At 44.6% G+C, this 143,606-nt stretch overlaps 2 protein-coding genes across 2 annotated transcripts in view; one reads left to right on the top strand and one right to left on the bottom strand.

The window, feature by feature from the left end:
• The window catches only part of NINJ1 (ninjurin 1), a 13,895-nt gene extending 13,386 nt beyond the window's left edge, over positions 1 to 509 (bottom strand). Inside the window, exon 1 of the mRNA XM_056501172.1 lies at positions 273 to 509. Within this exon, the coding sequence (XP_056357147.1) occupies positions 273 to 344 (72 nt within the window). The 5' untranslated portion in view covers positions 345 to 509. The remainder of the gene's footprint in view (positions 1 to 272) is intronic.
• A 43,406-nt stretch (positions 510 to 43,915) lies between these two features.
• WNK2 (WNK lysine deficient protein kinase 2) lies at positions 43,916 to 131,379 on the top strand. Its single transcript, XM_056501948.1, is given in 30 exon segments — positions 43,916 to 44,001; positions 44,234 to 45,020; positions 79,435 to 79,607; positions 80,565 to 80,785; positions 83,753 to 83,910; positions 90,822 to 90,910; positions 91,695 to 91,914; positions 94,375 to 94,663; positions 96,721 to 96,917; positions 97,475 to 97,618; positions 99,758 to 99,949; positions 100,978 to 101,439; positions 104,345 to 104,659; positions 107,455 to 107,504; positions 108,096 to 108,261; positions 108,343 to 108,459; positions 108,612 to 108,779; positions 108,995 to 109,040; positions 109,213 to 109,329; positions 109,761 to 110,626; positions 112,235 to 112,310; positions 112,731 to 112,786; positions 112,860 to 113,548; positions 114,012 to 114,226; positions 115,699 to 115,797; positions 115,800 to 115,913; positions 116,797 to 116,895; positions 122,259 to 122,303; positions 123,796 to 124,049; positions 130,943 to 131,379. Coding segments are annotated over 29 exon segments (6,699 nt in total). The 5' UTR covers positions 43,916 to 44,001; positions 44,234 to 44,306; the 3' UTR covers positions 131,291 to 131,379.
• Positions 131,380 to 143,606: the final 12,227 nt, after the last annotated feature.

Genomic DNA, 143,606 nt, shown 5'->3' with positions numbered 1-143,606 from the left:
CCCCGCGGGCACAGCGAGCTGCGGGCGGGTCCCGGGGGAGGAGGGCCCTGCAGACAGGTGTGTAGGAGCCGGGAGCAGTCTGGATGCTCTGCCGGGGCACACGGAGCGGCAGCGGCCTCGCTGTCGGAACGCAGCGGAATGCAGGTAGAAAGGCAGCAATAGAAACCGAGCAGCACCGACCGCCACCGCGCCTCGCCGAGTCCCCGTGCCCCCGCCCCGGAACGGCCGAAGCGCCGGGAAGGCCGCGGGCCCCGGACGCCGCCGGCCCTCACCTGCTCCTCGGCCGCCGACTCCGCGCCCTCCGCCGCCCCGTTGAGCTCGTGGGTCTCGCTGCCGGAGTCCATCGCGGCCGCCCGGGCCGCTGCTGTCCCGGGCGGGGCGGGAGGGGAAGGTTTACCCGCGGGACAGCGGTTCTCGGAGAGGGCCCGGCCTCCCCGCACCGCGCCTCGGGGCCCCTCCCGCCGCCGAGCTCCTTTGCTCGGCTCTTCCCCACTCTTCCCCGCCTCCTTCCCCTGCTGTCCCCGCCTGCCCGCGGGCGGAGGTTCCCGCGCGGGGCCGGCCCGGCGGAGCGGGGCAGTCCCGGTGGCGGCCGCGCGGGCCCTCCCGGTGCTGACCAGGAATCACACTGCGGGTGATTCTGTGCCTAGGGAAGTGGTAGTGGATGCAAATGGCTCATTTCAGAAATCTGTCTTGACAAAGTGGAAGGATGGAATTTGATTTTTAAGAGCTCTCTGATCAGTGTTTTTAGGGTTTCGGTATCATTATCTTCTTTTTTCCCCCTCCGTTATATATATATATGTATACATACATATATATATATATATATATATATATATATATATATATATATACATACATACATATATATACATATACATATACATATATAATATATTTCCCCTCATTATATATATTTTTGTCTATGCTTATGCTTATTTTCCCACCTGTGCTGTGACCAGGAGGATGTACAAAACCAAACAACATACAGGTTTGGTGATGATGGGACATCAGAGGAACACTCAGATGCATAGAAACAGCTGCCAGCAAGAGCAGAAATGTAAAAAATTAATGTAAGTAATTGAATGTAATCTCTTTTAAAGTCTGAACTGCTCATCTGCCCTGAAAATGTTCCTGAGTAATTGTTTGTGCAGTGGGTTAGGAAACTAATTTGAAGAGAGCAATAAAGTTTGTGGTTATCGTCATAGGAAGTGGAAGAAACTATGTATATGACAGCAAAGATGCATGTGTATAAACTACACTGTTCTTAATAAGTACAGGGCTTAAAAAACCACATTGCTTTCCTTAATATTTGGGTTTGCTGTAGATAAACTTCAGTAATAGACTTAGCTAGGCCAGCCTTTATCAGATATATTACCTGTTTATTTAATAGTCATTAAATATGCATGAACCATAATTGTTCATTAGGATCCCAGGGCAATCTGGTCAGAGGCCTCTCTGGTTGCAAGCTTCCAGTGACATTTTCAGAGATACTGCTATATTTTTAATGACCCCTTTTTCATCTTCTGTACCCCCTTGCAAATACATTTTAAGAACCTTGTTTGGCGGTTGCAAAGGTCTGATGTTTCTAGTGAAATTATTCTGCCCTTAGTCCTAGAAATGAGAGGTCTGCTCTTTGGACATGACAGTGGCAGTGCTGAGTGATTCCCCCTGTGTGCTTAACTCCTGTGTGCTGCACAATCATGTGCCAAGGAGACCTGAGAGTAGGACGTGTTCTTAATCCTGTGGGAAACGGGTGTAATTTCAGTGGAACTGAATTTGTGTTTGTGATACATACAGTCTGAAACAGTAGTTCTCTATTGAAACTTCACATTTGTCACTCCAGTATAATTTTTTTTTAATAATAAAATTTCCTGTTATCCAGACTTTGAGTTAGTTCTGTGGGTTGAATCTGAAAAAAAAATCTTTTGCTGCTTATGAAAAAGACCCTGTGCTCCCTGTGTGGAAATAGCCTCAGACTCAGACTGTGGCTGGAGAGAGGAGACTGGTGATGCTATCAGTCTGTAGCCATGGAACGAAACAAGACAACACTCTGTGGTAGGTAGATCTTGTTTGCATATCAATTACAAGAAGAGAGCCTGCAAGTGTTGTCACAGGAGTCTGAGTCGGGGGTTCTGGTGAGTGTTTTGCAGACCAAATGCTGGAAGGTGCGCAGACAATCCTTGGGACCACTGTCAGAGCAGCCATCGAAGTCTAGATGAGAATATTAAAAACAACAAAATCCCCACTGCTCTGCATCTTTATATCTTAGCTGTGAAAGGAATTTCCAGTCTCTATTGGACTCTCAAGCTGTTAGTAATTACTAACCATTTTGTGGGTTTTTTTCCTCAAAATCACTCTCATAACTATGTGACAGGCCCAGAATGATCCTAAATGTGGAAACAATTGGAAAGGACAGCACTTCTTCTGTGAAATGCTTCAGAATAACTAGAACTGCAGGGCTGTCTGGTTATGTCAATATGAGAATCCTGAAAGTGACCTGGATGTTTTTATTTACTAGGAGCTTTCATGAAAAGGCAAGGGATAGTGCCCTTCCTTCCTAATCAGTTGGACCTGGAAAGACATTTCGGAACATTTTCCAGATATTCTGGAAAGACATTAGTGGAAGGTTCCCAGTCCATGGCAGGAGGATTGTGACAAGATGATCTTTGTGGTTCCTTACAACCCAAAACATTCCATTATTCTGTGATTTTGGTTTTGCCTGCCTACAAGCAACTGGTGTGGGCTTAATGCATGAAGCACTTACAGAAATTTCCAGCCTCTGCTATTGGGAGGATCAGTTTAGCAATCATGTTTCTCCATTTTTGATTTAAAATCTGGAAGCATTTCTTTTTTTCTTTAAGGTGTGCTGCCTTGCTTGATATGCATGCTAGGAACAGATTTTCTGAGAAAGAGGTTTCCAGCATTGCTGGACTCGTGCCAAAAGGAAATGAGTAAGCTCCTACCTAGAAATAAGCAAAAACATCTACACAAGTGGTTTAGCATTAAAATGGGAATGCCTGAAGTTTGTAAAAATGCTCTGACCCAGGATATACAATTTACCAGTACTCTTTTGGATTAATTTTTGATGCAGTTAGAAGTGTAAGGCAGTTAATTTTCGCTGCAAAGAGCAAGTACTACCTATTACACAAAGGACTCGTCTGTGCAGTAGTGCTTGCTTCCCCTGGGTTTGCTGCCCTCCACGCAGTCACACATTGCTGTGCAGTGTGCTATGTTCACAGCACATCAATTGAACACTCAAATCAGCCTCTCAGCTGCTCTATTCTGCCTTGTTCAAACAGCTGTTCTATAGTCTGGAATGCTGGGTGAGCAGCTGATGTGCCTGCAGTGCAGATGCCAGCAAGGTTGTGCCTGGCAGGGCTGATTTTAGGAAGAAGAGGGACCCGATAGCCCTGGGCTCCTCTGGAAAGGGGTGTCTGGGAGTACTCACGGGTATCTCATCTGAATGTGAAATACAAATCTGCAGCATGGCCACAAGTCATCTGAAAACCAGAGAATTGTGCCTGGACCCAGCATGACATGGTGGTGTGTTGTCGGACTCCAAACCTCGTGTTCAGAGACAGCTGTGTGATCCCCTAGCCCTTTACACATATTATTGGCATTCTTCCCTAGAAAGTCTGATGATCCATTTTTTACATATTTTTTAGACCATGATGACAGCCTGCCAGGTTGTCAGGTGGTTGTACTGTTCTCTAATTCTGGAGCACACTTTCTGAGGAGATTAACTCCCTCCTGGCATGCCTGCTTTGGGGTTCTTACACTGCTACACCTTTCCTGCTTCAGGGAATGTGACCACACAGTGCTATCTGAGAAACTAGGTACAGCCTTGTACTTAAAATAGAAACATTAGGAGTTTGGATAGAAGAGATTCAATAGGAGTGTTATAAATGAGAAACAAAAGTCTCGATATTTAGTAAAACTTAGATTGCTTTATTTTATATAGACAGAGCAAGCAGTGCTGGGGAAAATGTGAGGGGTCACAGCCCACTCCATGCTTCCACCAAACTTGGTTTGCAGCTCCCTTTTCATAGTATGGTTTTCCTTGTCATCAATAATTGTTATTGTTTCATTGTCATAATTTTGCCAGGTAAGCAATGGTGGTCAAAGAAACTTCCAAACTTCCGTGGCACAGCTTTTTGGACAATTGGTCATGTAACTATCTGGTCTTGATAGATAAAAAACAGAAGAAGTAGGAAGTCTGAACTTTAGCAGATAGTTTGCGATTGATTACACAAAGGCAGGAAATCTGATTCTGCAAAAAAAAACCTTTCTACTATGGAAAACCCTTTTTTTCTTTTACAAACTGGTATACACAGTATTCATAACAGGGGGATTTAAACAGAGTGGGTTTAGTCATATATTTCCCTTTATCTAGGTCCATGTTCTTTTCTTAAGTGTTCTGATTTATACAAACTCCAAAACTTCTATGATTAACACAAATCATTTATCAATTATCACAGGAGGAAATAAAGCTGCTATTTTTATCCTCTGTCTTAAAGACTTCATAACTTTTCTGGCTGAAATGGTATAGCTTAGTCTATTAGTATACATTAATTTCTCCTTTCAAAATCCTAGTAGAATCTCTGCACCTTTTTAACCACAGCGCATATATGTGTGTAAATTTAAACACTTGTACAATTAGAGGATGTGTTTTTTCTGCAAAATTTGTTGTGGAAATTGTAGAGCTGAAATGAAATGACATATAAAGTTGCAAATTTGACATGGTGAGGCTGGTCTAAAAGTTCTCCTGGGCTTGAGCATTGTCTTTTATAAAACTGTGATGTGTGTTAATGATTTCTCTTAGCTGGTAAAGTGTCTTAGAAAATCACATTTGCATGTGCCTGAAGCTGCATAACTTAGCTGTTTGTTACAAAATACACAAACATCGTGACGTTTAGGAGGTGGTGGTGTGTTTTGTGTTTTTAGAGGATGTAGTGGTAGTTCACTTCAGAGGTGCTGAGTCTTCATCTAGTTAATGAGTTTAAGAATCAGTTGCATTTATGTTCCCAAACTGTATTGTTTTTGTCTCATTCTAGCCAAGAGAATTTTCTTACTATCATTAAATTCTTTTTACAGATTTTATTATATCAAATAGATGGAGAATGATTTAAATACATCTGCATGCAATCTCTGGGATTTAATGTTTACTTTTGAAAAGTAAATGTAAACTTTTTTTAACAAATGTAGAGGCAGTGATAAGTCACAGATGACCCATTTGCAGTAATATACCCCAAAACAAGGAATTCAAAGAAAAATCAAACCTAATGTACTTTTCAGAGTTGTGCAGAGGTGCAGCAGTGCTCTAGAAGAGGGAGTGGAAGGAGGTTATCTGGAAACCAAAGTAAAGAATGCACCTGTTTAAAATGCCAGGTCTCAGTACAGGTGTGAATATGATTGTATGTCCCCACATAGCTTGTCAGCAATCAGATAAATAAGAAGAATCAGGCCCTAGAGCTACTGTTGGTGATTCAATGAAAAGACTAATCTAGTTAAATGAAAAAGCCTTTGTGTATGGAATTACTCCCAAATGTAATTCGTAGAACAATGTGTGCTATTGAAATGTATTAAAAAAAAAAAAAAAAAAAAATAGGAAAGGAAAAAAGGAAATAAATGAGCTGTTCAAAGGGTTCTTTTGTATCAGACTCATGCTTTCAGGAGTAGTTCCCAGCTTCCAAGATGTACGAGGAGAGGAGACAGAGAGGAAGGAAGAAAAAGAGACCATTTCTCCACGAGGTAGACCACCAACTCCACACGTGACAGCAGTGCTGAGGCTCCCAAGCACCTGCTCTGCAATGGCCCAGAGGAAAAGCATGAAGGAAACAACCTTCATTGCCAAGGTGCAGCCCCTCCCCAATTGTTGTGTCTTTGTATTACTATCCTTAAAATCCTCCCCAAAGCAACAACAACAACACCCCCCCCACAAAAAAAAACAACCCCAAAACCAACAAACAACAAACGAACAAGCAAAACAACAACCAAAAAAACCCAGTTGATATTTCCCAGCTCTCCCAGTTTTGCAGCATCAGTCAAGGACTTAGAGCTGCTGTGTGGCAGAAGGGTTGTGTCTGTGTGCAGGGCTGTAGGGCCTGAGCCCTTTTGGGGGTTTTGTGCTCTCTCAAGACTGAGTTCAGGTTCCACAGTGTGCAATGGGATAAATTTATGTGCATTGCATGTGCACATAAATACTGCAAAATAGGCTTACATGTGTGACTGACGTGTGCAACATGGGAGCCCACGTCTGAAGTGCACAAGCAATGGGGCTGGTTTTGTTCTCTAGAAAGAGTTCCTAGTTAAGGTTGGTTTTTCCAGAATTTCTGGAAGTTTCTGCTAGATTCTCTGGAGAAATCAGGTTGAAAGAAACATCAGGAGGTCAGCTAGCCTAACATTTTGCTCAAGTAGGGTAAGCTGTGAGATCAGACCTAGCAATTTAGGTCTGGCTCCTGCTCATTGGCCTTTAAGCATTTTTTGGGTAGTTTCTTTGTCATGATAATATTCTAATATATGAATTTACAAATACAAATTTACATCCCTTTCATGCTTTCTTTTGCCAGGTTCATAGACAGAAGCTTTTTGGAAAGCTAGAAATTTGACAGTATAACTTTTCATTTGATTTTAAGGAAACCATATGAAATTTTTAGGTCTGGATGATTTAAAGCGATATCTACTTCAAATCCCATTGTGATAGACCAGCTAAGTTCCAAACACAGGTTGCTGGTTATTACTGACATACAGTTTAAAAGAGTAAGAGGAAATTCAAACCCAGATAGAATTTCAGAGCCAGAAATCACTATTGTGATATTTTGCTTGAATTTCATGCAACACCACTCACAATTTGCCTGGTAGCTTCTGGTTGAACCAGAGAAGGACAGTTGGCTTGGATGAAGTCTTTGGCATTGCTTTTAAAGCTGACATTAAAAGAACATGACAGCTTTGCGATGTGTTGAACACTAAGCCTATAGAAAAGACTGGATTGACACCATTAAATATGATACATTCAAAATTTTTAAAATCTGTTTCACCTGGAAGTACTGAGTGGCCTCAGCAGAACCTGTAGACATTAATTCTTTCTGTGGTCTGCATTCTCCTCTGCAGTTATGCTGAGGGCTGGCTGTAAAAATACTAATTTTCTGGTGTTTTACTGGCAGACTATCAGAAAGACATTGCAAATGTTTCTCTCTTCTGGTTCCTATCTCCAAAAACGCCTATATACATAAGGGCTTTTTCTTGCAAGACCTGTTGCCTGTTGAAAGCAGCGCCATCTGGCTTTCTTTTCCTTTTTTTTCACCAAATATTTGATGCACTGTGTAAAACTAATTCCAACATAACCAGTTTATTAACACTGTTGCCGTGTTTTCACTTCACTAGATGCTTATACTTGCAATTATTTCCCATTGTTGGCTTTTCTACTTTTATTTGCTGAGTGACTCTTGGGTTTTTATTAAATCTTGATGATTGCACTAGTTGTGAATAATTTTCTTTGACTTAGAGAATAGTGATAATGGAATTAATAGTACATAAAATAAATACAAAAGATATCAAGAATATAATAAGTTATATAGCCTGTGGATATATAAATATCTTTGTATTTACAGGGTATTTGCTGTAATTAATTCCTATCTCTTTTCATAGAAGCTTTGTAGAAACTTACATGGAATGTAAGTTTAGGATAACTGCCCCATTAAGATGCATATTTTACATTTTTAACTTTGCTGTGACAGTTTCTGCCATTGCCAAACTGTGCTGCTAACATCTCTGTTTAATGCTCCCATTACTCATTTAAAGGAGTTGAAGATCAGTCCAGTGTTACTGAAATACTGAGGAAATTGCCCACAGATAAATGGGGTTTAGATCTGTAAATGTGATTTTTAAACCCCCTGTCTAGTTGGAGATTAAAATCCACAGTTGTGCTTCTACCTAAAGAAATCCTTTCACTAAGCATCCTGCTGCTGAATCTGCCTGGAAGCTGAATCCTGGTTATCTCACCTCCCTGAGAGTCTGAGGATGGAGCTGTTCCCCATCCACCTCAGGGATGTCCAGACTGTATTGATAAAACTGAGGTCCCTCTGGTCTACAGGGTAAAGATGCAACTTTACACTAAATGATAGGCCTTAGAGGAGGGAAGTTGGTAGTTCTAGATAAAAATTTGGGGTTATGCCCAGATATGCAAGAAGTTTAGGGTCTCAGCCTGGCATGGAGCTGCTCAGTGGTGCTTTGGGGAGCATAGGAAAAGCCAACCCAAAATCACTCTTGCTGATCCAGCAAATATTTTCAGAGGAAGTGACGTGGCTGCAGTGTGAGAGGCAGAACACCCTGACCCTGACAAAGCCATGGCTAGGGTGTCTGGGGCACAGGTCTGAACCCCTGCTGTTGGGAAAGGAGTTAGTGACAGCTACACTGCTGCACTTTATTGGCAAAACACACTCTTTTGTTTCAGAAAAGGATTTTACCCATCTGCTGGACAGGGAAAGTCATTCTAAGCTGTGGATCTTCATTGAAGGTGGGTGATTGAAATGTCTGAGGATAGGAGGAGGATAAGTTTCTGCCTCAAAACATTGGCAAGCCAGGCATGCTAAAGAGAGTAAGCCTCAAAGGGAAATCCAGCAGTGCTGGTGTGTCCAATCCCATTGTGATAGAACAAGGGTGCAATCACAGAATCCCCAGATTTGCTTCAGTATCAGCTGCTTCAGGACAAAGCACTGCTAAATGCAACTTCAGTACTGGGTCTGGTTCCTAAGGGACTAAAGTGACTAAACATGAGCTACATCCTGTGCTTGGAGCAGGCTCCAGGCATCTGCATCTGCACACATGCGCTCTTATTCACTGCCAGCCTCCACAGGCCCAGGGAGGGTTGGCTTCAAGGTATGGATGCAGGCAGAATTTAATATTTTGGAATAGAGCTGTCTCTGCTGTAGGACTGTAGAGAATCACTGTAGTGCAGTGGCTGCCAGGAGGGCAAACTGTGAGGCCCTAAATCAGATGATGGATTGTAAAAGGGCTATAATTCAAGTGGAAGTCATTAGTCCCTTCTGAGGATTTCCTTCTTGAGCACCATCAAAGCATTTTTCTGACTTCCTAAGTAGGCAGGAGCATTGAGATATGAATTTATCCTTCTCTCTGTCATTGCTTTTCTGCAGGATTAATATACAAACCAGAGGTAATCAATGACAGAGACAGGAAATGTCCTGAGCCCAGGGCAGCTGTGGTTTGGACGCTGTTGTGTGCTGCCTCTCTACCACTTGATTTTTATTTCAGAAGAGAAACTCCAATGGTAGTGTTTAAGAGTAATGAATACTTACACCACAACACTGGGCAGTTTCAGGACCTTTATAAAAGCATTGCAACTATGGACTCAAAATACAGAAAAGCAGTTTTGAAAAGGTTAAAAAGAAAATTACCAAGACAGAAATTAACACCTTCACATTTTTAAGAAAGGAAAACACAGAATTTCAGCCTAGATTAGAAATGCTGCATTTTTTTAATATCAGTGGTGTATAAAGATGAATGAGGATGATGAGAAAGAAATCTGTATGTGGACTCAGCCTGGCTGCACCATGCCTCAGCCACCGTCTTTATGTTATGGTATAAGCCTTGGTTTATGTTATGGTGTAAATATTGGCAGGTATTATTGTCAGCAATTATGGTTAATCTCCTTTTTGGTAAGTAACATTGCAGATTTCCCTGGCAGACATTTCTGCAATGGTGCTGGCTGTAGGGAAGTGAGACATGAATACCTTGAGCATAGATATTAAAGAACTGGCTGTCAGGAGAAATGCAAAATGTGAGAAGTAAAACTGCTCTGATGTATTTAATTGCTTAGTTGTGACCTCCTAAAACCAGATTTCTCCCAAATCTAGCACACCTGACGTAAGGGTGAAAAGTCTAGAAGTGGGGCTGTTTTCAAAACTACCTATCTGAAAATATTGTAGGAAAACTAAAATTTCCAATTGTCCCAATTTGAGAGATGCCAGTTTCTGATTACATGTATGTTCCAAATAGTTTTTGTCTTAATGTACTAAAGAAATCAGAATTAAAACTCCAGAAAGCTTCAGCTTTGACACCTTTATGTCAGATCCAGTGGTAGTTTCAAAGACCACACAGTTTAGACACCAAGATGGACTTCAACATCCTGGTTCCAAAGATCATTAAATTTTTAAAGTGTTCTTAACTGTTTTTCAGGTTAGACATAGTCAAGTGCATCTTTATTAATTTTGGTGGATTCTTAAAAACATCTATTTAATCAGATAAAATAAGAGGTACGTGTATGAGCTAGCATGTAAAGAGATCCATCCTGTTCTGTTCTGGAAGAGCAGCAAGGCCATTAGAAAAATAAATATAGATTAATAAATAAATATAGATATCTATCCAATTTTCACTGAGACATCAGTGATCAGTGTGGCTTTCCAGGAATTTAAAATTTTTTTGGTAACCTTAGGGCAAAGTCTGAAGGCGAGTTCATAATGTAAATTCTCCCAACAACCTGCCTCTCCTGGGCTGATGTTTTGACTGAATTCTCACCCTGCCCCCCTTGGCCATGAAGCTGTCTGCTCCCGGGGGAGGGGCCGCCTGGGCTCTGCTCTGCGGACTGGCCTTGGTTTGCCGCGGGCTTGGCTTAAGGGCTTCGCTTGGGGGGGTGGGACTCGGGCGGGGCACGGCTGCTCGCTTGGCTCTGGCTGCTGCTGCTGGTGGCTATCGCTGCTGTGGTGGTGGTTCGTGGCCTGGTTTGTTAGTTAGCTGGTTTTTTTTGCTTGATTTTTTGGCTTTATATTGCTTGAATTATTTGGTTTAGCTCGCTGCTGTTTAAGGCTTGCTGGCTATTCCGGCTGTTTTTTTCTTTCTCTCTCTCTCCCCCTCTCCCTTCTCCCCCTCACCTCCCGAGGATCAGCACCAGCTCCGGAGGGACCCTGCGGCCTGCCTCTGGACACCGGCCAGAGAAGCGTTTCGCCCTTCTAGTGAAGATCGAAGCGTCCAAGTTTCTCTCTCTCTCTCTCTCGGTGAAAACTTTTTTGTCATCTGGGTCTGTGCTGGGAAGTGTTTCTCTTGTATGTGTTAATAAATAGGTTTTGTCCACTTTTCCCCTGAGTGAAATATTTTTTTTCTTAAGTCCAGTGGGATAAAGAATTGGGGGTTTATTTCCTGGGGAGCTCTTCTGGGGGTTTTTTCCCCTAAGTTTGTCCAAACTTGGACATTTCTTATTTGGTGGCCCGTACGGGGAAGGAGAAAGTGGAAAAAACTTTAATAACATCTTGTTTTAATTTGCCTGTATTGATATCAGTATGTATTTTGAAGCCATGATGTCTTTTGGATTGGAAGCCTGCCTGTATGTTTGCTCTTTAGAGTTTTTTGAAATCTTAATACCCCTGTGGTCTTTGGGCCTGTTCTCTTACTCAGAGATAGCCCCAGTGTTGTCTCTAGCACATAGTTTTTTCATGAAAGGGGTATTAACCAAAATACTCATTGGGCTAGGCTTGGTTGTTATGATCTGCCAGAAGTTTATGAAGGTGTTAGAATCCACTTCAGGGATGTACAGTTCGTGGTTTGTGTTGTGCACTCAATTCATTAGAGGAGAAGCAAGCAAAGAGGATTTCTTGCCTTTATTTTCCTTCTTCTCCCCTGAATTATTTACATCTCTGTTAGAAAATGTTCAGCTCTCCCTGAGTGTAAAGGAAACCATCTTTCTGGTATTTAATTTAGTAAGTTTTTTCTATACTGTCTGCAGTTTATACAGAATGAAAGCTGAGATTTCTAGGGATGCAGGTGTTACAACCCCTAATTTGGTAGCAAAGCAGAGTGGGAAGAATTCTGAGTGGTGTGGCAAATGGGAGGAACTGGGCCAAATTCTAAAAGAGTTTTCTGAACCTATAATCTGGGATTTTTCATCTGAACAAATTCAAGACCCAGTCAAGATTGCAAAGTACTTAAAAGAAAAGTGTCAGGACAATTCTAAGGAAAAGAAAATCACTGCAGTGTGCTGGGCTCTGGCGTACACTTATCGAACCCTGTTAGATAGTGTAGGACAACAAACAAAAGAGAGGGAACAGGGAGATAACGTAGCTACTATTCCAGTTACTCAGACTGCAGGTAACACCTCAGGCTCCAGGACAGGGGCAAAATTAGACAGCAAGCTTCAACCTATGGCTGTGGCTACCAGTACCAGGAGTAGAAAGTGCACAAAGAAAACAGATCGGCCGGTGGAGGATGATGATGATGAGGATGCAGGAGAAGGACCTTCAACTCCCCTTGATATAAAATCCGAAGCTAAAGTGACTGATGGGAGATCAGAAACTAATAATGAGTCCCTTTCCCTGAAAGATCTTAGTGGTCTAAGAAAAGATTATACAAGGCGACCTGATGAATCCATAATTAGTTGGCTGGTCCAGCTTTGGGATGCGGCAGGTGAGGCAACCATCCTGGATGGCACGGAAGCGAGACATTTGGGATCCCTGTCTCAAGATCCTGTCATCGATCAAGGTATGATGAGGGGAGCTAATCCTCAGAGCCTCTGGTCACGTGTATTGGATAGTGTGGCACAAAGATATCTCTGCGCTGATGACCTGTACATGCAGCAGACCAGATGGAAAACCATTGAGCAGGGAATCCAACGTTTGAGAGAGATGGCGGTGGCAGAAATTATTTTCTCAGATGACGTAACAACTAGAAATCCAGATCTGGTACTGTGCACAACGATTATGTGGAGGAAGCTTGTAAGGCTTGGACCATCTGAATATGCCTCAGCTCTTGCAATCATGAAACGAGAAGACATATACGAGACAGTGCTTGATATGGCAAAGAAGCTTCGGGCGTACGGTGATGCCGTGCATGGCCCAACGCATGCCAGGATTGCAGACGTAGAAACACGTTTACAGAACTTGGAGGATAAGTTGGAGGAAAACCATAAGAAGCTGAGAGAGGAAATCAAGGAGGATCTCCTCCAAATCTCAGCTGTGCAAATCAGACGTCCTGGCAGTCAACGCAGACGCTCCTCTGCTGAGGAGAGAAGGTACACCCCACGTGCGGAGTTGTGGTTTTTCTTGCGTGACTGCGGAGAAAACATGAAGAGGTGGGATGGAAAGCCCACAGCTGTTCTGGCACGACGAGTGCGTGATTTGAAGGAAGACAAGGCTCAACAAGAAGGTTCCATCAGAAAGAGAGCAGCTCCAGTCGCCCGGAATCACAGTGCCACGTATGAGGAGGATGATGACGACATGTCCGATTCACTTGAAGGAACTTCTAAGACCTATGCCCCCGTCAAAAAGGATAAACAGGCTTAGAGAGGCCCTGCCTCTAGCCAGGGTGAGGCCAGGGAAAACCGAGTGTTTTGGACCGTGTGGATTCGGTGGCCTGGCACATCGAAACCACAGAAGTATAAAGCTTTAGTGGACACTGGAGCACAGTGTACTATATTTCCATTAGGATGTGTCGGAGAAGAGACCGTTTCTCTTGCTGGTGTAACAGGTGGATCACAGGACTTTACCATAGTGGAAGCAGAAATGAGTCTAACCGGAGGAGAGTGGAAGAGATACCCGATTGTGACTGGCCCAGAGGCCCCGTGTATTTTGGGAATAGATTTCCTTCAAAGCGGGTATTTTAAGGACCCAAAAGGCTTCAAGTGGGCATTTGGGATAGCGGCTGTGATGGCGGAGAGAATCCGGCAATTGAACACCCTGCCCGGACTATGTGAGAATCCAATTGCCGTGGGACTCCTGAGGGTAGAGGAGCAGAGGGTACCGATTGCCACTTCGATAGTACATCACCGACAATATAAAACAACTCGGGATGCTGTGATCCCGATCCATAAGATAATCCGGGAGCTGGAGCGCCAAGGGGTGGTGAGCAAAACCCACTCACCCTTCAACAGTCCCATCTGGCCTGTGCGCAAGTCTGACGGAGAATGGAGATTGACAGTGGACTACCGCACATTAAATGAAGTCACCCCACCGTTGAGCGCTGCCGTGCCAGACATGCTGGAGCTCCAGTACGAGCTGGAGTCCAAGGCAGCAAGGTGGTATGCCACCATTGACATTGCCAATGCGTTTTTCTCCATTCCTTTGGCAGCAGAATGCAGGCCGCAGTTTGCTTTCACCTGGAGGGGCGTGCAGTACACCTGGAACCAACTGCCCCAGGGGTGGAAGCACAGTCCCACCATCTGCCATGGGCTGATCCAGGCTGCGCTGGAAAAGGGTGAGGCTCCAGAACATTTGCAGTACATCGATGACATCATTGTGTGGGGAAACACAGCAGAAGAAGTGTTTGAGAAAGGAGAGGAAATTATCCAAATTCTCCTGGAAGCCGGTTTTGCCATCAAGAAGAATAAAGTTAAGGGACCTACTCGTGAGATCCAGTTCCTAGGAGTGAAGTGGCAAGATGGAAGACGTCAGATTCCTACTGATGTTATTAATAAAATCACAGCTATGTCTCCACCTACTAACAAGAAGGAGACACAAGCTTTCTTGGGTGCTATAGGCTTTTGGAGAATGCACATCCCTGAGTACAGTCAGATTGTGAGCCCTGTTTACCAGGTTACTCGGAAGAAGAATGATTTTCACTGGGGCCCAGAACAGCAACAAGCCTTCATCCAGATTAAACAAGAGATCTCCCATGCAGTAGCTCTTGGCCCCGTCAGGACGGGGCCAGATGTGAAGAATGTGCTCTACTCTGCGGCTGGAAACCACGGTTTGTCTTGGAGTCTGTGGCAGAAGGTGTCAGGTGAGACCCGAGGCCGACCCCTGGGATTCTGGAGCAGAAGTTACAGAGGGTCTGAAGGTAATTATACCCCGACAGAAAAGGAAATCCTGGCTGCTTATGAGGGAGTCCAAGCTGCTTCAGAGGTGATTGGCACAGAAGCACAACTCTTTCTGGCACCCCGGTTGCCAGTGCTGGGGTGGATGTTCAGTGGGAAGGTTCCCTCCACCCACCATGCCACCAGTGCCACATGGAGCAAGTGGATAGCCCTCATTACGCAGCACGCCCGGATCGGGAAATTAAATTGCCCAGGGATCTTAGAAATAATTACCAGCTGGCCAGAGGGAGAAAGTTTTGGTGTGACAGACGAGGAACAAGAACCGGTGACCCGACCTTACAACCAGCTACCGGCAGAGGAAATCCGTTATGCCCTGTTCACCGACGGTTCCTGTCGCATTGTAGGGACAAATCGGAAATGGAAAGCAGCTGTATGGAGCCCTACACGACGGGTTGCAGAAGCTACTGAAGGAGAAGGAGGGTCTAGTCAATTCGCTGAACTCAAAGCTGTCCAACTGGCTTTGAATATTGCCGAAAGAGAAAGGTGGCCAAAGCTCTATCTTTACACTGATTCCTGGATGGTAGCCAACGCTTTGTGGGGATGGCTGCAGAGATGGAAAGAGACGAACTGGCAGCGCAGAGGAAGACCAATCTGGGCTGCAGAAGAGTGGAAAGACATAGCTACTCGGTTAGACAAGCTACCCGTGAAGGTTCACCATGTGGACGCCCATGCCCCCAGAAGTAGAGCTAACGAAGAACAGCGAAATAACCATCAAGTAGATCAAGCAGCAAAAATAGGGGGGTTGGAAATAGATTTAGATTGGAAACATAAGGGAGAGTTGTTCCTGGCTCGATGGGCCCATGATGCCTCAGGCCATCAGGGGAGGGATGCCACCTATAAGTGGGCACGAGACCGAGGGGTGGATCTTACCATGGACAGCATTACTCAAGTTATTCATGATTGTGACACTTGCGCTGCCATCAAGCAGGCCAAGCGGGTAAAGCCCCTCTGGTATGGAGGACGGTGGTCCAAGTACAGGTATGGGGAGGTTTGGCAGATTGATTACATCGCACTGCCTCAGACCCGCCAGGGCAAACGTTATGTGCTGACCATGGTGGAAGCCACCACCGGATGGTTGGAGACTTACCCTGTATCTCACGCCACTGCCCGCAACACCATCCTGGGCCTGGAAAAACAGGTCCTTTGGAGGCATGGTACTCCTGAGAGGATCGAGTCAGACAATGGGACTCATTTTAAGAATAACCTTGTCAACACCTGGGCTAGGGAACACGGTATTGAGTGGGTGTACCACATCCCTTACCATGCTCCAGCTGCAGGTAAAGTGGAGAAGTACAATGGATTGTTAAAGACCACCTTAAAGGCATTGGGTGGGGGATCCTTTAAGAATTGGGAGCAGCATTTGGCAAAGGCCACTTCGTTAGTCAACACTCGAGGTTCCACCAACCGAGCAGGTCCTGCCCAATCTGAGTGCCTTAATACAGTAGATGGAGACAAAGTCCCAGCAGCCCATGTCAGAGGATTGCTAGGGAAGACAGTATGGATTAATCCTGCCTCGAGTACAGGCAAACCCATTTGGGGGATTGCCTTTGCTCAAGGACCTGGATGTACTTGGTGGATAATGCAAAAAGATGGAACAACCCGCTGTGTACCTCAGGGAGATCTGACTGTGGGATGAGACAGAAGGAATATGTAAATGTTGAAGGTTTGAGCAAGTCAGAGGAAGTGTTCATATTGTGTTTAATGAGTGTATATCCCAATCGTGTGTCAATGATCACGATATGGGATAAGGGGTGGAATGTCCTGGGTTGATGTTTTGACTGAATCCTCACCCTGCCCCCACCCTTGGCCATGAAGCTGTCTGCTCCCGGGGGGAGGGGCCGCCTGGGCTGCTCGCTTGGCTCTGGCTGCTGCTGCTGGTGGCTATCGCTGCTGTGGTGGTGGTTCGTGGCCTGGTTTGCTAGTTAGCTGTTTTTTTTGCTTGATTTTTTGGCTTTATATTGCTTGAATTATTTGGTTTAGCTCGCTGCTGTTTAAGGCTTGCTGGCTATTCCGGCTGTTTTTTTTCTTTCTCTCTCTCTCCCCCTCTCCCTTCTCCCCCTCACCTCCCGAGGATCAGCACCAGCTCCGGAGGGACCCTGCGGCCTGCCTCTGGACACCGGCCAGAGAAGCGTTTCGCCCTTCTAGTGAAGATCGAAGCGTCCAAGTTTCTCTCTCTCTCTCTCTCGGTGAAAACTTTTTTGTCATCTGGGTCTGTGCTGGGAAGCGTTTCTCTTGTATGTGTTAATAAATAGGTTTTTTCCACTTTTCCCCCTGAGTGAAATATTTTTTTTCTTAAGTCCAGTGGCATAAAGAATTGGGGGTTTATTTCCTGGGGAGCTCTTCTGGGGGTTTTTTTCCCCTAAGTTTGTCCAAACTTGGACACTGCCTTTAGACGGTGTTCACCCAAGTCATAGAGAAAACAATGCAAAATGTAATTGCACTATTATATGGGATGAATGTTGGAAACCAACATGAAGGATTCTATTATTGTTATTGAAACCGCTCCAGTTTATTAAAGGAAATTTAATCCAGTAAGTATATACAAAGCTTGTCTGTCCGTTTATCTGACTATCCCACAATAGATTTTATCTCTTTTTTCTTTTTATTTTTTAAAATAAATCTGTCAAAAACAGTAGGAAAGGGCATCTTTGATCAGTGCTCTGAGTTTGTTTGTTCTGATGCTGCTCAGGGCATAAAATGCATGCTTATGCTACCATGTTGTAGTAATGATCCTGTTGGGGGTTGAGTGTTTTTCTATTACTGTGTCAATTTAAAGAATTTTTCCCATTATCATGCCAATGGAGCTGGCCGGGTTACACCCAGGATCTTTGACACAGGAGAGCCAGACCCTCTGCAATCACCTGCCCTGCATCTGCCCCACTACAGCCTCCTGCCTCTGCAGACACAGCTGAGCACCAGAACCCAAACAGTGAGTGAGGAGCTGCCCGCTCCAGCTGCTCCCCCTGAGACTGGCGCCGCCGCCCCCTCCCGCCTCCGCTCCCGCCGAGAGAGAGAGTGTGCCCACAGCTAAAGAAAGGAGTGGAACCGAGTAATCTGTTCTGTTTTGTTGGTAATTTTAACAATTGCTGTTGTTTCTGCTTGTACGGTTAGATATATTAGTAAAAGAGCTGTTATTCTTACCCCCTTATCTTTGCCTCAGAGTCCTTGATTCAAACGTTTATAATATTTTGGGGGGAGTGGAATTAAAGTCTCTATTTCAAAGGAAAACTTCTGCCTTCATCGGCAGACACCTGTCCTTCAAACCAGGACAGACCCCAAGAAATTATTTGCTTTGCTTTTAAGCGGTGTGCCTCGCTGTAGCCAGCATTACTGTCCATTCAGGAAATTAATTGAAAGTACAATTAAGGACAGTTACACAAGGCTTGAAAGAAAAACAGCCCCATAGAGCCAAACCAGCACAAATTAACCAACTGCACATTGTAGTTTTTTAACCTGCATTGATTCTTTGGGAGGTTTTGAAAAAGGCTGGTATGTTTTACTTACTTTTTTCAGAAAGGTTTTAACAAAACTCTTAAAATTCCTGAGTAATCTAAGTAAGAGGCCCTATTAAATCATGAGCTAAACCCTGGTTAAGCTGCTGTAAACAAAGAAAGTAATAAAATTGTGTCTGTAGGTAACGCTGAGTGAGAGCTGAGGTCCAGGATGTCTGCCCTTTTGGGAAGGCTGTGTGGGGAGCTGCTGTCTCTGTGTCGGGGGAGAGGTTCCTGGGAGCAGATCTGGCATGGAGCCATGCCACAGTGTGCAAAGCTCTCCCTGCAGCTGGACCTGTCATGCCATCCCCTCAGGTGGGTCGCAGATAGGCAGAACAAAAAGCAGCTTTGTGCTGAGGCCACCAGATGCCCTGAGATTTCTGCTGTGCTGAGGAGCCTGGGTATGCACTGAAACAAGAAAGCTGCTCTCAGTTTCCAGCTCAAGTTAGAAGCCAAAAATCAAGAGTGTGGAGAAATGTGTCTTCAAAAATAACTCAAAGGAAATTAAAGTAAATTTAATTAAATTAAATTTTAGTGAAGATAAACCAGGCCTGTAGACAGTACACTTGAGGATACTTTGGATTAGTCTTTAGAAGTATGATTCTAGAATACAATTGCAGACTTTTGCACTGTTTTTTCTGGTATGCAACTGAATTAGCAAAAGGAGAGTAAGATTTGAAAAGTATTTCTTGTGTCTCTCTGTGTATCCTTTCAGGTTTAGAGATACAGCTTGCTTTGATTTAAGAAAGTCAAGGATATCTAGAACCATTCTCTTCAAACATAATTCACTGTAGACTTGCTGTGAAAAGCACCTACGTGTTACTGGAAAGGGCAACAGCCGAGTTAAGGAGAAAACCTGCAGACATACAAAAACATAATTGATAACACTTTTTCATGGGGCTAGTGATTTGAGAAACAACCTGGCTCAAGCAGGCATTGTCTCCCTAATATCTATACCGAAACATGCACTGGAAAGAGACTTAAACTGCCTACTACCCTCTGGTATTTACATCTGAGCTAGGTGGTACTGTGGTACAGTTCACAGCTGTGTGTGCTGGCTGCCGACATTTCTGAGTCTGCCAGTGCAGAGCAATCCTCCTGATGCATCTTTAAAGACACTTTTGATTGCTGAAGTGAAGTTGCTCATGGGCAGGGAGCTGCTACCAACACAATTTCCAAGTTGTGGATGTGTAGGTGGGCCCCTTGCTTGTCATGCCTGTATGTACTGTGCATCTCTTATGGGAAAGTGCTCCCCGTGACCCTGCTTGAGACTGTGGTCTCTTCTTTCCTGGCCCATTCCATGGTTCTGTGATTCTGTAGTGGAAAGAGAGCCTATATTTTTCTGAGTTGATTCAGATCTTGTCGAAGTTGAAGGAAATCCTCCAGTGAGCTTTTGCTGTGTTGAATGTGAACCAAGACTTCAGTAAAATATATAAAAATGTTTGTGTTAAAACAAAAAAAACCCCCACATTTGATACCTGCTGTGTAGTTTGCATGTTTAATCTCCCTTGCCTACAACAGCTTTTCTCTGTTTTGGTTTATACAGAGTCTGTAGCTGTGGGTTTCTCTTCTTAGCTGGTAGTCTTCTGTTGGAATAATATACACTAGCAGGAGGAAGAACCAGGCTGCTTCCAGAATAAAAATATACTGCCTGTATCAAATGTCCCATTGACTTTCACAGCCCGTGTGGGAAAAAAAACCAAAAAAACAACTTATTTAAACTCTATATTGCTAGGGGGGTCTTGTTGAGGTCTTGGTTGGGAGAGAATTTTATGTAGAATGGAAATGCAGTTAAGTGAACACCTACAGAGACAAATATCTTAGTGTGTGCTCTCCTCTGCCAGTGCTCTCCTTCCCCCCTTTCTGGGGGAGACTCCACAGCTTCTAACCCCAGATGCAAAGGTAAGCTGTGGTTCTGGCAGAAAGTATTTTTCTGCTGAGGTGTAGGCTGAAAGAGCAAAGATATCCTCTTTATTGTGTTTACCAAACCTCATAATGGACAAACAGGGCCAGAGAACACTAGTCAAGAGGTTTCTCTGTTCAGACTGGAGCTGTAGATACATTCGTTCACATACATGGTGGATTGCTGGGAGCCCTCCCATGGGGAATGGCCACCATCCTCAGGAATTCTAATTCAACACATAAAAGGGAAAAGCCTTTGATTCAGACAAAGGCTAGGTGTGTTACTCCTTATTCTAGACCTGGAGCTTGAATTAAGCTAGGTAAAAACCCTAATGCTCCTGTGAGCACTTTTCAGCTCTGAATAAGTGGAAGCAGGTCCAGGTAACAACACCCTGCAAGTCCTTGGGAAAGATGAGGAAATAACTCTGATTCAAGCTGTCAATTAAAATTTAGTTATAGCCTTTGGCAATATGAGAGCAAAGGTTCGGTCTGAAGCCTTTGTGCAGTCCTATAAATAAGTTAAAGCCATTAGGTGCATTGGTCATCATTTACAAGATATCTTTTGGCAGTAAACAAAATCAACACTGTGTGTGAGCCTGCAATTTTGAGTACCACTGTGCAGTGACAGAATACAGCTCACCACTAGTATGTTCAATATAAGAGCTCCACAGCCTACTCACCCATTGCTCTAGACAGAATGGGTGTGGGGAAAACTTGAAATAGGACTGATTCTCCCTAAAAACCCAACAGAAGATGTCAAGAGATGGTAGGCCTGGGTAATAGGAGTGTGCTTTCTGAGAGCATCCAGCCCCAGGCAGCTTGTTTCTATGCAGAGGCACAAAGGACATGTTATATGCTCCAAAAATGAGTCTGTACATTTGATTTTAAGAAAAGAGCTGAATTTCTGACAAGACATTTACATATTTAGTTTTTTGTGCTCGTGTCTGATATTAATTTTAAAAGCAGTCCATAATTTTTCTTGCTGACTGTGTTTTAACTGTGGCACAATTCTAATGCCTCCCATTAAATTTTTTACCCTCTGCAATTAACTTATGTAAAATCAGGTTTCCAGGGTTTTTTCAAATTTTTTGAAGAAAATTGCCTTGAGTACAATTACTGTGCCATGGCTTTTTGCAGTGCATTTGTTCATTCTCTTACACAGTTAAATGTATCATTAAAATGCAATAGTGGTAACAACATGCATATGCAATTACATTATGGAAACATTGTCTTCATGAGATGATGTGACTCCAGGGACACAGATAGTACAGGTTTCCACAAAAGCACCTTGAGGTTATTTTACCAGCATGATTATGTCTCTCTTGGCATGCCTTGAGACTTCTTGAGATTGAATGCAGAATAATAATAAAACCTGAAAAGTAGGTTTTTCTTAAGCTTTTAAGAAATTTGACTGCCTTTTTGGAGTTTTTAATAGCTGGAAGGTTTAAACTGCTGTGGGAGTTAATCAATACACATATCTATTTTTATATACCTGTATTTAAACACATCAGACAACATCTTGGTGTATGTGGGTGCCCATGTAAATTCTGTTGGAGTACACCTGTTCAGTGATCAGAAATCAACAGATTTCTTTTCCTTTTCTCAGCAAAAGACAGGCATCATAGAACCTTAAAGCTGGCCTTACCTGTTGGCCTTGCTACTCCACTACCACCCTGAGCAGCCTGTCCTAGTGCTTTATCACTTTTTCAGTGAAGAAATGTCAAGTTTTGCTTTTCTTTTCTAGTGTTGGGAAGCTGGGCAAAAACAAAATCTAAGCCATTCTGCTGCCTTGTCCTTGTCCATCTGGAACGTCCCTGCTTCTTGGTGATACACTGCTGATAACTCAGGCTTGAACCACTTCTGTGATTGAACACACAATGTGCTGTGACATACTGAGCTTCCAGTAATCTTGTACATGTGCAGATGAGCATACTGGGGGCTAGAAATGGCCTTTTCAAATCTCTTTTAATTGGAAGTACCTCCCCTGGCTGCTGACTGAGATTACCAGCACACCCAACATTGCTGGGGTGCATGGTTGTTCACAGCCAGCCCAGCCTGGTGGGGCTCATGCACCACTCAAACATCAGCCATAGGCCCAACAAACTCCTGCTTGCCACCCCTCCCTTAGGTCTGCACGTGTGTTTTGTCCAAGGTCCAGATGCTCTGCAGCTGCAGCAGCCATCTGGCAGCTGGGGAATTGGCACACTCTCCACCACCTGAGGATGTGGTCTGATTTGTGTTTTTGGGTGTAAGAATCTGATGGATTTGAGGAGTCCTGTAGTGTCTGGGGTTTTTGTTTTTAATTATCACTTTTATTATCAGCCAAACAGATATATATGTTTAAAGCATTTTTTTATTCTTCTCTAATGAGTCATGCTCTCAGTGAAACATGGTCTGTAATTATGTTCTCCCTTGGTTTTCACAGTCTAAGCATTCCTTTTACATTTGTCTAAAGTTTGTACTGCTTCTTCTGCCTCTTTTTAATTTTTATTTTAAGCCTATGACTAAGAGAAACAATTTATAAACCATTAGAGTGTTGTCCTCGATGACATGCTCATCAGAGAACAGCTCGTAACACTCTCCTAGGACTGGAATTATTGGGCATCTTCAAAGCTGGCAGAAACCAACCAAGCAAGGGAATTAGCATGATCTATGGGGTAGAAGAAATCTCTTTCTGTGTTTGCCAAAACAGAATAAAAAAGACCATTATTGGTGTGAGGGAAGGATCCTTCACCGGGGCCTGGCTGCTGGCCTGCATTGACAGACGTGGATTATCCACCACTGGAGGTCTGCTAACAGCAGGCTGGAACAACTTGTGACTTGGCAGGAGTGGTGCATGCTTTGAGGAGCCTGCCTCAGAGCATGGGGCTGGGCTGGGTGACCTCTCTACAGTGCTGTTTTATCCCTGCTACTCCAATAGAGTTGTCTTTTTTCCTCTTGACAGGTGATACAAAAGTAAATGCCTGTGCATAACTAAGCAACATCTCAGCAAGTTCTGAAGTTTTGCCCCCAAAAGTAATTTTTTCTGTCTTTGTCTGTGAGGAAATAGAGAAGTGGAGATTGGGTCAGACCCAAGGGGAAGGCTGCAGAGATGGAGAGGAGCATGCAGCTCTGGTGGGAGCATGGAGAGGGAAAGCCCCTATTCTGTTCCCATGGCACTGCACTCCAAAGGGCTCCACACCCCTCACTCAGAACCTGGAGAGAAGAACAGGTCTGCCAAGGGGGCTTGGAACACAGGGCACAGAGAAGATAAAGATACACAGATGGGTTCCAGGAGGGTGCTCCAAAATCTGTTTAAATTTCTTTTGAATCTGTCATTTTAAAGCTTTAAGTGTTAATCCAGATCTGGAATGTTCATGCTTCTAGGAAAACCTGCTGCAATTCTTTAAATCTATCCCATACCTTTGTAACCTTCTGAGTTTGCACAAAAGGTGTAATGTATTTGGTTTTAAGAAACAATAAGAAGAAACCTATTTAAACTTGCTGTAATTCAATGGAAGGCCTTTTGGATTCTTAGAATGATGTATTCAGGTCAAGCTGGATGGGGCCTTAATAGCTTGGGAAATGTGACCATTCTGAAGTGGTGGATGTTGTGCTGTTAACAGCACTGGGTTGTTTTAATACAATGTTCTGACTGACATGACTGAACACTGTTAAGTTATGATGCATCATAATTTATGATCCAAGGGCTTTTTCTTTTACTTTTTAAATTTTTTTCTTTTGTTTTTCTCAGAGCAAATGTATCTCATCCAGTCCTTGGCTGGGCAGGGTGGGAATGTAGCAAAATCACTCTTCTCTTCTTCCCTTCTGAGGCAATTTGACACCCAAAAGGTGTTTAGGCAGTATTCAACTAGTAACTATCCAACAGGGGCTTTATCCAGAAGTTATTATATTGCTCCATTATTTGATTCATTCACAGTACTCTGGAAATGTCACAGCATTCAGTGAAAACCACTGAGCTCTTTGCATCCTTCCTAGAGTGCCCTATTATTGTAAAAATGTATTCAGTGTAAAATCATGTAATGAAAATAGGCAGAAACCCTCTCTCTCTCAATCTAGTCTAAATTTAGCAAGAAACCCTTGATTTGTTTTTAATAAAGAAAGCATTGCTTTACTATTTTGTGCATACTAATACAGTCTTCTTTTAATAATAAAGAAGACAATATACTTAAAATTGACTTTATCGTCAGTTAGCTGGTAAGTGCCACAGTATGTGGCTTGGTTTTACTTGGTTTGCAACTGTGACAAAAGACATAGAATCACAGAATGGTTTAGGCCCTGGAAAGGGCCTTAAAGATCAACTAGTTCCCACCCATATCTTCATTTTTAGCCCAAGAGTCACAAAACTAGGCAGCTACTACCATCAAACTTTGATTTTTTTTTTTTTTTTTTTTTTTTTTTTTTTTTTTTGCATATTTGCATTTAGATATTTTTTGCTATCATGTTTTTTAACAAGGTTTTCCAGGTCTATCTCAGATTCTGTGTGTCCCAGCTCCCAGAAGAGGTAAGGGAGCTGAGGTATTAACCACTGCTGCCACTCCACACAAGCAGCACCCTCACCTGATGTGCTTGTCTTATCCAGCTGTTTCATGTCTTGTGTTCAGAACATGTTGAAGGGAACTTGCAGATAGAGGAAGCACAGCCCACTGAAATGAGCCTCAAACCAGCTTTTTTATGGCTTCCCTCATAGCTTAGCCATGATACATAACAGACATTGCCTGGTCCATTACCTCTTGCCATTGAGCTGTCTTCCTTTGAAGAAACTCATTTGTATTGCAGAAGGAAGGCCTGAACAAAGTTAACGTGCATTAGGAATACAGTTGCATGGCAGTGAAGCTGTAATGAGAAGACACAACAAGCTGGAGAACTGCTGTAAGCAGGAGGCTGTTGAAAATATGGTGCACTATGTACTTTATTTGTGTTATTGGCATCAGAAAGTGGTTTTGGATGGTGTCAATCTTTATCCAGCTATGGCAGAAAACAGCACCTCTCTGCAGTTGCACTCGAACTGTCTCTCTTTGGTAAGGTATGTCCTCTCTGACAGCAGAAATAATGATCCAGTAAAAAAACTTGACCAAAGGTTTTTTAACTCCCCATTAGTGTTTCCTTGCTGAGTTTCCTTATTCTTCTGTATCTGCAGCTGTTTCTATCTGCTGTTATGCTCATTAACTTCAGCTCTAGAATGGGCAGCTGGAATCAGCAAGTTTCCCTACAAACTGCTGAAATCTGGAAGAAAGATTGCAAGACCCTGATGAGTGTTCTCATAGCTGCAGCTGCAGGGTAGTGAGTAACCAGTTAGTGACCCAGGGCAAGAGCCTGCTTCAAACAGGCAGCTTCTGCTCACTGTGCTGAGTCTGCATCAGTGAGGCATACACCCATTGCAGCACTGGCAGGAGTCCCTGTAACATTTCCTTTCTGTTGTTTCGTGGTTAGAAACTGCAAATTGTTTCACAGGTGCACACATATGGCAGTGTGGGTTATCCTGCTTGTTTTTATTGTAGCTGTTAAGGTCTTAGGTTTCTCAACCTAACAAGGAAATTTCCTTTCTAACAAGGAAATGCCTTTGCTGTTCTGCTGGGAGCTGCCTCTATGCAGCATGTTTCCACCAGATAAGATGTTTGAACCACCCAAGTGGACAATGTAAAGAAAAACCATCTCACAAAAGGGGAAGGCACCTTTGCTGAGTTCCAGCTGGTTGTGTGGATGGTGGAACAGGAGCAAAGAAAATCTCTGGTTGGGGAGCTCTTGTCCCCAGGTGAGGTTGAAGTGGAGCTGCTGTGGAAGCGCCTGCTGCTGTGGAGAGCCTGTGTTGCTGCCCAGTCTGTGCAACACACGGAGGAACAGAATCACAGTATCACTAAGGCTGGAAAAGCCACCTAAGATGGAGTTTAGCTCTTAATCCATCCCTGTTCATCACTAACCCATGTTTTTAATCCATTTTTACAGCGTTCTAAGTGACTCTGTTTCTGTCATGTCTCTTGCGCAGATTTATTCACAGGGTCACCCATGCTGGGGAGCTCTTGCAGGCGGGTGGCAGGAGTTCTGCACTGTGAGCCTGTTTCTGTACTTTGCCACATGGATGCATCAGGCCGGAGTTCGTCAATCCCTGTGTCTGAAACTGACTGTGTATTTCAAAGTCACAGTAATTAACTCAGCCAGAGGAGCTGATCTGCTGAACTGTTCTCGTAGCTAACATCTGAAATGTGTTTGATGAAAATTCCAAAGTCTAACAGGTCTTCCAATGACTTATTCCAGTAAGTCCATTCTTATGAGAGCACTCAGTTAATCTCCATCATAGCACTCATTTGGCTTTTGGTACATCCACTGTAGATTCATTTCAGGCTGTTGTATTTGTTCTAACCAATTTTCATAATGAAAGTGTAATCTCATTTTTATTTGCATTGTAATTAATGACAGGTACATGTTAGATACTTGGAAAATGCTAATCAAAGGCCTGGGGTGATAAGTTGGGCAGAAGTCTCCCCAAAACAAACTGTCAGCACAATCTGGAGCATGTTCTTGAGATTTCAGTGGTTTAAAGAAGGTAACCTGTATGATTATTATTAAATGTTTCTGTTTCCATTGTGGAGGTCAAAACCAGCTTCCAGAAAAAATGGGAAATAATGAATTAAATCATCAAAGTACATCTTGGTCTGTTCTGTAGTTTAGCTGTTAATTTATTCAAGTCACCTACCTCGAGCTGTCTTAAAATACATTCAGAAGAAGGGGAATATTCATTCTTGCAAAAATAGTACACTCCAAAACTATAAAATTAAGAGTGGGTACTAATTATTCTCATCTCTGGAACAGAAGAAGCCGCAGAAGGTGTTAAAGAAAAGAGGGCAAGGAAGTAAATGTGAGTGACTCATATCACAGCTTTCAAGGAGAAATTTAGTTTAAAAGATGAAACCTAAAGACTTCTGATGAACCTAACCAACCAAGCCATAAAATGGATAGAATTTAGGGTTGATAAAAAACAACCCACAATAGAAAAGAAACTTGAAGCATCTCTAGACATTGCAGGGATGAAATTAAAGGAAGCTTATCAGTGTGGCTGTTGGCAATATCAAAAAATGTGAGAAAATGGATAATAATCTAGATAAATGCCACAGTAAATGTAACCACATCCTATTTGAGATCCACATTGCAGCCTCACCTGCAGCATACTTTCAATTCTGTTTGCAGAAGGATTGTTTAAATAAAAACTACTGAGAAAAGCAAGTAAGAGATAAGCCAGACAAATGGCAGGCAGGGAGTGTATGGGTAAAAGGGAATGTGCTTAGAGACCTGAAGAGAAATCTTCCATTTCTGTGTACTTTTGTTGCAGGAGCAAGTGTTTTGAATCAGAAGACATAAAATCTGTTATAGGGAAAAGGCAATACACAGTTTCACTGTCTTCAGATGCCTCTTTGCTGGACAAACATTAAGCACTAGAAAAGATGTAAAAAAACACTCCTTAAAATTGCTTGAGCTGCCATAAATGATTGCCATCCTCAGAAATCTACTTCTTAAATCCAGAGCAGACCCCAGGAAACTGCAAATGTATCAAAGGTTTTCTAGGCACCATATGGTGGTTATGAAAAAACCTAACACAGGCCTATTTTTGAGTCAGCAGAATGGCAAAGAGGAAGGCTAAGTCTTGGAAAGCAGCATGTTCATGGTTATGAAACCCAAAGTGGTAGACAGGCTCAAGCCCTCGGCACTTCAGCAACACTCACTCTATATCTATTTATAAGTCATTTTGCTAGAGGGACATTAATCAAGTGAGAAAATACTCTTGTTCCAGCCTGTGAGTGAAGAAAGTGTCATGACAAAAGAAAAGCAAATAGAGCTATTTTAAGACATTGGAAGAGGCATTAAATGCAGCCGTGTGCTCGCAGAAGGTTTAGCCATGGCTGCTGTCTCTTGTCCTGGGCTACGAGAGCCATTGCAGCCCTGGGCAGGCTTTGCAGAGCTTGTGTCATCCTTTGATAAAACAAAGGCTGATAGTGCTCAATTACCTACAGAAATGCTGGCAAAGCATTTCAGAGAATGTTGATAAAAGCAGGCTGAGTTCCTTTAGGACATCTGCCTTGCATGAGGAGACTTCTGTTGCTGTGGTCTCTTACCCCATGTCAGAGAGACACTGTGATGATTTGTAATAAATCCATTAGAAAGTGTCTAAAGGGGGGGCACAGGATGGTGAAGGGCCTGGAGGGGCCCTATAAGGAGTAGCTGAGGGCACTTGGTTTGCTCAGCTGGAGAAGGAAGATTGAGGTCAGAGCTCCCTGGGGGCTGCAGCTCCGATCTCTGCTCCCTGGGACAAGGACAGCACCCAGGGAATGGCTGGAGCTGGGCATGGGGAGGGTTAGGGTGGATATCAGGGGAAGATTCTTCCCCCAGAGGATGCTGGGCACTGAACAGGGCTTGGTCATGTCCTCAAGGCTGTCAGAGCTCCAGGAGCATTTGGACAACACTCTCATGTCACAATTTCACATTTCATTGTGAAAGCCACACACTTCTTTTCCCTAATTCAAACTCCCTGCCTGATACCAATATGCTTTGCCCAGCTAAAAAATGGCATTCAGGTGATGCCTGTTGCTCCAGCTGGGGACTGTGTTTGCTGGGTGCTGTCAGCTGGTGCTGCCAGAAGCCATTATCCCTTCCTAACCTTGGTTGCCAGCAGCAACACGGATTTCTCTCCACCTCTGGTGTTCTGACAGAAGTCCTGAAAGGTTATATATAGTCTTCAGATGAAAATCCTAGAAGTGAACCAAGTCTTACAGTTATGGAAATAGCAGAAATTTTGAAGTCTTTGAAAACTGGCTTGCTTTTCAGGAGGGTGCTGGAAGAAATCACTGAGTTTGTCTGATGTGCCTGAAGCCACTCCAGTGCTCAGGAGCAGCAGACACTGTGCACATCATTTGAAATAATCAATGACTCAGCAGCTTGGTCCCATCTCCCAGGGTGATCTCTCATCCAATATGCAGTTATACATCTTCCTCTTCCACTCTTTCCCTGGGGTTGCATCCATGAGTACTATGGATTGATCCTGTACCAGTGAGGAGCTGGGTGTGTTTTCATGTTTGTGGAGATGCACAGGATCTACTGAGCAACACAGGGCCTGGGTGAAGCACATGTCATGGGAAATGGAAGTGGAGGGTCAAAGAAAACAACTGAGGTTCTTCTTCATTCTGCTGCATTCTCATACAATGGAGCACCATTAAGACCTGAGGTGAAACAATGATTATGCTCACAGAGTTTAGCTGACATTCAGAAAAGGAATTTGAGTGCTAAAGAAAACCCTGTCTTTTAAACAGTTCTTGTTTCCAAATTCACATTCTATGCTAGTTTTCTATGCTAGTATTATCTTAGAACTGGGAGTCTATTCCACCCTCTAATACAGGCAATTCCAGTATTTTGGTGCCGTGTACTTCATATGACCTTTTAAACATTCTGTTGCTTGACTGCTGCCTATTCTTATTCTTTTTGCTATTTACAGTTTCCCAGCCCCATGGGGAAGGAATAACTGCACTCACTAATAATAACAATGTGGTCTGCTTGAATGAACAAAATGGTTCCTCAAATGACTACAGCCCAGTGTGGTTAAGAAGTTAGGATTTACAGCAGTCTCATCACAGTGGCAGTCCCCTCTATTCCCACTGAAGTTTCTGAGTATTTTGCCATCACCTCAGTCATTTGCAGAGAGCAGGAACAACGCTAAAGAGCTGTTAAAAAAAATTTACAAAACCTTGTAAGACTGTAAAGAAAGTAGGTATTATGAATACAGGTGTTACTGGGTTTTTCCTCCTCTAGTTCATCACAGGGATTTTTTTAGGACAACACAACTTACAAGCAAAAAGAAATGAAGCCTTAAAAATGTGAAGCTAAGAAAGAACAAGAATCTACAAAAAAATCAGGATCAGGAAATTAGGTTTATATGCCTGGACAGCAAAACTGAGATCAGAAACTGGACTTCCAGCACAACTTTTTTATGAAGCAAGAGAAGTACCAAGCAGGAAGGAAAATTGGCAGATACCTTTTGGTCTGTCTGGCCCTCAGGGCTGGGTCCACGGTTGCTGCTGACGGAGGACTGGTCCCTTCTGAGCAGCTACAACAACTCCATAGCACTGAAAGCTTAGAAGTGCCTGGACATACCTCTCTCTGCCCTGGAAGGCTGGCTGGGAGATTTGTCCTGCTTTAAAAAGCTCGTTTTAAAAGAATAAAATGTTAGCAGAATTTTGAAGGTATGTTATTGGTAGTATTGGGTACATGACTGAAATCCAGAGGATGGATTTAAAGCAAAGAATCAATAGTATGCATGATAACAGCTCATTGTGGATTTATAACATTTGTTTTTGTGAAGGAATTCTTCTATACCTGCATGAATGAAACAGAGCAGACACATCCTTCCAGTACCTTAAGGCCTTATAAAAGAGATGGAGAGTGACTTTTTACGTGGGCAGATAGAGATAGGACAAGGGGGAACATCTCTACATTTGGATTGGATATCAGGAAGAAATTCTTCCCTGCAAGGGTGGGGAGGCCCTGGCACAGGGTGCCCAGAGCAGCTGTGGCTGCCCCTCCATCCCTGGCAGTGCCCAAGGCCAGGCTGGACACTGGGACTGGAGCAGCCTGGGACAGTGGAAAGTGTCCCTGCCATGGCAGGGGTGGCACTGGATGGGCTGTAAGGTCCTTTCCAACCCAAACCATTCTTAGCTCTGTGATACTTGCACACTTAAAGAAGCAGAAGAGGAATATGAGCTTAGGGTATGACAGGATTCCATTTTTCCTGGCTTTTGTACCACTCTGCCTTTGGTTAGACATGAAGGACAGCACTCCTGGGCTGCAAAGTGTTTTTCCTTTGCTTGTTTAGCTCTCGGTTCGGGTTAGAAGCTGTAACACCCGTAGTTCTGAAGAATCATGGAATCATTAAGGTTGGAAAAGACCTCCAAGGTCATCAAGTCTTCAGCCAAATCCCACCATGGTCACTAAGCCACATTGCAAAGTGCTGTGTCTGCTCTTATTTTGAACAGCCCTGGACTCCACCATGTCCCAGAGCTGTTCCAACACTTTGCCATTTTTTCAGCGATTTTTTTTTTCCTAATATCCAGCCTGAACTTCCCCTAATGGAACCTGAGGGTATTTCCTCTTGTTCTATCACTTTTTACAGGGGAGAAGAGATTGAGAGGCCCCTTGGCTCCAGCCTCCAGTCAGGGAGCTTTGGAGAGTGAGAAGGACCAGAGCTACTGCCTGAGAAAGGCAGATGTCTATAAACAAAGTTCATCAGATGTAGAACCTGATAAGGAAAGAGGAAAATGTGCAAAGTGTGCTCTGTGACCCAAATGAAAACATATGGCTTAAGCTTGGGTTGTGTATGCTGCAATTAACACTATAAAGGTTATCTGAATATTTTCCTCCCATAGCAAGAACTTAAATTCTCTCTTTTATCCCAGAATTAGCAGAAACAAGAAAAATCCAGACTCTCCAGGAGCTGCTTTGCAGCCCAGTCCCCTGGGAGAGGAAGGGAGAGGGTGAGACACCCCTGACATTCAGCAGAGGAATCCCAGTTATGCCTCCTCTTTGCCAAGTCCAAATCTGTCTCTTGTGAGAATGCTGCTAGATTGGTAACATTCAGCATCGAGGAATTTGTGCTCAGCAAGGCACTGGCTCTCAAATGGAGGTGTCTTGGGGGCTCTGTGGTCAAAGGGAAATGAAGGGATTTCTGTGGTCAAAGGGAAATGAAGAGCCTTGCTTTCCTCCACAAGCCCCCAGTGCACAAAGATAACTTTTCCTCTAAAGCCATTTCTACTTCACATTTGCCCTAACCAAAAAAAAAAAAAAAAAAAAAAAAAAAAAAAAAAAGGCACTCACATCCTTATTGTCCTGTGGAAGAAATCTCTTAGCATGTGCATGAATTCTCAAAGCAGTTATGGTGGGGTCATGGCTCCCCTTGCAAGGAACTATGTCTTAGAATTTTTCTGGGCAACTTTGGCTCCTCAGGCTAGAGATCCCATAATATGCAAATATTAAAGGGCTGCTAACAAGAACAGGTTAATGTATAAAGTATATCTCCTATTGCTTCAGGACCACCTGTGTTATAAACAAACCCAAAGAATGTTTCCTTCCTGTCCTAAGGCAACTCCAAAGCATGTCCAGTCCCTGGAAGAGCTGTGTGTCAGTGTTTAACTCCTGGCTTTGTGTTCCCTGTGGCACCTTGCAGGGTCCAGAGCTAATACAGCTGCTGTAAGGCACCTTTGTTTAATGGGATGGGGCACTGTAGAACTGCTGTGAAATGAAGGAATGAAGATGTATTCTGGGACACTATAGATTAATTTCTCCATGTAGGAATTGAGTAAATTGAAAGTAATGTTCTTTGAGCTTCTCTGACTCAGTCATATAAGTTGCTGTTGAGGGATGCATTAAAGCAAACACTGTATCACAAAACCACTGGCAGTGTGGTATCTCAGCTGCTTCTGCCTATCCTTGTGTTTGCAAAATTTCATCAGTAGTAGTTTTTGCAGTAAATAAGTGAGAAAGGGATCACAAAAGAGCTCAAATGTTGCTCCCAGGTGCTGCTGTGCAGTGTTCACTAGCAGCCTGCCTCCTTGTAGTTAGGGCTGGAACAGCCTGGCTTAGCAGGGAACTGTCCAGAATCCCACTGCCCTCCTATTCCTCTGAGACCAACAAGTACTCAGGGCAAAGCTGATATCCCTTTGGGATCTGGATTAATGCTACACATCCTCAAATGTTCCTGGGAGCTGTGAAAGCCAGTGAGAGCTGCACTTCCAGCCCAAGCTGCAGACTGCTCAGTAGAGAGGCCCTGGCACAGGGTGCCCAGAGCAGCTGTGGCTGCCCCTGGATCCCTGGCAGTGCCCAAGGCCAGGCTGGACACTGGGGCTTAGAGCAGCCTGGGACAGTAGAAAGTGTCCCTGCCGTGGCAGGGGTGGGACTAGATGAGCTCTAGGGTGCCTTCCTCAACCTTCACCAATTCCTCAGCATCCCATCTCCCCTACCTGTGCCCTCCCTCCCCTGTCGTTTCTCTCAGCACTTGGAGAACCCTGATCATGAGAGGGGAATCCTGGGGTAGAGAGGGTGGTGGATCTGCTCCTGGGAAGAAGAACCTTTTACCACAGACCTGAGTCTCCACACCTGTGCTCCAAAGGATTCTCCTCAAGATAACCTGGCATAACCTTTTGGATCGTGATTCCCTTTCAAAGGAGTTACAGGATAATCCTTTTGCCCTTCCTTCTTCCTTTCCTTCTTCCATTCCTTCTTCCTTTCCTTCTTCCTTTACTTTCCCCTTTCCTTCTTCTTCCCCAGTCATAAAAAAAATGGGCTTTGCTAAGCCTTTTCCCATGTTAATTTCTCTTGTGGGATGGAGCTCCCGATGTGAAGGCTCTCCTCCCTGCTCTCGCTCTGTAGTCATGCACAGTGCTGGAGAATGTGGTGCTGCGGGTGCTGGCGCTGCTCCATGACCATCCTTCAGCTGTCTACAGCTCTCCAAACACAGATAAAAGAGCTGCTTAGTTTGGAGCATGTGCAGCCTGAGTAATGTGAGAGCCAGAAATACTCAGGAGACTGAAATTCAGTGAGGAAAAAGGAGATGCTTCCTCAGAACGCTGAAGAAAAGCAACAGATACACATCACTAGACAAGGGTGGGTAGATATTTTCATGTGTAAGAGCAAAGTGGGAGACAGTGAGAAACTGAACCTAGGAAAAGGAGACTGCTGTTCTCTAATACTGTGGGTAGTGAAGGCAGGAATGGCAGCAGAGCACAGCAACTGGCTCAGATGGAGCAATGGAGACAATGCTGAAAGCATCACTGCCTCTGGAATACATTCTGGGCTCAGAACATATGTTGCTAGGAAACTTTTATATTAAAAGGCATTCATCTTTAAACCCTGGGAACATAGTAATAGCTTCTTCTCTGTGCTAGGGAAGCTCTTTTAATGTCAGTCCTGACATTACTGAGACAAGTAATATGTGAGAGGGAGAAAAATACCTTGAATTATCTTGGGCAAAGATTAAAATCTAACATTATTTTTAGATAACTTGCAGGGTTTCACTGAGGTTTAGTCATTCTGGTCGGACTAGCAGGACACTGATAAAACATAGAATCATACAGCTGTAGAGTACCCCAAGCTGGAAGGAACCCACAGGGATCATCCAGTCCTGCATTTTTTTCACTCTTTCTTTTTTGCTTGGCGCTGTTTAATTAAGCGTTTTTTTCTCTCAGTTTTTACTTCCTTTCCTCCCTGGCTTGTGGTAGTGCCATCCCAACAGTTCCAGACTGATGTGATTACCAGCCAGCACCCTGAGATGCCTCATGGCTGCATGGTGGCTTCTCTCTTCCTGTCACCCCACTGCATCATGCCAGTCCAGTCAGGGAGCTGCACAGTACTTGCTGCTTTTATTCTCTGTGTACTTTCTCCCTCTATGCTCTGGGCACACCAAAACATATCTGTCTTATTTCCCATGTCAAATTCAGAATTTGAAACATATTATATGACATGTAATGGTCCCCTTAAAAATAAACACAGGGTAAAAGATCCCCCAAACCACTACTGTGAGTAGTTGTAATGGGGTTGTTTTATTATTACTCACATTAGGGGACCTGTCCCAGGGTGTTGGCACCTTTCCCATAGCACATTCAGTCTCTATCTTTGCTCTGGGGGAGCACTGCAATTCTGAATGACTCACTGAGGGGGAGAACACCCTACTAGGGTTGACATTAAACATGCTAAGTGATTCTAAAAGTAACATCCTTGGAGTTCTGTGCAATGAAGATTTCTGGGTGTTTTTTTTTTTTTTTCTGGATTAAAACTATGGCCTTTATCACATCAGCTGATAGACCTGGAAAAAGCAGATATGGTTTTGAACTCAACCCAATTCTAAGGTAAGATTTGTGTAATGACTCCAGAGTGGAATTGGCAACCTGAATCTGTGGGATGAGGCAGGGCTTCTGAGAGCGTTCCTGCCCTGGGAATCAAGACTATCAGCAGTTGTGGCACCATTGTCTTCATGAGTTTTCTTGCCTGTCCTATCCTTATCCTAGTGTTTCCAAAAAGGAATATGGGTTAATTTAATGTCTGGAAATATTCCAGAGCAGGAGCCATCATTGTTTTTGGTGCTGGTAACAGCATGTGTGTCCTGCCCAATACACTGCTGGCACAGAAATCAGCAACACGAGGTGTTGGTGGGCCAGATGTCCACAGAGGCACTGGTTATGCAGGAATGTGACACTTGCATGATTCATCTCATAAAAAAAAGGTCTGTAAAGAACTTGCAAAATTGTATACCACCCTGCTTGCCTTGTTAGCAGATGTTTGAATTTCTTGGTCTATTTAAATGAAATCTAATGTAGCAGTATTGCAGGACAAACATTTACTATATGTTTGTCAAAATTATCTGTAACATGCAGGTGTTCTTAATACGTGGTTTTGAAGTGAGAAGTTCATTCAAATATTTGGCAGTAGAGCTAAGTAGACAAATATGCACTCTATTAACAAGGAACTTGTTATTTCTGTTCATATTTACTTATAATATTTATCTAATGGTATATATTTTAAAGGGCATGATGTGTCTACAGCTCAAAATACAGACACACATGGAGTTGGACTTTATGATCCGTATGGCTCCCTTTCGGCTCAGGATATTCCATGATTCCATGGTAACCAGTGGGATAAGTGAGTAGACTTGTACTGCAGGATCACAAGTTGAGTAGTGGATAATAATTATATTGCAGGGAATCTCTCCCTCAATGCTCTACTCACCTGCCACATACTAGTTAGAGAACCTTGGTAGCTGCACACTGAATTATGGCAGCATAAAGGGAGATCAGTTCCTCTGAAACCATTCTAATGTCTGACGTTGTGGCAACACCTTCTCTCTTATGCCACTTGGTGGAGCTTAGTGATTTTGGCTCTCACATACATCCTTTTGTAAACTTATTCTTCCATTACACAACCAGTTGTCATTGTGTCTTGAAAATGGGCCAAATCCCTGCCCCGAAAGTAAACCCAAAAGAATACCATAAATTCTAATGAGCAAGATGCTGGTGCCTAGCTGCTAACGACTTTGGTAATCATCTCTTCTCCTCTTAAAAACAATAAATCATAGAGTGCACTAATTTCAAAGAGAAAGTTAAAATATGGGCTTAGGACCTTTGAATTTATGATATATAGGATGAGGGATGGGTATAATTATGTCACGTTTGGTTTATTTTTCAGATTGAAAATCACGTTTTAATTTCCCCTGCAGATTTTTGGGATGTATCTGAGTGGGAGATCTTACATTTGTTTGAATGCATGTTTTTACTCAACAAGCACATGGACAGTAAGCACAATAAAACCTGGAAATTATTACATCACATGCTGATCCTGCCTTCCTTTAAATCAATGGCCAGCTAGTGCAGTTAAACCAGAACTGGGACCTTGGCTCAGACATAGCACTTGTGCTTAGACCTACCTGGAAATCCAGGCTTTATACCAATTTCACTCTGTTGTCATCTAAACTATCTGTTATTAAGTATAAATTAGTTGCTCTACAAATCTTACAGAGTTTTAGTTTTGTATGTTTGTCCAACATTTATTCTAAGTTATCAGGCAAATGCTACTGTCCAATGAACGATATCTGATGTTTTGAAAATACTGAATTTTAGAACCTAAACCTGAACTCCAGACCTTGATGTTGCTTTTGTTTTTGGAGGCATGTAGTAACTAAGAGGTCTCAAAGGCTCTTCCTAAACCCTCCTCATGCAAGATGCCAACTGTGTCAGCAGAGTCCTGAGATGAAGGGTTCATGCGCAGCCTCTTGCTGTTGTCAGGGAAAAGAAGGAAAAAGAACAAAGGACTCAGTCCTAGAATCTATTGTCTGTGGTCTGAGGTAGGATCTTCAATGGATTTTCTGGCTTCCTCTCAGGAACTAGAAATGGTAATTGCAGCTTCTTTACACCATGGTATTTCTCAATTTCTTTTTTGTTATGTTGGACTGACACATGAGAAGGAAATTTTGACATAGCAATCTGCAATACATATTCATCAAATACTGAAAGCTAATAATATATCAACATTCTCCTGCAGTATTACTCTGCAAGGCATAAGAGTAAGAGCAAAATTCTATTAGGACCTCTAAAAGCAATTCAGAGCTGGCTGTGACTCTGCAACACATGCACCAGTGGCTCTCCACTAATTCTTATTACAAGAAAAATTTACACATGTAGTTCTGCCCAAAAGGATGATGCAATTTAAATTGAGTTAGCCTGGAGTAGATTAAGCCCATGGGGAGGCCTTTTCACTCTCAGGGTGTAGCCAGGTGGTTGTTTCTTCTCTCCCAAGTATCCAGTGACAGGACAAGAGGAAACAAGAGGAAAAGCCTTTAAAAACGAAGTATCAGTGTACTAAACAGGAGGCTTCTCATGGGGAGGATGGAGGATGAAGGCTGTTTGGAGCACAGGTTTTCATTGCCATCCATGTGTGACAGTTTCTGTATTACTTAAGTGGTTAACCTTTGTAAATATTATTTTAACTGAGGTTAATTTTGGGTGCTCCTCCCAGTGGTGTGTTCAGAGTGACTGGAACCAGTCAGCCACATGGGTGCAAACCTTGCAGCACAGTGCCCGTTCCAACTCATTTGTGACATAAGCCTGTCACTAAATGCACATTGTATGGGAAAAGGGTTTTGTGCTGAGGGTTTGTGCTCTCACCACTTCTTCAGTTCATGGAAAAGCCAGGATCAAAGAGCTCAGTATAACAAGCAGTGTTGCATGGAGACGAGATCAGCAGAGGTTCTTATTGAAGCCAGAAGAACTTATGCCCCATTTTTATGTTAGGAAGAATAATGGCACTGTAATTATGTCTTAAATCTGCCTATTTTGCAACACAATGCGTTAGATGGGCTCTCTGATAAAACACAGCTTCATGCTAAAAATAAAAAGTAAAGGCTATTCACTTGCTCAACTGAAATATTAATGTTTTGGAAAGTCCTAACCATGCTACTAAGTGTCACATTCAACTTCTTGATTTGGTGTATTTTGCTCTGTTCCTTGTTTTGATCTAATTCTTACATTGATCTTTCCATCTGTTTTGTTTTCATTATAAAGGTACCTGAGGGATCATAGCTGGAAACCACAGGAGGTGAAAGAGGTTTTCAAAAAACCCAATCTGCTCTTTGAACTCTTGCAATCCCTGTGGCCATACAGGAGCATTTGGAAATTAATTGGATCATTCATTTGGGTTTATGGCAGGCTGAAAGCCATTGTTTTCTGGCAAATAAAAACAGATAAATAATTAAATACAAATTTTGGAATTAGGCAGTAATTTTAAAACAACTATTCATCATTGGTCAGACTTGGGGTGGGAAAGGTGACAGGCTGCCTGTCTGAAAAATAAACTTCACCTTCATGGAGAGATTATACTTGATCTATGTCATAGAATTGTAAAATAACTGTGTTTTTGCTGACTAAGCTGCCCTTCAGGGAGGCCTGAACACAATTCCCTGGGCACAGCTGGCTCCTGGGCTGGGGAGCAGCAATCACACCTCATAAATCCATACAGCAATGAAGATCCTGCCCATTAACTTCTGTGCAGCATAATTAAGCTTGTTTATTTAAGGAACCTGAGAGGTAATGTGGTAGCATACTGTTATGCCTATTAAAATCTGCAGGAATTCAACACCTGGAACGTTTTTTCAGTCTAAGCTTGTCATGCATGTTAGAACAATATGTTGTACCAGTGTCACTCTGCAGGGCAAACAAAGATAAATGGTGCCCAGCCCCTCCTGAGGAGGGTGACACACATCTTCCCACCCCTCCTGCCTGGCTCCCTGACCTGTAAGGTGAGTTTACCAACAGCATCCATCATTCTGACATACAGAGATGCTTTTTCACACCTTTGTGATTAGTTCGTATTAACTCAGGGACTTAGAATCATAGAATCAGAGTCATTAAGGTTGGTAAAGACCTTTGACATCAACTCCAACTATTAACTTGGTATCAACTATGACTTAGGAAGAAGTTCTTGACTATAAAGCTGGGGATGTCCTGGCTCAGGGTGCCCAGAGCAGCTGTGGCTGCTCCTGGATCCCTGGCAGTGTCCAAGGCCAGGCTGGACCCTGGGACTTGGAGCAGCCTGGGATGGAAGGTGTCCCTGCCCATGTCAGGGGGTGGAATGAGTTGACTTTGAATCCTTCTAGGATTCTAGGATTCTTACACTTGGACCATTGTATCTATGTTGTCTCTGTAAACAGTTAGAACAGAAAACAGACGACCCAACGGAGAATATATAATGAATATATAATGTTTCTAAATGATCATTACTGTTCTTTCAAAGAAAGAGCAATTACTACATAACACTACATTAGGGCCCATTGCACATGTGCAGGTTCAAGAACATACCCTAGGTGCAACAGAAAGTAGCTCTCAAAAGGTATTTGACCTGATCTCCATCGGGTTATAAATGATATAAAAAACCAAGTTAATAGAAAACTGGAGGCCAGTGCAGTGGTTTCCATGGTCCCCTGCAAGCATTTATTTTAAATAATTCTCAATATCTGAGAACCTGAAAGTCAGGCTGGTCAAACTGGACTGAGCTTCCTCACTTGAAACTAACAAACATAGGAAGAAAATAAGAGCTCTTATTAAGTGAAAATGGTTCTTTTTCTCCCTTTTAAAACTAACACTAGCTATTAACTGGGACAAGCTGTGCTGCTCTGCATCAGTGAGTGACTGACTGTTCCTGCCAGAAGTGAGGGGAATCAAAGACAGACCTGTGGTAATCTACTTGTCAAGTGGAAATGCCCATCTGTGCTCTGGGGCGACGTGTGTCTCACTCAGTGCCATGCAAGGAGAGAGACCTTCACCCAGAGGATGAGCATCTTGGCTTTCACTCCTGCAAAGAGCAGTTCTCCAAGTCAAAGGCTTGATTAAGGTCACAATCTGAGGTAGCACCTTCACTACCTGTTAGTTGAAACATGTTGTAATTTCCAATGCCATCTGCATACCAGTCAGCTCTTGAGGGTGAAGCTCTTTCCAGCTTGTTCTGATAATGGTTGACGATCCAACAATCAGGAAAACTGCAACTATTCATCTTTTTCCATGCCCTTCAGTAATAAAGCACACTGATGTAGTATGCTGTGTGGGTAGAACAAAATCCTTGTGTCTGTGTGTCTGCTGGCTTGCACAGGCTGAAACAGGAGAGCAGGAGAATCAATAATAGGCTCTGTCTGGGGTAAACTAAGGAAAGCAGAGGCAACCCCATAAAATAGCTGATGACAGGATGGGGAAGGTTGGAGGGGACCACAGTGGGTCACCTGGTACTCCCACTGAAGCAGAATAATTCTAGAGCATGATTGTGTCAACAGACAGTTCTGGAGTATATCCAGTGAGGGAGACAACACACCCTGTCTGTGCAGCCTGTTTCAATGTGAGGTCCCCTGCCCAGGACAGACATTCTCCCTTATGGAAATGTAGCTTATAGGTGACTGCTCCTGTTCCCAGTGGCTGAGGGCTTCAGGTAGATGGCAGAAACAAAGAGTGTGTCAGTCTGTACCAGGTTTCATTCCAGTCCACCCCATGTGCCTGCTGAGCATTCCTCACCCATCAGGCATAAGTTTGGGACAGGGGGCTGGCTTGGGACTGCTTGAGCACAGACATGAGAGAGCTGGGCACTGGATCCCTCCCTGGCTGTGTATCCATTGTGGTCACTGGGGAAGGCCTGGAATGACAGCTCCTGATGGCTGAGGAAAAGCTCTGTCTGCTGGCCAGCATCCCTCTGCAGGGATGGACCATTATTTCCTGCCATGGGGTGCTGGATCAGACTGGGGCCAGTACCAGAGCTGCCCACACTGTGCCACGCTGCTCTGCAGGTGTGGCACTGCCCGACTGAGGTGTGGCCCTTGGTCCTGCTGTGCCCCGTGCTGTCACACCTCTGCCCAGCCCACTCACCTGGGGACATGGAGCAGGCAGAGAACAGCATGGAAAAGGGCAAACAGCAGATGTGGGAAGAAGTTTTTTCTTTTTTTAGTAGTATTAGAGATCATAATGTAACAGAATCAGAGCACTTAATAGTGGATCACAATTAAGTTTGTGACATGCAGATTATTGCTAAGTTTTCAGTAGACAAATGGACACAGGAAGAGCCCTGGGCACCCTTTGGCACAGGACAGCACAAAAACTCAGCTGTGAGAACAGGTATTGTTTCATTTGTGGACCCATGGGGTTGGGGGACACTGGTGCAACTTGCCAGTGCTCGTGTGTCCTCCTGAGGCAGGGGTGGGATGCTCCCTACACCTGAGGGTGTGCACAGTCCGTCTTCTTCTGACAAGGCCTGGCAGACAGGGAAATCCAGTCTTTTTTTCCCCATTTTTTTTATTGTGGGTTTTGGGGTTGGATTTGGTCAGCTCTAGAATATTCCCCATTTTCTCCTGTCTTTCTGCAGAGCGAAATGCTGCCTGCTACATTTAGCCCTCTCATTAGCCTGAATCTTATCCTTTTTCAACATGGTGGTGGGAATTTCTGTTGCTGGGGAGAGAGTTTTAGGTCATTTTATGTAATGAGTAGGAGGAGGTGTCAGAGCTCTTCACCTTCACTGCTTTTCTCCTGGTAACTGCAGACTGCTCTCTGTGTACCAAATCTCCATCTGCAGAGAGGTGCAGAGCCCGGCATACAGGACTAATGTTCGAGAATTTGGGTTTCTATACAGCACACAAATCTATGTTTCATGGCACTATTGCAAGTCCTAAAAATATCACTGATATCTGAACACTTCAAAAAGCAAACCACTGAAAGATCAAATGCATCCATGAGGCTGAATTATTAGTGAAGTGTGATTTGTAAAAATAAAACACCAGTGATTCTACTGGCAATGACTACCCGATTTATACTTTTAAAAGTTTTATTAAAAAATTATTTTTAAATTGTTCTTAACTAAAAATTGATTAATTAATAGAAGAACTAATTACGGTTACCTGACAGTCAGTTTCCCTCAGAAATCTCAGGGAATAATTACTTGGTAAACCTTCTCTTTTTATTTTTCTCTATTTACTTAAATTTTAATTATAAAAACATATGGTATGTTTGTATGAACCTAATACTTGAGAAAGCAGCTTGGCAGTAGTGGCAACTAGAGTCCTTTTGTGAATTTACAGAGCAGAAATGTCACAGCTGTCACAGGGCACAGCCTTTGGCAAAGCCAGTGTCCCGCATCTCTGACTTCACCTAAGGGTGGATTACAGAAGTTGGGATTGCAAGTAATCTTAAAGCCCATCTCATTCCTAACCCTGCCACAGGCAGGGACACCGTCCACTATCCCAGGATTCTCCAAGCCCTGTCCAGTCTGGCCTTGGACACTTCCAGGGATCCAGGGGCAGCCAGAGCTGCTCCTGGAAACCTCTTCCAGGACCTCCTCACCCCCACAGCCAAGAATTCTTACCCCATATCCTGTTTAACCCTGCCTCTGGCAGAGGGAAGTCATTCCCTGTATCATGTCCCTCCATGCCTTGGCCCCAGTCCTTTTCCATCTCTCCTGGAGGCCCTTTAGACCCTGGCAGGGGCTCTGAGCTCTCCCTGCAGCTTTCTCTTCTCCAAGTGAATACCCCCAGCTCTCCCAGCCTGGCTCCAGGGCAGAGGTGCTCCAGCCCTCCAATCGTTTTTGTGGCCTCCCCTGGACTCCAACAGGTTGGAGTTATATACTTGTGCTGAAGCCCCCAGAACTGGAGGCAGTGCTCCAGGTGGGTTCTTCAAAACACAGACGGGTTTCGAGATCCCAGTTTCCCTCTATCTAGGCTAATTCCAAGTGTTGGTCACAGTGAACGATGGGGTCAATATCCATACGGCAATTATTAAACTGTCTGGAATAAAGAAAAACACCTGAAAAAGATCACCCAAGGTCGTGGGGCTTGTCACGTGTTGTGACCTGCCGCGCTGTACACGGGTGGGCTGTGCGGTGTTTGCAGCGGCCACACGTGAGTCAGTCTGGTCGTATTTTGCATTTGAGGAATGCTGAGAGACGCTGTGTGCAAAGAGTATCCAGTTCCCTTCAAGTCACCTTCCCTTTGCTTGGAGCCGTGATAATCGGCTGCTTTGCACAGCCACCTCCTGGATGCAGAGAGCGGATGGAGCTGAGGCCCGCGCCCCGCACCCACGCCACACCTGCGCGGGAGCTGGGCGCTCGGGGAGATGCTCTGGGGAGATGTCTGAGAGTGATGCATTCGGGGGACGCTCCGGGAGGGATGCTCTCGGCGGGCTGCGCCAAAGGGGACACATCGGGGGATGCCTGTCGGGAGGATGCCCTGGAAGGACGCTTTCGGGGGATGCTCTGGGGCCCGTGCGGGCACCTGCCGAGGGGCGGGCGTTGCGGGCGCGGAGCGGGCGGCGGCCGGGCGCGGGACCCGCCCATTGTCTGCGGCGGGGCCGGGGGGATGGCGAGGGAACCGAGGGCCGAGGACGAGGGGCGGCCGCCCACCCTCCGCAGCCTCATTGGCGGCCGCCGAGCGCCGGTGCCTTAAATGGGCGCTGCCCGGGATCGCAGCCCCTGACAAAAAGCGTCGGCGGGCAGAGGCTGCCGCAGGGTACCCGCGGGCAGGGACGCGGAGCCGCCGGGCACAGAGCGGGAGGCGCGGCCGGGCCGGCGCTGCGGCGGGGGCGGGCTGCGGCGCAGGGGCGGGCCGAGCCGAGCCTCCGAGCCCCGCACCGGCAACGGCTCCCCCGGCCCCGCCGCGCACCCGAGCAGGCGCACGCTCGGCAGAGCCGCCCCTCCTCCGCCGCCCGCCTTCCCCGCGCATGGCGCTGAGCACGGCAGCCCCCGGCTCCGCACGTAAGTAACGGCCCCGCCGCGCCTTTGTGCGCGGGCCCGCCGCAGGTGAGGGGCTGCACCGGTCGTCCGGCGCTCTCGGCCGCGCGCCTGCTGGGGACAGGGGGGAGCCCAGTCAGAGCGGCCGCGGCCCGGCCCGGGGGCCCGGGTCGTCGGAGCCCCGGGGCCGGGGGAGGTACCCGGGGGCCGGGCCGGGCCGTGGCGGCGCCTCAGGGCTGCGCTCTGCCCCGCGCAGGTGGCGTCGCGGGCGCGGCTCGCGGTGACTCCCCCGGGCTGGGGCGGCGGCGGGCGCTGAGACCTCGGCCCGGATGGAAACTGGGGGCGATGCCAGAGCGGCACCTCGGCGGGGCGGCAGAGGCGGCGGCCGTGGCGGGGTTCCAGCGGCTGCCGAACCCGGCGCTCCCCTGGCTGCGGAGACCGGCGTGAACATGGATGGGCCCGGCGGCGGGGGGAGCGGGGCAGCCGCGGATACGGACGCCGCTGCGGCGCCGGCAGCCCCCGGGGCCCCTGCCCCCCCGCCCCGGGGCCCCGGCACCAGGGACCCCAAGCTGGTCCATCAGCGGTTTCTGCGGAGGAGCGTGGTGGACTCGGACCAGGAGGAGCCCGCCTTCGACCTGCCCGAGGCGGAGCACCAGCGGAGAATCATCCTGCTCCCCAAAACCAGGAGGATAATCGCGGAGCGGGCGAAGGCGGGGCAGGGGGCGGCGGAGGCGCCGGGCCGTGAGGCCGAGTGTTCCGGGGAGCCGCGAGCAACGCCGGACTCGGGCAGCGCCGCGGGCGCCGAGGAGCAGAAGGAGTCAGGCAAGGATGCGGAGCGGAGAGAGGCGCAGGATGCTGCCAAGGACCAGGGCAAGGCTAAGAAAGAAGAGCCCGAGGAGGAGGCTGACATGAAAGCGGTTGCCACCTCGCCGGATGGCAGGTTCCTAAAGTTTGATATTGAACTCGGGCGGGGATCCTTCAAAACGGTCTACAAGGGTCTGGACACGGAGACGTGGGTGGAAGTCGCGTGGTGCGAACTGCAGGTAAGCCCAGCTGATTCTTTTGTGGTTTTTTTTTTTTTTCTGCCTTATAAGCTGGGAACTAGAGGCACCATGCCGGTGTCATCCAGAGCAGCTCAGCCCTGAGCAGCCTTTATGGTCACCATCGCTTAGGATCCAGTGTCTAACTATAGCGCAATATCCCCATTGGCTCCGGATCCACCACCTTATGTACACTCCTCCCACGCTTAACCCTCTCGGCCCGGCGCCGCTGCCGCCAGCATCCGCCTGGCGCAGCGAAGGTCACGCGTGGCTCCCGCAGCGGGGGGAAAGGGCGGAGCGGAGCGGGGATGCTCGGCCCGGCCTCAGCCCCTTCTCGGAGCAGCAGCTCCCGGTTAAAATGACGCCGACAGTCTGTGATTTGAGTGCGTTTGCAGGAGGAAAATTTCTTTTTGTTTTATGGTTTCATAAAGGCTGAGGAGCTGCTCCTTCCGACCTTCCCTCTCCCATTCCAAGAGATTGTCACTGTCCTGGTGAATCAAACCTCCACATATGCCACGGTGCTTGCCTTTTAGGCATCATGTGTGCCGTGCTTTGGTTAGGTCAAAGACTTGTCCAAATACCTTTAAAAAGGCAGGTTTTTACATTCAAGTTCTAGATCTTCAGAATGAAGTAATATCATCCAGTAATCGCTAACGGAACTAAGGTGGATTTTTTTAGCCCTTGGTAAAAGTCACAATAGTACATGTTTGTTTGGGGTTTTTTTGGGTTTTTTGTTTTTATTTTTTTGCTTGTAGTGAAGCTTATAGTGCCTGTTACCTCACTTTTGTTGGCATCCGTTGGAAGGAGACCTGTCTAAGAGAAAAACTGAATACAGGTTTAATATTGTTTTATTTTCAGCCTGAGTTACTCTGTAACTTAGGTGAAAGGAGGTTTAATTAACACTTCATAATAATTTGGGGTCTTTAAACTTCCACTGAGTAGCTGAGCTTTATGGCCTACAAGAGTATTTGAAACGGACATGGAAATAACGTGTTATTGGAAGTCTGAGCTCCTGATTGTTGATATTTCAATGTTGGCCCAATCTGTTTGTAAATTACTGGGTTAGTGGAGGGTAAATGTGCAGCCACATCTTTATTATCTGATTTCATTATGCAACATAATCATAATTCATTTCAGCACTGCTCCCTTAAGAATTATGGGGAACACTTCTCAGTCTTCCTAGTCTTCATAGTCATGCATTCTCCAGCTTTTATCAGAAGGGGATGCAGATGGGAGACACAGCAGCTGAGCAAGGTGAGGGGCTGAACCCTCTCCCTTCTAGCCCAGGGGTCCTGAAGGATTTATGGGGAAAGGGGGCCTGGGGGGATTAAGGGAATTTAAAAGAGAGCTGCTGGAGGAAAGCTTGGGGGCAGGCCTGGGCTTTGTCTGGCTTTGCTGGGAACTGAATTTGGAGTGTGTAAGGCTTGTACTTAAGCAGCCTGAATCCACGAGGGATGGTGGCTGGGATGCTGTTGGAGGGCAGGTTGGCAGATGCTGTTGCTGCTCCTGTCGGTCCACGCAGCCCAGGCCAGCTCCGTCACTGCAGAGCGATCACAGATGAGAATTCAGCATGATGCCAGGTTTTCTCAGAGGGCTCTAACAGGGGGATTGACAGAGATTTTCCATGTTTTCTGTAATAGAGCAGTTTTAATGACCAAAGCCTGCCAAATGTATTGGAGAACACTACTTGGAAATGCTAGTCTGGATCATATACACCTAAGGAAGAGACTGTGAAGGGAAAACTGCAGTGTGAAAGCTTTCTTACCTGGTGAATAGCATTCTTATTCTTAGTTACACGTGTTTAGGAATTCTTGAAATGATTGCGTGTAGAAATCTGTGTAATGCTCCAATTCACATTAGTTTTCACTATATGTGCTTTAGCCCAAATCAGATCTTACTGACAGATATATCCAATTTAGTACAGGATTTGCTTTAGGCCTCTAAATGTGGAAAGAAAACTATGGATTGGCTGCTTTAGAGAAATTGGTGTGAATCCCTAGAAGGAGGCAGGGGCTGCTGGGGTCTCCTTAAACTCTGTTATGTGCAGTTTTGAGTGATGCCGGAGGTAATGTGAGATGGTATGTGACTTTGGAAGACAGTGCTTTGGTCTGGATTGGGAAAGCCTCATTGAATGACAAAAGGCTTTAACGACTACAGGATTAAAGCCTATGACTCTGGGCTGGATTTGCATGGAGGAGGCAGTGGGAGAAGGTGTGAATGGCTGTGTTGTCTTCAGCTTTTTGCCTTGTAGAATACTCTCTCAGTTCAGCTGGGGAATTTTAAGGAAAACTTTCAGAGGATACTGTCAAGTAAATAACTTTATTCATGTCTGCTGTTTTTTTTTTTTTTTTTTTTTTTTTGTGAGCTGTGCCAGTTAGATCTCCCTGGATTTGTATTTTTCTGCACTAATTTGAAGTTCCCTATAGGTAGCAGGAGACTGAGTGCAAGCTGTCATTATCAGTATGCTGTTGGAGACAAAATGCCTTCCTCTGCAGCCTCATACCATCAGAACCCAGCCCAGAGCCTTTTTCTGGAAAAATTGTTGCAACCTGTAGTTTTTTCCTTCTGGAGATGCAGCTGTGCTTGTTCCGGTTGGAGCCGGGAAGTTAAAGCGTATGGCGTTGAGGTTCCATGCAGGCATTAATCCTTTCCTGGCTCAGCGGTTTTTCAGCCCACTTGTGCTGTTGCCTGTGTGTCTTTGTCCGTCTGTACAAAGGCCTCGCGAGCCATTCTTGTTCAGTGGCTTTATTTCATTGAAAAGACGGCTTTAGGGTTCAGAACTGAAGTCATGGCTCTGATTAGGGTGGGATCCAATCGCTAACCAAATGATCTGGGCTTTAGACCTGTCTGAAGAGGTGAAAGCTGTAGTTGAATTCTAGCTAGAAAATAAGGCTATTGTTCCTTCATGGAGCTGAAGTGCCAGAGCAGGATTAGTGTGCCCTTGCACTTTTGGAAGGGTTTGCATGCCAAGGTTTTCAGCAGCTATAATTAATATTAATTGATTGTGTACAATCGCTGTGTGGTGAGATTTTGGCATAACAGTATCGCAGTGTTGCACTCTAAAGTAAAATGTTGGATCATGAATACAAGCTTTGCCACTCCCTTGCTTGCAAGCCAAATACTCCTTTTAGATGAATGGTTTCAAAATACCCATCATGTTTCCCTTTGGGAATATATAGGGACTCTGCAAAGAGTCAGACCTGGTACTATGAAATGCAGAGACCTCATTGTACTTAATGGTTCTTGTTTGGACTGTGAATACTGCTGTGGTATCTAACTTGATTTTTTTGTTGTTGTTGTTGGGAAATGGGGAAAGGTTGGGCTGTTGTATCCTGCTGTTGCAGGAAGGTATGTGGTGCCTGGTGATCACCTTGTGATCATCACAGTCTTATGCCCCTGTATCAAAATTCCAGGTTTTTTCCCCTGAGAAGGGTAGTAATTTCAAGATTTCCACTGGTGTGGTAGTTTGGCTTTTTTTTTTTTTTTTAGTGTCCTTGCTGGCTGGCAGCATTCATCTGATGTCAAAGTAGTAGCAGTACCTGTGCTGGTAATTTATTGGCCAGATAGACTTTGTAGTGTAAATGAACAGAATAATTTGGAAAATCTGGGAGAAGGAGACCAAGACTGTACCTGAAAGCTTGAATCTCATATTGGTGTATCTGTTCACAGTAAATGAACTTCAAGGCCAATTTTGTCTATTTCCAGTTAATTCTTGTGAATGTGAGGTGTTTAAATTGAAACAATTGGCGTAGCTGTCCTTTAAGGTGTCAGTACGAAAGTGTGTGCCTGTATCACTGGTGTTTGTTAGCAGAGCTGTTGCCCTGGCATAGAGAAGCAGGGCAGGGATATGGTTGTGAACTATTAATAGGCTGCTTCTCAAATTCAGTAAATGAAATAGAGCTGGGCCAGGCTTCACATTCTGCTTGTGAATCACACAAGACTTCTTTCTTTTGCTTTGGAGCATATTGTGCCTCAAGATTGGTTGTGTGCTCTTTTAATTCTGGTGAAATTCTTCATTATAAATGTGTGGGTCCAGTGGCCATAAGAAGAAATTACTTCAAAGCTGGGTGTAAAGGATATTTGTGGTCCCTTTGGTCATATCATATCCACAGCTGATGTGGGGTGAAAAAAGTTGGTGTTGCAAGCTGTCTCTGTGGTGATCCATGCAATTGATGCACAATCCGAAATGAGTGATGTTTACACTGGTGGTAAATATTGTTTTGTGGTTAGGGTGTAAGAGTTAGGTTGTTAGTTAGTTTGTGGTTAGGTTAAGAGTTCAGATGCAATGGTAATGATGTGCTGAAAGATGCTGGTTACTGGAGTTAACTGTTTTGATTAAGTCTGAACCTTAGAGATGCTTTGGAGGTTTGAAAACGAGTCTCTGGAAGGTAGAAGCCCTATTGTAAGGGTTGGATGTGAAAGCTTTGAGGAGGGAGGTAGGGATAAATCTCTTCTGCCTCAGGAGCCTTCTGCAGTGGTTCATGTGAGTTCAGTGCTGAGAAGTTTGGTTTTTAGATTTGCCACGATGTGGCTGTTGATGGCCCGCAGTGGGACACTTACCTGTGTGTGCATTAAGCTCTGGGCTGGGTCTGCTGGCCAGAAAACATAAATATGATCCAAGATGCCTGAACAGGCTGTAGGCATAAGGCAAGGGCAGCCAAAGGTGTGTCACACGGGATGTGTGATACTTGGCACTCCAACTGGAAGAGTTGCACTGCAACAGGAGGGGCTTGCAGATAGCAGCTGGAAAATATCCAGAAGGCTTACATGGAAGCAGAACTGGTCTGTTTCATGTTTATGTATATGAAATTGTTTGGAAATGTATCTTTTCCCTGAAGTGACACTTCTGGACGGCATAAGTGCTATTCCAGTGTTGATTTTGGTGTACCTGAAACCCAGGTTGGCGAAGAAGGGCAGCAGAGGATTTTCCTTGTGATGTTGATAAATCAAGTGGAAACAACCTTCAATCTAGTACCTTGCTATTCCTGTGTAGCTCTGAAAAAAGGGAACAGCTCCCTGATCCTGATGCCCTCTTGCCTCCTGGGAAGCAGAGGTCAGCTGTCCTGCAGGAGGGGTCACAGCTGCCTTCTCCAGCACTGCCTGGCTGCAGCTGCTTCTGCCTGGACTCTGCCCAGTACGAGACTACTTGTACATCCTTCTAAACCAGTTCCTACATAAACCACAAAACAGAGCCCCTTTTATGTGTGACTGGTCCCTTGCTCTGCAATGGACTGATCTTCAAACCATAAGCAACTTCTGGTATCCCTGACTAAAATCTCATTATCCTCCAAACTAAACAGGTTCATATCTCATTCTGGCATTATGCTTATCACAACCAGTGTGCTTGTTGGGCATTTTGTCCACTCAGAATTAGCTGCATAGCTTCTGAGAGATTCTTTTGACATGCATATGCCCATGCCCTGTAAAAGACACTAGGAATTTGGGGCATGGAGTGGATCACAAGTCCTGCTTGTTCTCCCCGTCCCCTGCCGTCACCAGTGGTGTGGATACAAGTTGTCACATGTCACCAAACACCTCTAAACCTTACCAAGCATCTTATTTCCCAGCTGGTTGTCTGTAGCAACTGGTGAACCTAGACTGTGTTTCAAATCAGCTGGTAATAAATGTGCACTGAAAACTTTCTGGAGTGACTGTTATGTGGTGTGCAGGTAGTGGAGGGTGGTGATTTCTCTTCTCAATCCCTTAAAGAAATAAGTAAACTCATACCTGTACTCATCTTGTATTTTATGGGAGATGCTCCATCTTTGTCTTGAATGGTCTTACCTGTGCTTTCAGTGTATCAAAATCCCTAAAATGCTTTTTAAAAAAATTGCACCCACTGGAAAATAATTTTACTATGTAGTGTTAATGCAGTAATATGGCTATGTGATACAGTGGTTAAAAGTGCAGTGGGAGTAATGGGCAAAATGTAAGGCATGTTCTGGGAATGTCCATCTTGTTTAAAGTGCAAAGGAAGGAGTAACTGAAGACCTGTTACCATCTGTTCTTCAGCTGTTTGCTGCAGGGGGCTACAAACCACTTATTCATGAATTCTGAGGAAAACTGAGAGGAAGGCAAGGCCAAGTAACACAGGGGGTTCTAACTTGGCCATTTTATGTGAATTCAATTTGATATTCATTCTTGACCTTCTTAAAGGAAAATTAAATGCTCTTAGAATGGTATTTGATCCTGTGATAAATCTCAGATTTATCTCTAAAGTTAATTTGAATTTTAATGTGATTTTTGGTTAGTTACTAGTTAGATTGGTTAAATTATTATTTCCTCTAAAAAAAAAAAAAAAAAAAAAAAAGAACCTAAAAAGGAAATGAGAATATTTGTTACACAGTCTTTTTTTGTAATGCTTTTGTGTGGTGGAAGGCAGTACAGTTGGTGGTTACTAAAGATGTTAATTAATCTTTTTCTGATTCTGGAAGTCCTCATATAGTCCATCTCTCTCTGTTTTAGAGGCCTTTTGTTTCATCATAACTCAGAGAATTTGAATATAAACCTTTACAGGTGATGGCTGCCTTATTGTTTGGGGAGGTTTTTTTTTTATTTATATATTTCTGTGGTTTTGGGGAACTGTCAGGTATTTTCCATTAACTTTTTAGACAAACCATGAGTCTCTAAGCTGTGGCTCAGAATTAAGCCAAGTAATGTGATGTTCTATATTTCTGAATTAATAGGGCTTGTCCAAAGACAGTGTTCGTGCATCTCACATGCTTAAACTGCCTAAAACCAAGTCAGACTAAACAGATGGAGGAAGAGTTTTTTCTTTAGCTGAATAGTAAAATTTTTTCTATATTCTATGAAATAAGGCTTTATTAAAAAGAACAGATGACAGTTGGTCACCTCATGTATTGAGAAGTGAGATTGATTTTACAGAAGCAGCATAAACCAAGGCACTGCCTCTGTCTGCTTCTAAAATGGATGTTCCTTTCTCTCACTAGGACATGCTTAAAGGATTAAGATAGTGGTGTTTATTCCAGATTTTTATATGATAAGCAGCTTTTTCACATTGCCTTTTCTGATGCTGGATTGTTTCAGGTGCCCCATTGTGCTGGCAGGAGCTTGTGAAGCTGTGGTGCTTGACTGAGCAGAATCAATCCTACAGTTCAAACAGAAACCCGGGGAAAGTGGAGGGAATCACAACTTCCAGTGGATGTAGCTCATTGCTGCAGGCCTGTGCTCTGTGAAACACTGGAATCAGTTTTACAAGAGCCAGATATTCTCAAAAGTAGTTTGTTTTGTTCCAGGCTTTGCTGATTAATTAAGGAAAACCAGCATGGTTGTGTGCATCCGAACTTGTTTTTTCTCTTTCATATCAATGTGTGTTTGGAGAGTTGTTGTAGATAATAAAGCAAGTGTTACACTAATGAAATGGACTTGCTTTTATCTCAATTATGATAACACTTTTATTGCTAAGAATGGCAGAATCTTCTGTCTTGAAAGCATGAAATTGCAAGAGCTGTGCCCCTCACTCTTTCCTTAGATGCCAGGGTAGTAGTTAAAAGGGGTTTGCTAAAAAATGAGCCTTGTACACACAAGGGGACTGGGAATGAATCTCCCCTCTTGGTGTAAGTTCTTTAGTCTAATTGTGACCATTGTGGGAGGGGAGGTGAGCAGTACCTCTTCCAGGTGCCATCATTCAGCTCTGTCTCTGTGATGCAGTTTGATGAATGGCTGTAGAGTTAATTTCTGGGTCCCAGCTGTGTTCACTCATGGGGGGGGCATATTCCAAGCCTGAGGCCATTTGGGTGTGTGCTGGAAGCTGGAGCTCTTGCAGGCACCTCACCTTGAGGAAAGGCACAAAGCCTTCAGTGTGCTGGCAGCTGACTGGCTGTCAGAGCCCCAAGTGCCTTCAGCAGAATGCATTTGGACCCAGGTCAATTTTATGCTTTATTTTTACAGTCTCATGTTAAATCAAGCAGACTGGATAGATTCCCACACGATACAAGATACTGCTATAGAGGCATGCTGCTGCTTCCTCTAGGCTATAGACAGCTCTGAATCCCTCTCTGAGCAAAAGGATTAAGCCTTCTTTTCAAAGGACAGAAAAAAGGGACTTGTAGCAAATAACTGTGGTTGGGAGAGGGAAGTGAAATATCCTTTTACCTTGCTGGAATAAATTATAATTTTTGTTTAGGAGTTGACTGCTTGAATTTCTCTCCCCACTTGTGAGCACTCTGCCAGAGCCCAATCTTCTGCCATGCAATGGGTTCACAACATCCCCACAGGGGGATGTGAACATGGAAGGCTTTGATGAGAGGCAGATATCCCTTACCACGAGAAACAGTCCTTACATAAAATGTGTGATTAAAATATATGTGTATCTGTTCACTTAGATGAATCCAACATGACAAGTTTTTAACCAGTAAAGCTGCATAACTATTACAAATAGCAATTCTTTCTCTAAGTAACACTGAAGCATTAAATACAGCTTCATTTACTGAAGTGTGGATATACTTTTATTTAATATATAGAAACCATTATATTTTGTTTGAGGGAAGAAGATAACAGGCTCAGGCTTATGCACCTGTGGGCTTCAAAGAAAGTTTTGCTGCATAGTTATATTTTGAGGCTTTTCTGTATGAAATGAGACACTTGGCATAATGGAGTCTGGGTATTCAAAAGCAACTGCCACAAGGAGGGGATTGGGCATTTGATTTTAGCCACACATACTGTGTGGACTTCTTCGTTTTGTGGTGTTGCTGAATAACAATCCCATCTGTAATAAACTCTGCCAGGGGTTGTAGCCCTGTTGGGAGGCAATCTCTCAGCATGGAGCTGCTGATGGAGAGTGCCAGGAATGAGAATGTCTGTGCCTGGGGCAGTTGGCTTTGTCCAAGCAGGACACCACAAAAAATACATGCTTTAGTAACTTGGGCCCTGAAAATTAAATCCAATGTTGCTGCTGAACCCTGTGTTGTCTGGGTGTGGTGGTTGTGACTGATGCTGGTCTGGCTTTGTTACAGGTTAGGAAAGGTTTATAGGGTGCTTTATCAACCCCTGTCTGCCTGCCTTTGGCATTTTTGGAATCACAGAAGGATTTGGGTTATAAAGGAACTTAAAGGCCATCTCATTTCTATCCTCTGCCATGAGCTTGGACAATTTCTGCTACCCCAGGTTGTCCCAAGCTCTATCCAACCTGGCCTTGAGCATGTCCAAGGATGGGGCATCCACTGCTTCTCTGAGCCATCTGTGTCAATGCCTTATCACCCTCACTGGCTGGTTAGGAAAGCTTTATTAGTAAAATGGATGCTACTTCAGAGAAGTTTTCCAGTGGGCTTTAAAAAAGCAGTTTGAATGACTTTCCTTCTTTTTCCTGTCTTCTGCCACCACTAAAAGTTAATAGGGTGCTGTTCTACTCTTAATACCTTCTGCCCTGCTGCAGTGTATATACACTTACCCTTTTTTCACATACCTTATTTTTCTTTAGAGGTCATTTTCACAATTGTATGAAATTATCTCCTGTGATTAATCTGATTAGATGCCATTTCACCTGAGAGTCTCCCAGTTGTGCAGGGTGTTTCTCAGGGCACTGCTTTGTGCAGCCTTGGGATCATCAGTCAGCAACAGCTGGGATAGCATCTGGTGTCTCTGAACATACTGATGAACCTGGGATGGAAATCAGAATTTGAAGAGAAACAAAGGAAAATAGGGTGGCATCTAGTGAGACAAGATACAAAGGTAATTTATAACTGTTGCTGTAAGAAGGGTTAGGCGCAGCGTAAAGAACAGCAACAAGGCACTTTCTTACTTGGTGCAAGAAAGAGCAATTTATTGAAGGAAGCCATTGCCTTAAATAAGGCAGTTTGTGTGAAACAAAATCCAGACAGATCATTGGTCAGAGAAGGAGATACCTCTTGTCCCAGGCTTTCTCACAGATCTAGCAGGTGTTTATCTTTCATGATTCTTTCTCATGTTTACAGTAGGGAAAGAGCCTCTAGCTTGTTAAAAATCCTAGCTGAGGCTGAGAAAGTTTCATGACCTGAAAAAGGCCTGGCTAAAATGTGCCTAGGCCTTCAGCGGTGTCCACCTATAACCTCTTGTGCAATAATTGTGTCTGATTCTTAGCAGTGAGTGATAGTTGTGATCTTTCTGCCTGCCTTGTTGATGCTTTGGTACTGCAGTTCTGCTCCTGCAAGTACAGTTCACATGCTGGAAGTGCTTTTTTTAAGAACAAGCTTCCATAAAGCTTATATATTCTGCATTTTTGCATGCTTTATCCTGTTTGCAAGATCTGAGTTTTAGAGTTGAAGTTGTAATTTATTTTTTTTATTAGAGAAAGGAGTCATGAAAACATTTCCACAAGCTAATTTTTGTGTGCAAAAAGAGAGAGCAATGTAATGTTTTATGAACTGTGACCTCTGTGCCATGAAAGATGTGTGTATTTCCTAATGGATTTCTGACAGCAGGGTAACTAATGAAATCCTCTGGCAGTGGAGTCCTTGGTGCCTAATAGGATGTGAACTCCCTGTGTAACTGCTTCAACAGTTTGCTTACTTCTGATAGTGCCATTCTATGGGCTTTGCAGCTACCCAAGTTGAGCTTTTGCTGCAGCTTCTTATTCAGTGGGGCCAACTGGAGAGTTTCTCCTTCTCTTTTCTATCAAGTTCACCAAAAATTGAGAAGTGTTTTGTTTACTTGTCACTATACTGATTTACTCACTAAATGTATTGTGGAACACATTTTCCTCAAGGAGCAAAGGCTGAAAATCAACCTTTGAATGTGTTTTTGACAGCCACTATAAATAACAAGAAAGGATGAGTTTTCTTACTCTTACAGTCAGTGATTTGTGTTAGAAGTGATCTCAAAACTGACCCAGTTCCACCCCTGCCATGGGCAGGGACACCTCCCACTGTCCCAGGCTGCTCCAAGCCCCAGTGTCCAGCCTGGCCTTGGGCACTGCCAGGGATCCAGGGGCAGCCACAGCTGCTCTGGGCACCCTGCACCAGGGCCTGCCCACCTTGCCACAGAGGAATTTGTCCTGTAAAAGAATTCTTGCTCTTCATAAATTCATTAAATTGATGCAATATACCAAACTCCCAGTAGTTTTGTCTGTATTTTTCTTGGAGAATACATCCTTCGCTAATCTATAATCTGTGACACAGCAAAGTGTTTAATTCTGTGACTGAAAGAAATGGATGGACTGGTTTAACTGGAAGATCTTATGTATGCTGGAATGTTAATTAGTCATAGAGATCTAAGACAGATGAATAATTAGTCATGAAACCCTGTTCACCTGTTTTTAAGGTATTCAGTTAAAAAAAAAGATAAAAAATGAACATACTGTTTCTAAGGTGCTTGTGTACCAAAGTTTTAAGCCTCCTGAGGCAGGGTTTATACATGTTTCAGTAAGCATTCTGCCTAGTTTGTTCTTTAAGGATGTGATGTACTTCGAAAAGTAGTAACATTCCTAGAGCAGAAGCTTTTATTCTAAGGTTTCCCAAAATTCCTGTATAAGTTTACCTGCTTTAAAAATAATTGCATGTACTGATCATGATGGGGTGGTGGCAGGTCTTAAGAATCTAGCGGGATCACAGTGAACACACAGTTTTTTTTAAATTGACAGGAGACATGGAAAGCAACACTGTAGCTGTGTAGAGTATGCAGCAGTGCATAAACCTCTAATCCCCACAGGGAGAACATGCAAAATCAGCATGTTTGCAAATACATGTATTTCTGTAGCATACGTAGAGAGTTGGTGGTTCCAGGGCTTGACAGGCTCAAATGCTTCCTTTGCTCTTCAAAGAATATTGTGGTAATTCTGCCTTTTTTTATGAAACTGATTTGAGGAACATTGGTGCTGTTCTCTGGCTTCATCTTTTAGTGTTACACCTTGTTTAACAGTTGGTGTGGGATAAATCTGGGAACAATACTGCAAGTGGAGGGGTGATCCCTAAAGAGATGGCTGTGGAGTGATTTGACTTCATTTAGGTTGCTTTGATCTCCCTGTTGAGTTGCTGTTTTCTTCCATATTCATGGCATATGTTTGCCATTGGTTTTCTTGGGCTTTGCTTAAGGCTTATCCCTAAGATGTATCTGAGCATTCCTTTAAAAAAAACGCATATGTGCAGTAGTTACCATAATAAAGTGTTTGGACAAATGACAGAAATACAAGAATCTAAATTTGTCAGTGTTCTTCTAAATTTAAGAGCTGATAAATGAGATTATGGCAGTGAGTATTACTCTTTGTTAAAAGTTTTTTTGAAGCATGCGTGATTTGAAAATGAATTGTACATGGCATTCATAATGGAATAGGCAATGTGCTTCTGGTAGGTTGAATGATTTTAAAAAAATCCTAAATCTTCTTTAGCTTCTGAGTTGTCAAACGCTTTGTTTAAAATGTGCTTGGAGTCATTTAGGTGGACTGTGAGCTGGTTAGTTCTACCTAAGACTTTTACAAACATCTGGAAGTATCTTTACTCTGCAACTGATAAATCAGTTCTCTCTTGAGTACTGTGTGTGAGACCATGCTGATCATTCACTGTCATACTCTAAGATGTTAGAAAATTAAGAAATTTGGGATTTAAAATGGAATTGCAGCTCCAACAAAGGTTGTGCTAAGATTTTTGTTTTATTATTATTATTTATTATTTTTATTTTTCATGACAGTTCTAATTTTGAAAGCTCCTGAAAACAAAGCTTTTAAAATATTTTGAGTGAAACACTTCATGACTCACAAGTTTTTTTCCCCATCTTGAAAATGTCTGGGCTTTTGTATGGGATGGTAATCCATGTCTAGATCTTTATTATTTATTAATATCACTTTTGTGATATTGGAGCCATTGACTTCCATGAAAATCACCTGAATCTGATGGCAAGACTAATCCAGCCTCCTGCTGCAAAAAGTCCTTTGCTGAATCCTTCTGAGCATCCTTTGCTGAGAGATCTAGAATTTAACTACAGCTACTTAGAACCTTTTAGAGCTCCAACTTGGACATTTTTAATCTTGTAGGCTAAAATAATTTACAAGAGCTGGAGTATTCAGTGTAATTTTTTGTCCTGTAGACTAAAATAGGCATAACAAATGGGCATCCCTTATTGTAAAGGGATCCCAGTTTACTGATGTCACGGGCAATATTTTAAAGTACTCTACCTGAATTTTAGGCTTTCAGACTAAAAAATGTGTTCTGGAAAAAGAATGCTGTTTGCAGTAATTCATATTCTGTTTGTTTCAAGAGTGCTAACACAAACTGAGTGGTCTCTGAGAACTTTCTCATCTAGAGCTTGAGGAAAACCAGGCTTTTGTCCAGATGAAAGGCTCAGCATAGTTTACTGTGCTGCTGAATCCCCAGGGAGGCTGCTCACTGCTCTAGTTCTTTGCACTGCAGCAGAGAAATCCCACAGATTATTTCTATAATCAGGTTAATTGAAAGAGTGGAAAGGGTCAGGAGAAATTTTCTGGATTTATAGTTAAAGGAGAATGGGAAGGACTGATGTGACCTGCGCTGTGTCATGGTAGCCCACAGTTGGGAGTGCATGCTGGGGGCCAGTGCCTGCAATGCTCTTTTAATAACATATTTTTTACCTGTATATTATTACAGGGGAATTAATGTGTTTTTGTTCCATGGAAATGTCTTGGAAGAAAGGGATATGATGAGACAAATCTCTTCAGTCAGCCTTGTCTCAGTTTTCAGGGAGAAAACTCCTTGACTGACTTGGATTTCTCCCACTCTAGGAATGGTAACTAAAGGGAATTAAAGGGAATTAAACACAAAAAAGAAACTACCCTAGTGTGTTCGGTTTTTCAGTAGATAAGGGTGATTATTTTTCACCCTGTATTTTCCTGTATTTCAGAAGCTGCAGATTGGGACTGGTCTTTCACCTTCATCACCTGCAGAGTTGAAAGCTGGAAATACTGAGTGCTATTCCAGGCTAAGTCCATGTGATTTTTAGAAGAAATTGGTTGTGTGTGTTTATTAAGTTGCAAAATCTTACTTTCATGTGAAATGTCTTAATATTGTGGTGCATGGTGTTGGTGTTTGTGCTTGTAGGGCTCCCCTTGGTTACCCACAGGGTGTGCATCGGGGAGGTTTGTCAATGGAATCATAGCCCAAGCCTCTGTTGGTGTATTTGTTTCCTATCCTATCTTTTTCTGTTGCACTTGAAACCATTTTTACTCAGGGTAGTGTTCTGAAGGACCTAATGTGTAGCTAAGACTTTTTTTTAAAAAAGAAAAGCCAACTAAAATGCTCCATTGGGAATGAAAGGTCATCACAGAGCTTTTAATTTGATACCTAAGAAAGCAACCGTGGCATTTAATCCATCTTTGGAACAGCAGCCAATATATAAAAGCCACAATAAGAAAATTATTAGTTATATCCTCCTCTCAGTTTAACAGGATGTCCTCTAAACTAACCTGTATGGGCAGCTTCCTTTGAATGTGGTTTAGTTTTTCTCTCTTAGTTTTTAGTAAATAACGAGAAGCTGTCTGAGCTTCATGGGATAACTCATTATGCTTCATGTGTTTATTTCTGGATAATCATTCTTGCAATGGGTATCCCTATCGTAAGGGATTCCAATTAATGCCACAGAAAATACTTATTTAATCTGAACTGACCTATTCCTATAATTTCTTTGAAGTCCTGTTTTAAGTTACTTAAGCTCTGCTGAGTTACTTGAATTAAGAGGTGGTTTTTGTTCTGGATTTAAGTGCACACCTATTTTTTGTAAGAATTTACATTCTCTCCTTCTGTTTTGCATAATTTTTTAAGTTGAAGTATTTCTGAATTTCTTAAGAGCCTGTAAATTAAATTGAGTGAGGAAATCTTTTCCTCACTTTACATAACAGTTTATTTAAACTATTACATGTCAAATCATACTTTGATTATAATGAATGCAAGGTGCATTGTAAGACTTGGTTGTTCCGTATAATACTCTCCATTTAATGGAAGATCTTCTGTCTGAAGTTAAAAATACAAAAAAAAAATCAAGCAGAATCATCTGTAGTAGACAGATAGTTCTCATCTGTTTCAGAGAAATTGAAGCTGCCTTTGGAGGAATGTAACCAGGTATCTTTTTTATCATAAGAAATGAAACTTGGGCAGAGGTGGCTGCAGATGTGTCTCCCTTTGTGGCCTCTGCATCTCCCCATTCTGCCAGGTGTGCAGGGTGGGCTGGGGCATCTCCAGTGGGACCAGGCTGTGTCTGTAGGGCAGCAGCTTGGTGAGAGGGGTCTGGCCGAGCACAGGGCGTGGGGCAGAGCAGGAGGGCAAGGATTAGTTGGGTTACCTGCTGTGAAATCTGTTGGCTTAGCAAACACGTGTGTGGGTATTTCAGGGATGGGAGATAAACCGTGATGGGATCAATGGGGGTGATGAGGCTCCCAGGGGCCCTGTGGGCACTGCTCTCCTGCTCAGGCCTGGCACAGGCAAACACAATCATAGACACATTAAGTTTGGAAAGGATCTCTTAAGATCATCAAGTCCAACCATCCCCAGCACCACCCCCAGATTCACCACTAGGCTGTGTCCTCAGGTGCCAAATCCATGCATTTTTTTGATACTTCCAGGGATGGTGACTCCACCAGTGCCCTGAGCAGCCTGTGCCAGGGCTGAAGAACCATTTCACTGAGGAATTTTTTCCTTCCTAGAGAATCCAACTTAAACCTCCCTTAGGCCATCTCCTCTATCCTGTCTCATTTGTTGCCTGGCTTGTTACCTGCATAACTTGTTGCATGAATAACTTGAGCTGTTTGGAAATGGGAAATTGTAACAGAGCCTTTTGTAAAGCATGGCTACAGGTCAGCCTGCCATTAGGACCTTTTCTTGCCATGCACAAGTTGTTCCTGCACAGGCTGTTGCTTGGTTGCCTGTGCTATTGACGAAGAGGATGATTCATAGGAGAGAGTTCCTAATGTTCCTTCCTCTCAAAACTGCTGTGAAATGCGGTGAAAGCTGGTCACGGAGAGCCGTGTCCACACACATAGTTACACAGTGCAGGCATGAAGAGCAGTAAGAGCTGTTGTCTGCAGTGAAACCGTGAATGGTGGAGGGCAGTGAGCTTGGCATTCTACACCAACACACCAGTCAAAGGGAATGGGGGTGTCTAAGACAATGATCAGTCTCCTGGATCCCAAATGCTTGCATAATATTCAGTACTTTTTGGACACAGGAGAGGGAAAATGCAGCTCAGGAAAGAGTTAATCAAGATCTTAAGAGGAGTGAACTGTGCACTGCCTCTGCCTTGTTGGGCACACCAGGGCTTTCTGCCCGGCTGGTTTGCCATGGGCAGGTTATCCTTAGGGCTCTGCAGAAGCCTGGAACCTGACACACACCCAGCTGGTGTCAGGTTGGATTTGGCTACTGCTGGAAATAATGTTGCACTGATTGGTTGTTTGGGTTTGGTTTTTTTTTTTTTTCCTGGGAGGTAAGTAATGAAGTAATGTCAGTGCAGCAGAAAATTAAGATGGCACTCCAAGTGTTTTTCCAGGGAAGATAAGGAAAATGAATGAATGCTTGCAAGAAGGGTGACTCAGGGACTCTGGATGACTGGGGGCTGTTTGGGGGGGGGCGGTAGGGAAGAAGGAGTTGGGGCCTATTGGGATGGATGGTTGTGGAAAGGGACAAGCTCACAGTTTGGGAGCTGCCAGCAATATGCAATCAGAGCAGGGATGCCTTTTTGTCTGCCTCTCTCCTGGTTACTTCATCTAAGTGGAGTTGGCTTGAGTCTTCAGCGTGAGATGGGGTTGGAGGACTTTTTTCCCTCTGGGAAGATTTTGCCTGAATTACTCTTTCTCCTTTTGCATTACATTTCCAGAGAGTCATGGAGAAAGTCCTTGCCCTTTCTCTGCCTTTCAGGTGGGATGCAGGATCAGTGCTGCCCTCTGAGCAGCATGTTTTGTGTCTGCCTGGCCAGCTGCCTTGCCGTGGTGGGCAGGGACAGCAGGCACCACATGCATAGAGTAGTGGGGCTGAGGGGAGATGCACACAAGTGGGCTGGCCCAGGCGGCTTGGATGTGAACACAGTCGCTGGGAGAGGAGGATGCAGAACCTCCTCTGAGGTGTTGCTTTAGGAGGGATGTATCTAATTGGGATGTATAAGCCTGTTCAGGCTGTTCTGAAAAGCTGTTTCTGTTGAAAGATTAATATCTCAAATGCTGCAGTGCCTGTAGCCTTCCTGAATTTTCCTTCTGACTGCAGGGCCTTGTCCCATGGTTCTAAGGCAGAGCGAGTGCACCAAACTCAAAAGGTTTTCCAGAAAAGGAGTTAGAGCTGTATTGTGTACCTGGTCCCACAGGTAAACTAAACCTATGGCTCAAAGTCTGAGCACTCAAGTTAACCTCAGCTGCTGCTGTGTGTTGCAATGCAATGTATGCTTTTCAGATTAATTTTATTTAAGAATCTATTGAACACCTGCTGGGGCTCTGCTTTTCCCAAAAGCAGAGATATGTATCAATAGGGAAGTTGGGGACCATGATCTCTACTCTCAGATGATGTTCCCCAACCTTACTGTACAAAATGTTGGGCTCTTCCCATGGATACAGGCTGTTGGTGCAAAGCACTGCGTGCATCTCACTTCAAGAAAAATGTGGGACTGGTCCTTCAGAATCCAGCACATGGTTATGACAGCATAGAGAGATCTCAGGTTTGTTGTTGATAGTGAGAGATGGTTTGTCCATCTGAAGAACAGTATCTGTAAAACAACCCAAACACTTTCTTAAAGGAGGAGCTGAATGAATGAGTCTTCATGGCCACCACGTACAGGCAAATAACTCATGGGCTCAAAATGAAACTAAGGACATGTAGGTTAGAGAACAGGAAGACCTTTCTAACTAAGAGCAGTTAGGCGTTGGCAAATATTCCTTAGGCAGGCTCACTGTGTGCAGATCTGTCAGAAAAGTTTCTCCTGTCTTGGAGCAAGGGAGCAGACTGGAGATATTTCCTGGTGACTTCCAGATCCACTTGCTACAATTCTTACTCTGTCCTGTGGCATTGGGCACACACTGTGTCACAAGATTTGCACTGACATTGATACGGCCAGTCCTGTGAGCACTGTTATTTCAACCAGCAGCAGATAATGAAAGTTTGGTTTAGTTTGGCAAGGAGCCAGCCTATAATTTCATCTTAAAAGGAGATGTTGGCAAGTTCTGTTTGCATTTATTTAATAAACAGTGGGTTGAACTGGTTTGAGATCATGTAAGGTTTATGGTGCATAACTGCAAATAACAGCCAGTCAGCAAAAATTGACTGATTCTGCTGCAGAGGAATCAAGCACCTGAGAGCAGCAGGGACTTGTCTGGGTACAGGGACTGCCCTGACAGTTGCCTTCAAAAAGGAAGAGTGTGTCATGAAGGGCCTCCAGAGTGAGTAAATTAAAGGAGAACCTTGCTGCTAAAGCAAGGCTGGACTTTAGCTCAGTAAGCCTAGCAAGCCAAGAGGTCTGTAATAACTCTGCAGAAAGGCAAAGGCAGGGAAAAGGCACTGTAAGGAAGAGAACTGTGAAGGCTAGAGGATGAAGTTAGCTCAGGAAGAACTGGCTTTGAGCAGATGAAACAAGGAGGAGGAGAAAAGGTTTAGCACAGCTTTGCTTTAGCAGTGACATGGCAAGAATTCTAATTGTTTAAATATGAAAGTTGCTAAGTTTATGAACAAGATTATTTGGCATGTCCTGCATTTGACCTTGGTTGTTCTCATGTAGGGGTCTTCCACAAGAAGCAGCTCCTTCATCTAAGACTTTGAGCTACTGCTTGTCTCTTTTTTCAAATATCAGGAACATATTGTCAAAATTTTTAGGTTTCATCCAACACCTTGTACTCTAGTGCAAGGTGGAATCTTCAGAAAGATTAAATCCCTTGCACTTTAGTTTGTAAATATATTTTTAAGTGCTCATATTACTTCTGAATTGTGAGTTTTTGCCTTTTTTTTTTTAAGGTCTGTAATATCCTGAAGTTGTGCCTAGTTTGCTCCTGCAGGAATCCTTGACTTTTGAATGTACCATTAAAAACAAAGACTTCTGTTTTCCAGACAGTTCTTCCTTTTAAAAAGAAACAGGAAAAAAGGCTCTTTTTCTGCTGATGAGCATTGGTGCCTCTAAGGTTGTTCCTTTACAGTTTTGTTTATACTTTTAGTTTCTGTTGGATTTGATGACTGGAGGCTCAGAATCGGAAAGCTCACCCAAGCGTCTGATGGCAGTGGAACTTTGAATTTATGAGCAGAGATAAACTGATGTGGCCTGATTGATAGTGGTTTGTCCAGCACTGGAGGTCTGGACTGGTTTTAAGGAAAATGTTGCTCTGAACATGTAGAGTGTGTGACTTGCTCAGTGTGCAAGTCGCTCATTCACTCAGGAGATGGTCACGGTGCCTTGTCAGCTAAGACATGGAAGCCTCAGAGCAAGGGGGGGCAGCATCAGTGCCTGGCCCTGGCTCTGTGGTCTTGCTATTCCCCTGAGATTCACCTTCCAGCCGAAAGTGATGGGGTTTTATGCCAACTAACTTTGTCATCTGTACTCTGTCAACCTTCATTGTTACAGCTGTGACTGTAGGAAGTGATGGTAGGGCATTCCCAGTTGATGTTTCCTGCTGTCTTTCTCGTCTTGTTTTAAATAGTGTACTAGTGATGATTCTTTTTCCTTATTAATGACAGGGTTGAAAAAATGTTTTCAGTGCTTCTATGACTTAATTTGCAAGGCTCACTGGACATCATACATAATCCTGCAGAATGAAGGAGCCTTATCTTGATGCCTTCTGGAAATGCTATATCTGGGAGCATTTGTCAAGGTCACTGTTTGTAAGAACACAGTCTTCTCAAAGATGCTGTATTGAGTGCCTTGCTGCCTTCTGCTCAGCATAAGCTGAACGTGTCGAGCTAGTGCCAATACTGTCACAATATTACATGGTGGGGTTTGGTCATAGCAGAGGAAAAATGCAGCACTTAAATCTCAAAAGCAGTGAAGTGTTAATGTGTCATTTTTGGCTGAGGCTAAAGTACTGAGGTTAATGCTTGTTTTTCCACAAAACCTCATCTCTTGAGAGTAGGTCTTTTCCTGGCTCAGTATGTATTTAGTGAAGCAACCAAGTAAATAGACTAGAAGAAATCATTGGTTATTAACTTAAGGTTGGTAGAGAGACAGTAGTAATAACAAAAGAGGAGCTAATCTGATTTATTGTAGTGGTAAATCAGCTCTAAATTGGTTACTGTAGTATCATCATATTGAAGGGTTTTTTTGTGAAATAATAACACTTTATTGGAAAGATTATTAAATTATTACTGGTTTCGCTTGGCACTATTTTAACACACAATATGGTTTCTCTAAGGATACAGAATGAGTGTGTTTGTCCTCCTCCCTTCCTGAGTTTCTGTTACAGTAATTTAATTGCTTTTCTTTCTTCTTGATATAGCCCAAAATGAAATGGAAATGGTGTTGCTGTTGTGGCCAAGGTTTACAGTTGTGAACCATCTCATCAATCACACCTGCTTTCCTTCCAAATGTTTCCTTTGGCAAGAACATCTGTTGAGGAGAATAGCATTATTCCCTAGGGCACCATTTTCCATATGCTCCCATTTCAGGATAAAATTAAACCAGTGGACCTTGACAGTGTTTTCATAACCAAAAATGGATCCTTGTGTTTCTGTTAGTAGAACATGAGCAGTATTCTTTAATAATGGCATGAATCACTTCCACTGGTGCTCTTCTGGAGAGTAGTGCTGGCTGGCTGTGAGTGGAATCATTCTTTGGCACACGAGGCAGATGGTGTTTAGTCAGAGGAGTGCTGTATGTCCAATCTGGTGCTGCCTGCCTTGCTGACGGGGTAGTGGTTTGTGGAGTGAAGAGTTTGGAGGTATGGTTACCACCAGGAGAAAGAAAACAGGACTCCTGTGTATTTCCTGTGAGTCTTGTGTAGAGCTGTCAAATGCCCAGATTTCCATGGGCATCTCCTCTTGATGAGACTGTACATTTTGTGCAGGAAATTGAGGGCTCCCTGTGTGGTTGGCAGGGATCTGAGGTGAGTGGGCAGGCTGTGCTCAGCCCAGCTCTCGGGTGTGGGTGTGTTAATTTATTGTACGTGCACAGTCAGTCCAGCCTGCTCTGGGTCATGATGCTTGCAGGGTGGGCTCAGGCTGACATCTCTGCCTCTCTGCGGACGGACCTCTGTGGAAGCTGTGTGGAGAGGGACAGCACAGGTGGGTTCAGGCTGGTGGTCAGTTCTCGCTGCATCTCTCTACCCCTGCAGAAGTGTGACCTGGCAAAATTAACATCTGTGAAACCCTGTGTGAGCCTGGTATGGATTGAAGGGAGCACCAAGGCAGTGCACAGTATCTGCAGACCCAGAAATCCCTGGCAGCTTTCAGGGAGTGAACCCCATTGATAGTATGTGCACATGAGGATAAACAGCTGCCAAATTGCACTGTGATTAAAAAAAATCCAAACAACCAAACCCCTCCCCTGTTTTGTTTGAGCTATGCTTTCTGAACTTTCAATACCTCCCCCCAACTACATATCAGCATGAAGAAAAGCACAAACTGCTGTTCTTAAGTTCAGCTGGACTTTGAGGTGGACTAAAACTGCTGTGTGTGCCTCATACTGGTGGGTACAGTCCATGACAATCGAGCATGTGGCCTTGGGTTTTAATGTACCAGTGAGTTTTAAAGACAGCTCTGCCCTCTTATGTAAGCTTTTAGGGCATTTTCATGCCTTGTGCTGTTTATCATGGTTTATCTTACGTGTGTTTCCTCTAAAATGTTCAAAAATATGTTTCCTGCAAGGTCCTATCCTACAACCTTTCTTTTTCTCAGGTGAGGCAGGTACTGGTTAATACGCTGCTTGCTTTTTTCTCAGCCCATGCTGCAGACATGTGTGCTTTTGTTTTCTTGTACAAGTACAATTTCCCCAAGACTGCACAATAGCTTGCTGACTGATGAAGCCCTTTCATGTGCTTACCTGTGACTTGTCCTGGAGACTGTGGGAAACACAGTCCCAGGATTTAAATTCTGTACGGTGAGTGTCCATTACTGCTGATGATTTAAAAAGTCTTATTCCAATTGCAAGTTCTTTCACTAGTAGTTAAGCTGTTCTTTCACAGTAGGAAAAATTATTTCATGCAGTCACAGGGTCCTCCGAGAGACCAGTCTTTGCAATCATAAATGGGCATATTGATTGGCCTTTGTTAAATAGAAGGCCTCTAAGGAGAGATAAAGTACATGAATTTTGTGAAGTTAAAAAAAAATTGCAAAGACTTTTAAAGTCACATGGAAACTAGGCATAGTTCCTGGGTCATTTCTCCAGACTTCTAGTCATGTTTTTCATGATGCTATGTTTTATTTTTTAAAAAGTTCTACCAAGCAAAGAGATCCATCTTTAGAGAAAAAAATAATTCCTTTAAAAAACTTCTTAGTGAAAATGCGTACCAGTAGTGTTATTTATGGATTGGTGGATTGAACCGTTTTAAGGTGCATTGAACCCAATGGTTCTTCAATCCTACATTTTGTTGGCAAGCAATTTTCTTAAAAAAAAAACAAAAAACCAAATCCAGGCAATCAAATAAAGTGCTGTTCACCCCAATTAATATGATGTGTGTGCACTGTTTTTTTTTCTTCAGATGTCTAGTTTGAATAGATTTTAGTCCTTTTATTTAGAGGAATTGATAGAGGGCAAATCCTTCTGTTGCGTGTCTCTCTGGGGAGGGGTTCTTCCATTCCACAGTACTTTATTGGTGTGCCTGAAGTCAAACAGCAGCCAGATGGAAAAGATTTTTTGTTTGCTTTGTGTAGGTGCACATCAAGGTAGCAAAGAGCAGCGTCATCTCTATAGATCCCCCTCTTAAGGGAGCTGGTAAAGTGAGTTTTTGCCTGTTTTTCCTGTCAGCTGAGGAGAGAGAGAGAGAACAGAGAGCAACTTGTATTAAGTTGTATGAATCCAGAAAACAATATGTAATTAAACATACAGCAAACATTTTTTGGCAAATAGTCTCTGTAAACACTATCTTCTCACACTACTTCATGCAATCTGAGTATGATGCTCAAACTACCAGGCAGTTCTTTCCCATAACATAGTTTTCCCATTTGAAAGCCTTTTGGATATTCTTTAACTCTCAGGGTCCTGGGCAGTATCACCAACTGGTCAAAGAACAGGGTTCTGCCTCTCTGGTGGGACCTGGAGCACTGCCCAGCTCTGAGGCCTCTGCACAAGAATAGTGTGGAGCTGCTGGAATGTTCAGAGGAGGCCATGGAGCTGTTCCAGGGCTGGACCCATCTGCTCTGGAGCCAGGCTGGGAGAGCTGGGTGGGTGTGCTTGCCTGGAGAGGAGAAGGCTCCACGGAGAGCTCAGAGCCCCTACCAGGGCATAAAGGGGCTCTAGGAGAGCTGGAGAGGGACTGGCGACAAGGGATGGAGGGACAGGACACAGGGAATGACTTCCACTGCCAGAGGGCAGGGATGGGTGGGCTATTGGGAAGGAATTGTTCTCTGGGAGGGCGAGGAGGCCCTGGCATAGGTTCCCAGAGCAGCTGTGGCTGCCCCTGGATCCCTGGAGGGGTGTCCAAGGCCAGATTGGACACTGGGGCTTGGAGCAGCCTGGGACAGTGTAAGGTGTCCCTGCCATGGCAGGGGGAAGAAGATGATCTTAAAGGTCCCTTCCAACCCAAATCATTCTGTGATTCTATTCTTGAAATATTTCAGAAAATCAGAGTTTTCCAGATTGTTACTTTCCATAGCATCTCTCCAATGTTGTTTGGTAAATACAGTCCATGTAATAGTTCTTTTATCACGTGATAAAATCCATACTGCTTTACGCCACAGATTTTGAATTACTAAACAGCTGTGATCAAGGAGTTGAAACACACCAACTCAAAAGGAATGTGTCTGTGCCGAACAGTTGGGAATCTGCAAGTATGAGACGGGCGTTATTTTGGTTGCGTTTTTTTTTTTTGCTTATGCAGTTTTCAAGTTCTTCTCGGGATGGGCTGCAGGGACTCCTATCACTGAGCATCACTCACATTTGTTTAGATTTGGGGCTACTGGCTTTGTTTTCATAGGTGGTGTCTAGCCAAGATTCGAGCTTTGTTTGCATTTGATAATAGCCATTTGAATCAGTATTTTGTGCCTGTAGCCAAGGTCATGTGTCCTGTAACATTACTGGGGCTGTAGCAGAATGATTTCACAGGCTTCAAGTCACAAAGTGCCTCTGTGGTTGTCTGATTGAGCAATCTCTATGTGCCTTGGTTTGTAAGAGTTTCTTCATTGAATCTGGTAATCACTGACACGCTCAGAGACACTGTGCAGCCTGAACGCCTCAGACATAGCCAGTGTGATCCAGTGCTGTACTGATTCTCACAGGCCATCTCTAAATCAGGGTCTGTGCCAAGGGCCACAGTGGTCTCTCCACTGGCAACTTGCTCTTCTCAGCAGCAGGGTACCTCAGGCTCTGTTGGGATGGGTGCATGGCCAGGCTGGCTGTCAGACATCTCTGGCTCTGTTGGGATGGGTGCATGGCCAGGCTGGCTGTCCAGCATCCCTGGCTCTGTTGGGATGGGTGCATGGCCAGGCTGGCTGTCCAGCATCCCTGGCTCTGTTGGGATGGGTGCATGGCCAGGCTGGCTGTCCAGCATCCCTGGCTCTGTTGGGATGGGTGCATGGCCAGGCTGGCTGTCCAGCATCCCTGGCTCTGTTGGGATGGGTGCATGGCCAGGCTGGCTGTCAGACATCCCTGGCTCTGTTGGGATGGGTGCATGGCCAGGCTGGCTGTCCAGCATCCCTGGCTCTGTTGGGATGGGTGCATGGCCAGGCTGGCTGTCCAGCATCCCTGGCTCTGTTGGGATGGGTGCATGGCCAGGCTGGCTGTCCAGTATCCCTGGCTCTGTTGGGATGGGTGCATGGCCAGGCTGGCTGTCCAGCATCCCTGGCTCTGTTGGGATGGGTGCATGGCCAGGCTGGCTGTCAGACATCCCTGGCTCTGTTGGGATGGGTGCGTGGCCAGGCTGGCTGTCCAGCATCCCTGGCTCTGTTGGGATGGGTGCATGGCCAGGCTGGCTGTCAGACATCCCTGGCTCTGTTGGGATGGGTGCATGGCCAGGCTGGCTGTCCAGCATCCCTGGCTCTGTTGGGATGGGTGCATGGCCAGGCTGGCTGTCCAGCATCCCTGGCTCTGTTGGGATGGGTGCATGGCCAGGCTGGCTGTCCAGCATCCCTGGCTCTGTTGGGATGGGTGCATGGCCAGGCTGGCTGTCCAGCATCCCTGGCTCTGTTGGGATGGGTGCGTGGCCAGGCTGGCTGTCAGACATCCCTGGCTCTGTTGGGATGGGTGCATGGCCAGGCTGGCTGTCTACCCCCAGCATTGTTGGGCTGCTAACATGCAGTTCACACCAGAAGCTCAGTCCCTCTTTGTGACCTGTCACCTTTATGCTGCAACACTCTCCTAAATTCTATCTAATGTGCAGCATTTGTTACTAACAATGAACTTTTTTCCTAAAGTTCTTTGTAAAAATGCAAATGACTTTGTTAGAATAAAACCTGACCCCAGCAAAACCTCATGAAAAATCCTCAAGGACATGTATTTTTATTACTTAGCCAATTTTGCATTAATTTATGTAAACAGTCATTTTTCTGTTTAATTATACTTCTTAGTGTGAAGCAGATGCATTGCAGAAATCTGAGTTTATTATGTCAATGTTATTATATTTCTCAACCCAAACATACAATCTCCTTGGAAAATGGCCCGTATCTGTTTCTCACATACCCATGTTGATGTTACCCTTTCATGCCTTGCTGTGCAAGGGATGGGGAGTTCAGTTTTTAACTATTAGTGTTTTAGTTGACAAGCTCCTGTTATTCTTTTGAGCAGGGCTATAGAATGTCAAGCTTTGCAGGAGGGAAAAGCAAGAAAAAGGAGCTATTTTGTTACAAATGGGATGCTTTCAGCTTAATTCCTAACCATTATGGGAGACTGTGATGAATGTATCCTGCCTGGGAGTGCAGCATTTGCCTTGGAGTGCTTTCTAACAGGTTGTCAAGTGGTGTTAGGAATGCACCAGAAGTGACAGCTCCTTTCAGCACTTAGAAAGGTTCACAAGGAAGACATTTCCAAACTCCAGACACATAGCTCTGTTAAATATTTAGGAGCTGGGATACCCCAATCTGAAGAGTGGCTTTGTGACAGTAAAAGGTTCTTCTCACTTTCCCAGAGCTTTGCAGGCATTGCTGCAAGGAATGCCTGTCCAGTCTCTTGAGTTGTTGTAGCAATTGAGCTACTCACTTTTTCCTTTGTCTCCACTCTATATTTTTCCCACTCATCTTTTTTTTTTTTTAATTTTACCGCTAGCAGCAGCAGTGAGGAGTTGAACCTTTCTTGGGTGCTGCATTCTGTGAAGCAGGGCTGGAACAGAAGCAGAGTGTTCCTGGAGCAGTCTCAGGGCCTCTGAGGCTCATGACTTTTTCAGGTGCAGGAGTTTATCCTGGAATCATGGAATCTCAGGATGGTTTGGGTTAGAAGGGTCCTTAAAGCTCACCTGTTCCACACCTGACGTAGGCAGGCACGCCATCCATTAGACCAGGTCACTCCAAGACTTGTCCAATCTGGCCTTGGACATTTTGTGAGAAGCTGGGTATTTGCAATTATATGGCCCTCTGCAAGGATTTTTTTTTTTTTTTTTTTTTTTTTTTTCAAAACAACAAATTATTTTAAAGGAATATTTTCCTGTATTTCCCCTCAAAGGTCCCTCGCTAAAACTAGAAGCAGGTTGGGATTAGAAGAGCTCTTGATACTGCTGGGTGCTGCTCTTTCGTAGATCCAAGGTGCACTGAGGAATTCCTTATCCTTTCTCTGCGTGTGTTAGAAATGCAAAATGTGGCACAGAAGCATTAAATTACTTGGTGTAGGAGGCTCAACAGGCCACAGTGTGAAGGAAGAACTGAGAAAGTTTCTCTCCAGGATCCATTGAGCCACTGTTACAGTTTAAATTAAGATCTGTGCAAAGACCATCACTTTTCTGTTTTCTAGCTATTTTATGTTCCTATCCCTCAGTATAATTAATTTCAGCATGTCTGTATAAAGGCACATATGAACTTGGTCAGTCTTCCATGTTTTATGGAAACAGGAAAGTGAAAAGTTCTGAGGTGAACTCATACTGAGGGCTGTATGGGCAAGCTTTCCATGTTTACCTGGCACCAGGACAGCTCTTCACTGGGAGCAAGATAAAATATGTCTAGCTCAATCAGGCTCCAGTCACTGAGGTGATAAAAGATGTGGATGGCACAAGATGTTCTCCTGTACAGAGAGCTCGAGGTGGCTGCTGCAGCTCTGGCCAGTGAGACTGTTAATGGTGATGATGAAAGACCTCACTTTGCAGCTTCCTCCTGTAGGACAGGAGAGGGGGCAGGCATTGATCTTTCCACTGTGATGACCAATGGTAGGACCTGAGTTACCAGCATGGAGCTGTGCCAGGGCAGGTTTATGTTGGGTAACAGGGAAAGGTTCCTCCCCAGAGAGTGCTGAGTACTGTCCAGGCTCCCCAGGGAATGGTGACATTCCCGAGGCTGCCAGAGCTCCAGGAGCCTTTGGACAGCGCTCCCAGGGATGTGCAGGGTGGCCATTGTTGGGGTGTGTATGCAGGGCCAGGGCCTGGACTCAGTGATCCTGGTGGGTTATTCCCAGCTCAGGGGATTCTGTGATTCTGTGGCCAAAGGGATCTCCTGGGCTTGGCACAGAATCAAGTGAGAAAGAGTTTTTTAGTGCTGCTTTTATGTGACACAAGGTGCTTTTGTTAGAAAAGTGGTCATGTTAGAGGTGTATTCACAGCTGTGTAAGATGATTTGAGGAACTCTGAAGATCTCACCAGCAGTTTACTCCATCTGTCTGGTTTGGTGGGGAATCTTGGGGTGTTTTGTGGGTTTGTGGTGGTTTTCTTGCTAATTTGAACTTCTTTGAGGTTGTTTCCTAAAATAAATGTACTTAGTGTGTAATTGAAGACTGACAACTCACCCTTCAAGGACGTCATCATGAAGCCTGAAGGGCTGTTCCATGGATATCTTCTAGGGTTGGTAAGGCTGTCTAACCTGGGGTTCACTAAGAAATGCAACAGAGTCCAAGGGCTTTATTTGGGAGGCAGAAAATACGTATTCTACTCTTCATCTGCCAGAGAGGGTAAGGGGAAACAGGGGAGTGAGAGAAAGTAGCATTTGGCTTGGAGAGGAGCTGAACTGGACAGTACCATCCTAAACCATGATCTCAGGCCAACTGAGTATCCTATTGCCTGGACTGTGATTAATTCATTGGTAAGAATATTTCACCTTAAGAGTATTCTACAGATTGAAGTATACAATTGCTAGGTTATAACAAGATGGGAAATGGTAGTAATAATGGGATGAAGATGCTGTTTTCTTGTTAGAAAGGCAGGATTGAATGCTGCCCCAAGATGAAATTTGCCTGAGCAAAGCTAAATCAAATTTTGCTGGTTCTGCTAATTCTTCATGCTGTGTTAATTTTGGTTGGTGAAGCTCATTGGCTAAAGGAGCAGTAACGTCTGCATGCTGTTTGGTAACACTGGGTAAATAACAACGATGTTGATGCCTCCTGTCAGGCTGCAGAGGATGGTAGGGCATCTCTGGCAGGGTCTCTGGTGGGCAAGAGGTGGCATCTCCCTTCTTTAAGAAAATACTGTATCTGTGTAGCAAACACAGCAAAGAGAATCATAGAATCTTTGAATGGCTTGAGTTGGAAGAGATCATCTTCCAGCCCCTACGACCCTTCCACTGGACCAGAAAATATAAGCGGATTTCATACCTATACAATGAGTTAATTTATGAACTGCCCTAGAGTAAAGAGGTGAGATGGAATAAGAACAAAGGGGATGGCTTCTCCCAGAACACAAGCACTCTGCTGCTGGGCTGTGCTGAGATAAGTTTTAATGGTCACAGCCCACTGGGAGGCACAGCACTTCAAGGGCAGTGGATTCTCTCTGGCTCCTCTCCCCCACTTCCACCTGTCTGAAGGTGATTTTTTAGGCAGCAGCACTGAAGTGTCTCTCTCCACTCCTGCTGTGGGCCAGCCCAGGATTAAGCCTCCAAGGGATGGCTGGAGCATCCCTTCTGAGCTGACCAGTCCAGCACTGGAATGAGGGTAATTTACCTGCCCAGTTACTGTGTTTGTGGGTTACAGGAATTTGGTGAAATAAAGCGCTTTTTAAAAACACAACCAGTTGTTGCTTAAGCTTCAGTGAATTCTGGGCTCAGAAAGGATTCCAGAAAATAGCGAAACACCAAGTTCTCATGACATACCTGAAGTGTTTTTTTTTTGGTGGTTAGGGCTTTTTCCTTTCAGAGGGGATCTGGTATGATGGAGATTTTTTCACACACTGATTTCAGAGTTTCTGGTGAAAAAGGTGTTTTGTGAGGCAAGTTGGAACTGTTTTGGTATGTTGTCTGCAATCACAAGCTTAAGTGGAGCCTGTGAAACTCTAGCAATTAAGGAAGTTAAGGAGGTGCTACCTATAATTAATTTAATAGCTTGTGACAAGAATTTATTAAAGCATCTGTTGTCATGGTGTGGTTATGTTGGGAGGTTTTCACCTGTAAAACACACTCTGCCCGTGGTGTTGGGAGGCTTTTTCCTCTAAAACGCATACTCTGTCCATGGGGTTGTGTTTCTTGGGTGTGTTTGTGGCTCTTTTGGGATTGGAGACTTGAAGTATTGACTCCCCTTCCTCCTGCCCTTGCAGGATGAGCTGCTGAAGTTCTGAGGTTCAGTAGAAGATGTGAATCCCAGTGTTCCTCTGCTGTGTAAGGCTTTGAGATATACTTTAATCAGTTTAGAAAGTAGCAAGCTATGATTGAATCCAGCAAAAAAGCATGCTCAGCCTCTTCTACTGTGCCAAATTTAGCCATAAAGGTCTGAATTCAACTTCTAATTTTCCACAGATTTCTAGCAATGACTCAGGCAAGTAAGTCAGTCTTCCTCAGCTCAGTAAGTGTTCCACAGCTCCTGTTCACTGAATTATGAGTATCCATGGGGACAAGGTTTGCTTTTATGCCTTTGGAAAATGAGTTCCCCTGGGAAAGCCTCCCTGTGCTTCAGCAGCGCCACTGACAAATAGCAGGCTGTAACTTCACCGAGGGTGACTGAAGAATGTTGGCTGGATTCTGGTAGGGAATGAAGCTGTAAAATTTGTTTTCTTGATTTGCAAGTTGTTTGCTGGCATCTGCTGTTTGTTCACAGAGAAGGGATTTTATCCTTTTGGATTGCTTTAAGCAACAAGTTCTTATAACTGAGTGTATGGGGTGTGGGAGTGAAAGGTCTTAGATGCTATTAAAGGTGTATTGCATAGGCAGGTGATACTAAAGACATAGGGCTGGTACATGAGAGCAGAACTATGTTCCTGTCCATAAATCCATGGGAAACCAACAGGCAGTTCCACAGGAGATAGCTGGCAGTGGGTCTTGTGACTGATTTCACACTCAAGCCATCTTTCTAGTTGTGGTGCATGAGCAAAAGTACCTACTTGGAATGCAGATGTGAAAATTGAATGATCTGAACAGATGTTCATTCTGCTAATGGAGGTATTTGATTTCTGTCCCTGGGTTAGAAGTTTCTGGTTTTTCTTTCTTCATCAATGTGGGTCAGGTTTCTGCATGATGGAGGTGAGCCCTACCCTTGTTTCTGACCTAATGCTCCCACTTGCCTTAACAGTCAGGCCTTCATCTGTTCAAAATGAGACAAAATTAAATAACCATCAGTAAATGCAGCTATGTCAGTTTAAGAGTTTAAAAACAAAACACAAAAGTCCCAAGGAAACAGTATTTATAGGCTAGCTGGATACAGAAGTTCTTAGGCCAGGAAGATGGTAAGGTATCCAAGTGTCTGCAGTAATTTAACATTTTTTAACATAAGTGAAAATTCAAGATTGTAAAAGGAGAAAATTTAAAAAATTCTCTGAAACTGCAAAGCAGCACAACTTTCTAGTTTGCAACAGCTGTGCTCTAGACCCTGCTCCTACACAGTTCTATGCATTGAGTGTGAAAAATTTATGTAGTCTTCTTTGCAAGAACCCCTTTCTTCATGGTGGGGGAGAAGGAGTTGATTCCCAAATCTGTTTGCTCCTTTCAAGGAATTAGACAAGTCACTTGACCTTATTTGTTAATCTTGGAAGTCTTCTGAAGGCTCAGGTGAAGCCCAGTCTCCTGCTTGTATAAATTTCAGATCCTTAGTCAGAGCCCATATGTTACAACCTGGAGGAAATGATGCTTGGGGATGACTAACTGTACATGTTCCTGCTGTTAATTTGGGTGCTATTCCAGAAATTTAATTTGTAAGTTTTCCCTTTCCTTTTGTTCACACATTTACTAATTCCTGTCTTTGCTGTTTTTTTCCCATAAAGAATTTAATGAAGGGATAAATTTTATATTAAAAGAGGCATTATTTTGCCCTGGTCATGATGAGTAGGGTGAAGCAGAGAACATACATGTGTTGGATTAGCAGAAATTTGATTATAGATAGGATATTCACTTTGTATCTTCCTGCTGCAAACATCATGTTAATCCGGTTTAAATGAGTGTGGGATTTACCAGGATTGAGGCTGTAAAGTGCTCAATGGAAGTTCATGGAATCATGGAACAGTTCGGGTTGGAAGGGACCTTAAATCCCATCTTGTCCACCCTCTGCCCATGGGCAGGGACACCTTCCACTGTCCCAGACTGCTCCAAGTCCCAGTGTCCAGCCTGGCCTTGGGCACTGCCAGGGATCCAGGGGCAGCCACAGCTGCTCTGGGCACCCTGAGCCAGGGCCTCACCCCCTCACAGGGAGGAATTTCTTCCTCATACCCAGATGATCTTTAAGGCCCCTTCCAGCCCAAACTCTTCCATGAATCTATTGCTACCTTTCTTTGTCATGACCTTTCCAAACAATCCCATTCTCTATCTTAAAATGAAATGCCTGCAGGTTGTTTCAGGCTTAGACCCTTACCTTCAGGATGAGGACATTTTGCCTTGTGTGGGTTACATGATGGGGAATGAGTGTCTGTGACCTCAGTGAAGGTTTCTTGGGTTTGGATTAAATGCTGAGTGAGTCATGCAGTTAAACAGGTGTTTCTGCTGCTTCAGAGTAGAAAACACTTCGACCCTTAAGTCCTTTCAGAATCAGCTTATGTTTTTGCCAGGGACTCGTGTCAGATTCAGCCTGGAGGAATTTAGAGAATTGGGCCCTGATGGCACCAGAGACTCCTCCTGTGGTGGAGACTGCAGCCTCGCCTTGTCTCTCCAGCTGGAAAACAATACTCAGATATCAATCTGATGGAAAAAAAAAAAATCCAGATTTTTTTCTACTGTGATTACAAATAAAACACACATTTGCCTTCCATAATCACTTTGTTGCAGTTGCTAAAATGATCCTGCTATTAATATGTAGAATATGCAGAATATGATTGTCTGCTGAAGGGTAAAAGTTACCAATAAAGTAGCGGTGGAAAAGTTCTCACAGTGCTCAGAAACCTAGAAATGAGAGTCAAGGACTATGGTATTACTTTTTTTTTAGTTGGAAAGTATTTGCAAATCTGCTGGATCTGTGTGGCCACCTTTCCTTTTCTCTGCCAGCTCCCACTCTGCTCTCTTCCTGTCCTGCACAGGGACTTGCTCCTTCTCCTTCCTAACAGCAGTGTGTCTGATTTATTCTACAGGTTTTAAATTAGAAGGAAACTCAGCAGTGTAGGGAAGAAGCAATGGATTTGAGAGCAGTTCTGTGGCTCTTCTTGCTTGACTTGTTAAACAACCTGAATTTTTGTTGGGTTGTTTTTTTTGTTTGTTTGTTTTTTGTTGTTTGTTTGTTTGTTTGTTTGTTTTTTGTTTTTTTGGGTTTTTTTTTGTTTGTTTTTGGTTTTTGTTTTGTTTTTTGGTTTTTTTGGTTTCTTTAGGAAAAAGGCAGCTGGTGCAGAGCAGCAGAGGTGCTGCCTGGCTTGGCTGTGGCTGTTGTATGTGCTGTTGTCCCTGTGGGGCACGGGGGGCTCTGGCTGCCCTGGGGACCCAGCCAGGTCACTGCACACCCTGCACTGCCCAGCCCCAGGGCTGCTGCAGCTTCTTGTGTTTGCTCTGATGCTGCTCCACAGATCTCCGAGGGATCAGAGAGCCCTGAACAGCCCTGGTACCAATGGAAATGCTCCCCCTATGCACATGCTGCACTGTGGTAGGGTTTTGTCATCCACCAAGGGCTAAATCACTGTTCCATGCCTGTGTTTCCTTTGAAGTCTCCGTATGTAGCTGACTTGTTTGTAGCCATGGGAATTCTTGTCCCCATCTTGAACTGTCTGGGATTGTGGGTGAGAGCAGGCTGTGTGGGAATGGCAGTGGCTGATCCTTTTGCGTCTTGGCTACAAGTCAGCTGTGCTCCCAATTAATTCACTCTGTGTACGTAGGAGAGCACCTTGTAGAGACATGCCTAAATTACTTGAGAAAAGGTAGAAGTCTGAGGTCAAAATATGAGCTAATTAATCTTGGTGATTGGTGAACCTTTGGCTTTCTGAGTAAGAGCACATTCTAAAGATCCTAAAAGCTCCATTTCTGGGGCAGGAGTGGGCAGTGCTTTGGCCAAGGGGGGCAAACCAGGCAGGCATGATGGTGGGGTCTGGGGTGGAACTCCCCTGCTGCTCTCTTTTGTCATCCGAAGAGGTCAAAGCGAGTGTCTGGGCTGCCTGTTGGAGGGCTCCTTGTGCTGGGGAAGTCCAGGCAGCCCCAGAGCTTCTCCTGAGCCATGGGAGGGGCATGCATGTGCTGGGCAATGTCCAGCAAGGGCCCAGGGCTTGTGGGAAATGCCCTGAAATTCTCTAGGAAAGCCAGAGTAGTAGAAAACGACATTTTCACATTTCTAATCTAAAGAATTTCCATGCATATATAGTCTATGGAAGAAGCTGAAGAACAGCTGGCAGCACTTCTTTTACCAAAAAGAAGTCTGTAAAATGGAGCAGAACAGCAAATACACAGAAAAAATGGTGTGTTTAGGTTTTTTTGGAAGGTGGCATGGTTTTAATTTAGCCTGAGGTAAACAGGATGGGCTGTAGAGCCCAGTGTGGTGAGCAGGGACCTCAGCTGGTGCTCTTTGCCAGAGGAGCAGCTGAGGTGGTAGAAGCCATCCTGGCTGTGAGAACGTATGTACCTGCAGATGACATTCTGTGTGTATTGATCCCTTGGATAAGGAGCTTCACAACACCCAAACATAAAGAAATAGCTGAGGTTTGACCCATCATGCCAGGGGTGTGTTCATAGTGCCTGAAATATTCGTGCTGTCATGAGCATGGTGTAGCACAGGCATGCCTTTGTCTTCTTGATACTGGATTTAGGCCAAGTGCCCTAGTTCATACACACTGCTGCTCTTATTACATAAAAGATTTTATAATTGCTCTTGACAAAAGCATAAATCTAAAATTCTGAATACCCTGGCAATGCAGAGCCTTTATTTTTGTCCATCACTAATAATAATGTCTCATTTTGGCTTATAGGACAGAAAACTCACAAAAGTAGAGAGGCAGAGATTTAAAGAGGAAGCAGAAATGTTGAAAGGTCTACAGCACCCAAATATCGTGAGGTTTTATGACTTCTGGGAATCCTGTGCAAAAGGCAAAAGATGCATCGTGCTGGTTACCGAGCTGATGACCTCTGGAACGCTGAAGACGTAAGTACTGCGCTCCTGGCAAGGGACTAAGAATAGCAGCAGACATTTATAGCAAAATCCTACTTTTGTATGCTGAAAAAAGCCATCTCCAGATAAAAGTGAAAAATGGAGCTGTTCTCTGTCATTTGTCCCCGCATTTGAACCACAGTGGTTTGACAGGCAGAATTTTGGCCTCCATCTCTTTCTGCCTGCTTCCCTGTTTCGATTATGCAACTCGAAGCTGTTCTCTGGCGTTTCATCTTCCGCCCATGACATTTGGATTTGTCAGGGTGTATTTTATGCTTGCTTTTGTGCTTGTATTTGCATGTTTTGTTAGGGAATTCAAGTGGAATAGCACTTGAATGTTAGAATCTCATAGAAGCTGAAGGTGCTCTTCTAAGGTTATCTTCTAAGCAATATTAATTAATAACTTCTGGCACTGACAGTCTTGTTAAGGTTGATATAAAGCGGTTGGCATGAATTCTGGAACAGATTTTCAGCCTAAATGGAAACAGTACTCAGCCAATATGCTGCTCTGCCAGTGTATTAGCAGGCCCTACATATTCCCCAGACGTCCCCTCCCAACCAGCCCTTCAGGTAAATGGAAAGAAATGCAGGTGCGTGGTACAAAGGTCCAAGTTTTGTGGTTCAAATTAAATTTCAGTATTCTTATGATTCAAAATATATGAGCGTATTCTAAAGCTGTTCTCTGCATGAAATGAATTGCTGAGCTACTAGACTTCAAAATATTTGCTTGTATTTGCACCAAAAATGCTTATTATCATCCTCCCTAAAACTGAGTGCTCTAATTCCTCCTTTCAAAAGATCTATTTCATTTGATTTTGGGATATTTCTGTGTTGCTCTTGTGGCATCTAATAAAGAGCTTTTATCCATAATGGAGCTGTTAAAGCTCCTCAAATCTCTAATAAAATGTTTTCACTTCCTTTATACCCACTTGTGTGTATGTTGTGCTCTAGGTATCTGAAGAGATTTAAAGTGATGAAACCTAAAGTCCTGCGGAGTTGGTGTCGGCAAATCCTGAAGGGTCTTCTTTTCTTGCACACAAGAACTCCACCAATAATTCACAGAGATTTGAAATGTGATAATATTTTTATTACTGGACCAACTGGATCTGTGAAAATAGGAGACTTGGGTCTGGCAACACTCAAGAGAGCTTCATTTGCCAAAAGTGTCATAGGTAATGCTTCTGTTCTCCGTGCCTTCCCTCGCTTAGTATCGTGGCTGTCTTTTTGCATTAGTGGTTTTTAAGTTACAGATTGGTAGTGGAGATTAAAGTGGGTTTGGGTTTGTTGCTTTTATACCACTATAAAAATGGGAATCAGTAGGTAATGGTATCATAACTTCCTCTTTCTTCCTTTATCATCCTTAATGCATAGGGAGCCCAGTACCAGTGAAGTCAAAACAACAGAAATTTCAGATATGTGCTTGGCTGCTGTGGGTCTGCTTAACCTCATTGATTTTAGTGAACTCACGTTTGTTTATATTTTTTAGGTTTCTCTGGTTTTTAACTTCTAGTAATTGGTGTTGTTTTTTTCTCTATCGAGGGTCAGTATTTCTTCAAATAATTTTTTGCAGGGTAACAATTGTTCATGGGACATAATGGAATAATATAAATGATAACAATACTGGCAATACAAATATTGGGAATAATTCCAGAAGTACCAGTACTTGGAATAGTATCAGTAGTACCAATACAAGGAGTAACATCACTAATACTAGTATTGGTAAGAATATTAGTAATACTCATACAGGTTTTTGTAAAATCAGTTGTGAACAGAGCACCATTGAAATACGCTCATGTCTGAAAGGGATTTGATACTGGAAGGGCTGCAGGATGCTGGCAAAGTGTCTGCATTCATTTTGGCAGTAAAACCAAGCTTATAGTTTTCATGAGTAGTGCTGCTCCAAGGAGAGTATTAAGGAGGCTTGGAAACACTGATGATGAGTAATGCTGCCCCTCTGCAGAGGGAGCAGCTCTAAAGACATATCAGTAGCTGCATTTCACATTGGCTGGGTGGGATGAAGTCACTACCTTGCAGTGTCTCTGTGGGAGCCCAGCCAGGTCAAACCTACTCCTGCCAAGAGCAGCTGAGTGGGTGCTGAACAGCTTTCACGTTTAGGTGGGCTGTTATGTTGAAGAATGCTTGTAGGTATTCCTTTCCACCCCAAGGAGTGGGGGAAAATGTCATTTTTGTCCTGTTCTGGAATGGGGCCAAGTTTTCCATTTGCTTCTTAGACTATTGCTGTCACATTTTCAGATTTGTTTTAAATGCTCTGTAATTCATGAGATTCACTCCTACTGCTGAGTCGTGTTCCTTCTAAAGCAAGACAGCAGCTCCAAAATAATTCCCTGTGGCAGCTGTTAACCGTTTCTGAACTGCAGCCTCTGCCTTGGTGGCAGCTGGAGCAAACATCTGGAGAGAGGGACTACACTGGGCCTCCATGACATGGGTCTGGCTGATTTGCTAAGGCTGGAGGAATGAGTGTCTTTGAGGTGGAGATCAATTTTGAATTGCAGAATTAATTTTACAGAAATGCTTGTTCACAGGTTAGGTCGAGTCTGCTTCAGAGATGTATGCAAAAGCAGACCTGAATTTTGAGGGTTGTCCTTTGTTACCATTTAGAAAGAGTTTAGGACAAATCAGAGAATGCTAGAATGGTTTGAAATGGAAGATGCCTTAAAAATCATTTTGTCTGCCATGGCTGGGACACCTTCCATTATCCCAGATTGCTCCGTGCTCCATCCAACCTGGTCTTGGATACTTCCAGGGCTGGGGTTTCCTCAGTTTCTTTAGGGACTTGGGTGATGGCTTGTAACTGGAGGAGTGGAGATTTAGATTGGATGTTAGGAAGAAACATATTACTATGAGAGTGGGCAGGCCCTGGCACAGGGTACCCAGGGCAGCTGTAGCTGCCTCTGGATCCCTGGAAGTATCCAAGGCCAGTCTGGACAGGGCTTGGAGCAGCCTGGGACAGTGGAAGGTATCCCTGCCTTTGGCAGGGAGTGGATGAGATGGTCTTTAAGGTACCTTCCAATCCAAATCATCCTGGGATATGCCAGAAATATTTTTTCTGATTATATGTTACTTTAATGACAGTTGTGCTTTTGCTGCTGATTAGTGATGGCATAACATAGCACTGCTGGGATTTGCCTGGGCTGGGGGCAGTTTGGGTGCTAAGGCTGGACAGGCAGAGTTTATCTGAGTCTTTCTCATGTCCAAAACCTGTCACTCCGTTTAGCATCCTGGCGGCTTGTCCCTTGACATACCATTGCACTGATCTCTCTCCCTTCATCTTTTCTATGTAGAAAAGAAATAAACTAGTCATAATTCCTAAGCATGAATTACACTGGAATACAGTTCCTGGAATGAATTGCCCAAATTATGATAGTTTTCTGTTTTGCTATATAAAACCCCCTTTTTCGGAGTAGTTTGCTGAGCAAATGTTGCAAGTGTTGGAAGTTGCTGCTTGTCCCCAGGCTGCAGCTCACAGTGCCTTGCTTCATATTTACCCAGTTGTGTCAGATTCCTGACACCCTAATCCCTATTGAGTAGGACCTTGTTCTGAGTAGCCTCATTGATTTGTCCCACTAAACCAGTGACAGAATTAGGTTTTATGTTTTGTGCATGACTTTGTAGTGATTTGTGATACTGCTGGCTTCCAAAGTGCTGTCTGCGTGCTGGTGGTTAATCTATGTTTCTGGAGGAAACAAAAAATGCAAATTTTCACTGATAAAAACAAGAGTGAAGGCTTTTGTTTCTTCTCTCCTTCCCCCCAGCCCCTGCTACCCCTGTATGCATCCTTCTCTCCAGCTGGACAGAAACCATTTCATCACTTCAGTAGGGGCAGGAAATAAACCATAGCTCATTTTCTTGTTCACTTTTGAAATTCTTCATTCTTTTTTCTTCCCCCCCACTTCCCCTCCACCATACTTCCCCCCTTTGGATTATTGTCAGCAAGCCATGGGCATGGAAGTGCATAACATTGGCTTTCCTCCCTGGGGGATGCTTGATCTCTTTTGAAATGATCTTGCATACACCTGTACACAGTTGTACTGGGCACACTTCTTACAGGTGAAAAAGCTTGTGGTTAAAGGCATTTTGATTCCTGTAAAAATCACCATTATTTTTATGTGTCCGTGTAGGCACACCAGAATTCATGGCCCCTGAAATGTATGAGGAACACTATGATGAATCTGTGGATGTCTACGCATTTGGAATGTGCATGCTGGAAATGGCTACCTCAGAATACCCTTACTCAGAATGCCAGAATGCTGCTCAAATCTACCGAAAAGTAACCTGTGTGAGTACACATCCTTAACTGGTATTGGATCTTGTCGCTGCAAGCTTCAGAAGCATATTTCAATGAGATGTTGGCTCCGCTGTTGAGGTGTCTGAGCTCTGGGTTACACAAACCTATTTCAGGCTTATGTGTAAGCTTACAATTCTGCACTTGGAGTGTGTTTGACTGGATGCGGCTACATCACGTATTTTCAGTATTCTTTGTCACTGACTTTTATCTCTATTAGCCACAAACACAGCCCAATGGGCTGATGCTTGGTAGTTTAACTCTTCTTAGAGTGCTGCTTTCAACCCAGAGCCACTCAGAAATAATTTTAAAGCCTACAAAAGGCCTCAAAAACTGCTCAGCAGTGCAGTTATCTTCATTTTGTGGCTGTAGCAGCTCCCTTGGCATTGCAGGGAGGCCAGCGTGTGCAGCCATGGATCTGCTGGCTGCTGACCATGCTCTGCACTAGGGGCTGGCTGCAAATCGTGCTGCAGCTTCTCAGAGATATGGAGTGGGCTTGATGGCTCAGGGGAGTTCCTTGCCTTTATTCTAGTTATTCAAGGCTAGGTTGGGCAGGGCTTGGAGCTGCCTGGTCTAGTGGAAGGTGTCCCTACCCATTACAGGGGAGGTTGGAATGAGAGGACCTTTAAGGTGCCTTCCAAACCCAAACCATTCTGTGATCCTAGAGGCACATGGTTACTCCATGTTGTTATTCTGTGGTTCTTTATCGCTGTGTTTATTACGTGTGGCACAAGAGATGTTGGCTCTGTTTTGGTATGGCCCTTTAGATACGCCTAAAGGCTAGCAGAGTGGGCATCTTAGGGGACACCTCCTTGGGCTCTAGAGCTTCACGCAGTGGCTACAAGAGGCTCTTCTCATTTTAGGCTCTGTAGCTTCATGTCCTGCATGTGAGACCAGTGCCCAGTACCACCGTGGGAGCTGGTATTACTGGGAATGTGTGTGTGCACCTGGAGCCACGGAGACCATTGAGTTCCTCACTGCTCCATGTACTCAGAGTAGCTCTGTGCACACCTTGTAACCATCTGGAATATTGGCAGTTAAGACTTTGCAAGGCTCCTAAGCATCATTTATCAAAGCAATATCCAAGACGGCAAAGAATAATGATTAATCAGAGGATTCCTAATTAGATGTTATATTTCAGGTTTTAGGCTTAAGTAGCCATTTTTTTAACACAGATGGAAGCCTGAGCCAACTCATTTTCAATGGTAGTAACTTTTACACAGCTCAGGATTAGATAGTAAATTATTACAGTTTTGTAAAACTGGCTTTATACTGGCAGCTTCAGAGAGGTGGGAGATGATGTTTATCACGTAGAAAAAGCAATGGCAGAGAAACTGTTGTAAGGTCATTGTAAGGGGTACTTTTGAAGCAGAACTGTCTGGCAGGAAAAGCTGAAGACAAAAGCAGCAGGTACTAGCATGGATGGTGCGCAGTTTTCACCTGAATTTGGGGTAGTAGCAGTGGGAGCAAAGGCACCAGGATTCCCTAGATGGCAAAATTGACATTACTATTTTCAAGGAAAGGGTTAACCAGCTCCCTGTGGAGTGGAGGAAGCCCTGTCAAATGCCATGAGCTGCACAACTGTCAGGCAGGAAGGAGGAGCAGGGGGTGGACCTCTGGGGTGAGGGTGCAGGAGGAGCCTCCTCCTGGGGGAGATCCTCTGTGCCAGGAGGAGCCTTTTGGTGGGCTCAACAGGTCCTCCAGCGGATCTGCATCGCAGGGGAGCTGCCGGCAGAAGGGACCCTGCTCCTGCTCCGAGCAGCGTGAGTGGCCGTGGGGTCTGAGGGATGCAGCAGCTCAGGAGGAGGTGGAGGAGGTTGGGGTGTGGGGTCCTGAGCCAGCACCATGCAGTGGGGTCTGCCCCAGGCTGGGACAGTGACTACAAACAGACAGAATAACTCTAAAATCACTTGAGTGAAGAGTTAGGGTGGTGATACGGCAGCTTGTGCAAGCCTTCAGGCGTATAGACTGAAATGTAGTCTAAAATGGAGTGTAGGCTGAACCCAAGAGGCTGAATTAGACTATTTTCTTCCAGTATTAGATTAGGTTTGGGGCTCTCACTAGAGCAGAAGGTGGCTCTGAGCTTCTTGGACAGAGAGGATGCAGAGCCCCTGAATGCTGCAGCTCCTCAATGAGATGTTTACTTCTTTATGAAGCTGGGGCTTTTTTGCACTAGAAGTATAAATGCTATTTCTCATGTTTTAAACTGAGGGTCAGTGCATTGTGTTTGCTGTGTCTAGTTGCTTGATGCCTTATTTTACTTTATACTTTTAAAATAAACTTTATTTTCTTGCCTTGGGCTCAGCATTGCAGTGGTAACCACAAGAGGTGTTGATAGCATCCGTAGAGGTTGGAATTGCTGGTTAGAGTTTGTGTCAAGGAGCGACAACCAACAAAATCTTTAGACTGCCTACCTTCTGTTGGGTCCCTCAGAGCTGACATTCCCTCTGCTGCCCAGCACAGACGGGGCATTATTTGTGTTTTGCCACTCTAATATCTTTTTCAGTAGTTTCTGCTTTGTGTCCTAGCACTCTACCATACCCTTGCCTGCAACTAGGACACGAGATACACCTCAGGTCCTGGCTGTCCAAGCCACACACATTGGTTGTCCTTACTAGTGTAGAAAAATGTAAACATTGCCTTTCTGAGACATTATTATTTCAGCATATGTCACATTCTACATTTCTGTAGTGTAAGATTATTGTACTTAATTTATTTTAGTGCCTTTTTATTCTGTCTGACCGTATTCTTATGGCTTAATTGCTGCTTTAATATTTGCATTCCTGTTTTTCCATGTGTGCCTATATGTTTTCAGTTGTCCAGGATAAGGTGATGGTCATGTTTGGGAATGTGCAGAGGGCCTCGTTTCTCTGCCAGATGAGACATACTTGTTCCAACTTGTCACTTCTCTCTCCTCTTTCAGCCCAAACGATGGAGTTCAAACATTAAAAAAATGGAGATGTACCATAAATAGAAAACTCATCTTTCCCAAGCAGTGGGGCCAAGCCACATTTACCACAGTTCACTTTGAAGTGATTCCTGGTCAGCATATTTGCAGTGCCCTTCGTTCTGATGCCATAATCTCATTTTTCATGCATAACTTGATGGTTTTTCTTACTCAGATTTTTTTTGTGTTTAATCATTCTGCCAAGTGATTCTGATGCAGACAGTAGTGATAAAACATCAGAATCCGTGACCTTCCCAGGCTGCTCCAGCCCAGTGTTTTCTTAGGGATGCGCAGCAGAATGCAAAGCAGAGCAGCTGCATCTCCAGGGAGTTCCTGGCCATCTCCTTGGATTTAGTGGTACAAACCTGTGCTTCAGAACAAGCCACCCTGTGACAGCGTTCTGTTTTGCATACAAAGCTTTCATATTGTTTGTTCTCATAAACTATTGAAGGCTTTTCAGCATTCATAGGCTGTATGCTGTAGTGCACACAGCCAGAATAAATGCTGTAGCTGTGGCATAATGACAGCAGGCAAATAATGCTGTGAATGTCATTGCATAGACTTCTTTTGGAGATCTTCTTAGATCTGCAAGTAATCCTCTTAATTTCGCATTAAGATGGAGCACCATTCTAGAGTGAAAGAGGGATGAGTTTATAATTGTACACAGTGATGTCATGGAATAAAATCCTGGTAAAATTGGAAGCTTTACCTTCATTTCAGTGTCTTCAGAGATGTGTGCCAGGATGCAGCTTTTTTTACATGGCTTCAGCTTTTTTGGTAGCAGGTTTTTTCCTTTTTTAGGAATGACATGAGCCTAGAGTTACCTTCAGGTGAAAGGTACAGTGGTAGCCCAGAGAAGGCTGTCTCTGGGGTGGAAGGGCACTTCTCAGGGCCAGGAAAGCCTCTGGAAAGCTGACTGACATAGGTCAGATGTGCCAGTGACTCATGTGGCATTCACTGTGTCCCTTCAGAGCATCACGTGTTGCCGTTCCAAAGTGTGCTCTGCTGATGGAAAAAGGCAAGTGGCTGTTTTTAGACCCTGAAGAACAAGCAGCACGTTTCTTTCTTCAGCATGAGGGATACAACTTTAATATCTGTAGCTGCCTTGTACTGGGGGGCAATGGATCACAAATCTAATTGCTTCAGAAAGAAAGGGATGGGAATAAGTGGTGATGAGGAGTCAGAATAAATTATCCTGTTTGAGACAGAGAAATTCTCAAAAGGGAAATTATTTGATCTATCATTTTGAGAGATCTTGGGTTATATATGTATATATATATTTTAATGTTTAAGGAACTTGTATTATCCTTATGCCCCTTACGCCACCCAGCAAGCCCTATCTTTCACATGTGGTAGCATTGAGTTTATTTTAATTTATAAGAGGCTGTACAGCTTTCAAAGTCATGGATAATTTCTTAGCTAATACGCTTTGAATCTTGGTGCTGTGTTTCCTCTAGAATGCTCAGGGAAGACAGATGGCTTTTGTTTAGGTGAATGAGATGAGTCCTTTGATGGCAAATACAATCCCCCTTCATTGTCAGGGCTGTTGTGCTGCAAGGGAGGGTTTGCAGCATCCCAGTGAGATGGCCTTGGAGAGTTTAATGAAGAGTAAGGAACAAAAGCATCCTATAGCACAGGGGCAGGGAGAAACACTTTGGCAAAGCAGCTCTGTTCAGTACTTCACTCTGCATGTTATGTCCTTGTTTGTTTTAGTCATCTATTCATAGCTTAGCTGTTCAGCAGATTAACACAATGGATGTTTGGAGAGGATTTGGTATTCTATCCAAAGATGGGGGAAATAAAGTGTTGATGGAAGAATTGCTTTTTTAATTTGTGGAGGCAATTTGTAAAGTCAATTTTGGGAACCAGCCATCGGGGATCTGATGCTCTGGACACCCTGTGCCAGGGCCTCCCCATCATCACAGGAAGGAATTTCTTTCTTATGTCTAATCTAAACCTGCCTCTCTTCAGATTAAAGCTTTTATTAGGTCTTATTACCCTTTCTTCCTGGAAAGGGTCACACTAATATGGAAATCAGTTTTCTCATAGCACAGAACAGTGAATTGAAGTGTATAGATTTATTCTTCTTTCTGATTAAGAACACACTAGACTTCTTTCAGTGAAGTCCTGCTGAAAATACACTTTGGTGGTGCTTTTTCTCTCATTTCTAATTCAGGTATCAGAGCTCTCCTAAGAGCTCACCTTGGCACATTGGAGCCAGCCTGGGCACTCCAGTGCCTTTTGACACATTTTTCTAATACACAAAATTTGAATCTTCATCTCATCAGTAAGATTTATGTTTGCTTAAGCAAATAATTCTTTTTAGTGGGTGACAACCAGCCAGCCACGTGTACAGATTATTTTGGTTTGTTCTCACAAAAATGGGTTTCTTTGGATCTCTGCAGCTTTCTGCTGAAGTAAAACCAAGGAGCTGAGTCTTTGTGTGACTGTTCTGTATATTTATTACTATCTTTTCAAAATTTGATTTACATATTTCACTCTGGAATTTTAAGACAAATAGGGGGTTGTTGACATAAAATTATTAATTAATAAAGTTTGAAGTAGAATCTGAGGCTTGAATAATCTGATCCTGGAATATTCAGAAATTCTCAGAGGCTCCAGCCCTCACTGAAATTCATTCATAAGATTTATTCAAGACTTAATTCAGTGTATTACTTGCAGACACTCTTTGAAAATACTTGTTTTCTTCTTTTAATCCACTGGGTGAGCCAGAAGTCCACTCTGCAGGGCTCCTTATCTGCATGAGCCATTATTTACTGTAATTTCAGAGTGAAAGTTTAAAAGCATTTGAATGGAGCTAAATGTCCAATTCCTGTTCAGTTATGTACTTGATTACATTCTGGTTTTTTAGATAAAGGAAATTGTGTTTCCTTTTTGTTCTGCTTATTGACTTCATTGGAAGTACTTGTCCTTAAGTGGTAGGGTCTAACTGCATCATCTCTTCTCAAATTAATTTTGCCATATTTTCATCTGTATACATCTTGGTTTAGTAGGTAGAGGTAATAATGTGTTTTTAAAAGGGAATCAATTAATTCTGTGATTTAAGCTGGGCATCACAAATAAACAGAAGAACTTCTTGTGTTGCCACTTGTCATCTGTAGCTGAATATATACATGGGTGTGGGGACATTGATTCTGCTTCCCAGGATTGTCATCTGCAGTGGGTACTTGGGTTTTCTCCTTGAAAGGCCATGCTTATAGGGTGATGTTCCAAATATGTTCCCAGCAAAAATGCTAACATTTGACTGAGATTTAACTAGATTTATAGGTTGCACCTGCTCTATCAGAAGCTATCTATTCTATTTCTATAGGAATTCCCAAGGGGAATTTCTAACAGTATCCTGGGAAATTCAGGATATTCAGGTGCAGAGCTGTTGAGTGTATTCTCCTGCTTCCCTGCTTGGTTTTTGGGGTTGATATGTAACTTTTTTATGTAGAGGAGAATGTGTTGGAGAGTGTTTGGGTCATGGAAAAGCAAGGGGTTTGTGGGAAATAGGAATATGGAATATTCCAACGTATTTTTGACTCATTTTCTGTACTAGCTATCTGAAGAAAACTGTGATAATTTGTCTTTATCCATTTACTGCTTTGAGAATTACGTCAAAAACATAAAAGGAATAATTTCAGAAAATGGTTATTTTTGAAATTTAAAATTAGCTGTTTCTTCAGTATTCACTTGAGAGTCCAGAGGACACAAAGGTTGGTAAAGAAAAAGGGATGCTTTCCCTGTGCACGGCTGAGCTTGTGCAAACTAGTGTACTAATTTTGAAGTACAGTACCCCGAAATCCTCAACTCAGTTTGGCATTAAGACTAGCAACTTAAAAGTATTAGCTAATTCTGAGGTTGAATTACCTTTAAAATGCAGAGAAAATATGCTTAATTAAGAGGTATAATGTAATTCCTTTTCACATTAAATTGTTTTTCTCTATGCTTTTAGGGTATAAAGCCAGCAAGCTTTGAGAAAGTTACTGATCCTGAAATTAAGGAGATAATTGGGGAGTGCATCTGCAAAAACAAAGAAGAAAGGTTTGTTTCAAGGGATCGAGTTTTGTATTAAATAACTAATTAATGTATTAAATAATGTGTATGCAAGGATTTCAGAACTGTCTGTGTCTTTCTGCTCTGGTCTATGGGTCTCCCCTGTGCAAATATAAATTATTTCCTGCTTTCCTGACATTCAGTGTCAGGATAAGCAGTGCTGTTGTGTCTCTCAGCCCCTCAGCATTACTGTGGAGCTGAGCTAGGGTGTTCTTGCAATTTCCCAGAAAATCTCACCGGGGAGGTTCTGTGGGGGCAGTGAGGGTGATAAAGGTTGGTGTGGTAGTACAAGATCACAAGATGTTGTAGCAGATTTCATTGGCCTCTGGACCTGGAGACATGTTGTGCCTTATTTCCAGCTTTTGTTTTAAAAACTGATGTTTTACTGGTCTCTGCCAGTTGTGTTGTGCTCAGTATTTCCTGACTTCCACAAATACAGTTTTTAGGGACTGCAGCTGACTGCCTAGGGAGAATCGCTTCTCTGGTACTCTGTAAGGTCAGATACTTAAAAGTTTAACAAAGCTATAATCTGCGTTTCTCTAAATGTTTGTGATGTATGAATATTGCTAAAGCTTTGAGAAATGGGAAATGTCACTTTTTCAATTTCACTTCCTTTGCAAAATCTCAGGTCTTTTCAAAAAGATCACAAATTCACTGTGGGTGAGCACCAAATGTAGTGTAAATGTTTCCACCTTTAACAGCAGTTTCTTGTTGCAAACCTTTTTGAAATTGTTGACTTGCAGTGTTTGAATTTTCTTTATATCCTTTACAGATATGAAATTAAAGATTTATTAAGCCATGCCTTTTTTGCTGAAGATACTGGGGTAAGAGTGGAACTTGCAGAAGAAGACCATGGTAGGAAATCCTCTATTGCCTTAAGACTCTGGGTAGAAGATCCTAAGAAACTGAAAGGAAAACCCAAAGATAATGGAGCCATTGAGTTTACTTTTGATCTGGAGAAGGAAACTCCTGATGATGTTGCACAAGAAATGGTAAAATACACGTCTGACAAAAATACGTATATATAGAAAATAGTGCATAATCTCAAGGGACAACAGAGTAAAGTAGCTTTACTTGAACCACTCAGGGTGTCCAGTTTAGGCACTTTGCATTGATTTTTTGAATGACTGCTGCAAGAAGGAGGTGAACAGGGAGCAACTAACTGAAATGTACTGTTTGAAAACAGATGCCTAAAATCACAATTTACATAGCTTAGGGACCATGGAGGTCTGGTCTGCTTTTATATTTTGCAAGCTCTTCTGCCAGTTTCTATAAGCTTTTGAATGTCTTTTAATTTATTTGGAATCTCTTTAGTTCCAGACAGCAGCTAGAAATGCATTAGAGTCCAGAAGTTCAGTCACAAAATACTCTGCATTGAATTATCTGAAACAGTTTTCCCTATCTTTTCTGTTGGTGTTCCTTAGAAGGAATGTAGATGAGAAAGGTCTGTGGTCAGCTGCTCTACCCCCAGACTTTGAGAGGAGATTGGATTAGGAGTTAGGAGTTAACTGAGAAACTGAGTTAGGAGTAAGCTTTGTGTTTTTTAACAGATAAGTTTTACCTGCTGAATTTCTGTATTTTTATAACTGTGGGCTTTTGTTAGAGAATCGTGTTCGAGTTTCACTACATTGTCCTTGAACTCCTATTTTGATGGTGCTTGCTGCAGTTGTTTCTGTGTTCTAATGTCACAGAGGCTTGGGATCAGTAAGCACTGAGCCAAGGGTCTGAGCATTCCTGTGCTTGCAGAAACGTTCCTGTTAGACTCTAAATCCCAAGAGATCCATTTAATGATGTCATCACCACTCGTGCTCTGTTCAGGAAGCACTCATTTTGGTAATGCTGCCTTGCTCTGCTGCAACTCATCACCATCTACTCCAAGTTTAGTGGGAGGAGTTCAGGCTCCTTTGTCTTCTTGTCCTTAGTTTGCAGTAGGTCCAACGTTTTTGCAACAATATATTATTAGAGAACTCATTTAGTTTAAAAATTGCTCTGATACTATTACTTACTGTTATATTTTGCATTTAAATATTGATGGGAATATTTGGAGTTTGAGTTCTCTAAGTTGCTTGGTCCATAGTTGTGATGTTTTATTTTGAAGAGGAAATAGTTGTTATGAAAAGTATATTTAAAAGGGTCCCGCCCAAACTACAGGGACCCTGTATCCTTTCCCAAATAATTCCCAAGTAACTTTAAAATCTGTGTTCGAAGTTGATGCTGATCTAAGTGACTGCCCATTAAATGTTTTCAAACCTGAGGCTGTTGCAGGGGCAGAAAAGGGGGATATTTATTCCTAAATGTCTTTTTCTAGTCTTTATGAATGGTGGAACACCAAAGCCATGTGCTTTCACCAGTTTATTGCTTCATGTGCTGTGGAAGAGAAGAATGCAGGCGACCTTCTGAGTAGAGGGAGTTATTTATCATTACTGATGGGTTTTTGGTAGTCAGGCAATTCCACCTGCCCAAAGGATGTGGGCAAAGGGAACTGGAAGTGTTCTAGTGGGTTTGGAAAGTGAAGCTAGCTCTCCCAACCAGTGGATACCTCAAAGGGGTATGGCTTCATTAAAATGAAGCTGTGTTTTAAGATGCTTTGCACCCATTAATTTTAGCAGTGAAAATCTAAGCTGTGAAACTGTCTTATGTTTGGGCAAGAGAAAAGCAGGAAACCCTCTAGGTTTCCCCCATGGATATGTAAGTGCTTTGAAATCTGTCAAGTGTGCATATTAAGAATGTAGGGAGAACAGACAAAGCTCTGGTAGGTTGTTATTAAATGAAAATTCATACCCTGCACTGCAGGAGATCATGCAAACAAATAGCACAAAGATGAATTTCCATTTTATCTGTTGAGCAGTTGAATTCTGAAAAGCCTCATCCCCTTTTCCATCAAATGGGAACAGTCTGCTTTTTCTTTCTAAAAGTCAATCAATACTGACTTAACTGTTGAAGAGAAGTTAATTTGAGACGTAATTCTTTTAACATCTTGTCCTTCATGATTTGCTGTACTATCAAGCAGAGCAATTTGGAATGGTTAAGGCAATAAATTCAGATTTAAGAGTAGCGTGATTCACTCCAGGTGCATTGTTCAGAGACTCTTTTTCCTGTTTTGTCTATTCTATTAGTGTTAAAAAGAAAAAAGAGGGAAACCCATCTCTCATTAAACTTGCTTTCCTCAATGGATGTTTAGTGGTGGATAATCAGAGCCAGTATATATTCAGGTCTTAGATGTTACATCCTGGGTTTTTTTTAATGCATTAGTAATAGAAGTCTTACTGAGAAAGAACCCCATCCTATGAAACTTTTGAGTTCCTGTTCTTGTCAGAAATAAATTCATATGAGTTCGTATTGTTTCAAACTGACATTTTCTCTGCTGGGAAGAGGTTCCAGTTTGGTGTGTGTGCTTGTGTGCTTGGCCAGCCATGTGCTTGGGACCTTGCTAAGTGTGTGCTCCTGTGCAGATTGACTCGGGGTTTTTCCACGAGAATGATCTCAAGATCGTGGCCAAGTCCATCCGTGACCGCGTGGCGCTGATTCTCTGGCGGAGGGAGCGCATCTGGCCCAGGATGCAGGTGGAGGAGCGCCGCGACTCGGAGGGCATGGACAAGCTCAAGGCCCCGCAGGCACAGCAGGTCCAGGTCACCTACCTGTCCCACACGGGCCACCACATCCTGTCTGAGCCTGAGGAGCCAGAGGCAGATCAGCACCCTTTCCAGCAGAACCTGCCCGCCAGCGTCACCTCCGTCGCCTGTAAGTCTCGTGCTGGCGTTGTGGGCACACGGGGTGAATGTCTGAGGGGAGACCCACAGTGACCTGATGTGGGTGGTTTTGAGCTCCCGTGCAAAACTCGAACATCTGGGACAGACGCATGACAATTTTGAAAGCGATGATGTTTCAAGAAAACAGTATTATATAGATGTCGCTGTATAATTCTCTATATATTTTGCTACTAAACAATTACCACAGTTTCTGTTTTACTGTTTTGGGCTTGTATGTAAGCATGTTTAAGTAAAAGATACATTACTTTTAACAAGACACAGCTGCTGCTTCAATTCAGGTGTTTTATAAAGGGCTACACTGAGGTCTGCTTTGAATACTGAGATATCCATGTGTGCCTGTACAGGAAAAATCCTTGACATGATATGAGAAATAGCCACATTTACATAACACTCAACAACATTGCCACATTCACAAAGCTTTTTATCTGAAACTAAAATGAGTTCATTTCATTTTTTTGGATCATATACGTATTTCATGCTAATTCCTTGGAGGAATACTACAATTGACTCCTTTTGTTTCTAGTGCTGCAATGAAGTGACTTGTGCTTCCCATGGCTCTGATGGACACGAGCTGGCAAAATGTTATGCTAAATATAACCCCCCACAATTTATTTCCTACTCCTCTTCGACTTCTAACCAGTACTTGGTATTGTTTGGCAATTTGCTATCAGATTATTTGAACACTTTCTTAGCATAGGACCTCTATAATTTAGGGTGGCACCCGTTCATGTAATTTGAAGTCAAATGTAAAAGTGGAAATTAATAACTTAATGTGTGTAATGTACATTCTGTAAAAACCTGAGACTGAGTCACAGCTTTTAAGTTTAGCACTCTACCATTAGGCGCCTTTTTTTTTTTTCTTTCCCCTTTGAGGTCCTGAATAATTGTTTGTAATAAATTGGAATGTCAATGCAGCAGAAATCCCATCATGAGAGTAGGGCTGTGCTGGCTCTTCAAAAATGAATTGAATAAATAGAGAGGAGAGTTTAATTTTGGAGAAAAAAAAAACAGTTGGGAGAACAGCTTGGGAGTGCTGAAGAGAAATGTCATCTCTGGTGCTATTAAAAATAGTTTATTATTTAAAAGCCAAGTAAGTAAAACTGTATTTAGAATATGGAAAAAAGAGACAGTGGAAAGTGTTGGGAAAAGAAATAGTATTTAAGCTTAGCTGTAACTTAAGGTGGTTTTTAAAAATGTGTTGGAGTTTTTTCATTTTCAAATTTTAAGTCCCTATTAGAAGCTATTTGTCCTTGGGATACTCCAGTTGCAGTCTGGTTGTCTCACTTCCCTTGTCAAGTGAAGAAAGCAGTAACTTAAGTCCAAACAGAGCTGGGCACTTGCATTTTAAACACTTCAAAAGTTGTGAAAAGACATTTTTAAATCAGTAATACCAATATTTCCAGTTGACAAAGGACCCAGTGCTTGCCCAGTGCCTGTATCTGTGCAGTTATCCACAGGTTAACTGGGCAAATGCTCCACGAGAAGCTCCACAGAGCTCTGAGCGTGCCAAACACACTGGAACCTCCACAGGGGTTTGTGTCTGACCTTAATTGCCCTACACTCAAGCAGAGCATGACTTGCTGGACTGAAATCATGCAGCATAAAGAATTTTGTAATTTTCAGTGCTGCTAATAAAAGCAGTGTTAAAATCAGTGCATCCCTGGAAGATGGAACTATAAAAGACTCCATGACCCTCTGAATATGACAGTTGGAGTTTCTTCCCCTTTCATCCTACAAAATCTATAACCATCTACAATTCTTAATGTCAACCTTATGCCCTTTAAAAGAAATATTAATGTGCCTAAGATATCAGTGTGTGCAAAAGTCCATGGGGATGGATTTTGGCTTAAGAGAAGCAGTGTGTGCCTTTTGTGGAGAATAACATTGGTGTTGCATAACTTATTTATATAATGAAAGGGCTAGAGTAGTAAAAATGCTAATTACATAAACCATGGTGACCTTGCTCTAAAATCATAACTTGAACATGGGGAGCTGTTGAGCTTTTAATAAAAATGACTGTTCCTCCAGCTGACAGCACGTTTGACAGCGGCCAGGGCTCTACAGTTTATTCGGACTCGCAGAGCAGCCAGCAAAGCGTCATCTACTCGTCCCTGCCGGATGCTGTCCCTCCTGCCATCCAGAGGGTGTACAGCCCCCCCCTGAGTGAGGGCCAGCCTGTGCCCCACAGCCTCCCCCAGCTCAGCCACTACCAGCAGCCCTCAGCAGTAAGTCCAAAGCTTTTTCCTGTAAGTCTGTATCCTGGGTCATATTTCATGTTATTTCTTATGCTCTTGTTCCCAGAGGATATGGGTTCCAGGGGCCTCTGTATGTGTTCCTTACTCACCTCTGTGCATGGTGACCTGCTCAATTCCTTATCAGTCTGTTGGCACTGAACTGCATTAGTGGCTTTGCAGCAAAGGACAAGGAGGACATGTACCTGATGGAGTGTGTCCAGAGGAGGCCCTGGAGCTGCTCCGAGGGCTGTACCCATCTGCTCTGGAGCCAGGCTGGGAGAGCTGGGGTTGCTCACTGGGAGAGGACAAGGCTCCAGGGAGAGCTCAGAGCCCCTACCAGGGCCTAAAGGGGCTCCAGGAAAGTGGAAGAGGGATGGGGACGAGGGATGGAGGGACAGGACACAGGGAATGGCTTCCTACTGCCAGAGGGCAAGGCTGGATGGGATATTGGGAAGGGAGTGTTCCCTGTGAGGGTGGGCAGGCCCTGGCATAGGTGCCCAGAGAAGCTGTGGTTGCCCCTGGATCCTAACTCTGCTGTCTCCCCACAGCCTGTCCTGCCCGCGGTGCCGGCCGCGCCCGCTGTGGTGCCCCAGCACTACCAGGAGCCAGCGCTGCCGTTCCCCGTGGTCCCCAGCACCGTGGCCCCGCTCCCGCTGGGGCAGCCACCGCCGCCCGTGCTGGCCGGCCAGCAGGTGAGAGCTGGGCTCTGCCATGGAGCCATGTCCAGCCCAGCCCTTGCTTGTGTCTGCTCTGCCTCACACTGGTTTCCCTGAGCAGCTACCCCTGGAGCCCTGGGAGTGCCCAAGGCCAGGTTGGACACATTGGAGCTTGGAGAACCCTGTAACAGTGGAAGGTGTCCCAGGTTTCTCTGCAGAACTTCCCAGAGCAGCTATGTGTTCCTCAGAGACAGCAGTGTTCGGTGAATGTGCTAAGAAGGGTAGGGCAGGACGGTAGGATAAGGGAAACTCATCTGCCTACAGAAGGAATTGTTTTGATCTTGTATCAATATGCACTGGTGGATCAGATACGAGGAATCAGTGTTGTATCTCCTAACTTTTTATGTATTTTTCCAGTTTGAGTGCCTGTGCATTTACACTGCTGAGGTTATAATGAGGCAAAGTTACCTAATCTGCCAGGATATTTTCCCCTCCCTGTGCCTTTTCTCATTCACAGGCATTTTCAAAGACACAAGCTGGATTTGAGAGGGAGGTTTTAGGAAGCTGCTCCTTTCCCTGAGTGCAGTTTTTCCTGCTCTAATGGGATGTCTCCTGGAGTGAGAGGTGGCTCCCACCACCCAAAAGTGCCAGTGCCCTCTGTCCCCCTTGGTGAGCCGTGGGTAGCTCTCTGAGCTGCAGATTAACCCAGCTGGGGCACTAGAGCAGAGCTGGCTTTGGGAGCTGGCAGCTTTATGAACTCCAGCTCAGTGCCGTGGGCATGTGGCTCTGCCGCCCCGCAGCTGGGGCTTGGTCTGGCAGGAGTTCCTCCATGGAGTGAGTAGGGATCCCCCCCCATCCCTCAGACTATTCAGCTGCCTCCACCTCAGATAGTTTGCTCTGTCCCATCACCTGTGCCAGGCCCTGCACTGCCATTCCCATAGGTTTGGGGTTGTAACTGGGAAGATGCCACATCTTTCCCAAAACATGAGATGGCAGAGGTACTGCTGCAGGGCCTGTTGAAGTCACCAGCCCTGTGGTCCCAAGTAAGTGACCCTGAGCCAGCCTATGCTTCAGACATCCTTTTTGAAGTACTTCTGGAACTAATTAAAAGAATTGAAGAAGAAGATACCAGTAGCACATAAAGTGTGAGGATTTCCATCTTCAGTGCAACTTCTTCTCTCTATTCTGCTGTTCAAAGCCTGGCAGGCCAGGGGAGCACTACTTTCCCTGGAAAAGTAAAGCTGCTTTTTTGGCTACCATGCTATCACTACAGTACATCAGAAATATCTGGAACCTAGCTTTTACTGCAGTTTTTGTGGTTGATTGTGTCTCAGGTAATAAGTGTTGTAGTTTCCATGTAATAATGCCTGCTCCATTGTGTAGCGACTTCTGCTTGCCAGGATGATCTGGGTTTTAACTGCATCTTGAAAGTTGGTGGGCATTTCACAGGGCCAGCTGGAACAATCTCTGGGATTTAAAGAGTCTGAGTCATTACAAATAGCCTCTCCAAGACAGTTAGCATTTGTCATTTTGGCTAATATGTCTTGCATTTAAATGCATTTTAAACATAGACTCCTATGCAGTGTTTGAATTAAGAGTGCCCATCTCTCCTGGGAGCTGTCCCTGCTGGAGCACATCCTGAGGGGCTGGAGCGTGACCAGGGCAGGGAATGAAGCTGGGAAAGGGGCTCAGCTGGGAAAAAAGGAGGCTCCAGGGGAATTCTAGGCTCTGCACAACTCCCTGACAGGAGGGGGCAGCCAGGGAAGGGTTGGGCTCTGCTCCCAGAGAACAGGGACAGGAGCAGAGAAAATGACCTCACGCTATACCGGGGAGGCTTTAGGTTGGATATTAAGGAAATTTTCTTCACTGAAAGAGTGGTTAAGCATTGGAATAGGTTACCCAGGGGAGTGGGGGAGTCACCATCCCGTGAAGTGTTCAAAAAACATCTCAATGTGGCACATGGGGACATGTTGTGTGGGTGGGCCTTTCAGTGCAGCGTTAGTGGTTGGACTCGGTGATCTTGGATGTGTTTTCCAACCTTAATGAGCCTGTTACTCTGTACTCCAGGTGCCAGGTCTGTCCTGACAGCGAGCTGGGGAGAAGCAGGGAGCACGGCCTGCCATCTCGTTCCTTTGCAGCACAGAAGCAGTAACCTTTTCCTTCTTGTCCCCGCAGCAGCAGCCCATCTCGCAGGCAGCCTCCCTGCAGCAGGTGCTCAGCAGCCAGCCTGTGTGCCCGCTGCCACCAGCCCCCCACCTGCTGCCATCGTTCCCAGCGCAGGGCTCGCAGGTGCCCACCAGCAGCACCTCCCTGAAGCCCCTGCAGATCCCCACCATGCCACAGCTCCCACCTGTGGCCCCGTCCCAGGTAACACAGGGCTGTGAGCACAGCAATTTGAGGAGAAATTTCCAGCTAATAATTAACATAATTTGCATGTTTTGTGTGGCTATTTTGACTGCATGCCAGTTTAATTAGGTGATAAGAATATTATTGCACTTTCCTAATTCCTGTGTATTTCTTTGTTATTTGTTTGGTAAATCAGAAATCTCCTTTGTGCCCAACCCTGTTCCATCCAGTTAATGGCAGTTCCAAAATGGCTGTAATTTTTTTGAGGTTGTTTTGGTTTGCTTTTTTGCACTGTCCACTGTGGCACAATCTCTTCCCCACCCTAGGCTTGAGGGCATGAGCAGTTGCCTGGTTTTATTGCTATTTTCTGGCCTGACTTCACTTCCCCCAATACCTGCTAGCCCTGTGTCATTTTGTTCTAGGTCTGTTCTCTGGAGCAGGGGACAGACCCTTCCCTTGGCCTAGGAAGGTGGATGGTGCTGTCACTGTCTTTGGTAGTGACAGGCACCATAACGTGAAGCAGCTTGTGCCAGAGGGCAGGAGCAAGCAGCTGGTGTGATTCCATTGTCTGCTCCATCACTGGGAGGTTTTGATTGTAAAAACCCTTTTTCTGGGCTCTTCCGTGCTGCCTGAGTTGTGGCTTGTTTGGAGACAAGGGTTTAAATTGCCTCACTTAATTTTGCATGAAAGAGTTTTGCATTAGGTCTGGCCCAATTCCTTTTAATTTCTCTTAAAATGAAAGCAGCTTTTAATTAGGATGTTGCTTGAAGGTTTCAAGCTGGTGTTAGAAGTAGTTCTAAGCTTCTAAGGTATAAAAGCGTCTCCCTGAAATAAGATTTTTTTTTTTTTTTTGCTTTTACTAATGATTTAAGCATAAATCAGTTTTTATTACTGTTTGCAAACCTCAGGGAATGAATGGAAGTGATTAACAAACAGACATAATTATCCTCATGGCACAGGTGGTTTTTAGGGATTTGTGTGGCAAATGAAATTGCTTTATACCATCAGTGAAAGCTCTGGCAATTTATGTGATCTTATGTTTTTTCCAGATTCCTCAGTTTCCTGTCATTCCTGCAATTACTCCTCTGGCAGGCCTTGACAGCCTTCCTCCAAACTTGTCTGACATCCCTGCTGCAAACGTGCCCCCCATTCCGGCTCCCTCCCAGTACTTTGCTCCAGCCGTGATCCTGCCCAGCCTGCCCATGAACCCCACGCTGCCCATGGCGCCCAACTCACCCGCTCTGCCCATGCAGGCTGTCAACCTGCCTCACACCACCGTGGCTTCTCTGGTGCTGCCCTGCCAGCCCATCGTGCCAAACATGCCGGCAGCCACCATCCCGCTGCTGGCGGTGGCGCCGCCGGGGGTGCCGCCGCTGCCGCCGCAGCCCGTGTTCCAGCCCGCCTTCCAGCCGCTGCTGCCCGGCGACGCACAGAGCTCGCAGCCCGTGGCCCAGCCACCGCCCGCAGCCCTGCAGCCCGGAGTCTTGCATCCTCCCGAGCCGGCTCACCAGGTGAGTGTGCCACGCAGTGCTCCGGGCACAGCCCTGCCTGCGGCTCTCTTCCTCACAGTGTTCATGACTCTTCTGGAGGTGTTTTGTTGACTTCTTGCCCTCACTTCTGCTGTGGGGTAGCAGGTGATGTCCTCACCCAGGGATGGGGGTTATCAAGGATAGAGGCATAATCCGACTGGCTTTGGACAGTGAATGAGCAGAACACTTGGTGAATTTCCTCTTCCTTCTTTGTCTCAGATCTGGGGAAGTGGGAGCTGTTGTTCTCCCGAGTCAGGAGAGTGTGCCAAGCCTTGCCAGTGCCTGTAGCGGGTCTGTGTGAAATGCAGGGGTTGCTGGGTACAGACAGCAAATATGGGGGAGCTGACAGGAGCAGTGGAATTGTTTCACTGCAGAACATCTTTAAAACAGCAGAGGGAAGTGGCCTTCTGGTAAGGACTCTGGAAAACTGCATGGAAAAGCATTGTCAAACCTGCAGGACAGGGATGGATTCTAGCTGCAGACCCTTTCTCCCTTGAAAGAGACAAAGCATAAATGAGCTCAGGTATTAGCAGTATTTACATGGAAACTGCCTCAGGACTGACAATCTGAAAATACTTCTCTCGCCACATCTGTGATGTGCCAACGTGAAATACTGTCTGACCAAAGCAGCAGAGGCCACTCAACCTGTCAATACAGCATTTGAAAAATCTGTATTCTGCCATATTGCCTCACCATAAGACACTAATTAAAATTTGTAACATCCCATCCCAACCTGTCATGGCATCTTCAGAGCAGTATGTAATTTTTAAATTTCTCTCTTTAGCCATATATTTGGTATGGAATTACTGTTGTTGAGAATGTCAGCGGCATGGAGCCTGGGGGTGTTACATGGTGTTCCCTGTGGCTTTAAAGGGAATGGAATCAAGCACATTAGACACAGTGAGCATGGCAAATACCAGAACTGGAGAGCTGGTGTTGCCAAACCATCCTGACACAGCCGTTAGCTGTCAAACATGTATGGAAAAGTTGCATATGGAAGAGTTTAGGATAAAAAGTAGCTATTACAATGTGCAGAGGAATATTTTAAAAACATTGTTCTGATTTGAAGACTTCTAATGGAGGGGTGTTTCTGTATATAATGCCATGCTGTTTTCACAGTTGATGTTTAGCACCTCTGAGTTTTGTTTTGCCTGGGTACATCTGTATGGGCCATTTACTTAACAGTTGAACTTGATGATCCTTGTGGGTCCCTTGCAAGTCAGAATATTCTGTGATTGTGTGATTTGACATTGAAATATTTTGTGAATTATTCTAGTTATATAAGATTTAAAATTGAACCACCCTTCTGTGGCATTACACCGGACCTGTTAGTCTAACAATCCCCCCTTGGGCAGCCATATAACTCTGAGGTGTTGTGAAGCACATCCTGTCTTTATTTTTATCCACATTAAAACGTGGAATAATAGTTTCGGGTCTCATACCCAGAACCTGCAGAGAGCATGCAGCAATGAAATAATGTGGCCTAGTTCCCATCTGAGTCTTTTTCTTTAATGTATTTTCCAGCAGCCTTAAGTCTCTATGTAATGATACTTCAAAAAAAGTAAAAATTGGGCACACATTTACCTAGTACTAAAAGTCTTCTTTTCTTCCATATGCTCCTTTCTTTCCTTCTTCCTCTTCCCATAAGCTTGGTCCCCCTAGAAAAATACATGATGTACCTAAAAGGAGAATGTTCTCTTTTTAAATGTACAACCTAACTGTTATGCAGAGTAACTACCCAGTCTCTAAGGTATCTGGCATCCTGTCGCCTGGGTCTGGTTCCCACCAAGCGCTTACGCACTCAAGTTATTTTAATGCACTGGAGAAATCCACTGAGATAAGTGAAACTCCTTCTCTCTGCATGGAAGTGTTGGCAGGACTGGGGCCTCGGGGCTTGGCGTATCAAGGGTTAAGTTGGACTTCAGTGTGTAAACTGCAGTAGGACACTGGTGTGCATTCAGTGAAAGAGCTAATTGTGTCGTTTGTGACACAATTAATTAATTCATTAATTTGTAACCTGGTCGTCCTGGTTCTACATATATGGCAGATTTCTTAAAATACCATAAGTTAGGTTATGAGTAGTGTGTTTTTCTCTGCATGGACAGTGTGGGGTTGTTGAAAGCAAAGTATTTGGAGAATGAATTCATCACGTAAGATATTAAAGCAAGTTCAGAGGAGGAGCTGCTCTGAGGGCTGGAGCCTCTCTGCTCTGGAGCCAGGCTGGAAGAGCTGGAGTTGCTTGCCTGGAGAGGAGAAGGCTCCAGGGAGAGCTCAGAGCCCCTACCCGGGCCTGAGGGGGCTCCAGGAGAGTGGGAGAAGGACTGGGGACAAAGGATGGAGGGACAGGACACAGGGAATGGCTTCCCACTGCCAGAGGGCAGGGATGGATGGGATATTAGGAAGGAATTGTTCCCTGTGAGGATGATGAGGCCCTGGCACAGGGTGTCCAGAGAAGCTGTGGCTGCCCCTGGATGCCTGGGAATGTCCAAGGTCAGGTAGGATGGGGCTTGGAGCAACCTGGGATAGTAGAAGGTGTCCCTTCCATGGCAGTGGGTGGAATGAAAGGAGTTTGAGGTTCCATCCATCACAAACCATTCTGGAATTCTGTTACTTTTAATTTCTTAGCAAAATCTGGCATTGTCTCTACTAATAAACTAGTACCTGAGCAATGCATGTTGTCATAATTGTACAGAGAGAATCCTTAGCTTTTATTTAGTGATTTCAGAGAAGTTTAATCTCAGTAGTTGTTACTGAGAGCACCCAAACCCAGTTGCACTGCAAAGTTTGAGTCCTTTCTTCATGAACACTGGTGGCTTTGCTCCCTTGTCATGTAGGTGCTGAGCCCTTGGCGCAGAGGTGTGTACTAACAGCTGTCGTTGTGTTGCAGCCCATGCCTGGACACACTCAGTTTGCTCTGGAAGCTGGAGCCCAGGTGCCCGTGCTGCCGGTGCAACCCTCCATGGTCATGTCACCGCCGTTGCAGCTGCAGCCGGAGCTGGTGCCGCCCTGCGTCCCTCCTGACGGCGTTCCCCAGGTCCATGGCAGCCTTGCCACGGCTGCCCCGCCCATCCCCATAGAGCCTGGCCTGCCTCTCCAGCCCTCTGCTCTGCTGCAGCTCCAGCCTGATCTTTCCCAGCCGCTGGGCCAGCAGCTCCCAGCTCCCTGCTCGGCTGTCACAGCAGGCACAGAGACATCTCAAGAGGTAGAGCCCTTCCTCTGAAGTAACTCACCAGCCTCAACCTTAGTCTTCTTAGTTACTCCTGTGTGAAACGGGGCTTGTTGCTCAAGGGAGCTTATCCCCTCCGTGTGCCAGCCGCTGCTTCTCCATGCCAGCAGCTCTGGGTCAGCAAATAATGGGCTATTCCAAACAAAATCTCATGCTGTAGCTCAGGAAATCTCACTGAATTCATGAGGCAGCAGGGCTAAGCACCTCCTTGTCCATAGCTGAGCACAAGCACGGAGATAGAAATGAAGAAATTCTCACTGTGAGTTAGAAGATGTTCTGTAGAGTTGCACCCATGTTTTATTCAGTCTTGTTTTAAATGTCTCAAGCAGTTGTTCAATCAACCATTATTTGCTTTAAGAAACTGCTCCACAATCTGAGTCTTTGTACTGTAAAAGCCCTTCATGCTTGCCAGCTTGAGCCCTATTCCCATTTCATTTAGCATTGTATCCTCCTGTATTGCCTCATGCCTACTGCAGCACTAGGATTTTTGTTTCTTCAAATACCCAGATGTTTCCAATTCTCTGTGGTCATAGAAGCAGGATGCTTATTAATTTCCTTATAGGATTGTCAGCTCCTCCTGTCTTGTTTTGACTTTTCTTTCCACTCCCATAACTGTTTAATCTTCAGTCTTGACAGAACATTTCCTTCTCTTTAGCTCCCTATTAACAAAGCAAAACAAAAGCTTTAGCATTTCTACCTGATTTCGGGAAATAAGTCTGATTTGTTCTGCGCTCCTGGATGGAAATGTTCCTCTGTGATTCTGCGTTCAGAGTTGTTCCTCTCGAGTCTCTGTTCTAAATTACCTTTCCTCCCAAAGTATGTATTTTACCTTTTCAAAATTAGTCTCTTGGTTTTGCCCATGTTTCCATGACTTGTCACATGCCTTGACTTCAGTAAAGCCTGAAATGCCACTGGAGGCACAACTCAATGCTGCCTCCAGAAGATGTTCTGGAAGGGCTGTGCAAAAATGGATCCACTAAAAATGGATACTAGTTCCCCATTTTTCTTGTCCATCAATGACAGTTTAATTCTTACCGTACCAGCATTCCTACTGTGACGTAGGACATTTCCTGGTGGATGTCTGTATCCTGCTGGTTAGGTGTAGCAGGAATGGTTCAGCCTGTCTGCAGTGCTTCATCCGTAGACTTCCCAAAAAAGCTGGGCTGGGTCAGGCATATCTGTCGCTCAAGGTATTCCTTCTCCAGCTGTCCTCTTTCTGAATGCACAGCTCATGGCAGGTTCAGTGCTGGTGCCTTCAGTGCAGAGTCCATTCTATTAGAAATTGTGGAAGTATGAACAAACCTGTATGAATAAACCTCATTCTTGTGCACTGTGATATGGGGCATACAAGTTCTCATGAGAAACTCATGGCCACTGAGGCACACATTTCTCCTTCACATCCCACATCCCTTGGAACATTTAACCACTGGTTTGCTAATTTCATTCTCATGTCCATCTGTAAGTTAACCCCCTTCTCTCATTCTCTCAGAGATGAAGCAAGTACCAATCCACATCCTCTCCATGCTGCTTTTCTGACATACATCGCTAAAGTTTCCTTGGGTGTAAAAGAAGTTTCATACCTGTCTATATAACCAAAACACTGCATTGTGTTGCTACTCTGCCATGACATTTTTATCTCTTCTGTTGTGTCCAGGCACATGGCGGCACTTGCATCCAAAACAACCTGAACCAGTCAGGCGAAAGAGGTTTTCTAAGGCACTTGGTTGAGTTCTTTACCAGAATGTCAATACATTATGTTTGTGTTCTCGCTGTTCATTGATGTTGCAGTTTCATTGAAACTGCATTTAAGCTTGACATGGCTTATGTGTGGTGTTACACCCAAGGAGCGGGGCTGGCTGGTTAACTGCAGAAAACCAGTGGGGCCAACTGGTTAAGTGACACAGAACCAGTGGGTCTGGCCAATTCCCCACTGAGCTTTTAACCCCAGCCCACCACTGCTTGAGTGCTCAGTGTAGCGATGGCATTCGAGGGGCTTGCTTCTAGCTGTGCGTCTCTAGAAGGATTTTATAGACCTGTGTTTATAAATATATATAAAATTATATATATTTACGGGTATTTCTGTTGTGAGTGTATATACTGTTAAATAAATGCACGGGTGTGTCTGTCTGTGTGCATACATGGTAAGTTTATTACAGCAGGGCCTGCAGCATTGTCACAAATTCTGTGAGATTGGGTCTACCCGATGTGAAAATCTTGTTGTGATGTCTGTCCCAGAGCTGCAGCCAGTGAAGAGGGAAGCTTTTAGAGGAAATTTGTGTAGAGGATATGATGCGAGGGTGGTGTTCTTAAACGATGAGTTTTTGTATTCTGTTTGTAAGCTCCTCGAAAATTTTCCCACTAAGCCAAATAGTGAAAATACTGAGTGTCTTTCAGGAAACTATATAAAGCAATGAAGCAAATTAGCAGATACATTAAGAAAATAAAAGACAGTGGGTGCTGGTGTGGAATTGTCCCTCGGTCGGGTTTTGCCAAGGTGGTGAGAGCTGTTTTATTCCTTTCACCATCTCGTCTGCTGTGGAGAGAGGAAAGGAACTGGTGGGTTAGTGGCTCTGTCTGAAGAAGTGGTTGGTACCTTGGACAGAAGTGATGTTGGAAGGGTAAAATAAGACATGTATTTTATCTCCAGATTCCAAGAACTGGTTGAACAGAATGGTTTTAGGGTTACTGGTCCAACAGCAAACCCTTTCCTAAAGGTATTTTCATCTGCTAATATAATGTGTTTGCTTAAATGACTTTTTCTTTGATTTTAGGAGCAGGCAATGCAGGACAAACTTCAAGCTCTGTCCCAAGGCTGCGAAAGGTATTGTTATCACCTCTTTGATGTAAGAAATGCTTGCTTTTTGGAGGCTGTTTTTTCTGACCTGACCAGAAGGAGATGGACTGGGAGCATGTCTAGGGAGAAGCTGACATTCTGGCACCTGCAGCTCTTTTAATTCCTTAGTTTGGGTGCACCATCCTAGCCTTAGTATATGTACAGCTGTATGGAGCCTGCCTTTCCCTCCTTCTGCAGCAAACCTAGCCTGTTTGCCCTTCTGCTTGGGGGGCAGAAAGGCAGGAGCTGAGAAAACTTCGCCTTAGAAAAGTAGGAACTTGTGCAGTTTGGAGAGGGACTGTCAGGACCCCTGAAGCGATTAGGGGACGTAGGGATATATTTACTGCCAGAAACATTAATAGATAATTTGCTGGGTGTTGTAACCAGAGTATGTGCCTGGTGTGGAGTAGTACCCTTCACTCACTGGATATCTTCCAGTTGACTCAGTTTGAGCCAGCCAAAGAAAGTGCTAATGTGCCTTTTTGGCAGCCTTTGTTACGTAGCTTACATGTGATGCGTGACTCCATTTTGTGTGACTCTGGCTTTATTTTGGGGTTGTTCTTCCTTTACCTTGTGAAGCTACATGAGTCCAGATGTTGCTTCTGGTAAAGAGATGAGTGACAGCTTGGAAGGAGCAACAGGAAGTGGAAAGCAAGAAGGAAAGTCTTCGAAGAAGCATAAGAAATCCACGCGTGCTCGCTCGCGCCTGGAGAAGTCCAACAGACCCAAACTGACCATATTAAATGCAAGTACAACCTGTTGGTGGGTAACTCTTAGAGTCCCTTTGGCTTTGCCAGGAATAAGGGTTGTTAATCTCTGCATGCAGGTGTGTAACACAGGGGATAAGATGGTGGAGTGCCAGCTGGAAACTCATAACCACAAAATGGTGACGTTCAAGTTTGACTTGGATGGTGACGCGCCGGAGGAAATTGCTACTTACATGGTGAGATGTGGCTGTCCATAGGCTCTCAGTGCTCCCAGTTGCTTCAGGCAGCTCCTTGTGTGTGCTTGTTGCCTGAGCTGTCTGGCAGCTGTGGAATGAGGCATTAATAAAAAAAATTCTGTTATCCCCTTTATTTTGATGTGGCCTTCTAGGTGGAGAATGAATTCATCTTGCCAAGTGAAAAAGAGACTTTTATTGAGCAAATGAAGGATATCATTGATAAAGCAGAAGATATGCTCAGTGAGGATACTGAAGGAGAGCGAAGTTCTGACCAGGGAGCAAGTCCTCAACAAGATGCTGATAAGTCAGAAATGAGCGAGGTAAGAAATGCTAAATAAAGATTGCTAGTTTGATTCCTTCTTCTTAACAGTCAGATACTTGAATTACTTTTGCATCTTGTGTTAAAAAAAAAAAAAGCTAAAAAGGTTTCTTAACTAGAAAAATAATGCTTTTGCTGTGCTAAACCTTACAGTATGAGTGGGATTGTGCTCCTCTTGCACTGATCCAGCTATTTCTTTTGTTGCTTCTTTAACAGGAGAAGCGTCAGTCTCAAATGAAGACACCTGTGTATCAGCAAAATGGTAAGAGTGCCTTTGAATTTCTAGTGGAAGATGTCCCTGCTCGTAGCAGGGAGTTGGAACTAGATGGCCTTTAAGGTCTCTTCCAGCCCAAATCATCCTGTGAAATTAAGACAAAGTCATGATCTGGAGACAATAGAAATTTATATGTTTGTTATTTTCCTTTTATCCCTAGTTTTGCATACTGGAAAAAGGTGGTTTATTATATGTCCAGTGGTGGAAAACCCTACTACAGATGCCCCTGAGTTTTCTCCCCCGGTGCCTCCCACTGCCCAGCAGACAGAAGGGCCAGGTATCTTCTTTACTTTGTAGAGAATGTAATTTCCAGAGCTGCTGTGTTGTCTCCCTTCTGTCCTCACCTCACTAAGCTGTGATGGTTTCACTTGATTTAGTCAGAGGAAGAAAGTGATTAATTTTGTTAAGCTGTGCATTTACATGTGTGTTCCTGAGGTGTTGAACCAAATTGGGAATCTTTATCTGAGTTTCAGTCAAGTGTCAGTATTTTAAATATACCTTATGCTATGGGGTAGTTGACATTCTCATCACTATAGTGTCTTTTCAGTGAAATATTTTTTGCATAATCTGAAAATTCTTGTTTGATGTGCATAATAGCTATTTGCTAGTGAGAATCACTGGTGGGTTGTCCCTGCAGCTCACTGCGGGGCTTGGCAGTGATTTCCTTTCCTTTAAAGGTTCACCTTTTGTTTAACCTGTTCTCTCTAGACCCAGAGCAGTCGGATGACCAGCTGGTGAGCACTGCGGTGACCGAGGCAGCTGGGGTCAGGGCTGGCCAGCAGCTTCCCCTACACACAGGGGTCAGTGACAGCCCCCTTGGAGCCACCTCATCCTTGGCACCAGCTCCTGCTGCAGCAGCTCCCACCAGCATAGCAAGCCAGCCAGAGTTCCCAGCCCCAGCGCCGCCAGTGTCTGCCCCGAGTGTCACGGAGGCCGGGGCAGCTGTCAGGGGCCAGCCGGAGTACCCCCAGCCTGGCCCCCTGGTCCCCCCCGACACCCCGGCCCCGCACCTGCAGCCAGACCAGCCGGCACGCGTGCCTGACGTGGAGAAGGCCTCCTGCAGCGTGGGGCCGGACGCCGTGGGGCTGGAGCGGCAGGCGGTGCCGCAGGGGCCGTGCCCGCCGGAGGGCGGCCAGCCCGGCGCGGGGCCCTTGGGCAGCCAGCCCTTCCCTGTGGCTGCTGGCCCCGACGCCCTGGCCTTGGTGGGGTCCCGGCTCCAGAGCCCCACGCAGGTGCCGCTGGCTGCGTCCCAGCAGCTGGGGATGGCCGGGGCGGGAGTCGGACTGCTCCAGCAGCAGAACCCCCCAGGCACCACCGAGTCCGATGGCGAGGGACCTCCCAGGGTGGACTTTGTGGACAACACGATTAAAAGCCTTGATGAGAAGCTGCGCAATTTGCTGTACCAGGAATATGTTCCAACTTCTTCGGCATCGGCAGGGACGCCGGACACTTCTGTGCCACCCGAACAGGGTGACAGTGAATTTACCTTATCATCTTTTCCTGAAGAGCAGACTCCTGCCATGGCGCAGGACAGGAGAGAGCCAGGCTGCAGCGTCCCAGACACCGGCCAGGAGGTGAAAGCTGAGCCACTGGTGCCCCTCGTGCCCCCAGAGGCCTTGCCCTGCCCACCACTGGTCAATCCCCCAGCAGCTCTGCCCTTCATCCCTTCAAAGCCAGCCTGTAGGGTTGGCCCCAGGGCACAGCTCAGGACCTACTCTCCTGCAGTAGGACACTTAGAGATCCTTTGCTTCCCTGAACATTTCCTATCTCTGCTCCAGGGTTTGTTACCTTTGCCTGCTGACTGCTTTCCAGTGTGAAAGCTTGCTTAAATTTTTCTTGTCGGATGCATCCTGATTCATTTTTCAGAAATGCTTGTTAGTGAAAGCCAGACTTTCCCTATGTATTTAGAAGTGCTATAATACATTAATTCATCTCCTCTTGTGTCCTTTTCAAAGAAGGCAGAAATGTGTCAATTTCTTTGTAGTTTAAGAATGCAAAACACATATGTGGTATTGTCATTCTGGTTCTAATGAAGGAGATTTTGCTTCAGTTTTAAGTTTAAATGAATGGCAGTGGTTGCAATTACTGCCTTCCAAGTCAGCCTGGTTAAAGCAAACACTTCACGTGCCTTTTGCCTTGTCCACATGCTGCAGCCAAAGGCAGACATTCCATTGGCAAGAGTTTCTTATATTTCCTGTAATAGTTTCTTTTGTCCTCTCCTGAGCTTGGTAGAGCAAGACTGCTGTGGAAACTTCTAAGGAAAGAGGTAGTGGGCTGTCTCAGTTGAGCCCCCATGTTAGGTCTTTTCAGATAAAATCCCAAGTTTATAATATCATCAGATTTGCAGCACATTGTGCTAGATCATTGTCTGTTCCAGGCCCTGGCACAGGTTGCCCAGAGAAGCTGTGGCTGCCCTATTCCTGGCAGTGTCCAAGGCCAGGTTGGATGGGGCTTGGCCCTGGGATTAATGGCAAGTGTCCCTGCACATGGCAGGGAGTGGAATGGGATGAGCTTTGAAGTCCTTTTCAACCCAAACCATTCTATCGTTCTGTATCTTACTCAGAAGTAGCATTTCTGGAGATAAGTCCATACCCCCTAGCAAGGCTTGAGCATGTTCTGTGTAGCATCAGCTGGAGGGGCTCTATAAAACTGCTCAAGAGGTGCTGTACAATACAGGAAAGAGCAGTACTCGAGAGACTCTTTAAAGCATGTTGTTTTCTAATGATAAATGGCTTTCTACAGCAGACAAAATTCTCTCTCTGTGGAAGATGTTACATCTCCAGTAATTGGAATTTGTCCTATTAAATCTGTGCCAATAAGGCAACATACATAGAGCTTCTGAAGACAGACATACTGATGAGGAATGTACAGTCTGGCTGGAAAAGCAAAGCCCCCAAAAAAGAATAGAGCCCCAAGCATGTGTGTATATATAATATACTGGGTTTCAGTAGCTTGGGCTGCAGTTCCAACTGTGATGCCACCACTGCTTTTTTCTTTCCGAGGAAGGAGAAAAAAAATGTAGGAGTTGGAGGCAAGACTTGCAGGCCACCTCCACAGGCACTGTGAAATAGTTCAGTATTCCCTGGTAGTGCTAGGGCAGCAAGGGGAAATGGGGGAAGGAGAACACATTCTGCTTTGTGAGTGAGACTAAAATTGTGTTTCCTTTTTCCTTTTACTGAAAGTTGGACAAGCTGGAAGTCACTGGTGTGAGTGCTCATCCCTCAGAGGCAAGAGGTGTGTCAGCAGGTGGAACAGCAGGTAATGCTCCTCTGGACATCCCTACTCAGTGTCAGTGGTTGTCAGTGGCAGGAGTGGGGCAGTAGCCCATCCACGCTCAGCAGCCCTCAGGTGTTTCTGAGACACCAAAACAAAGATAGTTCAGGCCCAATGTACCATGGAGGTTTCGTTCTTCTGTTTTTCTCCTTAAAAATTTTTACCTGACTAATGAAATTTCACACACTTATTATTATTTGAATTCCCCAACTCACTAGATCTGCTCTACCTGCAGATATTTTATATTGCCATTGCCTCCTGCATTTTCAATCCTGTATTGCAAAGATTGTCATTTTAAATTATTCCTCAGTGGTGCACTTCAGTTTTATCACAATAAAAATATATAAGCTTTTATTATATTAAAGCATTCCAGATATAAATATTTTTTTCCCGACTTTAAAACAGGTCCAGTCACAAACATCGCTTCAGCTCCTGCTGCTCCAGTAAAAGGCCTCCTTCAGGTAACCAGAACTAGGAGCAGTTTTCTGCTTGATTGTTCCAGTTCCTTTCGTTAAGCTCTCTTATTTTCTCCAGGTTGCACCTCCATCATCAGGCACAGTTCCACAGATGGAGTCTTTCCAGAGGAGTGAGGAGGCAGAGAGGACGGCTTCGCCCGCACACGTCGAGAGTGTGACGCGGCGAGCAGCAGCAGATGGGGCGATGAGTAACTTCCACAAGGATGGCTCTCCGGGCTCTGGTTCCTGTGGAAAACAGGTTGAGGCTCAGGAGAGCGGCACGCCAGCCAAAACCATTGGCAGGTTTTCAGTGGTCAGCATGCAGGATGAATTAACTCTAGCGGCGCCGCACTGCCTGAGGTTCTCGGCGCCCCCGGACGTGTACCTGGACGAGCTGCCCTCCAGCCCGGACATGAAGGCTGCAGTCCGCCGGGTCCAGACAGCCTCTTCCGTGGACGTGCTGTGCGACCAGGCCTCGAGCGACTCAGCCGACGAGCCCTGCCTGCGGCAGCCAGCAGCTGCGGCTGCACAGCTCTCCCCACCCAGCAGCAGCACAGCCACGGACTTAATTAAAAAAGCTGCTGCTTTTCTGCAGAGGTCTGGCAAAGGGGGCTCCCCCGGCCCAGAGTCACCCAACGGGCAAGGTGCAAAGATTCCTACTATCAACATCACGTCCTTCCACTCGCAGTCGTCCTACATGAGCAGTGACAATGACTCAGAGTTTGAAGATGCTGATATGAAGAAAGAATTGCAGAACCTGAGAGAAAAGTATGTTGGGTTGCAAGTGGTGTGAGGGAAGCTTGTGTTAGCATACTTTGGCAGCAGCTCAGCTTAGAATGAGTAGAGCTGTAAGGAGGAAACAGTTCTGGGCAAATTAGGCATTGCCAGGACCTTCCCCCACCATGCATCCTGCTGTGCGTTGCCTTGTCTGCCAGTTCCAGTTAGAAGAATAACTCATAGAATCCCAGAATGTTTTGGGTTGGAAAGGACCTTAAAGATCATCTCGTTCCACTCCCTGCCATGGACAGGGGCACCGTCTAGCCTGGCCTTGGACACTTCCCAGGGGTAGGGAATCACCACAGATAGATTGTTGTAGCTTTGCGTGCTTGGGGTTGAGCAGCTGATTGTTTTATAACCAGCAACTGTTTTGTTTCTTCCCTTACAATTAATTGCACTGTCAGGATGTGGTGCTTTATGAAATACATTGCTAGCAGTCCTTTTATTTTTTTAGGCATATGAAAGAGATTGCTGAGCTGCAGACACAGCAGAAGAATGAGATAGAGGCACTGTATATTCGGCTGGGGAAACCCCTTCCTCCCAACCTGGGCTTCCTTCATTCTGCCCCACCGAGCGGCCGGCGACGAAGAACCAGCAAAAACAAATTGAAAGCTGGAAAACTCTTAAACCCTCTGGTCCAGCAGCTCAGGAGTGGAACATCAAGCACAAGTAGGTACACTGGGCGCTTCCCTTTGCCTATTGCTTGTGTCAGTTGTGGCTCTGCTGTGTAATGGCTGGGACTGCTGGAAAGGATGGAACTTTCATTGGTTTTGAGCTGGCATGCTTTTGGACAGGCTTGTCCCAGCTCCCGGTGGTGAGCCATACCTGCCTGCTCTGCACTGGCTACAGTGCTTGGCAGAGAAGTAACATTCCACTCTAATTTGAAAAACAGCCTGGTTACATCTGCTCCATTCTCCAAATGCAATTTAATGATGTTTGTATTCACTTCTTAGGTGCTGTTATGCACTGTTGATTAGGTGCTGTATCTTGTTGTTTACTTTTTACTCCAAGATGTCATATATGGGATTGCGTTTGCTTCCCTGAAGGATGGGAGGTAAAAGCAGTTACAAAACCACGGTGGATGCTTTGACCATCTGAAATAGTGTGAGATTTTCACATAGCACTTCAGTCTTGAGTTTTTATGTCTTGGAAAGCTACAAAAATATAATAATACCTGGGAAATATCGATGACTCTATTTCTTCAGCAAAATGTAGAATAGAATATGCATATTTTTTCTTCAGCTTAGTTTGTGCTGTTATTTAGGGGAGCAGCAGCATTTCCACCATTCACTCTTTATTTCAAACTTGGTGACAATTGTTTTGAATATTACTGCATCGTAAGGTCCCTTTGAATTTTGTTGCATCAATCTTTAGAGACAGGGTGTTGAGGAGGATTTTGCTTTTAGCTAAGGATTTCAGCTGAGTTGGGAAAAACAAATACATTGCGGCAATAAGTTCTGTGTGGCCCATCTTGAGACTTGAGTGTTTTTGCCCACAGGGACTGGAGCAGTGTTTGATACTGTCTGTACTTCTACATCTATCTAGATATTTATATATTGAACTTATCTGTAGATATCTAGATAGATGTCTCTATCTGTACTTTTGTCTACACAAGTATCTCAGGTAAAAGAGGCTTAAAACCCAAAATATCTTTGCAATAATGTGTTACATGAATTTATCAGCAAAAACATCTAACAGTGGCAATGACAATTATACTCAAATAGCTATAAATAAAATGTTCCTTGTGTCTTTGCTGCAACTTTTTATTCTTCCCCACTTGCTTAATTTCACCTTTGGTGTGGGAGACCAAACCTCTGTGTCTTGCTTCGTCATTCTGTGCATTCATCCTTCTCCTCAGCACCCCAACAGCTCTCTTTATTCTAGCAGTGCTCCTTCTGAGGCTTCTGAAAACACTGAGGAGAAACTGTGAAAATCCAGCCTGGAGAAACAGGATCAGCAATAGGAGGTGTAGATTATTTTCTGGTGCAGGCTGTCCCCAAAGTCTTTGCTCCATCCAGTACATCAGAATGGTGAACAGCTGTTCCTCTTGGGGTCAAGAAATGGATTATTTTTAGGCAGAGATTATTCAGAGTTTTCCTAGCTGTTGCCACTGCATGTGTTGTGTTTGTTTGTTCTTTCAGGTAACCTTTCAGACTCTAAAGACTCGCCCCACAAAGAGAGCACTAACTCACAGCTGGGCTCCCCTGAAGCAGCCGCGATGCCTCCCGGCGCAGCCCCTGCTGTGGGCAGGCTGTGCAGACTCAGCAGCCCTGCTCTGTCAAAGCCTCTCTGTCCTCTGACATCTGCTCTGGCCTGGGCCCCGATGCAGCTGACGCCAATGCAAGCTCTGGCCAAGGTGATTATTCCTGCCACCTGTTTTGTGTCTCTCCCAGCACATGCTGAAATTAGTTCCCTTCCCGTAGGCTTGAGCTTTTTAGGAGTGATAGAGGAACGTCAGCCTTTGGCAATCCAAATTACTGGCTTATCTTTAAAAAGAGCATTGCTGTATTGTCAGCAAAATTTAAGCGAAAGCTACCAACACTTGAGAGGGCATGCCCAAGACATCCCTAATTCTTACGAAAGAAAAACCTTTCCGTTTTGCCACCAGTCGCTTTATCCTAATACCTTCTCTGGAGTCTGCCTTACAGATTCCTGAGAAAAAATGAACAGAAAATAAAAAGATACAGAAGGCTAGGAGAGTGTTTGCTTTGTTTCATTTTTTTAAAACCGTTTGATTCTGATAGACCCCAAGTTCCTCATTGTAAACTACCAAATGGTCTTAGGCATGAGAGAAAATAAAAATGAAATTAAAAGAAAACCAAATTCAGGGGACTAAGTTGTTTCCTTTCTATGAGGAGTTCACTTAGTGCATAATTTTGGAGTCCCAGCCACAGGACTCTAGACTGGCTGTGCTCCTGAGACCTCTGTGTATTGCCCCCTGTTGTAGGCTTTGACTGATACTGTTGCCATGCATATGGGAAGTTCCAATGATGATTAAAATACCTTCCTCTCATTGCACATCCTGCCAAACTAATCGACAAAATATCTATCTGTCCTCTTCTGCTGTTACTGCATCCTTTGTGTATGGTCAGTGAACTTGCTCCTCTTTGGCAAAGTTAAGGGGAAGATGTGGAGGTTTAACTAACAAAGCTGATTTGACTGATGGTTTAGGACATCTGATCACAGCTACTTGTACTTTATAAGTGTCTTTGTTTTCTTCCCTTTATATTCATTTACAGGCTGGACGGTTTTCCACCAAACGTCTGAGAGAGTGACCTATAAATCTAGTAGCAAACCTCGTACCAGATTCCTCAGTGGACCTGTGTCTTTGTCCATCTGTTTGTATTTGTTCTTTTGTATTTTATCACAGTCCATCTTTCTTTTACCCCTTTTTCCAATTTCATGGTTTATATCTCTAATATGTTTGGCAGGATGCCCCTTTTTCTGAACCATGTTTTCTTTCTTTTTCTTTTAAGTAATCATCATGAACACACCTTATTTATATTAATTTTTCATGTGAAAGCTTTTTTTGCACTGCTTTTGGCTCATGCCTGGGCACCAAAAGCATGTGTGGAAGATCTCATCATTTATTATATATAGCCTGATGGTAAATTTTACCCTGGACTTATCAAAGCTTTTGTACTTTATGTGATTTCTGTTGAAGTAATTTTATTTGCAATGTGGCAAATATACATGTCTGCTGTCCCGGTTCCAGCGGCAACAAAACGAAATCCACCCTTCTGTAGACGAATGGTCTCTTTCACACATGTTTGGACTCTGAAGACATGCATGTAGCAAGCTGATACAATTCTAGAAGGTCACTGGAGGGTATAACTTCCATACAAGGGCTGTATTAACTCGATATACAGTACTGTTTATATCCACTCTATTTTCTTTAATTTTTATCCCCGCTCTTTGCATGTGGAAATGCTGAGACAACAGTGCTCCAGCTAGTTCTTTCCAAATCTGTCTCCTAGGTGGGCTTTTTCCCATGCAGTCACTTTAATTAGTTTAAGTGAGTAATTTTTTTTTACGAACTCATAAGCAGCAGGAAGATCTGGTTACTCAAAGGGAGAGTCCCATCAACTTTTTATGTAAGCTGATCTGGCTGAAGCACTTGACTCAGTTTATTTTCTTATGACCTTATGTGACCTCAGAGATGAAGTCAATTAGCAGTTCATCAAAGTGTAAATAAGTAAAAAGCAATATCAGATATTCAGATGATACTTGGAAATGGATTGCTAGGATCCAGGAGTTTTGTCTCAAATAACTGTGCACCTTCTATTTGTACCCTATTTGTCTGACTTCTGAAGTAATTGGCAATTCCACCAAATGATATCAAGCTACTTAATGAAAAAATTAAGACTTTTTTTACCCAATTGTAGATGCTGCTTTTTAGGCAAACAGATTTTGCTTGTACAATAAAGATATGTTGTACTGAACAGGTACTATAGGCCACTTACATATAACCTTAAAAGGGCTGATAATGTTCTTGAGAAAGTGTTTGGTTAAATAACTGTGGGTTTGCAGTAGGATCAGATCTTCTCTTGGAGTTCTGCACTGCTCATTGATATCCAAGTGGGTCAGGTCAAAGGCACAAAACCACTCCAATACACTCCTCCTAATTTTATGAACAAACAGTATTTTAAAAAATATCTCAGGTTTTTTGTTTGAGCTCCCTGAAAGTCCAAACACTCGGGTGACTGATGTTTACAGAATTTATTATTGTATAAGCTTTTAACAACTGGTGAAGTCATGGGACTATTTTGCATTTAGGGATTTTTTCTGAGAACCTGAGGGAATTTCTCAGCTCCCAAATGTTCCCATTCAGTGTCATAGTGGCCACAGTAATTTCTTCCTCTGCATGCGTAATTCCCAGAAGTTGTTCCATTAATATTCCATGGAATTCAGTAGGATGCAGAAAGTCTGGGAGATGGCAATTAAAAACCAGTGTATTAAAAATGTTTGGGTGCATGGATGTTGTGAATGAAACCAAGGGAATATGTAAATCCTTTGAATCGTGAAGTTTCCTAATGCTTGAATAGCTCAGCATGACTAACTGCTTTCTGTTCTCAGCCCACGTGCTCTCTCAGGCTCTGGGCGAGTGCTGGGGGACGTTTGGCCTCCCCCATCCCTGAGTCCCAGGAGACGGGCACAGTTCAGGCACTTCATGCAATCCCAGGTCAGCCCTGAGGGTTCCAGGCCTGAGAGCACAGCTTGGCTGCCAGGGGAGCCTCTCACCTGGGGTGCCTCTCACCTGTCCCCATGGCTGAGCTACAGGCAGGTCTGGTGGGGCAGGAGGCTATTCCAGCTTGTATTCCTGTGAGCCCAGCAGGTGGAATGTGTGTGAGTGGAGGGCTGGGGCTGTGTGCATTCCTGTCCTTTTCCAGGGTGGCTGGGGCTGGGACAGCGGTGGGCAGGACAGACAGCAGGATGTTCTGTGGAGCTGGGATCCAGAGCAGCCGTGACTGGAGCCTCAGGAAGAGTAGTGCTTGAGGAAGGCCAGGTTGGATGTAGCATGGAGCAGCCTGGTCTAGTGAAAGGTGTCCCTGGCCATGGCAGGGGGTTGGAAGAAGATGGGCTTTTAAGGTCTCTTCCAACGTAAAACATCCTTTGATTCTATTATTTGAAGGAGATGATGTTGGCAATGCCAGCTGGCTCGTGTTTCTTCCCCTCTGGAAGGGACATCAGTGGACCCAGCAGGCAGGCAAAGCCAAGCATTTGGATTAGGTGCTAAGCATGTTTGCATCCATACCCCATCCCTGGAATGTCCAAGGCCAGATTGGACATTGGGGCTTGGAGCAGCCTTGGACAGTGGAAAGTGTCCCTGCCCATGGCAGGGGTGGCACTTGTATGGGCTTTAAGGCTCCTTCCAACCCAAACCACTGCAGGTAGGATTCCATCCTCTGTGCAGTTGCACAGGGCTGGGACATAGCTGTCCAATACCAGCAACTTGGTGGCACCTCCAGTCAGAGTCCTGGGCCTATTCCATAAGTCAAGGTTTCCCTGGTACTTTTTTGTTCGAGAGCTGTTGGGAAACGTGCTGCATTTTCAGAAGTGCTCTGAATCTGTATGTTTGGTTAAGGAAAACCAGCCCTTTGGCGAGGTGGAATATGCCAGCAGGAGACCTGCTGCACTGGCAGAGAAGTTGGCAATGACTTTAAAAATAAATGTTCAGGTGGATTAAAGATAATATCACAAGGATCTTGCTTTGGTGACAAGATCCATTGGACTTGAACACTTTCACAGTGTTCTCTGGGACTTTGTCATCTGTTGCCCATGTCCAATATTGATTTCACCTTTGTATGTTTCATGAAATAAAATATTTTTGATGGGCTTTGGCATAATTTTATCCTGAGTTCCTTTCTGGGTTAAACTGCAAGGGTGCCCTAGGGAAGAGTTTCCACTGATCGTGAGTGGAATTTTCAAAGCTCCATTTGGGCTGGGCTTGAAATCTTGTGTAATGCAATTTTTGCCAGGTCTGTAGCAATTCATATAGTGTATGTGCATATGCAGTTATGGAAATGGTCTGGCAGTTTGTTGCCATTACCATTTTTTGTAGCTTTCCAGCTTTTTGGCAGCTGTTAGTGCAAATATGGCACAGTGGATTTTTTCCTGTTCTGTATGCTATAATGGCTATTTAATTCCTCAGTAAGAGATCTGGAATGGGAGGTAAAATGCTCTACTGAACTTTTACAGTCTTACATTAAATCTTAATTATGATTCATTTCCTTAACTTTACAGTTTTTACACACATTAATTTTAGCAGTAATACAATTAATCTGAATTAAAGTGAATTTTTAATTGAATTGAGTTCATAACCAGCTGTGGCTGATGACTGTCAGTCCCTGCTTGAGGCAGTCTCACCGCTTAGGGAATGTTTCCCATCTCCCAAGCCCCTGCTAGAGTGATGCTGCTGGAAGGAGCAGCTCTCTGCCTGACTCTCCTGTGATGTTTTCCTCAGAGCTGGCGCCCCTCACATGGGTGTTTCGTGAGTGTGTTGAGTATCTCCGCTCTCTGTCACTTCCCTGGGCTGGGTTTGGCAACTGAGCTGCTGGGAAACCTGTGCCTGGCTGTGCAGGAAGCAGAGAGGTTGGTGATTAAGGTGTTTTTACACACTTTGAGCACGTACTGCAGTCAGCTGCCTGCTTTTATTTCTCGGAGGCAGGTGCTTTCCATTTGCATTCATATTATGCTAAGAAGTGCCTGTTGCTGCAGGAAATAGCCTCTAGGATTGCTACCGTGGCCACTGCCATTGTGGGAGTTGGTAGCTAACTTTGGGATAGGCAAGGTAAGATGTATCTGAGGGGAAAAAAGGGCAAAAGATATAAGAATACAAGACAGATGGTTGAGTTGTGAATGTGACTGTGTTTGCTATTTGGGCTTTGAGATGAGAACTGAACTTGGTCATGCTTGTATTGCTGTAGTCATGTCCTTCTTATTTTCCCAGGGTAGAAACTTATATGAACTAAATGAAGTAATAAGAAACTCTTTCAAAGCAGTCCTCTGTTCCTCATGACACCCATATCTAAGCACAAACATATCTTCTCCCTTACTTCCTCTCTCCCTCATTTCTTTACTTTCTCTTCCTCAGTCTCTGACTGAAATCGCTTCCTTCTCCTCTGAAGACTCATTTAGGGCCTGTGTCAGCCTGGACCTGCAATCTCTGAGTTTAAAGCTGCATTTCTGGCACAGTAACAAAATGTTACACCACTGTTTACTCTAGAGAAAAAGCACATCCATCCTCTATCTTACTTTTATGCCCCAGTCTGTTTTTGCTCATGGTTTCAAGTGCTTCTTCCCAATGAACCTACCATAGCCCATGTCAGACAGTCATCTACCCCCATCCCATAACAATATTTTTCTTATCAAGTCCAAAATACCTTTCAGGAAATTTGGCACCCAAATAGCAACGGTGCCGATGTCTGGCAAGATCTGACAGTCGAGCTGGGGTCTCGCCACATTTCTGGCACTGCTGTCTATCAACAGACTGTAAAATCATGGTGAAGGATGGAACGAGACAACAATGGAAAAACCACGTAGTTTAGTTAAATTAAAACTCGGCTACCCTTGTGGATTATTTTTCTGCACTTGGACAAGGCATAAGAGAAACTCATTCACAGTCCCGTTCAATTGAAGTTCAGAGTCTCACATTTAGACACAAATCCTACAAATAAACTATTTGGAAACAATTGGCCTCAGACCTGCAGAACAATGTATCTTTTTGGACTTGTAAAACAAGATTTTTAGGGTTGTTTTATGGTTTGTCTTTGCAGCCAGACTAGCTTGACTTGTTCCTGAAAGCATTTTTGGCCTCCAACCACAAACTAAATTGACATCATTTCCTGCATTAATAGGAAACAAATCAAAACCTTCTATTAGGAAGCCAAGACAATTTGGGAAAAAAATTTAAAACCAATCAACCAAAAAAAAACCTAAACAAATGCATCTTTAAGTCACGAGCCCTTGCTTTTGGCATGCTGTGGTACTTTTCTAAGCTTTTGAATGGCTGCACATTAAGAAAGGTTTGAGCTGTCCAGTTATTTAGGCTTCCTTTACTCACCTGAACTGCTGACTTTGTCTGTCCTTTCCTGCATAATAACTACTTTTTGATTGCTTAAAAGTACAGAAGCTTGTCCGTCCAATTTGTTGTGTTTAGTCTTACCTAATTCTGTGTGTCTTGTATTGTTTTACCTTGTAGGGTCCACCTTGAAACGACTATGTCTAGGCAAAGATCACAGTAGTAGTAACTATCCCATTTTTGTTTCTCAGTATTTCCTTCATGGCATGGGATGTTCTTTGCTTTTTTATTATTACTTTTTTTTACTAAAAGCTAGTTGTTTAATAAGTTGAGCTGATGCACTTATATGAAACTAGACTGTGTAAATTGTGATACTTTGAGAGTAATGCATGTGCTGTGATGTCTTGGGAATCTCGCATGTTGCAAGAGAGTTGTGATGTTCTTTGTGTGAGACCGTGCACGCATGCGGCCAGGAAACTGGGTCCAGTGTCTGTCTCTGAAATACACACCTTTATATGACTGCAGTTCTCTGCTGGAGGAATTGATAACTTAAAACCATCCCAGCCCCCTTGAGCTGCATGAAATAATTAAACACCAGTTGAAGAGCTTTCCTCTCCAAGTCCTTACTTTTCTCACTTTTACCCCAAGTAAAGGAAAAGGAATTGAATAGTATTCATTTAGAAGTGACGTTGCAGGTTGAATGCATGATCATTTAAAGGTTATGGATGTATTTTATATCACTGTAGGACTAATTATTGTACTTGATTTCATTGGCTGGTAACTGATTTAACAGAGAAAATACACAATGTTCCTGTTTGTTTATATATTAATTTTACTACAGTTCTATGAACTTTTTGCTTGGAGAGATGGTCTTTATTTCCAATCTTTAGCTATCTCAAATATATTAGCTGAGAAGTTACTTTACATTTTCTGCATAGGTTAGATTCAGACTCCTTCAATTGCAATCGCCTGCTGAGCTTGCTGTGTCAGACTTGCAGTCACTAAGCAGCAAAAGGACAGAATTTTTTTTTTATACTAGTTCTTCTGGAAAGAAGCGAACATACAAAATTAAATCTCTATCAATACTCTTCCTGGCCGCTTCTATCTATACCAAAAGTTTTCTGTTTTTATCTCAAACAGTTGCCCCACCCACTACATCCTCTCTCCTCTCTCTTCAACACTTTCTTGGTCCTGTTAAGGTTTTTTCCCTAAGATATGCAAATAGCCATGTGAGTGGTCCTGGCATCATCAAGAGAGGTGGTGGGCTCCCAGAGCCTTTGAGGTACAGGAACCAGCCCTGCCTGTAACCTTTATGACAATGTCTTTTTTCCAGGAGGACAGTAAACTTATGCAAGTAAAATAAATGGTAAATTAATTTTATATTGCTTGCAGTGTCAGCAATACATCCCACCTCCCTCTTCCTCATGTAGGTCTCTGAGGAGATGTTGTATGGGATATGCTTTATGGGGCTGCATTCCTGGCCTCACTCCCTGTCCCTAATTTCACCCACAAGTTAGTGGCCAAGGTAGCATGATGTGATAGAAAATGCAAACCCATTGGACATGGACCATTTCTTTAAGCAAAGGTGTTCTGCAGCCAGGAGGGGGGAGGGTTAGAAATCTGAAAAGCCACCGTTGGAGTGGCAGTAGGTAAGAAGGGGTTTGAGCTGCAGGGATGAGGCAGGGACCCCATCTCAGCTCTCTTTGTGATTTTCCAGGATCCTCGACCAACAGCCTGGTAACGTGTCCTGAGCCTCTCCCACAGTCAACACTGCAGGTTCAGGCCAACAACAGTAACAACAAGAAAGGGACGTTCACAGACGACCTGCACAAGCTAGTGGACCAGTGGACGAGCAAAACTGTTGGAGCTGCACAGACAAAACCTTCTTTAAACCAACTGAAGCAGAACCAAAAAAGGCAAGACATGGAGCCAAAGGCTAACCCCATGCAAATGCAGAATGAGACATGTGGAGTAAGTGGCCCTCCTTGAAGGACATACCTTTTGCTATGTGTTTGACAGCCTTTGCAGGACTCAGATGTGGAGGAGGACATAGACTAAAATTGCTCCAGATAAATGCTTTCTATAAATGTCCAGCTCTTTTCATTCAGTACGAAATCAATTTTTTAAAAAATTATCCTTTGGAATAATCTTAAGGGATATATGGGCAGCAATATATATAAAAACATATATTTTTAAATTCCAAACTGCTTCTTAACAGCAATACATGCAGTACTCCTACAGTTATCATCTGTTGCTCAACTTCAGTTTCAACTATTACTAAAGTTTTCTTCTTGATGTTTAATATTAACCTTCCTCAGAACAGGGGCTGGTGGCTCCATGGTTGGGAGCCATTGTTTGAGTGGAATTGGAGTGAGTCCTGTGCTGGGAGAGGGGGTGTGCTGACCCTTGTTTGTTGGACAACACCATCCTCAGAAATGCTGTCAAAGTATCCTACGACAGGTAGGGAATTGGAAAGCCCACATTGGTCCCTTCCTGTTCTCAGCAGCAAGACAAAGCCGTTGCAGGTGCATAACGTCTACGTTCAGTGCTGCTGAGGGCTGATACAGAGGCAGCACAGCAAAGAATGAGCACACATCCAGAATCCCAGTTCACCATTCTGGCCCACCCTGGTCTGGGTTTCCAAACCTCTTCCTTCTCCCAGTTGGAGATTCTTTGACTAGTAATTTTTGCAGGGTTAATTTTCTTGGAAGACTGCAAATTGAGCCAAAATACAGGAAAATAACAGCAAGGAGCTGTTTTGTGATCCCCAAAAGCAAGATAAATAGATCTGAATAGTAAACCACTGCCTTTTTGGGATGTAGAAGGAAAAAATCCTGTAGCTGTAGTAGCTCTGTAGCTGTTGGTGAGGTGAAATGTACCAAAGCAGAACCTCACCAGTGCATCTGCTTTGGTACCTGCTGGTTCCTGAGTGAATAAATAATCCTTTTACTCAGTAATGCTTTAACCAGCTCAGGAGTAAGCAATGTCTACTTAAGACCCTAGCAGTTTTCATAAAATAAATCAAAGTTGGTGCTACTTAAAACCAAACTGAAGAGTTCCATAAAGTGGTGGGGAGAGCACAGATTTTTTTTTTTTTAAGTCACTCCTTACTTTCTTGTTAAATGCTTTTTGCAGTATTTTGGTGTCTTTCCCCTGAGACTGCTGCAGAAGTTTGAAGTATTTGATGTGGATGTTTTACCCACCTGTATTTGTGGAGAAACAAGTGGTTATTTTACTTACTTAAATCACCTGTTAGTATCAATCTAGGGTTGATTGTACATCCTGCAGTTTTGGTGTGTCTGTCTCAAAGCCTGTGGGAGAAGGCAGTGTGTCACTGTGAGAGCAGCAGGAATGTCTCTGTCTCAGTACACTGGATCTTAGAGGGTTTATGTCTTTCTCAACCATGACAGTTGTTCCAGGGAATCAGCAGAGCTGACTGGTTTTTTGGTGGTGATTTGCCAAGAGCATGGAGCAGTTGGGATTCCCTGCTCTTCAATTCACATCATTCCTTGTCGTGTGGAGGAGTGCCATCAACTGAAGGCCAGGGGTGGGTGAGACCTGGAGTAGTTTGGGGCATGAAATCCTTTTAAGGACCATGCTGGCTGCAGCAGAGGTGCAAGGGCAGATGGCAGACACTGCTGGTGTAGTTTTTGTTGAGTGTTTTGGTCATGAAGATGGCACAGAACGCTGCAGGTAGCAGGTATGACATAGAAGAGTTTGATAAGGGTTGGTTTGGGAGATCAGCATCGTTCTGCTGTTTGTACCCTCTGAAATTGACCCTAAAGGGGAAATTGAATGGTGTTGCGAGAGAAATGGCCAAAGGAGGAGGAAGGGAACAGTGTGAGAGGACTCCTATTGTGGACAGCTGGACAAGTGACCTGCATGTCAGTGTTGGAGGGATGAGCTCCATGGGGAGATGTTACACCTGTGCTGAATCACAGCTGAATCAACTGGAAAGACAAAAAGAATTTGGGAAATCACAGACAGGATGGAAAAAATAGCTTTCCAGGAGTGATAATCTGAAGCTCAGGCTGTAGTTCTTCAGTTCATCTGGTAACACTGTCTTTTGATCAAAAATGCCTTTGCAAGAAAAGAATAAGGAGCACTAAGCAGATTTCCAGCCCTTCAGAGAAGGTTATAATAAGGTTTTATGTTGCAAATAAAGGCTGGATAAGTAGGAAACAAGGTGATTCTTATGCCTTTTGTGTTTTTTTTTTTAAACTGGAACAAACTAGTACAGAGCTGTTAGGGTGGGCTGTCTCACAGGGGCTTAGTTTTGCAAAAAACTGGTGCTTTTTTGGGAAAAGCAGTCCCTTGTGATGGTCAGAAATGGGGGCCTGGGAGCAGCAGGATTTGTATCTTCACTTTTGCCCTGTCTCTGGGGCTTATTGTAAAGAGAAATGCCTCCCTAAAGGATTCCATACAGGAGTAAGAGTGAAAAGAGTTGTCCCTGGATGAAAAAATACATTAAACAATAAAAATAAAATATAAAATATTAACTATACATTTAAATTAAAAAAAAAAAACAACTTTTAAATTTCTTACTGTTCACCCACTGTTATGAATATGCAGGGCAGTTGTGTAGTCAACTTGGAATCTTCTCTTTCCGCCTGGGACAGCGGACTCATTTACCTGAATTATCTCTTTTTACTCAAGACTCCTACAACCAGCAGCAAATTGTTTGCTGTGAATAAAATATATTATTTTTTAACTAAATGAAAGCTACTCTTTAAGGCTGGAAATAGAAGAGAAACTGGTTGTGTGTTGAATAAGAGTGAATGGTTTTCTTTTCATCGTCTGCCATCAGAAGTGCAGACAGCAATAATGTAATTGGGATGCAAAGGAAAACTTTGTATTCTGCTTTGTTTCTATGGAAGTTACCAGTCCATTTGCCTGCAAATCCTGGTTGATAATATTAGAAATCTAGGGGGACTTTTCAATGGGGGAGGAACCTTCATCCAGTTGTGTCAGAGGAGCATTGAAATGTTCCTTTTTAAATGGTTTTATGAAGCATAGAAATGCAGGTAGATTCTCATCAGCAGCAGTTTGAAATGCAGTAGGAAATATTAGAAAGAACTGAGGTCAAACCACCTGAGTGATTTCTCTCTGTGATCTTTGTGAAGATATGATGAAATAATGATTTTTACAGGTAATTTTGGTTAGCATTAGTCAAGGAATAAGATTAGGAATGTGAGCTGCCTTCTGTGCAAAGAATACTGAATATTGTGTACTTAGAAACATAATTTGGAGGTGCCTGAGAATGATGGGCTTGCCAAAAATGTTTTCTCTTCTCTAGGCTGTGTGTAGCTCCATGGGTTTTACAGATAAAACATTACCCCCACAAAGTTGAAACATGTTCCCAGCACATAGTGAAGTTGTTTCTGAGAACACACAGGTCTGTGTCACTGGGTGATGCTGTGCTGGCATTTCTTGACTTATGGGCTTGGGAAGCAGCCAGGCTGGGCATGGCCAAGGTGCCAAAACCAAGCCATAGCCCCTTCACTGTGCCTTCCATCTCTGTTGGATTGGGAAAATAATCAAAAATGAATCTGTATTTGAAACTATTCAACACTGCCTTGGTCTGAAAGGCAGAATGATTTTCCAGGGAATTGGAAAAGCATGCACAGATCTCTTCACGAGTGCCTAAAAGTTTTGGGGTTTCGGCAAACTGGGCAGAAGTGATTAAAGAGATGGATTAGCATCCTCACCTGCTCGTATTGGCAGCCGGCTCTGACTCTACCCTGTGACTCAGTTTCATTTCAGCGGTAGCTGGTCCATGCAGAAGGAAAACACTGATGCTAATGGGGTAGCCATCAAAAAAATCTTACCTAAATCTTGCCTTTTCAAATGGGTGTGATAGCTATGGTCAGCTTTCACAGCAGAATTAACTGTTTTCCTTTGTTCTGATATAAACCCAGAAATATTTATGGTTTTGGTAAGTCACACCCAATGCTTGGCTGTGTAGTTCAACAGTACTGGAGCTGTGAGTATCACTGGGATGGCACTTTGAAGTTTGCCTGGTGGACCCCAGGAAAAATTAAAACAAGCCCAAATAACAGGTTTGGGATATTTGAACTACCCTAGTCTTTTTCTTGTGGGTTTTTTTTTCATTTTTACCAGTGTTTTCCAGTATGTTGTTCCTGTGTATGTTTCTAAATGAGTTTGTGTGATTATTTGGGGGAAGGGGAATAGACAGTCACAAAGGAAAAACAGTCAAGAGAAGGCAGGTGTGGGGGAAGCTGGAGCTGGTGGCTGGTACCTACAGGGACTTCTACAGGTGTTTGTAGAAGGTTTGTCAGTGCAGGGAGAGTTGGGTGGTGCAGGTAAGGAGGTGGCATTGCAGAGATGTGAGGGTGGCGGGTGAAGGTGCCACTCCTCTCTTGGCTCAGTTCATTGCTTCGGCAGAGGAGCCTAGTGGAGATGTAGACGGAAAGAGCTTCCCTGCCCTCCTGAAAGCCCGTCCTCAGGGCTCCCTGCCAGTCTGGGGTCCTCAGCACAGGGAGGAATTGGAACGAGGCCATGGGGATGCTATGAGGGCTAAAGGTGCCCAGTGCAGGAGGGACGGGAGCCCAGGCAGGCTCATGGCTGCGCTCGGGACTCAGTCCCAGCCCAGTGAACCCCTGACCATGAACACAGCACTGTGCAGCCCAGAGCCTTCCCTGGCTGTCACCCACGTCACCCTGGCTGGCTAGAGATGCTGAGCCAGGGCTGCTCAGGGCTGTGCTGTGATCCCAGCTGTGTGGTGCATACACCTTGTCCCTCACTGCCTGCATGTCCATCTACTGCCCTTTGAATGGGACCAGCAAAGGGACTTGCAGTCTCATGGCTTTCCTGGAGCTGGGAAATCCACAGTTTTGGGGCTGCTTTTCTGGCGCATGTTAATTCTGATGTTTCAGTCGGCACCTTCGTGCAGGAATTGATGGGATGTGTGGGCTTCCATCAGTGTTGAGTCATCAGAACTGGTTAAAAAGGCCGTATCTAGGAGGCCCCTAGCCAGGGGGAAGATGCAAGAGCCAGTTGCCATGGCTCTTAAAATGTGTATTTAGCTCACTTGAAGCATAGGAGCAAAGTAGAAGAAGCAAACTTAAACTGTTAACATTTGTTTATCATGATGTTACCAGGTTTAATGTGTATGTGTAATGTTGGGTTTGGGGCGTGACAATTTTTTTCTGGTCACACATTCATAGCATTAAATGCAGACAGTTTTACTCATGAATTCAGCAGAGAAGGAAAAGGTTCTGAACTGAAGTGAGTCAGGTTTCTCATTACTTTAAAAGAGCTGAAAATAAGCTTTTTCAAATAATTTTTTTAAAAGGGCAAAAATGTCACCTTGCTTTTTTGGTGCCACTGAATAATCTCTTTCTAGTATAGTCCAACTCCTGGGCCTGCACAGGGCACCCCAACAGTACCACACATGCCTGAGAGCATTGTCCAAAATGCAGTATTTTCACAAACATCTCTTGGCATTCCTCACAGGTGCTTAGCTAGGTGGAAACCACCATTTTGAGGATGTTAAAACAAGAATCTAATATCAGCTTACAAAAGTCCACAGGTCTTAAAAATACATCCTTGGTTCCTCTGTTTCTTGTTCTTTGTTTCTGTTAATATTGGTGGGGTTTTGTATATTATTGGTGTTAAATTTATAATCCTGAAACATCTCTTTCAGTTCAACATTCACCGTGAGATTCAGGTTTCAGGTGAGAATGAGAGACAGGGAAGTGAAGGAGAGTATTAAATAGTTTTGTATTTTTCTAAAATTGCCCATGGAACAGAGGTTAATGCCCCAAAGCAGGACATCCTGGTGGACACTGCCATTTTTATTCTTAATTGAGAAGAGATTAAAATCAGAAGCTTGGAGTAAGCATCCCACACAGCCTTAAACATATTCATTTTTTTCTGCTGAAATTTCACCTTCATAACAATTTTATGAACTGAATGTGAAATATCACATTGATGGAAGACTCCTAGAATTAATAACACCTTTTTTTTCCTTATGCCACAAATAGGTGATGGGCTGGTGGGAACCCTGGCACGGAGCTGTAAATTCTGAGACATGAAAAATGTAATGAAATGCTGCAAACGTTTGGGGTAGCAGCAGTTCCCATGGCATCATGCAGGATGGAGTGTATAATTTGGGAAGCTCTACCATCCCATATTGAGGGAGCTGAGCTCTTTCTCTACCCCTCACAGCAAAAACTGGATAATTGAAATGTATGTTAATAGAATTTTAGCAGACCACCTGGAATTGGTCCTGGCAGAGCAGCCCTGCTGTACCTTCGCTGGCTTTGCATCACCTGGCATGGCCAGCACTGGCGCTGGGCACCGAGCCCACCACGAGAGGTCTCCTGCCACCCTCAGCCCCTGCGGCTGGGTGAAACAATTTTGTACAGAAATAGGGGCTAGGATTTCTAAAGCTCTTTTGAGACTGGCTGTAACAGTGTGAGATTTGGCTTAATTCTGTGTTTAGTGAAGTTTATTTACTTTTAGATACAAGTTAACAGATACTTGAGTTCCTGTGGAAATGCAAGTGTTCATTTTCACTTGTTTAATGATGCTTCCTTCCTTCTAAAAGGATGAGGTTATATGGAGGTAACTTTCCCCTCTGTCTCATATCAGCCTTTTCTATTAATTTCCAAATATTCCGTCTTTAAAAAAAAATTTAAAAAATAAAAAAAAAATAAAAAACCCAACCCAACCCCCCAACAAAAGTATTAAAGGAAAAAGGAAATGAGGCCAAAAAAGAGCCCCAAGGACACTGTGGCAGCCCTGTGCCTGCAGCTGCCTGAGGCCCGGCACTGGGGCCAGGATGCTGCTGGCATGGGGAGAGCCCTGTAGCGACACTTTTTGTGTTTCTCTTTTTGTAGGTAAATTCAGTAAGGACAGGACTGGGGAGCAAGTGCCCCGTTCCGGTGGCTTGCCCCATGCCCACGGGATTAGCTCCTGGAGCCGCGCCGTCCCTGCCAGTGCCGGTGCCAGGGCCCGCACTGGCCGGCGCAGTGCCACCGTATGTGATGCCTCTGTGTCAGTACGGAGCCGTGTTCCCGTCGCCCGCGTACGGAGTGCCGTGGCCGGGCCCGGCGGCGCGGCCGGGGCTGCTGCCAGCGCCCAGCGTAGTGCGCTTCTCGCCGCTGGGCCGGAGCTGCCTGCGGATGTACCCGGTGTCACTGCAGCGCCCGGCCCGCCCGCCCGGCCCGCGGCTGCGCATGACCTAGCGCGGGGCCCTGCCGGGGGGACCTCGCCGTGGGGGAGCCCGCCCTGGCTCCCGCAGTTTTGACGCCATCACGTTGGAGTGTTTGCTCTGTACGTGCCATGGTCTGTGTGGGATGAGAGGGGCCCTGGGCACAGCCATACCCTCCATCAGCAATCACTGTGAGGCGGCGTCACCACAGATCGTTTGTGGTCACAGCAGTATCTGCTCCTGTCCTATTGCTGATGGCACTTTGTTCCTTGTGTTCTGTTTTACACTTGCAATCCTTAACATCATTGTACTTGAATTTGGAAATTAGCAAATTGTACTTACCCTGCAAGAGTTCAGTGCCTTGAATCTCAGCTTTCCAGTCCCAGCTGGAAAGAGATACAATTATTTGAAAGGTGCATTTTATTTACAATCTGCTTGTGAATTGGAGTCCCTTTTATTTGCAAAGATATCGCAGGTTTACAGTTGATATTCCTCTTCGGCTTCATTCTGCTGTAAATGCTTTTGTTTTTATTCACAGATTGAATTTTCATTTCTAAAGCTTTTAGAAATAAGAATTGTGATGTGAGGTTTGACATGTTGGTTTGATGCAGTGATCGTAAAATTGTTGGTGTTTGTACAAGGAGCAGTGAAGTGCACATTGTAATGTAGGAGCACTTACAGGGTGATCCAAGGAAGGTGTATACAAGGCCAGGGAATAGCTTCAGGCAGCACTCTCTGTTCTCCTTCTCAGCCTGTGGTAAAGTCCTTGTGGATGGCGACTTAATTCTGTAACAGGCAGCAAATGGTGTTTTTCACTGCAGCACACTGGAGTTCATTTCCTTCCCCTATGTGGGCTTTTATAATTTAGTTAAATCACAAGCTCATGCATGTTCTGTAAGTGAAGACAAGTAATGGAACTCTTGATCATAGCGAAGGTATCTGCAGGTGGCCGTGAGCCCCATGTGTTCCTTTGGGCTCTGCTCCAGCCTCAGAGCATGAGGGCCACGTCTGGGCCCTGGTGTGCCAGCTGTGTTCATGCCAAAACAGAATAAAAATGTGAAGCTTGTTCTTTTTCATATCTGACACTTCAGGTTTGGAGTCTTGCCGCCTTCTGTTTGGCATTTTTTCATGTATTTATTTATTTATTTATCTTTATTTTTACCTGAGTTTGTGCTCCAGGTGGCACGGACACCTCTCTCCTGTTTGAAAGTTGCTTTTTGCCATTTTACTGTGCATAGAGCCTCCACCTGCACCTCAGTGTAAAGGCACACAGTAATCACTAGAGCTGGTTTGCCATGGTAAGTCTCCTTCCCTCCCTGAGCTCTAGGGCCAGCGTTAAGGGCACAGGACCTGGGTGTGGCCACACCCAAAGGCCCCACGATGATGTTTTGTAACCCTCTGCTGAGGGGCAGAGACGTCCTGTGCTGCCAAGCTGTGAATTGTATAGTTCTGTTGTACTTCGAGCGTTATACCTATCTAAATTACTTTGTTTGTACCCTTTGAATATATTATTCCATCAATTCAGTTAGAATTGAATTTTATAGACAATTATGCAGAGTCTTCTGCCTGGGCAAAATACTTATTGCAGTAAGAGATTTCTGTTCTCTGTACCATGTATCTTTAATTTGTTTGGGTTTTTTAGATTCATGTCTGTATGCTTCATGAGCAAACATGGAAAATATGTTCTCACACCGGGTTCCCTTTGGCTCGCACTGAATCCTACAGTTTATGTTGCTATTGCCTGTATAGTCCATCCCTTGTACACTGATGAAGTCAGTGGCACTGAAAGTCCCAAGAAATTGTATAGATTAAAAAGAGAAATAAACATTTTGTGCTTGAAAATGGTGTGAAAAACCCAGTGTTTTCCTAAAACTTAGAACAGTGTCAATTTCGCTTTTCCACGTAATTCTGTGTTTATTTTCCAGACTCATTCTTGTCCCTAGCTTGTGTGGCAGGAGCAGATGTGGTGCCTCCAGCAGCTGTTGGGTGCTCCCCACAGCAGTGCCCAGGGTGGGTGCTGGCACCTTGGGGGCACTGAGCCCTGAGCCCTGCCCGGGGCTGTAGCCTCAGCTGGTTCCTCTGAGCACTTGGCTCCCTCTGGGCTGCTGGTGCTGCTGGTGAGGATGCTCAGTAGGTGGGAAAGAGACCCGTGATCTCTCTCCTGAGCTGCAAAGCACTAGGGAAGCCCTTCTGAAAGATTCTGGCACCATTTAAGTGTGAGGAACTTCGGCCCTGTTGCCAGCATCCTCTTGGTGGTCACCATCATTGGGTGAGGCTGCAGGAGAAACAAGAGAAGGGCATGCAGGTGTGACACTCCTGTCTCTCTGTGTGGCTTTGCTGTCTGTGCTGTGTTGATTGGGAAGTCTCAGGCCCATGCTGGTGCCTGCCTGCCCTACAGTGGATGCATTGCATGGCTGTGCTCCCGGGAGAGGCGGGCTGGCTGGGGAGCAGAGCATGGCTGCAGCTTCCAGGGCCCTGGTGGGTGTGCACCTGCCTGTTGCACTGGGGCCAAGCAGGAGCTCAGAATATGTTGCTGGCATTGTTGTATTCATTGTCTCTAATTTCCTGATGGCCCTCTTGGCTGCAGCTCTTCTGGCTGTTCCCTTCAAGCCATGTTGGTTTTTTTTGCCCTCAGTTGTGAGGATTGTGCACAGGGTGCTTTGACCTCAGTGGCAATTGAGCAAATGAGATTAAATAAAGGGAGCAACTTCTTGAGCAAAAGGTGAGCCAAGGACTAAGATGGAGCTGAGAGGTCCGTGCTGCACCATCAGAGTGGGAAAACTGCACCTAAAAAGATCCCCTACAGATCTCAGAACTGAACTCATTCCTGACTGAATATTGCTTTAACACGCAGCAAATGGGTCAAAACCTGCTGGTAGAATTCCTGACCTTACTGGTTCCAGTCCTGCATGTCCTGTAGCTCTGCCACCACCCAACATTTCCAGCCAGCACTGTGCTGCAGGGACATGTGGGAAGTCAGCACGGATGCTCAGCTTTAAATACCAGATTTCAGTGAGGGAGCTCGCAGATCCCCTGATTTTTCAGTCTTTCAGTTACAGAAGATTAATACAGATCTTGAAAGAATGTTTAACCCCCAAAGTGACTCGTCCAGTAGTGGGAAGGTTTTGCAGTTTACAGTTTGGAAAGTTGGGAAAGTAGTTGAAGTTTGTCTTGAAGTTTGTGTGCCTTTCATTTGGCTTTCTGATTGCCTTATGTCTTGATGGAATACCTTAATGTATGACCACATCCTGCTTTCCCACCGCATTCCCAGCTTGCTTGGAGTAAGATTAGACATGGAGAGGAGCTGCTGCTGCTGGCACTGCTCATCTGCCACAAAGATGCAAAGTTGGGCACTGGAGATGGCAGGGAGAAACTCTCCAGTGTCAAGCTCCCTGGCACAGATTTTACTCAAAAGAATGATGCAGCACTGGCCCTTGCAGTTTGTTTGCGTGTTTAACTCTGGTCTCTATTCCACAATTTTAAAGAGGGAATATTTTAAAATTCCTTAAAAAAAAAAAAATCTTTAAGAAATTCACGTAAAGAGGAATCATTGCCCTGAGAAGCTGTGGCTGCCCCTGGATTCCTGGAATTGTCCAAGGCCAGTTGGACGGGGCTTGGAGCATCCTGGAATAGTGGAAGGTGTCCCTGCCCAGGACAGTGAGTGGGATGAGATGGGTTTCAAGGTCCCAACTCAAACTATTCTGGGACTCTGTGATTACTTAACCATTACTTCATATCTGTCTTTACACTGCTCCATTCATGCCTTTTACTTTTCTATGAAATCCTTGACATTCTCTGTGCTCCTGCAGAGATAGTTATCTTGGGAGCAGGGTGCTAAGAGACAGGATTTCTGAAACGAGCTTCCTTCTCCAGGGGTAGGTTTTGCTCTTCAGTATTTATGGAAGGAAATCATGGATATTTTGAATTATTAGTTTAACTTGGCTTTGCCAATGGTAGCTCTTTCCCTTCAAGCCTTTTTAATGATCCCAGTGCATTACTGTCAGGTCTGGGAACATGCAGAATTTTTCCAGAGAAGCCCCATGGATGTTTTGTGGGTCCATGTCCATTTTGTTTGGCTTGTGTATGTTTGAGCAGGACAAACATCTGTCCTTATATATGCCTTGGGAGTTAGCTTTGGAGAGTTGTAACCAGAAGTCTCCCTTCTGAAATGTATGTGATGTCAGTATTGCCTTCCCTGTCATCCCCACTTCCCCCACCACCCCTGCCGCAATGAAGGAAAAAGTTCAAGGCTCTTGGAGTGAGATCGATGTTAATCATCAGATATCAGTTATTATGGCAAAACCTTGCCTTGTTTTCTGCCTTGCTGCCAGCTAGTTTCCCTGAAGTTTTTAATGGATGCTGTTGAAAGTAGTGTCTTGTAGACGGTCACCCATGAAACAGATTCTGGCTGTGTGTCATGTACAGTAAGGTTTCCTTGACTTCTCCAGTTCTTTGTCTGCCCTCCTCTGTCCTGATTTGGGATGATTCCTGTGGGGCAGTGTGGGCACAGTCTCTCTACTGAGTGTACGATAGGGAGCTCACACTGGTTGTCGTGGGTGGATTAAGTTCTGATATAGGATTGAATTTATAAAACAGCAATACTATGATTTCTGGCTATGGTTATTTATCGTAGATTGAGTCCTTGAGGAGCACCTCAGTGGTTTGTGGTGTTGGGCAGTGCCTGGCTGGTGCTTGGGCAGACTCAGCTTCAGTGGAGTTGTCTGACGTGCTGATCTCTGTTATTGTTTTATCCCTGACAGTCATTTTCCTGTCTGTATACCCCAGAAATTAACCAGTTAGTTGATCTGGTGGGAGCTGTGCTGTGATTCGTGTGTTGTTGGCTTTTGGCAGGGGCAACACTTCTGGCTGTGTAGTGATCCCTGCAGATTCAGCAGAACAGGGATGCTCCATCTCCAACTGCTGCTGCTGGGCTCCACAAATGCTGTGTAATGAGATGAATTTTAGGAGCTGTTAGGCTACAAATTCTGCTTGATGAAGGAATTTGTTGCTCAGAGGAGTTTGGATGTTCTGCACTGCTGACTGTGTGAGCAGTGCCTGTGTGAGCACAGAGATCACTTACACCTGATTCAGGTGGGAGTCAGGCTTGGACCAGGAGGTGGCTGCTGTTGGGAATGCTGTGATCCTCTCTGCTCCCTTCTCAGGGGTAGTTGTGTGCTGTCAAGGTTGTTGCTGTATATGCCTGGATCTATATTTGATTATCAAACTTCTCCATTTAAATAACTTTCTCATGAGGAGTTTAGGCTCTTCATGGGTCGAGCCTTCAGTCTGACACACAAAGCCTCAGGAAGCTTTAGGTCCCACTTGGTCACTGTGGAGAAGCTGTTCATAGACAATGCCCTATGATTTGATAAAGTACCTTTTACAACAGTGAAATTCACGTGAGAAACTCTTGGTTTTTCTAAATCTGGTGAGCAAGGAGCACTGATAATGAATTTCTTTGTGCTCTTCGTGCAACAGGATGAATGCATGGTGAATATTGCGCATATTGTTGTAGTCACAAGGCAGAGAGGAAAGTTAGGATTGTTTTTTCCCCTCAGAAAGGAGCACATCCCTACACTTTGCTTTTCATGACTGAAGCACCACTTGAGCACCAGCTATGGCACTGTTGCTTTTGAAGAGCTGAGCATGGTGAGCCATTCTTCAGGGGACTTCACTGGGCCTGTTGCAGTTTTTGTGAGGCATTTAGGGCCCTGACACCTTGTAAAAATTTAGGAGATTTAGAAAGAAATAGCCAGCTGCCAGTGCTTTTCAAATGGGGATTCTTCAAGTCTGACATAAAATATCCCCAAAAAGTATTTACTCTTGTGTTGGTTTTTTTTCTGATGATTTTGCAAATAAAGTAAAAACTTTCTCAGCATTTCTAGTTTGTTTATGACTAGACAGACTGAATTGGGTATCTTTGTCCCCATTAGGCAGCAGCTACAAGGGTGTGCCATGGCTGCCTTTTCTCACAGTTCTGCTGTCACTGAGCAAACTCTGGGGTGACTGTGCTCCCCGACCTCTCCAGCACTGCTGCCCACCCAGCCTGGGAAAGCTCAGGCCGACTTTGGAGTAAGAAGGGGAGGTGGCTGCCCATGGCTGCGCACCTGTTGGGGTTTGTTTGAGGAGCCAGGTGCTGGGGAGCTGGCTCTGCTCTGGGTGTTGTGGCTGACCCACTGCTGCCAGATGGTTTTTTCCCCATTACCTGGAGATGGTTAATTTTGTCCTGTTTTCCTGGACAAAACACCATGCCAAATGCTGGTTATCCACAGTGAGTTGGTGTTGGGGTGGATCCAGGCAGATCTTCAGAACTGACATTGATCAGAAGCTCAGGGAGGAATTATGAGCAAGACATGCTTTTCCTTCCCTTAAAACTCAATTCTTCCCATAAATGGGCAGAGCAGGGAATACTGGCAGGAGAAAGTTGAGGTTGCGTTTAAACGCAAAGCCCAGACCAGAGACCAGCAGGAGCTGTGGCAGAGCCTGGCAGTGTCTCCAGTGTCCCCTGCCTCCCCGCTGCTCCCTGCATGAGTTCCGAGCGCTTCCCGAGGCCGTCGGTTCCACCAGACTCGGCTGTGGCTGCCGCTCCACAGCAGCGTGCACGTGTCTGTGTGTCTGTGTGTCTGTCTGTCTGCGGAGCCGTGTCTGGGTGCGTGGCCCCAGCCCGTCCCCAGCCCAGCCAGTGCGTGTGGTGCCGGCTGGGGGACACGAGGTGTCTCTGTGCTGCTGCCTCAGTGATGTGCTGCTCTCGGCACCTCCCTTGCCTTTTGCCTCACTCCTGTCGTTGCTGTGCCCTTTGTGTCTGTCCAAGGCCTTCTCCGTGGCCTGCTCCTGTGGCGGCGGGCGCGGCATCCCTGCGGCCCCGCTGTGGGGAGGTCTCTGCCAGCCCGGCCATTCTGTGATCCTGCCACCCGAGGCTTGGCTCCTTGCCGTGGGACAAGGGAGCCAAGCCTGCAGGTGTGGGGAGCCGGTGCCACAACCTGCCCTGGCTACCCCACTCTCCTGTGCCACCCGCTCACATCCATCTCCCTCCTCCCAGCCCAGCACCGGCTGGCTCTGCGGCTCTTTCCGTCTCTGCCTCCTGGGAGCCTGGCTCTTCCCCCGCGGGAATCGGCGCTCCCATCTGAGGGCCCTATCAGGTGCTGAGGTTCTGCCACCAGAAGAAATGGTTGACACACCTGAGCTGTCAGCACAAGCGCTCTCTCTGTCCCTGCTTCCCTGTGGGACTGGGAGTGCACTCTGGCAGCAGCACCTCCCACACACTTGAGGTCCCCTAAGCTCACATGGCCCTTTTGGGTTTGCTTTGGGTTTTCCTAGATGTCAAATCCATGTGTGGATTTTTTTCTTGTAGATTCTGAAAATGAGACCATCAGTGACTGACACGTGGCCCCCACAGCTACAGTGCCAAGCACGAGGCCCCGCCACGGCCAAGGAGGAGGAAGAGGAAGATGGGAAATGATTCATCGTACGTGAGGAATTCTGTGCCGTTCTGGTCCATTCAATGCTATTTTGTAACTTCTTTACTTCTTTCTAATCATTTTTTTATTTATAGTTGGAAATACAAAAATGTTATGCAATAAAAAATAAAGGAGAATTATTTTGAGGGGAAACGATTTTGTTCCAAATTGTTCCCTTCTGTTGTGAGCCAGGTTTCCATGAGCAGCAGATGAAGAAGAGGGAGGAGGAGGAAGAGGAGGAGGCACTCCTTCAAATGCTTTTTGTTTCATGCAGCTAGTTGTCATTTAAGCAGTTTTCCAAGTGATAAACGAGGCACACATACAAGAAAGATAAGTTCCAGTTCCATTTAAATTTCTCACAGTTCTTTTTTAAATATGAGATTCTATTTTAAATCCACTTAAGTAAAAAACCTCCAGATCCTGCACCCAAGGATGAGTCTGCTTGTCACTTTCCTTTTTACCTCTCTCTTTTTCTCATAGACCGGCCACATTTTTCTTACCAGACTTAACTACAGTCTTGAGTCACTGCTGATTTTAAATGCAAGACTGAAATCCTTCCACAGATGAGTGGGTAATTTGAGCCATTTTTAAGACTCTAAAGTGCCTTCAATTATCTAAACCGATACAGTGGGGGTTTCTTTCTCTGGGTTCACTGGCTGTGGATTTCAGCTGTCTCTTGGACTGAGGTGATGGACAGAGCAGTTCGTAGCAATAATCTCATGAGCAATCATTTTTCCAAGAACTACTCACCTGATTTTCAGAAAGCTGGGTTAGCATTGTCCTAAGAAGTGGGAAAATGCTGCTCCTGCTGTTACACCTGGGCTACAAAGTCTCTGCACCCACGGGCCTCCCTTGCTCCTCCTGCATTCTCAGCCCAGGCTGTTCTCAGCCTCACTCTTGTTTTTGATACCAGAGCCACAGGAATCTCCCCTGCCCGTCAGCCTCTCGGTACCACCCTCCCTCTAGCTGGAGCCTGGTGTTCTTTTTTGTTGTTATCTGCCATGTCTGTCTCTTCCAAAACTTGGTTCTAAATAATAAATCTTATTTTGATGCTGTTGTTCCCTATTTCCTTTCCACCTCCGCCCCTCCTGTCCACCCATAGGGGTGAGGAGAGTGCAGATGGAGGTACATGTAAACCTCCAGAACCGTTCAAACCCTTGGTTAATTCAGAGCTTTGAAGCCCCAGGGCCAAAATATACATATTTATGTTAATTTTCTTCTCCTCTGGGGTGTCTCCTGCCCTGTCCTTTTCTGAGGAAAGGGGATGAATCACCTGCACAGGGGCAAGGACTGGTAAGTGGTAAATCATTGCTGGCCTTGAGCTTGCCTGCTCACAGGAGGGACCAACCTCTGTCCCTTCCTAACAGGTGGGAGAAGGGGGATCCAGGTGAGTGGGACACCTCCTGTTGCTCTTTTCTGTGGCTGGGAGTGCAGCTCCCTGCTGGGTTGGGGGGACAGGGGTGCCATGTCTCTGAGGTGCTTCTCCAGGAATGAGCCACTGCTCCAGTGATCATAGAAACTAAGCACGGTGCTCTCATCTCAGATTTTTATTCCAAGTTTAAAAGGTGGTTTTCCCCAGGAAAATCCCTTGCAGGGTCTCCTGGGGTCCAGGACTTCCTTCATCAGTTGTTCTGAACCTCTTCACTGCTCCTACAGACCTCTGAGCTCCTCCACAATTGCCGGGAACCAAGGGGCCTCTGATTCCAGATAAGTATTTTATAAATATTCTATTATTATTCAGATTAAAAATAAGGATTAGTATCAGGATTAAAGCTCAGGAGTGGAAGCTGCAGCAAGCCCTGGCTGGTGGCTGCTCCCCACATCTGCCCAGCCCACCTTGCTTTGGATAATCTCTCCTCTGAAGGGCTGCTCCCTCCAGGAGGGTACCCCTATGTTTGCTGCTTGCTCAGCAGTTTGGAGCTGCTGGGGGCCCTTGAGCTCCTCTGGCATGAACCTCTGAATGGGATCCTCTAATTCACCCCATGATTGTGTTGAGGAGGAATGGGTTTAAACTAAATAAGAGGAAATTTAGATTGGATACTTGGATACTGAGAAGAAATTGTTCTCTGTGAGGATAGGGAGGCCCTTGCACAGGATGCCCAGAGCAGCTGTGTCTGTCCCATCCCTGGCAGTGCCCAAGGCCAGGCTGATCAGGGCTTGGAGCAGCCTGGGACAGTGGAAGGTGTCCCTGCCATGGCAGAGGTTGGAAAAGGATGGCTTATAAAGTCCCTTTCAACCCAAACCATCCCAGTGTTTCATCCCAGCCTCCCTGCTGGAGAAGAAGGGATGTGAGTGCTGGGGGTTTATGTCAGTGGAAGAAATTCCTGCAAATGTTGAAAGCACAGCTTAGTTCCCTGCAACTTCAGGGCTGCTGAAGCAGTGAAGTGTTTGGGTGGCTGCTGATTTTGAGGGGTGGGGAAGATTGGAAAGGTTTCAAATCTCCTCTGGATTTGTGCAGTTTCTGTAAGACTTTAGAGAATGTTTATATAGTTTATTGTCTGTGCAGTTTCTCAGTGCTTTAGTGGTCTGAGCAGGAAAATATCTGGAAAGTAAAGGAAGGAATACATTTGGTGATGTGACACTTGGGGACATATGGAGTTATCTGAGGCTGCTGGATGTTTAACAAGGATTCCAGGGCCTTGTAATGCAGTCATGGAAATGCAGAGCCAGTTAAAAATGTCAAATATAGCAACATCATTCTCAAATGTTTGCTGATGGCACATGAGCTGCTGGACTCAGTGGTGTGTGTGCTCTGGGAGAGGGATAGCATGGGGACTCCATAGGGCTTTGCAGCCCTGAATCTTTTGTCTGGGGGAACCTTGGAAGGTAACTCATGTTTGTTATCCTTGTTAAATCAGAGCACGTATTGGGGTTTTTTTTAGAAAAAAACCCCATAAATTGGCATCAGTGGAGCTATGCATTACTGTGCTGCTTATTGGTGGCAGAATGAATTTTCTGTATGCCAATGCTGGCTGGTGTGGCAGGGATAGGAGAAGGTGTTTGGAAGAAGACATCCTCCTCCCAACACCCTCCCTGTGGGTTTGCTCTCACACGTGCAAAGTGATGAACACCCTGAAAATCACTGGCAGTGTCCCATTTGCTCTTGCAGTAGGATTCTAGAATCATATTTCTGTATTTATTTTATATTTATTCAACAGTGAGAGATGATATGAAGAAGCTGACAATTAGCAATGCAGAAAGAAAAATATTTCTGTTTACCGATGAGCAAAGACAAGTAAAGGGACATGCATCTTGTAGAGTTCAGAAGTTGGAGACTTTCATATGTCCTTTTCCTTCTATTTCCTTCCACCTACTGAAAGGTGTCCCTGCCCTAGAAGAGCTTTAAGGTCACTTCCAACCTAAACCAATATGTGATTGTATGATTATTCTTCACTGTTTTCCACCTCTTCTTATTACAAAAGCAGACAAGGAAAATTTTTCAGAAATCTCCTGCCTGGATGGTTTCTCCATGGGAAAATGCAATTGCTGCAAAGCAAACCCAGATGCTGCCCTTCAGCTGGAGTTGACACTATGAGCAGGTTTCCAGCTGGATTAGAAGTGCCCAGAGTGGGGCTGTGCCCCTGTCCCAGAGGTGTGGGATCCTCTTGGAGCCGGGCTGGTCTCTCCATCACCTTTTAATCAGCACTGAGATGCTTTGAGTTACCTCCCTTCACTGGGTGCTTCATCTGCATTCACATGTATGCAGAGTTGGTCCTGTTGGGAAAATGCCTCAGTTCCATGTCTTTCTCACAGTACTGCTTATTTTCTTTATTTAATCTCTCTGGGTAAACTTGTGGCTGTGCTCAGTATCAGGAGCTCAGGCTGTGGTGACAAACGCAGTGTCCCAGGAGTGATGGCCCCTGTGCAGAGCAGGTGGGACTGTGCTGTCCACCAGTGGGTGAGGGCATGGGAGGCTCAGCTGGGCCAGGGGATCCCTGCTGGAACCCAGTGGAGGGACAGCTTGAGATGTTTTCCAGATAAAGAAAGCAAAGTTTCCCTTTTTTCTTTCCTCCACTCCCTGTTCTGCAAAGCTGGAGCGTCCCAAGGGGCTGTGCCCACCCTGGGGGGAGGGTCTCTGGGAGCTGGGGCTGCTCCATGCGGGCACCAGGGCAGAAGAGGGTGCTTTGGGCTCTGGAGGGGGTGTATGCCTGTACACCCTGTGACAGTGTCATCCCTGTGGCTGCCAATTCACTGCTAAACCTGTCACCTACCATGGAGTGAACCAGAGGGAAGGGCTGGGAACAAACATGGAATTTTTTAATTGTCCTTTTTAATCAGATCTAGGACAAAATCCTTAAGATGTGGGCTGGAGTCTGAAGAATTCTTTTGTGCCAGGCCAGGCTGGGAACTTAGGGCAGGCAGGGGCGCAGCATTCTGTTACTGGCCTGTAACTTCAATTTCTTAAGAAACCTCTGTCTTGCATCCTGGCTTCACAAGATCCTGCTGTTAGCAGCAGTTCATGAAGCAATATGGACATGTGTGAGCTGCCCAAACACTGATTTTTGCAGAGGACTAGAACTGGAGAGTACCACAGTGGTGGAGTGGGTCCTTCAGGGTTTGTTTTTCAGGGTGGGTTTTTGCACTCACACGGAATGCCTGATGGGCTGGAGTTGGCTCTCTGTGGCAGCAGCCCTCAGCTTTGTCATGGTGATCAGCAATGCTTCGCAGTTGTCATGGCTGCGGGGTTACTACTGAAGCCAAAGCACTGCACAGCCCCTTTATTCATACTTTCAGTGTATAAACTAATTAAATCAACTGAAAGCAGCAGTCTGTTCCCCAAGTCTTGTTTTTCTAATATGCAGGATCAGATAGACTGATTGCTGCCGTCCTCCAAAATGTCCTATCTGACTCCGTTTCACCTCCTTGGCTGAGTTTTGTACCTTAACACCAAGC

Source organism: Oenanthe melanoleuca, chromosome 12 (assembly GCF_029582105.1).
Source record: "Oenanthe melanoleuca isolate GR-GAL-2019-014 chromosome 12, OMel1.0, whole genome shotgun sequence".
Classification (NCBI taxonomy): Eukaryota; Metazoa; Chordata; class Aves; order Passeriformes; family Muscicapidae; genus Oenanthe; species Oenanthe melanoleuca.
This window is presented reverse-complemented; position numbering and strand designations above follow the sequence as displayed.